The sequence below is a fragment of the Macaca nemestrina genome, chromosome 18 (assembly GCF_043159975.1).
Source record: "Macaca nemestrina isolate mMacNem1 chromosome 18, mMacNem.hap1, whole genome shotgun sequence".
NCBI classification, from domain to species: Eukaryota; Metazoa; Chordata; class Mammalia; order Primates; family Cercopithecidae; genus Macaca; species Macaca nemestrina.
Window position 1 is genome coordinate 85,450,833 of NC_092142.1, and position 142,850 is coordinate 85,593,682.

General features: G+C 48.3%; 3 protein-coding genes and 1 pseudogene across 18 annotated transcripts; 3 read left to right on the forward strand and 1 right to left on the reverse strand.

Moving 5' to 3' along the window:
* Positions 1-903: 903 nt before the first annotated feature.
* On the forward strand, positions 904-2,330 carry LOC105488802 (large ribosomal subunit protein eL8 pseudogene; annotated as a pseudogene).
* Positions 2,327-29,814, reverse strand: LOC105488803 (methenyltetrahydrofolate synthetase domain containing). Of its 15 annotated transcripts, none has more exons than XM_011753231.2 (8): positions 29,729-29,814; positions 27,661-27,767; positions 26,200-26,313; positions 22,746-22,859; positions 20,835-20,925; positions 16,407-16,519; positions 15,972-16,097; positions 2,327-6,879 (listed from the first exon to the last, which is right to left on the reverse strand). In XM_011753231.2, exons 1-8 carry the CDS (start codon positions 29,766-29,768, stop codon positions 6,409-6,411), a joined length of 1,176 nt encoding a protein of 391 aa, XP_011751533.2. In that variant the 5' UTR covers positions 29,769-29,814; the 3' UTR covers positions 2,327-6,408. The 15 variants fall into 15 exon arrangements, with proteins under 15 accessions (XP_011751533.2, XP_011751534.2, XP_011751535.2 ...); XM_011753232.3 differs by lacking the exon at positions 26,200-26,313 and adding an exon at positions 26,346-26,459; XM_011753233.3 differs by lacking the exon at positions 26,200-26,313 and adding an exon at positions 26,346-26,459 and having other exon boundaries at positions 27,661-27,764; positions 29,729-29,799.
* Positions 29,815-40,392: 10,578 nt separating this feature from the next.
* On the forward strand, positions 40,393-52,056 carry LOC105488805 (forkhead box C2). 2 transcript variants are annotated; one of them, XM_071085067.1, is made up of 3 exons: positions 40,393-42,517; positions 43,435-44,110; positions 51,982-52,056. In XM_071085067.1, the coding sequence occupies exon 1, from the start codon at positions 40,832-40,834 to the stop codon at positions 42,335-42,337; it is 1,506 nt and encodes a 501-aa protein (XP_070941168.1). In that variant the 5' UTR covers positions 40,393-40,831; the 3' UTR covers positions 42,338-42,517; positions 43,435-44,110; positions 51,982-52,056. The 2 variants fall into 2 exon arrangements, with proteins under 2 accessions (XP_070941168.1, XP_070941167.1); XM_071085066.1 differs by lacking the exon at positions 51,982-52,056 and having other exon boundaries at positions 43,435-49,402.
* Positions 52,057-52,190: 134 nt separating this feature from the next.
* LOC105488804 (forkhead box L1) lies at positions 52,191-55,072 on the forward strand. Its single transcript, XM_011753238.3, has one exon. The coding sequence runs from the start codon at positions 52,198-52,200 to the stop codon at positions 53,233-53,235; it is 1,038 nt and encodes a 345-aa protein (XP_011751540.1). The 5' UTR covers positions 52,191-52,197; the 3' UTR covers positions 53,236-55,072.
* The last annotated feature ends 87,778 nt before the right edge of the window (positions 55,073-142,850 follow it).

Genomic DNA, 142,850 nt, shown 5'->3' on the forward strand with positions numbered 1-142,850 from the left:
CTGCCTTCTGGCCAGCCCACACTGCTGGCTTTTGGAGTCCCACTGCACCTTCGCCTGCCTGTGGCCATCCTGCAGCATGGAGGGAACCCTGTGCAAACATCAGTTTCAACATACTGCAGAACTAGACTTGTCACACTTTGAATGAAGAACAGAAGGTTTCAGAGGTGCTTCTTCCCACACCCATCACTGCTGTTCTCTATTATCTTACTGAAAAATAATTAGGAACTATTTGCATCACTCAGACTTGACTTCGCACAGAAACCATATGTGAAAAAACCCTGCGAATGTCAATAGACTCCGGGAACGCCGGCACCTGTGTCACAGCCTGCCGCTCAGCTGAGGGTGCAGAGCCATGGTAAGAAGATGCCAGGGGCTGGCAGCCAGGTGTGTCCCATCCGTTTTCCTGAGCAGTGTGGTGGGATTGCAGGGAGGAGCTATGAAAGGTGGGAGAGAAAAAGAGCCAGGGGTTTGGGCTTCATCCTGAAGCTGAGAATGCTTTTCCAGAAGGTAGAACTGGGCTGTTCTACGGACTTCTTCTTCCTTTTTCATATTAACAAGATGTGAATTGGGAGAGGCAGACTCTTTCATACCTTCTCAACTTGCCCTTGGGGAGCGCTGGGCTCACTGGCCTTATTTTCACATGGCTGATGCTGAAAGGTGCTTTATCTGTTGCACCTGGCAGCATGAGAAAGGCTGATGTGGGGCTGGCCGCAGTGGCTTATGCCTGTAATCCCCGCACTTTAGGAGGCCGAGGCAGGTGGATCACATGAAGTCAGGAGTGCGAGTCCAGCCTGGCCAACATGGTAAAACCTCGTCTCTACTAAAAATACAAAAATTAGCCAGGCGTGGTGGCACATACCTGTACTTGAACCTGGGAGGCGGAGGTTGCAGTGAGCAGAGATTGCACCATTGCACTCCAGCCTGAGTGACAGAGCGAGACTCCGTCTCAAAAAAAACAAAAAAAAGGCTGACATGGAATAACTACATAACCTGGCCTGGTTAATTCTGCTGCTTGGCGAAGTCTTCTTCAGATAGTTCATCTTGGTGGGTTCATTCGGATTCTGCACCAGTCAAAACCTGACTTTCTAAGGCGGACAAAGGAATACATTCCTCTTGAAATTCAAGGTCTTGCTTATGAAGCCCTTGCCTATCCCAACATTATAAAGACTTCTCTCCTAGTGTCTCCAAAGCAAGGGCACGGTCTCGGCTCACTGCAACCTCCCCGCCCTGGGTTCAAGCAATTCTCCTGCTTCAGCCTCTGAGTAGCTGGGAATACAGGTGCCCGCCACCATGCCCGGCTAATTTTTGTATTTTTAGTAGAGACAGGTTTCACCATGTTGGCCAGGCTGGTCCTGAACTCCTGACCTGTGAACCGCCTGCCTTGGCCTCCCAAAGTGCTGGGATTACAGGCGTGAGCCACCATGCCTGGCTGCCTCTCATATTTTGTTACAATATTGAACTAGCCTGGGATTTATTTTTATGTGTGCCACAATTTAGACATCCAAGTTGCGCTGTCTCCTCCCGCTGCCTAAGATGCCGAAAGGAAAGAAGGCTGAGGGGAAGAAGGTGGCTCCAGCCACTGCTGTCGTGAAGAAGCAGGAGGCCGAGAAAGTGGTGAATCCCCTGCTTGAGAAAAGGCCTAAGAATTTTGGCACTGGACAGGACATCCAGTCCAAAAGGGACCTCACCCGCTTTGTGAAATGGCCCCACTCTATCAGGTTTCAGCGGCAGAGAGCCACCCTCTACAAGCGGCCAGAAGTGCCTCCTGTGATTAACCAGTTCACCCAGGCCCTGGACTGCCAGACCTCCTCAGCTGCTTAGCCTGGCCCATGAGTACAGACCTGAGACAAAGTAGGGGAAGAAGCAGAGGCTGTTGGCTCGGGCCGAGAAGAAAGCTACCAGCAAAGGGGAGTCCCCACTAAGAGACCACCTGTCCTTTGAGCAGGAGTTAACACTGTCACCACCTCGGTGGAGAACAAGAAAGCTCAGCTGGTGGAGATAGCACACGATGTGGATTCCATCGAGCCGGTTGTCTTCCTGCCTGCCTTGTGTCGTAAAATGGAGTCACTTACTGCATTATCAAGGGGAAGGCAACACTGGGCCGTCTAGTCCACAGGAAGACCTGTACAACCGTCGCCTTCACGCAGGTGAATTCGTAAGACAAAGGCGCTTTGGCTAAGCTGGTGGAAGCTATCAGGACCAATTACAATGACAGATATGATGAGATCCACCGTCACCGGGGAGGCAACATCCTGGGTCCCAAGTCTGTGGCTCGCATCACCAAGCTCAAAAAGGCAAAGGTTAAAGAACTTGCCACTAAACCGGGTTAAGTGTACACTGTTGAGTTTTCTGTACATAAAAATAATTAAAATAATACAAATTTTCCTTCAAAAAAAATCCAGGTTGCTTTTCCATCCTTCAAAACAACAGCCAGCAGCTCAGTCTGTCTCTGACAAGGCAAATCCTTCCCCCATTTGAAATCACTGTCATGTCCCAGGTTCCCAACTGCTTGGAGACCCTGTCCTCCGCTCTCCTGATCCACAGACACCCTGCTGTTTGGAGGCGGGAAGCTCCATCATCAGACTGCATCCAGAGGCCAGTCCCTTTCCTGGCCCGGGACTGTTCTTGAGCATTTCCTGTCCACCCTGTCGATTTCCATGCGCAACGCCTGGTGAGATTTTGCTGTTCAGTATAGAAAGCCTTGGCATCTTTCCAGTATCAAACTCTTCTCTCTGGAACACAACGTGTTTCTTGATTCAGATCTTTCCTCTCTCTCAGGAAAGTGTGACCATTTTACCCAGATGAGTCGGGAACTGATCAGGTGTTTTCCCAAGAACTGACTAGTTTTTGTTGTTATTGCCTTAAACGTTTGCTAGTGAGTCGTGGAAATGCGTGTGACTTGCTCTGGCCCTCCAGACCTTTTCACTATGAAGTCAAATATTTCTTCAGCTGGTGCAAAGTTTTACTGCGACTGTTTCCATTTCACGCTTCTTCCACCCCTATCCCATTTTGCAGTGTTGTGGGGAAGAATCACCCGGCTCCATCTCTGCACTACCTGTGTCTGCGTCATTGTGCCTTCAGCCCAACTAAGTCTCTGTATTTTGTGATTTCAACTTTTTCTGAGTCTCACTCTATCGCCTAGGCTGGAGTGCAGTGGTGTGATCTTGGCTCACTGCAACCTCCGCCTCCTGGGTTCAAGCAATTATTGAGCCTCAACCTCCCTAGTAGCTGGGATTACAGGTGCATGCCACCATGCCTGCCTAATTTTTGTATTTTTAGTAGAGACGAGGTTTCACCATGTTGGCCAGGCTGGTCTTGAACTCCTGACCTCAAGTGATCCGCCCAACTCGGCCTCCCAAAGTGCTGGGATTACAGGTGTGAGCCACCGTGCCCGGCCTGTGATTTCAATTTCTAAGGAGTTTTTTCTTACCAGTCCATTCTCTTTTAAATGGACACGATGGCCTCCGAGTCCCTTTGTGACTCCTGTATGAACATGTCCACCACGGCTAGCGCGTGTCTCAAGATGCCGATGTCCTCAGCTGTATGGCAGCTACTTGTTGCCTGCTCATATCTGTAGACGAGGCCCAGACTCCCGCCACAGGTGTGTGGAGAAGCCCTGGCTCAGACGCTGCCTCCACAGCCCAGGGAAGTCCTCCTGTTGTTTCTGAATGCCGGTGCGGTCTTGCCTTCCACACCGGGGTTGGCTGTGGCTTGCCACCGCCTGGTCTCCAGCACTCTGGTCTTACTACTCACAGATTTTCTTTCTCCCGCCACAGCCCGGCTTCTAATACAAATGTCGATGTTGTGAATAGGGATTTGTACTCTTAAAAGTGTCACCAGCTTTCCTGCTGGGCTTTTCATTCCTGCTCGCTGTCCGCAGGCTGTTTAGGATCCTCACCCACCTCACAGGACTTCTATTTTTAGAGCTCATGTTTTCCTGTATATTGTAAGATCAGAGCAGACACGAGCAAAAATTGACACATTTTCCTTTTTAAAAAACATTTTTCTTAATAAAGTTTCGAGGACACTTCATCGACACAACTTTTTTTCATGCAAAACCGTATCAAATGTCTCAGGACTAAGGAGCGGATGGTGCCTGAGATTTTCTCGATTCCTGCAGTGAAGCTTTTTCACGATGTGGTTCCTTCACTTTGAGTCCCTCAAAGGCCCCACGTTGATTTGTTTTCTGTTTATTCAATTGTATCATCCTAGCTACTTGGAGGCTGAGGCGGGAGAATGGTTTGAGCCTGGGGGTTCAAGGTTGCAGTGAGCAGTGATCATGCCATTGCACTCCAGCCTGGGTGACAGAGTGAGACCCTGTCTCAAAAAATAATAATAGATATAAAAACAAAAGGGATGGTCTCAGCACTTGTCAAGTGACTGTCTTCCATTCATTCTCCCCTTATCACATGTGAGTGACACAATCCCGATGCTGATGAGCACGCAACAACCGTGGGAACAAGAAGTTGGGTAGCTGAGTACCTGCCTCACTACCACCTGTCACCACAGTCCTTGGGAACTGTACCCACAGTTCTCCCTGCAAAGGACAGGGCAGTCAAAGGTGTGCAGGCTGATACATGTGGGGGATTTTATTTCACGCACTTGCTCTTTGGTTTTTCTTACACGATGTTCCACAAATATAAAAACGAGAAACTCCTTCAGATTATCTGTGTATCCATACACCTGGATTATTCTGGCTAAAGTGTCAGGGAACCCCAGCAGTCTGGCTTCCCTGAGTGAGCCTGTAGTGACTGGTTTAATCCCGCCGTCTGAGGGTGGGTGGTCATCAGGCACAGCTGGACACAGGAGTTTCCGTGGTGGGGTCAGAATCCAGCTTCTCCCTCTCCCGGCTCCAGTGGGTCTATTCCCAGAAGCCCTTGCTCCTGTCGGCAGGGCTGTGCCCACTGCTGGCCGGACAGGGAGTGGACAAGGCAGGGATGACTCACTTGCTCTTCTCCTCGAGTTGCTATTCTAATGGCAGCAAATCCACAGAAAAAAGGTAAACAAAAAAACAAACGAGAATCTTTCAAAAAGAGAAGTGTTCTTTAAAAAAAGAGACAAAAGAAGGTGAGGACTTCAGTGTAACCAGGTGACTACTCTGAACTGGGGGCTGAGTCGGCCTCTGACACTGAGCTGAATGCCCAGTGACAAATGTGACCAGCCGTGCGGGTGGCGGGGAGGCCAAGGACACAGTGGGCCGTGGGCCCAGGGCCCAGGGCCCAGGGCCAGGTGTGGTGCTTCCAGACGTTTCTACTCCCCCATTTTATTCATGGCAACTTGGGAAGGAAATCAGTCTTTAATGAGCAAATCTAAGGCCACGTTTTCTTTCCAAAGTCTCCACGGGATTTTCACGGGAAAACCAGTGAGAAAATGCCCTTTCAAAGAGAAGACTGAGTGTCCTGAAAACATTTTCTTTAAAGTGCGTGCAAGGGCTGCCCTCTTGAGGCATAATAATGTGCTTAAAATAACACTTGGTAAAACCCTCTGGCTAAAAAATCAAAATTTCCAAAGCATATACATTTGAAGAAAATAAAATCTCCACTTAAAAGCTTATTTTGACTTGTTGCCCGGGATCAATTGCAAAAGCGCTTCTGTTGAGAAAGGACAGTTCAGCCAAACTCCAGCTGGTTTTTAGAAACAGAACTGGAGGGAAAAAACCAGAAAACGTAAGGCACTGGGCAAATGTGACGTAGGCTGGGATGAAACCCGTTCTCCCAGAGCCGGTCTCTCCCACAACACCAAGTTGCTCCCCGTGCAGCCAGCTGGCTGAGGGCCCGGAGTGTGTGTCCGCAGAGGGAGGAGTGGGCTGGGGAGGGGAAGAAGGGACGCTGGCTCCCCAAAGTGTGACCTGAGGACTGATCTGAGCTGCAGTGAGCACTTTTTACCCAGGGGCTGAGCTCCCTGGGCTCCTGTGACGTGGATGGAGCTCTCTCTGCCATGCTGCCAGCTCAGGACCCTAAAGTCCAAGGGCGCTCTCTGTACCCAGCATGCAGTCCCGGCCAGGGCCTCTTGAGAGCCGGATCCTTTGTCCATCTTCTCCCGTTCAGCCCACCCCTGGCAAATCCGAGATCATCTTCACATCACCCACCCCTGCTTCGCCACTCACTCAGTCCCCGGCCCCTCTGCTCTGTCCCTCCAGAGAAACACAAACTGGCTCAAGGCCTGAGCCTGCACGAACGGGAGGCTGAAGTCTGCGTGTGCTGAGATGGACTGTGGGCTCGCTTCCCCACTCACAGGAGGCCCTGGGCGTTCACTGAGTGGTGACTTCTGGAAAGAACCGAGACCCGAGCAGCTCACGCGGTGGCTCTGCCACGTCTTGCCACACAGGCCTCTCGAGTGCCATGGGAACCGGAGCAGCAGGGGATGGGGATGGTGAGTCTGCAGTGAGCTCTGTGGCTCTCCACAAGGTCACTTGTCCCTCTGCTGCCTGGCCAGCGCCACCCTCAGGGTGTCGGTGCCCAGGCGCAGGCCCTGCAAGCAGGAGACGGCCTGCTGGGCTGCGGCTGAGTCTGGGTAACGGAGGAAGGCTCTGCGCTGTGGGCCCTGCCAGGTGAGCCGCAGGGGCACGGAGCCGAGTTCACGCAGGGCTCTCTTCAGGTCACTCACACGGGCGTCCCGGGGGAGGTTCCCAACATAAACGTCGGCTGCAAGCGGGGCACCCTCCCCTGCTGGGGAGCCACGGGCTGCCTCCATGGAATTGGCTTCTGGCCCGGGTGTGTCCGGGGGCCTTCTGCCAGCACTCAGGGGCACTGCCTGCTGGCGGCCTGGTTCCGGAAGGTGTTGGTGCTCACCCTGGAGGGTGACGTCCTTCCCAGCCTGCTGCTCTCGGGCGCGGAGGCTCCTCAATACTGGGATTTTCTCCATCATCTCCCGGCTGATCTGAAAAGCAAAGCAGTTGCAGCTGTTCTCAGGGACAGACTCACAGGGCGCCTGCCACACACGCGTCCACACCTCTGACTACCGGCTGTGCTACACACGTGGGCTGGATGCCGAGGTCTAACTCAGCCCTAGGGACGGGACTCCCACTGTCCCACCCACTGTCTCACACAGACGATGTCACCAGTCTGTAGCTCTGCCCCTTGCCCCTGGCTTAAGGGAAATCAGCGCTCATGGGGGCTCTCTGGAGCGTTTGCCCACACGCTGTGGAGGTTGCAAGGTTGGGCCTCCATTTTCCTCCAGGCCCAGAAGCAGGAAAGTAAAGCTAGGGCTCTCTGCTCAGGCCTCCTACCCAGAAGAGGCACTTAAGGTTGCTACTAATGGGATTACAGGGTTACCAAAGGCAGCTCCCCTAATGACTTCCCCCTCGCCCGAGAATAACGGGGAGCTGCCTCTGTATTTGCCCCCTATCTGTGCCTTTGGGTGGGATGAGGACTTTAATAGGATCACAGGGGTCTCCTCTCCACTGAGGGAACATCTGTCAGGGATCATCCCCTTCAATGCAGAGCCAAAAATGCAGAAAACAAGGCAAGTCTGAAACACAGCTTTGAAAACACTTCCTAGTGACGGGTCACCAAACTATGAAATCAGTAATACTACGCAAAAGCTTAAGTCTCAATTGTATGGGATTTGTAGACAAAGGACTTCTTTGGCTTTATCCAGATTTTTCTAATCAATCAGCTACTGCAGCGGGCCCCTTGGAACAGACTTGAACTGGCTTGAGGCAGCCTAAACAGTGAAGGCGGCTCCGTCCTGTGGGGCAGTTTGCACTGGGGGCTGCCTGTGGGTCAGGACAAGTCAGGTGACACCTGGACCACCGTGCCCTGTGCAGAAAAGAAACAGACACTGTGTAGTCCTTTTTGACAATTCTCATTCTTTAGAGATGTTTTTTATTTTTCTTTTGGGCACCAAGCTTTCACATGAGCATGGTCACCAAGAGGCAAGCCGTGGTCACCTGCAGGCCTCTAACAGAAGTGAGTATGTCACAGTATGAGGCAGCACATGAGCTAGACAACTATAAATTGTTCTACAAGATGAAACAGTTCAACTAGTATCAATGCTCTCATTACATTCAGAATAATATGTAATTTCGAGCAATGGTTCTTATCCTTGGCAGGGTGAGAGAGGAACCTTTGTGGGGAGCTGGGGTTCCCTCCCAGGAATGACTCACCCACAATTTTCTGTACAATTTCCCAGGGTCAATAAAGGCTATTCATGGGCCTCCAAGCTACAAGAGGTGCACAGGCCCCAAGTTAAGCATCGATAAATTAGAGTAATAGTTAAAGATAAACACCTAAGAACAGCCAAGTGCGTTCCTGCAAACCTAGAGGCTCTCAGTCCTCTCTCATCTAGTACCTGGCTCTGTCTCCCAGTGCTGGGTGGAAAGTAACCTCCCCTCCCGGCGAAACCTTCGCTTTGGTCAGAGTCCTCTGTGGTGGGATGCCACTCTGCTCCCCGGCACTGCCACATCAGAAGCCTTGGCAGGTGGCAGGCACAAGGCCTCATTTTGGTCTTGAATGGCAAACAGACTCTTGGCTGTCATAGAAAGACTCTGCAAAGACTTGCTTCAACATTTCCCATTGTTCAGACACAAAGGAAAACAACTCACGTCTATGTCATGAACATATCCGCGATGTGCTCTTTTCTAATTACAAGGCATTTCCCTTCCACTGGGCCCTCAGCCATCCTTCTCAACTGACTGACTGCGAGGAGACGTAACTCATAGAGCAGTATCATACAAGCTCTGGGGCCCAGGGAATCTCAAAAAGGACTGAAGTCTAACCAACCCAACCTCTTTCCACACCTCTACTCCACCTTCTCAGAAAGTTCAGGCTTTTGTGTTCTTCTGAAGTATTTAAAAATAGATATAAACTGGTCATCATTTGATTTTGAAGGATCTTTTAAATGACCAGATTTAGTACTGAGAACAGATGATAAAATTTAAAACTGCAATTACAATGAGAGAAAAAGTGTGACTATGCATTTATCTGGAAGAACTGAAAGTTACTTGGCTCTGAGGACAGCACCAGAAGCCTTGAGGTGAGAGCATCAAGTGGGCTGGGGGTGGGGGTGAGGTAAGGAGTGCAGTAAGGGGTAGGGGTGTGGGGGCAGGCTGCACCCTCCGGGTAAACACTGCTCTTCTGATGGGGTCTATCGGGAGCTGCGCCAGCCCAGTTTCCTGCCCCCCGAGTTACTTCCCCTCCCATCTGTGTCCAGTAGTACCTCAAGGTTCCCTATGGCAGAAGCAAGCATTCTCGGGCGAGGCTTCACACTTGGGGTTTTACAGCAGAAATCTGTTTTGAAACACGCAGTGGGAAAGACAAATATATCCTTCCATGCACATCACAGGGAGCTCCTCCATTCTGAGCCAGCAAACATACAATCGGCTGAAGAATAATGAAAACATCTTAACCACACATTATGAGCTGACTGGACGGCCAGGGCACCGACACACTGGCATCCGCAGGGGTCCGTTAGAATGGAAATGCGCAAATGTGTTCCACTGAAGTAAAATCGCTCTTTTCACGAGCAGTGTTTTTGGGTAAAGGATGACAAGGCTTCGCATCAGCTCCCTCCTCCTCAAGCTCTAATGGAAACATCTTCCTGGCTGTGGGGCGGCTCTGCCACTCTGCCAGCTGCTGGAGGACTGGGCCGATCCCTGCCACAGCTGACAAGAAAGCCTCCTGTGCACCAGCCAGCAGGGTGGCTGGACGCCACGGTCGGGACGAGCGCATGGCAGTGCTACTGTTTCCCGGCTGGCAACGGGGAACAGCTGTTACATTCTGCCAATGTGGCACGTGAAGTGAAACATTTTGCTTGTTAATCAAACATGAGAAAACATTTTTGCCTTTTTATAACTAATTCTATTCTCCAAAAAATAGAACTTGTATTTATATTAAATATTATTATATTATCATATTAAAATAAAGTTTAAAAACCTGTCCCCTAGACATGCTAAGTCAAATATGAATCTGAAATCTGACTTTTAAGATATCTGATTGAGAGTCAGAAATTGCTCAAAAAGCAGAGACTTGGGCTCTAATCCTAAGGCAGCTACATGCTGCTTTTACCATTTTGGATAAACTGCTTTTCTTTCTGACTCCTGCATTACCTGACCTGGAGATAAGGAAACTGGATGATCTTTGAATCCCTCCCCCTTTTCTTTTTTCTTTTTGAGAGACAGGGTCTCACCATGTCACCCAGGCTGGAGTACAGTGGCACAACTCATAGCTCACTGCAGCCTTAAATACCCAACTCCAAGCAATCCTTCTGCCTTAGCCTCCCAAGCAGCTGGCACTCCATGTAGGCACTCACCACCACACCCAGCTAAGTCCTCTATTTTCAGTAGAGATGGGGTCTTGCTATGTTTCTCAGGCTGGTCTTGAACTCCTGGGCTCACGTGATCCTCCTGCCACGGTCTCCCAAAGTGCTGGGATTATAGGCGTGAGCCATGCTGGCCAAGATAAGCAGACATCAGAAGTATTTCTAATACTAAGTTCAACCTCCATAAATGGTGAGTTCTCTTGCCCGAGACTAAATATGATTGTTCACTGATGAAAATGCCTTAAGATACTTCCAAATGGCCACAGTGAAATAACCATATGGAAGGTATGGTCAGATGAGAGCACAGGGAAGGCCAACGGAATGTGCTGCCTTCCGTAAACATAAACGCCAGGTAGGCCTCGAAGCCTCTGCTGGCTCTCTAAAGGCAGAATCTCTTCGACATGGCTCACGGAAAACCCTTTTGTTCATAGTTGTTTGATCAACTATGTCAGTTGGTAGAAAAAGACTCAATAGGGCCACCCCTTTACAATCACGCTTCTACTGGGAGTGCTGGCGGACAGCAGGGGCGAGGCCTGGATCTCCCAACAGGGGCCTGACCACAGGCAGCACTGCGTTCGACTGTACCCCAACATCGGGAAGGGATGGCTCAACTTGGGAGGAGTATGGAAGTCACTAAGAACTATTTAGTAAAAAAACATTTCTGTTTTCTGGTATACATGATCACCTTAAAACTGATGCTGCGAGATGCCAGCTTCCATCTGCACACCCTGGCTCCTGCCTGGCCGTCATTGCAAGGCCCGTGGGAGTGACATGCCTCCCTCCGCCTGCTCTGCACAGAGTCCTGCATGGGACCAGCAGCTCCTGTCTCACTTTCACACTTGGAGTTTGGGCCCTGGGAGAAGAGCAGCCGCATGGTTCCCCTCACACAGACATGCTTGAGCTTTCCGTGTTGGCTGTTCCAGTGTCACCCTACCCACGTGTGTGCGTGAGTTTTAAGGACTGGCGCATCTTTAACTATTTTTTTTCTGAATTCTCATTTCTACTAACTGAGTACACTGGGAACAGATACCTACCTTACTGCTGTGTGACTGGGTTCAAATGCACCTGGGCACAATGTCTACCTTGGAAAATGTTGAACAAATTTACTGTTTTTTTCCTAAATATTGTTGATTATAAAATTAGGATATGCTTGTTGTGGGAAATTTGGGAAAAAAGTAGAAACATTTGAAATCCTATCTCCCAGAGATACATACTGTTAATATTCTGTTGTATTTCCTCCCTGTCTTTTCTCTCTGCCTTTTAACATGAGCAGAATATGAAATTCATTATCAAGCATGTATAATATCATATTGTACCTTTTCTACTTTATACCACATGCATTTTCTCATGCCACTAAATATTCTTTAAAAAGCTGTATGCACTTAAATGGACTCCCCCCATCCCCATTTTAAGGCACTGCAACTCTTCTATAGAAATTCAATAAATCCTTATCTGAATTTCTACATATTTCTCTAGAACTGATTCCTAGAAGGTAAATTATTAGGTCAAATATAGTAATTCTTTTTCAATGAAAGCCTCTCTCAGCCCTCTAAACGTACTGGCCCAGTTGTGGGTAGGGGTTGGTTCACAGTTAGCTGCATTATTTGCAGAGAACAATTTCGTCTTATGTGGGATCTGAAATTGGGCTTTGCTGTCCCAGGACTGCTGTCACAGAGGAGACTGTCCTCAAATCCTTTCTCTTGAAGTGTCTATAGATCAGGCAGCATACTGTGGCCATCTGAAGACCACTCTCCCAGCAGGCTGTGTGGGGAAGAACGGGCCATGCTTTGAAAGCTACAGAATTGTTTCCTTCAGTATAAGCACGAGAGTGGCTCTGGAAGAATCCAGTTTCCTTCATTAAGGAGCAAATGAGTTGACCCGGGAAAGTCAGACGCACAGACCTGGGTCTATGGTATCCTCGCCACCCCCGTGGTAATCAGGAGCCATATGCTGATGGGAGTTCCAATGAAGAGCACAGGATGGGTGAGAAGATGTGTGTGACTGACAGTCCTTCCACCTGGCAAAGGCCAAAAGGTCCTCTGGCTTGTGGGTCTGGTGACAGGGACCATAGGCTTGTGGCTGCCCGAGTGGCTTCTCCTAAGCCCTCAGTCTCCTAGAGTCAGGCTGGCCTTGCCTTCGGCGCAGGTGAGGTTCTGGAGTCTGTAGCCATGCCCTACCATTCCTCTCCGTCTCCAAGGTATTCTAACATGTATCTTTCTGGCTCCCCAGCTCAGGCCAGCTCTAGGGAAACACTACAATGGTGTGGCACGTCTCCACTGCCCAGGTGCGGCTTGGGCAGAACGGGGCTTCCAGGGTGGTGGCAGACCCGGGTCTCCCCAGAGAAGCTCCACCCGCTGCTGCTGTCCAGGTGCTCACTTGGGTCCAGCAGGTGACCATGGGTCTCAACAGGAAGTTCCGTTCTTCTGTTGCCAGTGACTCACAGGACACCACTCAGTCCTGGAAGCTGGCTGGGACTCTGCCCCACAAGGGCAGGCACTGGTCAGTGGCCGGGGCTGCTCGACACTAGCGGGTCCGGGAATTCAGCCATTTTCGGTTTGCTACTGCACAGAGCTGAGGCAGCCAAATGGCTCTCAGCCCACTGCAGATCACCTGACACATGGCTGTCACAGGGAGTGACATCGCATGACTGTCTCCAAGATCAGAAGATCACCGGAGCTGGACGAACTGCCCAGAGGTTCAGGACCACATTCCAGCTTCAGGCCCAGGTCTCTGGTACCATCTCCAGCCTGGCAGAGATCCTTGGTGTGGCTGGGGTTTCAGGGAATCCTGGGTTCTCAGGGTGCGGTGACTGGGAGATGGGGCAGCAGTGGCTATGCATCTTGTGGCTTGGATGTGGCCAAGTCACCCTGAGTTTCACGGGTCTGTGGGTGAGGCAATCGCCCCCAGAGACAGAAGAGCCCACGAGGACAGAGCAGACAATGTGCCTTCTAGAAAGGAGGAGTAAAAGCAGAGCCTTCTGGGGAACGTCTCTGTGCCTCTCTCTTCCTGCCAGAAAGTTTCTGATGAGGGTGCAGAGCGCCGGAATGCACTTTCAGCCCCTTTCCCAACCCTACCAGGCTTCCTTTGTCGAAGAGGAGATGGAGGAGGAACAATGGCTCCTTGTGGGGGGTCTCTGCAAAGCACCTGCACGGTCACAGGCGGTATGGAGCAGCCAAAGGGCTGGAGAGCCGGGTCAGTGCCTTTCTCTCCTTGTCCTCCACTGAGAGGTAGTAAAAGGCATACCAGGGTACCACGTGACAACCCGTGGCCACAGGGAGACACGTGAAGGACCCCATCTTGGCTCAGTGAGCTACCCAGAAGGACCATCCTAAGGATTCTACCAGCAGCACAGAGAAAGAAGAAACATGCATGACGTCCAGGAAGATTTCTCAACTTTAACAACCAACCTCCCATTTGTGACAATGATGAAGACTGTGGCCATGCTCGCAAGCATCGTCCTGGGCATTCTACGTGCACTGCCGCGCACCCTCCTATTTCAAAGACAAACGAGGGGCTCGGAGGGTGTGCTGGAGGTTACAGACAGAGCTACGAAGTGGGAAACTCTTGACTGCTAAACTGAGCAATACGCTCACTGGCCACTTGGTCTCCTTTCTTCAAAATCATGAGACACAGGCTGAGAAGAGTCCACGTGTATGTTGACGGTGAATCAAGGAGATGCACTGTTTACAGTAACTGCACTCAAACGGAGCGTGTATTAGACTGCTCTGTAAGACAGGGCAGGACGTCAACTATTGGAAAGGTGGAACAAAGGCCAGGGAATCAGATGCTGAACTATCTTTGTGTTTTGAAAATGAGTAAAGGCAAGGCAGTTTGTGCTTCCTTCACATCCTTCCACAAGCGATCGACAGTGCATCGCAGATATCCCAGTGAGATGGCCAAGAGGTAAATTCTTGGATTCTAAGACCTACAAACCTATAGTGATAAATCATTACCACTATAATATCATGGAGGGGTATACCAAATATTTGCCAAAAAGTCCATTTGAAATGATATCATAACCTAGCACTGAACAGTCCCCCCTTCCACATCCAAAATCTTTCCTGGAATTTAGGAATTTTTTTTTTCTCCCAACAAATGTTGATAAAAACTCATTTGAGCTGCATGGTTAGTGAGACTAAAACAGAAACGCTGGGGGATGGAGAAAGTGACTGATTTCCTCTGACCATGCAAAGGGATTACCAGGTGGTGAAACTGAGAACACAGGACCCAAAATGAGAGATGTTTTTAAAAGTTTGAGATTCTTGCTGAGGCCTCATAAACAGTGACCATTTTCCTGGAAGAGGGTCTGGACAAACAGTGATGCCCCCAATGCCCTCCCTCCCCCACAGTGCTGACCCTGTTTCAGGAACCTTGGTTTGCTTTTCTGTAAGAGGATATATTCACCTAACATGTCCGATGACTTCATTTGTTGCTACTTTTCTACTTTTCTTGTTAAAATCTTCAGAAAGTAACCAGGCTGTTCCTAGCTCTCTTCCGGGAGAGGCTGTCCAGGCTCCCCCTAATATGGCTGCAATGGGCCCCTTCTCTAACATGCTGGCCTGGAGGGACTGCCAGCAGCCTCACTGTGGCTAATGCCCTTGTGCAACTTTCCCACCATCCCTGTTCTTGGCTCTGAGGAGCCACCAGCCTCGCGCTCTGTCTAGTGCATTGGCTTCCACTTACAAGGAAGCTGTGGACCAGAGTTCCCAGGTGAAAGACTCTGAAGAAAGACACCAAGGGATATTTTCATTTCCTGGCAGAGCAGTGACCGCCTTCTCCCCAGTGCTCCTGGTGCGCTTGGAGGGCCGCCCATCTACTCTGGGTCACACAGGCTATTCCCTCTGCTTTCATCAGCAACCAACCGAGGAGTGCACACCTGAGAGGCCCCAACAGTGCCTGCCCAGGACGCCTGCAGGGAAAGTCCCTGCTGGGCTGTGGCGAAAGTAGCAGGTATTTTGTGTTCATCCTTAGAGGTGGATGCTGTTGATTTTCTATGCCCAAAGGAAGGATACTTTCAAACACTGAATGACTTGGGTTTAAAGAATGGGAGACGTGGACACATATGCTTATTTTACCAATAGTTTTGTCCACACGAAGCACAAATGTCTTCTCAGTAATTCTGGCTGTTTGCCAGCAGACACAGCATCATAGCCTACAGGCTGCCTCAGGGTCTAACTCCTACTGCAGACTAATTTGCAACGTGTGCCATTACCTAATCTGGAAATAAAAACCACACATGTATAAAATGTACAAAGGCTTGGTACTGCCTTCTACTCAGGCTAGATCTGCTTGAAGATCGAGATCTTCAGTTAAAAAAAAAAATCCGGATTTAAAAAGGGAAGACCAATGAGATAATGCCAGGCAGAGTTTGCTGCACCTGGGATGGCAGAAAACAACTCTTAAAAATGAAAAACAGTGGGCAAGTAAAGCTTCAAGGCATTCGCCCTCCTAGCCCATGTGGCCATTTCTGCCATCCAAAGAGGCGGATTTTAAACCCAGCTGCTTTTTAGAATGCCAGAGATCTGTAAGCAGATTCTTGGGCCTGGGCCTGGAGATTGTCATTCAGGAGCCAAATTGTTCAAAAGCTCCTTGGGTAATTCTAACGTATAGCCACGCTGGGATTGCCAACAGCTCCCATGCCAGACAGAAAACACTTAAAAGAGGAGGGGCCGCTAAGCTACAGGCCAGAGCTGGCCACGGCCGTGACCCACCTTGGACCAGGTGATTCCCATTGGCTGTGGGCGCTCACAGCCTGTGGTGATGACTCTGGTTGGAGTGAGGATGTAGTCAACGGCGACGTCGTGCTCCTCAAGGAGCTCTTCAGGGATGTCCACGACCTGGGGGAACGGAGGCGGGATAAAGGGGCTGGTGGGAACGCCACTGCAGGATAAAGGGGCTGGTAGGAATGCCACTGCAGTCGTGCACACTGCCCCACCCAGTGGGAATGTGAGGCTGGCTAGAGAAGCACCCCCACATTCACTCTGGTGCTGAGGCTTAGCCACTGCACCACTAGCAAGTCCAGCCCTGGCTGATCCACACCACTCATGACACAGCATGGTTCAGAAGCAGACGAGTCTCTTTCCCCACCCCCTGCTCCCTCAGAAGAGAGTGGCAGTGGCTCTGCTCAGCCCACTCATAAGGAGCACCTGGCAGTCGTGGACGATGGTGACCACCGGCGTCTCCTTGCTGACGGCACCTATGGATACCATCATGGCATATTCCAGATCAGCGTAGCCTTCTCCCTTCCCGATTCTCCAGCCTGAGAGACAACCGAGAATCAGTGTCGCTGTGTGGTCCGGGGCATCGCTGAGAAGTGGATTTTCCATCAGGTCCAGTGGAAGGAGAAGCTTGAACTCAATATCCCGAGCTAATCTATAGAAATTTTCACAGAAATGCCCACCAAATGCCCACAAGCAGCCCACCATGAAGATGGACTTCTGGGCATTAAACAGGAATAATAACACAGCAAATGTCAGGTGGTGAAAATACAATGATGTGAACACTGGACCGTTTAACCGTGTCACAAAGGGAAACAGCTCACATTCATGTCAGCTTTATGTTAGCAAGACTCATACTTAAAAAGAATGAAAAGAGCAGTTCTCAAAAAGACTAAAAACAAATTCCTACTGAAAGCAAAATAGGTTTAATCAACTTACCTCGGGGGAGAATTGCCGCTGTGAAGTCAGGAGCCCGTGACGGCACGGCCTTGTTTCTTTAAAAACACTGAATAGTCACCACTGGACACCAGGTCCCGAGGGACGGTTTAAGCAGTACTAATGTGTTTTGCAAATTTGTAATGAGTGGCACCACAAAAGGATTATCTGAGCCTAAAAGAGCAGCTAAGATGAAATCGAGGTTTAACAGCCTCTCTAGCCAAATCAGCTATTCAGAGACAAAAATGCAGGAAGACAGGAAACATCAAATGCCTTCTGACCCTCACGGAGAAGCTACAATTCCTCTTGTGAGAAGCCTGAGGCCCTTCAGAAACGGAGGCCTGCGTGCGGCACCACCAGCATCACCCGCAGAACACCTGCATTACTGCCGCTGTGCCTGAGACTCACATCTGGTCGTGCTACTTTGACACTTCAAAACCTCCAACTGTGCATGCAAAGAAACAAGAGAAAGAAAATTCAACAGAAAAAACAGCAAAGGATATGAACAGTTCACAGAAAATGACAGGCAGATAAGCAGCAAACATACAAAATTCTTGACTGACTCCTAATTAGGTACAAATCAAAGGCAAAGGAGATACTATTCACTGCTCACTAGCAGACTGCAAAAAGTCAAAGCTGACTCATTCCAGCTGGGAACACGGAAGCAGAGACAGAGGCCGGGCACCACTGTTGGGGCCGAAAGTGAGCGGCCCTTCTGGTGGCAACATCGAGGCTGACAAAATCCATCCTTCAGTTCAGCAACTCCCCTCCGGGGCCCTGGCCCATGGAGAGCTCAAACACGCACCTAGACTATCCCCCAGAACATACTTCACTCTAGCATGATCTGTGAGGGAAAAGACCAAAGCCAAATCTGGAAATAACTCATCGGCCGGGGTGGGCTTCAGTTACTGAGGGGCAGTCACGAGAGAACACCGTGCAGTTCCTCAACACCAGCCGAGGAGGCCGGCCTGCTGTGCTGACAGGAGGGGCTCTAAGACACATTCTCCAGCGAGGCACGGAGCTCTGTGTGTGCCACTGTCCCTTCTGTGAATGTGGAAAAGGGATGTCTATGAATCTATACCTATAAACTATAAGACAGGGGTTCCCAACTCCCGGGCCACAGACCAGTGTCAGCCCGTGGCCTGTGAGGAACCAGGCCACACAGCACGAGGTGGGCAGTGACTGAGAAAAGCTTCATCTGTATCTACAGCCGCTCCCCGTCATTCTCATCACTGTCTGAGCTCCGCCTCCTGTCCGATCAGCCGCAGCATTAGATTCTCATAGGCGTGCAAACCCGCGTATGAACTGTGCGTGCCAGGGATCTAGGTGGCATGCTCCTGATGAGAATCTAATGCCTGCTGATCTGTCACTGTCTCTCATCACCCTGAGATGGGACCGTCTAGTTGAAGGAAAACAAGCTTAGGGCTCCCACTGATTCTACATTATGAGTTGTGTAATTACTTCATTATTTATTGCGATGTAGGAATAACAGAACTAAAGCACACAATAAATGTAATGTGCTTAGATTATGCTGAAACAATCCCCTCCGTGGACCATGGAAAAATTGTCTTCCATGAAACCGGTCCCTGGTGCCAAGAAGTTGGGGACCATTGCTATAAGATATCTGTGTTTCAGCAAAACAAACTGTCATCAGAGTGAACAGAGAACCTACAGAATGGGAGAAAATTCTGCAACCTATCTGTCTGACAAAAGTCTACTATCCAGAGTCTGTAAGAAACTGAAACAAATTTACAAGAAAAAAACCCAAACAACCCCATTAAAAAGTGGGCAAAGGGCCTGCACAGACAGTTCTCAAAAGAAGACATTTATACGGCCCACAAACATGAGAAAAAGCTCAACATTGCTGATCACTAGAGAAATGCACATCAAAACCACAATGAGATACCATCTCACACCAGTCAGAATGGCGATTATTAAAAAGTCAAGAAACGACAGATGCTGGCAAGGCTGTGGAGGGATAGGAAGCTTTCACACTGTTGGTGGGAACGTAAATTAATTCAACCATTATGGAAGACAGTGTGCTGATTTCTAAAGGACCTAGAACCAGAAATACCATTTGACCCAGCAATCCCATTACTGGGTATATACCCAAAGGAATATAAATCATTCTTCTATAATGACACACGCACATGTATGTTCACTGCAGCACTATTCACAATAACAAGGACATGGAATCAACCCCAATGCCCATCAACGATAGGCTGGATAAAGAAAATGTGGTACATATACACTATGGAATACTATGCAGCCATTAAAAGGAACAAGATCATGTCCTTTGCAGGGACATGGATGAAGCTGGAAGCCATTATCCTCAGCAAACTAACACAGGAACAGAAAACCAAGCGCCACATGTTCTCAATCATAAGTGGGAGCTGAACAATGAGAACACATGGACACAGGGAGGGGAACAACCCACACTGGGGCCTGTCAGGGCAGGGGCAGAGGGAGGGAGAATATCAGGGAAAATAGCTAATGCATGCTGGGTTTAATACTTAGGTGATGGCTTGGTAGGTGCAGCAACGCACCACGTAACACGTTTACCTATGTAACAAACCTGCACATCCTGCACATGCACCCCGGAACTTAAAAAAAAAAGAGATCTGTGTCTCACACGCATGCTACTATGTACGACATCTACACTAGGAACTCCTAATGGGGCAGCTGGGGAAGGAACAGGGAAGACGTATGGTAGAGCTTTCTGTGCTGTTCAATTTTCGAAGCAGACACATGACTACTTCACTACTTTACACAGGGGGTCCGGTGAACAATGAAACTTACAAAGCATTGCTTTTTTCTTATACATCCCTGAACCTGATGATCTTTTTCAAGAGGTCCGGGACCTTTGCTGATTTCCCACCACCTAGAGCCCAAGTCCCATCATCTGGCCTCAAGGCTTCTGAGAAGGGGCCGCAACCTAGTAAAGGCCTGCTGCCTAAGGACCCTTCAGCCCTCTCTGCCTGGACAGTGGCCAGCATGCAGAAGCCAGCCCTGAGGCCACTACTGAGGAGATGCCCCCTCCAGGCCGGCAGGTCCCTCCTCAGACTCCCCCTCCCACTGCCGTCAGTCCTGACTTGTGTCAAGCACTGATCATGTCAAGTCCTGTCCTGGTCCAGCTCTCGTGTCTGCCCCACCCACACACCGTGTACTAAGGTAGACCACCCAGTGCCTGCCTGGCACACAGCAGGTGCAGCAGGTACACCAGAGCAGTGTGTTCCTGAGTCCCCAGCCTTGATGACACAGACAAAGCACCGGAAACGGGAATGCAATGAAAGCAAAGAATAATGTCCCCACATCAGCTCCAGTGGTGGCTGGGAAAAGAGGGTGTCCTGAAGCTGGAGATAGCGAGGAGTGGTGCGGTGACCCTGCCCTCTTGGCAAGGGCCCCCTGGCCTTGGGGACCGAGAGCAGCCTGCCTCGCACGCAGCACGGCAAAGCACCAGGCCTCAGAAGTCTCAGCGACACACCACGTTGTTCAGGAGTCTGCTGCTTCATCATAAAAACAAAGCTTGGAAGGTGCTGTTTTTCCACTTGCTGGAGTCCCTCCAAAACCAAGTATTTACTGACACACTGAAAAGAAATTCAGCTCCAGCTCACTTAAGAACAGACAGAAAACATTTCACCACCTGAAGAGAGAGCTATCTCACTTTGTTTTCCCCGCTAAGAAAAGTGAAAATGCTGTACATGTGTTGGGCTGGGGCCAGGAGTGGGGGCGCCGAGCCAATTCACCACTGAAAAATGCAGTGGCTTCGGAGACCAGGTAAGCGCATCCAGAAAGCAGAAATCACCGGCGACTTTTGAAAGACAAACAGCCTGGCACTGACAGCCTGGCACTGACAGCCTGGCACGCAGCCGCCTTCAGGCAGAGCTGTCACACTCAAGAGTTCCCATTTGCTAGTCTTACCTTTTTCAGAAACGGCGACGGATCCCACCACAACTAAATCCACAAGGACCCTGGAATCCAAGCCAATGGGGACACTGTAGTTCCTCACACCCTGCACACCGAGACATGGATTGGAAAACGTCAACGCCAGCTGCTTCCTCATTTTGTAATTCATGATCAAAGTGCGCTCAGGGTTTGAATCAACCTCTCGGACAAAACCGATGCAGGCACACACAGCACCGCGCATGTGGCGTTTCAGGAGAAGCCGCATTCCAGAAACCGCTTTAGGGCAGTTCCCGTCTCTTTCCCAGAAAGGTGGCCAAGGGGAACTCACAGCACAAATTCATAGGCTGCCAATTTCATAACATTTAACAAATCGTTTCTCCCCATAAGGCAGAAAAGCACAGTGGTGAGAACACAGGGGCAGAGTCCCAGGGCACTGGGTTCAGGGCCTCTGAGCCACAGGACCCCAGCAGGCTGGAGCTCTCTGAGCCTCAGTTTCTTCCCCTGTAAGACAGTGACACCACCCTCTGCCTTGTCAGACCAGTGTTGGAATTAAATAACAAAACATATGCATTTAGCACATAAGACATGGTCAGTAAACACTGTATGACATATTTATTCAATATAAAATCCTGAAGGGCACTATTTTTATGTACGATATACTCACTTCTAAAAAATTATCCCTTCACCCAAAATGTTCCAAAAGTGTATCGCTTTATATCAATGTAGTTCTGCATGTAAAGAATAGGAAAGTTGAATACATTCATGATTCTCATAACATGGTTTATGTAAATCTCAGGAAAAAGCCATTTTCAGTCCTGTATCCAGCAGTAACTGATCATTCAATGTGGCAGTGGGCTCTGTCTGTCAGTGCAGAGCTATGACAAGTTCCGTAAGGATCAGTGCATACGGGTGGCTTGGGGTTTCCCGACAGTCACACAGGGGCTTAGTCCAGGAAACCCTCCACTGCAGGCAACCCTGTGTTCTCATCATCTCACAGGAGCCATAGGGGGCAGGCACTGACCGACTGCAGAGGAACAGACGGCTTGCATTTGTGAATGCTGACCATCACCATGGTTTTGTCCCATTTTTCTACCTTTATTTTTCCTTTGCTCCTTTCTCTCTCTATATATATACACATATTTTTACTTTATCGTATGTATTTTTATAAATCATATCAAATTCTATTTTTGGAATAAGCAGGGTGCTAATAAGTAAACAATAAACCATTCCAGTTTTATACATTAGGCTTAAGTGGCGAATCCCATAAAAAAGGTTATCTTGAATTGCCTTATTTTTTATTCTCAGTAGATTAGAAATTAAATGACTTGGAGTTTACTTTAGGATTCTTAAAAAAGCCACCAAATTCGACTTCCTTAACTGTAAAATACATGACCAATTGTATTATAATGCACCCTAAAGTCATACTTGTACACTTGGTTTTACTAAATTGCGAGGCATTCAAGAAAATCTTAAATTTATAATTGTCAGCAATTACTCATTCAGAACTGGTGAGGCAATTTCCAGTGGAGCACGTTTTGGAAATTCTATCCCATCTCCCCAGTCGCTCTGGCGGCATCTGACGAACAGGCTGGGGATAAGAAAAAGCTCCATAATACTAAACATCGCAGGTTAACACTGGGCAGCGCCGAGAACCAGATCACTCGTCTTCCCTTTTCTTACAATAAGGAATTTATAATTTGCCAATTTGGTGCAAAATAGAAATTGAGTTACAGAATAGAATCTGTTTACTCAGTCTTCCTACTTGGCTCCGTTAATGACAGAATTCTTGAATACTTTAATATCTCTGTTCTTTTGGCCCTGTTAAAAATGAATTCCAACTGCGTGATGCTATCTTATGCTAACTTGTGAGAAGCCTTCACAGGGTACAGTTCTTTCCTAGGTGGGGACGGTGCTTCTGGCGCTTACCTGAGAGGTGGCACATTTTCTCAAGATGTCTTTAGTTGCCCCAGGGGGTGGTGTGATCTTATTAAACAACCCCGTTCTCAGTCGTGGTGTTGGAACCAACAATGTTTTATTGCTCTTTTAAAGAAAAGACAATCAGTAAATTACAAAATTAAATTATTCCATAGGACTTTCTTATATGTGCTTTTACCATTTCAGGAGGAGAGGCAAATTACTATTATCTGCATTCTTTTGTGGTGTGTGCCAAGGAAATTACTTATTTGAAAACCTAATTAAATAATATGTGGGGTCGATTTTTCTTAGAATCACCACTCGGCACCTCCTTACCCTGAAGAGCCACAGTGTTTACTAAACTTGCTAATTTGACTTCACTTGCCATTCAAAATCGTTACAGGTAAAAATTGACAACAGAAATCCAAACTAAGGCTGGTTCTGACAAAATCCCAACCTCAACTTTCCTGTGCCCTCTCTGCGCTCAGCACCAAGTGCAACAGAGTTACAATAATGTTGTCATTAGAAACTGGCAAGGCATAGCTACCTTACTCAAACATTTCTATGCAGTTTGGCTGTTCAGCAAATCACAGTCAAAGAGACCAGTAATCATGATAATCAATACACCGACACATGCCAATAGCCCTTTACTTCTACTTAGTTCTCAAATGCCTATTGTGAGAACCTCTACAACAGGGCTTCTCAAAGGGAGGGCCCTGGGCCAGCGCATCAGTGCTTCTGGCACCTGTTCGAAATGAATCAGCCCCTCTGGGGGAGCTCTGATGAGCCTTCCAGTGACTCTCATACACACGGAAGTTTGAAAACCGCTGGCTGAGATGTCTCATAGATTATGCAAGGGTAAGCCACAAGGCAATCACAAGATCTGTGAAATCTTTCATGTAAATAATAGTATATTTTAGTTTTTGAGCAGGAGATGACATCGCAAGACCAATAAAAGACCCATAACATCTGTTTGGCCTATTTCAACAAAGGCTTGTCAACCACGAGAGCAAAGGACTTCAACACAGCACTCTAACTGCCACGTGCTGCTTTTCTGTGAGTGGTGGAGTGTGGCTCCCCTCATTGGCAGTGTTGGAGTTCTGTGCACCACATTATGGGGATCACTCTCTCTTTTCTAGAAGCTGCTCATCCTCTGGCTCAGTGGATCTCAGCCTTTAGTATGCATTAGAATCACCAGCAAGCTTTAAGAATTACCGAGGTCTAGACCTCACTCCAGAGACCAATTGGAACCTGGCATGGCCAACAGACAGTCTTCCAACCTCCTTGAGTGACACCACCATGTGGCTAGAGCTGGCAAGTGGCACCTAAGCCAGTGGTCCTGAAGCCTGCGTGCTTGGAGCACCCCCAGAGTATTGATGAAGCAGAGTCTGATGCCACTCTAGAGACTCACAGGTCTGGGGTTGAGCCTGGGAAGCTGTGCATGCCTCCCACACTGGGGACTGTGCGGTCAGATACTGGCCGCTGTGCCTCTAGGTGTGGCCTGAGGCTGTGCATGTCACCATTGCCTGCCCACACACAGCTGGGGCTCAGGAACCTGGATTTTTACCTACGTCCCAGCTGATCCTTAAGTCCCTAAAGTTTCCAAAAACCACTGAGGACCCTGTAAGCACCAGAACTCAGGGACCACATGTGTGTTGGTGTCTTTCACCACTACATCCTATGCCCAGCAGGCAGCCTGGGAGATAGCTCAGTTATTTATGCAGTTGTTTCTCCAGCCTGAATAAACGATGGCATGAAGCAACAGGGATTTACGCAGGTCTGCATCCCTCTTTCAGGCCGTCTTGGCTAAGGCTGACCTCCACACGGTCAAGGTTTCTGATTTTTGCTCTGAGGGGCTGACAGCTGAGAACACCCTGAACTTCACACCTGCAAGGACTGGCTCTGGAGTCAGGTGGCTGGGTCAGAATCCTGGCTGTACCGAGACTGACGTGTGGTAACCTGAGGTGGAGCCTCTCTGCATGTGGTTTCAAGTGTCACAGAGGAGAAGAGATGGCTCCCACAGGACTACTGAAGAGCTAAACCACATAACACAGGGAAAACATTTAGACAGAACTGTGCCTCGAATGCAGCGACTGCTGACTACTGTCCTTCCTTGCTACTGCTGCTATTCCTACTTCTAGCTTATTCAAATGATTCATTAACTGAGAAAATAAGGCTGACAGGAAGCTACGCTTCCGGAAGAGCCTACATAGAAGTCTCTCTTGGGACTGAACCGCCATCAGCAGACGAAACGATGTCCCACACGAGCCTGGACCCAGGGCAGGCCCCTTCTCTCAGCTCCAGCAAGAATACACTCTGCCATTCCCCTTTCTTTGCCACGCAGTGTGGAAAGCGCTCCTCTCGCCAGGGCTTCTCAGGAATTTGACTTGACAACTTGGGTGGGAGAATGGTGTCAGCACACAACGCGTGGCAGCGTAAGGCAGAATGTCGACGATGCTGCCGTGAGATGGCCAGTACTATACTCATGTTATCGGCTGTGATTTGCTTCAGCAAAACCACACTAACCATTACATTACATTAATGGGGTGATTTGAATGTTACTGATTTTATAGTTTTGTTTGTATTTAACTTATATGCTTATTTTGTTTTATAGTTGCATAAAAGCTATCTGCGTTAAAACTTATATCAAGTTTTATGTTTATCATATTGAATTAGATTATAATAAACTAATTTAAACCAACCCTGGGGGAGTTTTCTTTTTTTCCTTGAAAAGGGGCCTCTATGTTTTCCGTCGAGAAACAGTGCTCTAATGGATACATTTTGAGGGCACATCAGGCTTCTTACTAGTGATGGATCATGTTTCAAAGAATTATAACACTACACCTATGGCAAAAAGAACTAAATATGTTGTAATCTCCCTCCTCTGATGAAGCACATCAAAACTGAGAATGTTTCCACGCCATAGTTTCTGTGTTTGGTTGGATAGGAAGAAAAAAAATAAAAATTATAAGAGCATGCCTGAATTTAAAAAGTTCAACAGTGTTGAGAAGAAACTTCTCCACTTCTTATCCCTGGTCTTCATAGTCTCAGAACATGACAAGTGACATCTGTCATCCAGAGGCAAATGATTCTGTGTTCAGCCAGCTTGTCAGCGTGCTCATTTCAAATGGCAAAGTGGTGTCACCGTTTCAGCGCCGGCTCCTCAATTCTGGACCATCACAGGTTCTGCCTGCGTTCCCTCTCTTGTGCGGAAGCCATTGTTTTGAACATCCTTTATCTCTGAATTTAGACACATTTGGGACTCCCGATTGACTGAATGCTAAACAGCTAAAGGGCTTCTGAACTATTCTTGGAAAAATCACCACCAAGGACACTTTCTCTACTGGAGGGAATCAGAAGCACCGACTTTCTAAATACAAGACAGATGTGTGCGCTGACCAGCGACCTGGAAAAGGTGTCCCCCTTGGCGGCCAGGTCTCGGCTCGGCTCAGGGAAGCGGAATTACCTGCAGCGCCAGCAGCCGAACGCCTTCCAGTGGTTTATCAGGGTCCACTTTAACTTCCTGTGTTCTGGCAAAAACGTCTAGGTCTTTGATGTTTTGGCAGGCCAGATAAGACCCCTAGTTAGGCAAATAGACAGAGGTGCACTTACTTCAAGGACGAAGAAGCGAGCATTTTTCTGGGGGGCGTCAGGATTTACTTTAATGGTCCTGGCCGTTTTGAACGCCTGCAAGCGTGGGAGTTGCTCAGCAGCATGAGAAGCGCCCTGTTTCCAATGCAATCGCACGTTACTGAAATGACAGCACGCTCTCAGGCCAACTGCAGCCCAAGCAGCTTGGCCCAGAATCTCACCCAGACAGGCATTAACAGTCACTCAAACAAACATCTAAGGAAGTAGTCTAAGTAAGGAAAGGGATTTGAGAAAAGGAGCCTAATCCCACTTGAGTTTTAACTGAAATAAAACACGCACTCCAAAAAGAATACAAATCACGAGTGCAAAATGTGATGATTTTTCACAAAATGAAGACTGCTGTGTAACCACCACCAAAATCAAGCAACAGCATGACCTGGAAGCCCCACCTCTCTCCTGTTTCATTCATTTTTAAAGATTTCTACATGATTCTCTACATCCTTCATCTTTTCCTCTGCCAAGACACCTTTCTCTCTCTGGGGTCAGAAGTATTAAAACAAAACACAGTAACAACAGAAAATCATCAAAAGAGCAGTTTTTCAAAGGGACAGGACAGTCTTGGAACCACCTCAGCTGAGGACCAGAGAAGGTGGAGCTTGTTGTGGAGAAGCCAGGCTTGGGGAGAGACAGTCCCGACAAAATGGGGTGAAGCAAGCAAACAGCTAAGTCCTTCAGGCCAGAGAGAGCATTTTTGACAAGCGCTGTCTTTTTCTCTTGGAAAACAGGCATGCCAAAGACTATGAACTGTTGCATTGCCTCTTTCAACTAACCTTTTTTTTCTGTCAACCCTGTTAGGAACAGCCATCTTTGATTGTCTTACATTTTGATTAGCTGGGAAACTGAGGCCCAGCATCATTAGGCTGGCAAGGCATTCATTTCTTTCCAAAGGCGCTAGAGCCTGGACTTCCAGTTCAGTACCCTTCACTCCCTAACGCTCTTAGCAGGGTCAATTTTGTGAAAAGCCATCACAACAATAACATGCTTCTGGCCAGGATAAATATTTTACTTTGTATCATACAGAAAATAGCAAGTAGCACCACTTCACCTAGAGACAACCAAGCCGCCCTGCACAGAGAGGCAAGAGGCCCCAGGTGAAGGGTAAACAATGTCTCCAAACGCTAAGGACGCCCTGGCCAAATGGTTTTGATTTCACACCACTGCTCACTGCTCACCACATTCTAATCCACCATGATGCAGTACGAGAATTTTATTACGAGTGTTAGTCATTTCAGAATATCTTGTTTTCCTTTTCCAGACTCCAGAAATGTGTCAGTACCTTAAAGTTGGGAATCCTGTGATGAACAGGTCGGGGAAAGTCAGCTAAATTTTGTGATTCCATGTGGTCCCAAATTTGCTCACGAATGTCCTGTTTGGAGACACCTACTGCAACAGAAGAGTCCCACTTAATAACAAACAAAGGAATTCCACAGCCCATGCTGAAAGCCTGCTCCAGTTACACGCTCAGCTCCCCACATACGAGTTCATGACTATGCCAGACCAGATTGAGAGAGTTTTTGGTCTCTACATTGAAAAATATAGTAAGTTTTTTTTTTTGTTTGTTTGTTTGTTTTTGAGATGGAGTTTCGCTCTCGTTGCCCAGGCTGGAGTGCAACGGTGTGATTTCGGCTTACCGCAACCTCCACCTCTGCCTCCCGGGTTCAAGCGATTCTCCTGCCTCAGCCTCCTGAGTAGCTGGGATTACAGGCATGTGTCACCACATACTCACGAACAATTATTAAAGTTCACAGTAAATTAAACATAGCTCTAATATTTAATCCAGTTATACTAACCTTGAAGCAGTAGGGGAGCCAAATACAACTCAAGCCTTCTAACCAAGCCCTCCTAGAGTCCCTGCTTGGGGACTCAGGTTCTGCTGATGTAGAGAAACTGTCCTCTCAATCTGTTCAGTCTTGACATAACTATGATTCCCTTATTCTTGCCGTAAGTCAGGTAAGCTTGCCTTTAAACTAAGTGATCTCTAAGACAGCTATTATTTTGGATAACTGACTGCAATCCCCTTCCTTTATTAGTGTGGGCTTAATAATTAGATGACCATGTTGGCCTCATCTCCTGTCATTCCTCACTCTGAATCCAAAAAGTGGCTCAAGGACTGTTCTTCCCTGGCCCCAACATACCTGCCTACCTCCCTCTCCCTTTCAGGCCTGTACCTCCTCTGCTCTCCCTCAGGTCTAGCTTAGATTCGACCTCCCCCAGGAAACACTCTTTGAGTGCTGTCTCAGGCAGATGACCCTCCTTTAGAAATCTAAGGAGTACCCATACCATTTGGGTTTTTTTTTTTCCCAAACTGGAACAATTACTACAAGGTTACCGCATGCCTCACTTTCACTAACAGCCCAGAGGGCCTGGAATATCCCCAGCCCTGCGCAGGGTACCCTGTGGGACACAAGAAATGTAACACTGTGGCCCCTGCTCTGGAGTCAATTAATCCCATAACAGTGATTCCCCCTAATAAAGCAATGGGCTAACTGGTAAGGGGAGGGGTCATTGCAAAAGAAAAGGGCAGGGCCTTTCCTTTGGAAAGTTACAAAAACATGAGAAATAATTAAAATAATAAAAGGTGACACATAGTAATGTGTGAAATGCCTGAACCCTATTCTGTAATTGTCTGTTTGCTCCCCCAGCAGGCTGTGGGCCCTGCTGGGTCAGCGTGGGTCTCATTCACCCTTAAGTCTCCAGTCCCAGCTCAGTCCTGGCACAGGACAGGCATCCCAAAAGGTCACTCTAACCATGACAGCATAGGATCACCCTCCGTCTATGTATTGTGTGCATCCTGCACACGTAGTATGGGTGGGAGTGGACCTGTTCACAGTTGGGGTTCCGGCATTTAACAGACCCTGGCACACCTTTTGTACTAGTAGTATGGGTATCTGCCAGGCAATCCTGCGAGCAATCATCCACCCCTTCCCCCACTAGCGAGTGACTTCCTACAGGCCAGGGGCTCTACCGGAGGAAGCCTCGCCAGTGCCCAGAGAGGGCCGCGCGGACAAGGCTTCCACAACCATCTGTTAAGACCACAGCAGTTAAGCGACCCCCGCGTGTAAGTCAAACCGGCTTCCGATCCTGCCCCTGAACCTCAGTTTCCCCGACCTCACGGGGCCCACAGGCTCCCCGACGTGAACGGCAGGTGTCCCTCCCGCCTTGTCTTCCCGTTATCTTTATTTGGTTGGACCCGAACCCAGCACAGACCCTCTCCGATCCCCTCGCCCGCCTCCGGTGATTCTGCCCCATCCTCTGCCAGCCCCCGTGGCCCCGCCTCGACCCTCACCGGTCCCGGCCGTCCCTCCCCATTCCCAGCCGCCCGGGCGCCGCGCCGCGCCCCTCACCCGCCCTTGGCTCCATGGCGACGCAGTCACCGCGCGACATCTCCCGGCGCCGAGACTGGCGCGTAGTGACGTCACCCGCTTCGCGCCTGCGCGACGGCGGGAGGGGCGGAGGCTGAGCAGGCGTGGCCCGGGCGCGCATGCGCGGGCGGGTAAAACCCGTGCCGGGGACCATCAGGGACGCTCCCGGGCATGTCGTTCATGCTGTTAGCTGGTAATTGTCGAGCGCCGCCCGTGACAGGCGTTTTGCCAAGCCTTGGAGTTACTGAAAGAACAAGTCCCTGGCCTCTCGGGGCCCATTGCCGGTTGAAACACATCCCACCTCCTCTTCCAGTCCTAGAGGCCGCCTCCTCCGGAAAGCCGGCCTTGATTGCTCCTCCTGCAGGACGCGGTTCCCTCCTTTGAGACCCTGCAGACCCTCGTGTGCTCACACTTGGACTCAGCCGGCAGCTCTTTAAAGGGTCAGGCAGATGGAGATTCGAAGCCAGCCCAGCCCCGGCGACTGCGCTGCGGACGGCCAGAGGCCATCCTTTGAGAAACGCCCGAGAGGTCAGGGATTCTTACCCTGACCTCTGCATACCCTGAGAAAGAACGAACGTGGCAGCTTGCGTCTGCTCGTCTATGTCTTTCATGTTTGCCAACCTAAGGGTCGGGAAGACCCTAAGGGTCGAGGAGACCAGGCTGCACAGACCATCACGTCCATGCCCTCCCAGGCCCCAGTCCAGCGGGAAGAAAACGAGGGCGTTCAGCCTGGCGGTGCATTCACTTATTAGGAAGAAGACATCCCCCAGCCCCACCCAGCACACACACACATCAGGGACCAGCCACTAGGAACCGCTCCCTGAGCGAATGAAGGCATCCCCGTAGCCACGTGCCTGGCACATCACAAGCACTCAAAACGTGGCTGCCACCTTTCGAAATTACATGCCCAAAACTTTATGAGACCCTCACAACACGCTTGTGAGACAGACAAAAGCGTCTGAATGCCTGCCCACTTGACCAATACAGAAAATGGTGTTCCGTGTTCAAGCGACTTACTCACGTCTGCCGGTAACTGGTACTGTGCCGTTTGACCTCCTTAGGACATAATTAATGATGGTAATTAGCAGTGCTACGATATGCCAGGCATTGAGCTTAGCGCCTTAAAAGTCATAGCTAAATATGTTTCACAACAAACCGTCAGAGGCAAATGTGACCCGCCTTCTACGGAGGAGGCAACAGAAGCTCAGACATGTTCAAGAAGCTTGGCCTGAGTCTCCCAGCTGGGAAGGAACAGAGCAGTGATGTAGCCCTGACAACGTGCTTATTTGCAACTCCTGTGGGTCCCATCATAACTCTGTCTCTCTCTTTCTGTGTGGTGTCCGCAACATTAATATATAGAGACACCGAGGACCCTTAGTTCTGCTTGTGGGTGGGTCTCTCTTTCACCAGGCTGGCAAAAGGAGTGCAAACATCATTTTGGAGGTGATAAAATCTCTCAAAGAGGTTGGATGTCCTTTCCCCCTTTCATGGAAGCACGGATCTGCAGAGAGTGTTTTTATGCAAGTAGCCTTGGTCCCAGCGGTGGAAGTGTGTGCAGGATTCCGTTCCCCAGCTGTACTGAAAACAGAGCCCAAGTCTCTCAGATGGACAGCCTGGCATGGCCCCCAGAGGGTAACAAGACGCCAGGGACATTCTGCCAGTGGCAATTTTAGAAAGCAGGTGGTGCTAGGAAGGACATTCTCTTCAGTTCCTCCGTACCATGTTTTCAAGTTAGAAGTGCCTCAAAAAGCATTTACACCCAGCTCCTTGAGGGGGTGAGGCAGAAGGTCACTTGAGCCCAGGAGTTTGAGGCTGCAGTTAGCTATGATGGCACCACTGTACTCCACTTGGGTGACACAGCGAGAACTCCTCTCTGAAAAACGTAATAATAAATAAAAACAATAAATAGTAATAAAAGACCCCTTAGAAAAAATCAACGGGCTCTTTTATGCAAGGAAGATGCTCTCAGGATAAATAGCTAATGCATGTGTGGCTTAATACCTAGGTGATGGGTTGACAGGAGCAGCAAACCACCATGGCACGCATTTACCTATGTGACAAACCTGCACATCCTACGCATGTATCCTGGAACTTAAAATAAATTTTTTTAAAAAAGAAGGCGCGGCCGGGCGCGGTGGCTCAAGCCTGTAATCCCAGCACTTTGGGAGGCCGAGACGGGTGGATCACGAGGTCAGGAGATCGAGACCATCCTGGCTAACACGGTGAAACCCCGTCTCTACTAAAAAAAAAATACAAAAAATCTAGCCGGGCGAGATGGCGGGCGCCTGTAGTCCCAGCTACTCGGGAGGATGAGGCAGGAGAATGGCGTAAACCCCGGAGGCGGAGCTTGCAGTGAGCTGAGATCCGGCCACTGCACTCCAGCCCGGGCGACACAGCGAGACTCCGTCTCAAAAAAAAAAAAAAAAAAAAAAAAAGAAGGCGCAATTGAACTTTAACTTAAATACTTAAAACTCAGTCACATATGTAAATTTGCATTTGGGCACTTCAGGATTTTTTTTTTTTTTTTCGGTAGATTTTATCGTTTAGAAAAGTTTTGGTTCGGCCGGGAGTGGTGGCTCACACCTGTAATCGCAGCACTTTGGGAGGCCGAGGTGGGCAGATCACTTGAGGTCAGGAGTTCGTGACCAGCATGGACAACATGGTGAAATCCCATCTCTACTAAAAATTCAAAAAATTAGCTGGGGGTGGTGGCTCGCGCCTGTAATCCCAGCTACTCGAGAGGCTGAGGCAGGAGAATCACTTGAACCCAAGAGGCAGAGGTTGCAGTGAGCCAAGATTGCGCCACTACACTCCAGCCTGAGTGACAGAGCGAGACTCTGTTTCAAAAAAAAGAAAAAAGAAAAGTTTTACTTCACAGCAAAATTGAGCAGAAAGTACAGAGAGTTTCCATATACCACCCCTGCCACTGCATTTATACACAGCCTCCCCCACTATCAACATCCTGCAGTGGAATGGTACATTTGTTACAATCAATGAACTTACACTGATACATTGTTGCCATCCAACAGCCATAGTTTACATTAGAGCTCAGGCTTTATGTATGTTCTGGGGTTTTGACAAATGCATAATGGCATGTGCCATTATGGGCTTGCTCAGCCCGGCCCCTCCCTCCCTGCACTGTCCTGTGGCAGGGACTGCACCGCGGTAGAGGTTTGACCCTGCTGCCTGAGTGGTTCAAATCTCAGGTCTGCAGCTCTCCAGCTGCGTGAGGCTGGGGGAGTCACTGAACGTCTCCGTGCCTTGCTTTTCATTTGTGGGGTGGAGATAGAAGCACCGTTGGCATCCGCCTCTCCACATTGGTGATGGTGAAGTGCCGGATCCATGCAGCCCAGAGAACAGCACGTGGAACGCAGGGAGAGCTCTCTATGTGCAATGGCCTAAAATAAAGTTTCAGCCTGTCATCACCCGTGCGCCTGACACAGCTTGGGAGCCAGGGAGCACTTGACGATGAGTCCCCATTTCTTATGCAGTGTCTGCCTTTATAAAATAAGTGCCGGTAAATGTTTGAAACAAATTCTGGGGTTGAACCACAAATGGGAGACAAGGCCTGTGAGTTCCGGTTCTGGAGGCAGTGAAGCCCGGGGCGGGGGGGGTGCCTATCTCTGAAGTCCCATTTGTTCAGTGTATAATTAAGAACATGGAGTCTGTGTCAAGCAGAGCCATGCACAGGGCGGACCAGGCCCCTGCCTGTCTTCCCTGTATGGGCGTGGTGAGGCGAACAACAGACAGAAGACCGAATGAGACCACACCAGGCGGGGGGCCTGTGCCACCGAGAACATGAGCGAGGAGAAGTGGGGAGGTCATGGGGGCAAGGTGAGCGGGTGGCTGGGGGAGGCCTCGGAGGAGGGGGCAAGGGGGCAAAGAACTGAGATGAGGGACCAGGCCCAGGGCACAGCAGGCACAAAGGCCCTGCAGTGGGTCCAGGCTGGGCTGGCCATGCAGGCCCCGTGTCGGGGTGCACACAGGCAGAGGTGGGTCCCGGCTGGGCCCCGTGTCGGGGTGCACACAGGCAGAGGTGGGGGCTGGGGCCAGGCGTCTTCTTGGCTTTCACGGGCTCCTGAAGGTGGACAGCACCCAGTGACAGTGGTGGTTGGACTCCCCTGGGGCAGCGCTCTGCATTCTTGGCTTTATTCTGTGAGACCCACTGGGGTCCCACTCAGTTATGCCACTGTGAGCCCCAGCCCTAGTCCCAGTGGTTACTGGAGGCACTGGCTGAAGCTGTCCCAGACTATGGCTTTTGAGCCTGGCTTATTCCCTGGGGCTCAGAACACCCATCCTACAGGCTGCGCATTTGGTGAAAATTAAATCGTCCTCCTCCCCTCTTTCTCACCCTGTCCCTGTCCAAACAGTGAAGTCCTGTCTGACTGCCCCAGGGGCAGCCTGCTTTCCACAGGCCTTTACAGTGAGTCCATGTACCCCACAAGGTTAATCACAGGGGTTCAAGTGAGTGATATAAAAAACTCAGATCTCATACACATTAAGTTGTGTGTGGTCAGAAGTCATGGCTTCATGGATACACCATTGACTGTGTCTATATAGTTACAAGGTTTCCGTATAGATTGTGTTTATTTATATAGAAGTTTTTCTTTTAACTTTTCAAATCTCCTCTAATTTCCAAGTCCCTAACTCTCTCTCTCTCACTCTCTTTTTTTTTTTGAGATGGAGTTTTGCTCTTGTTGCCCAGGCTGGAGTGCAATGGCATGATCTCAGCTCACTGCAACCTCCACCCCCCGGGTTCAAGCAATTCTCCTGCCTCAGCCTCACGAGTAGCTGGGGCTACAAGCACGCACCACCATGCCCGGCTAATTTTGTATTTTTAGTGGAGACAGGGTTTCTCCATGTTGGTCAGTCTGGTCTTGAACTCCCGACCTCAGGTGATCCGCCCGCCTCGGCCTCCCACAGTGCTGGGATTATAGGCGTGAGCCACCGTGCCTGGGCCCAAGTCCCTAATTCTTAATCTCAAAGAAGCAACAAAGGAGTGGGTTAAGAGATCCCGATCTCATCACTTGGCAGCGGCAACACTTAGTTTATTATTTAAGATCTCAGTTTCCTCACCTGCAAAATGATGGTATTAATAGTACCTACCCTAAAAGAGGAGTAAATGAGAGGTCGTGGCCAAAATGCTTAGCACAGTGCATGGCACATGGTTTGTATACATCACTTTCCCCCTTATCTACTAAGGAGAGAAATCTTGGAAATGGTCGTACACTCAGTCAATAAGCACTTCTTGCACATACATCTTGTACTGAGGTACTGGGCAGTGCACTGGGGCTCCAGAGAACAGAGGACAGTGGTTACCCACCTGGAAAGACAGGATATGAGGCTGCCGAGCAGATGCCTGGGCCCAGGGAAGACTGATCTTCCTGTCCCCTGGGTGTGTTGGGGACATATGACCAGCTCTGGCCTATGAGCTGCGAATAGAGGTGATACATGTCACTCCCAGGCTGGAAGACTTAATTTCCAGGGCCAGATCACCTCTCTCCCCTGCCAGAATGACAGGAACCGATATGATGAGCGGTGGTCTTTGAAAACTCAGGCTCCTGAATGACTTTGATGAGCAGAGCACCCTGCTAAGCTGGGGTTGGCTCAGGATGAAGTCACTGAGACTAACTTTCTTTAAAAAGAAACATATATGTATCTTTAATATTATGATTGCTTGAGGCTAAGAGTTCAGGCTACCGTGAGCCATGAGCCATGAGCCATTACACTCCAGCCTGGGTGACACAGTGAGGCTCTGTCTCAAAAAACACAAAAACAAAAACAAAAAATCCTATAACATCTATAATACTGAATGTCTGGCATCTTTGGTTAATTGTGGCAATGCCTGAATTATAAAACAGATAAGTTCCTCAGAGAATGTGCTTTTTTTTTTTTAAACCACGAATTATTGTGATAAACTCCATAGCTATTGATGGTAGTTTTCCAGAAACTTCGAGGAAAGGAGGAGAGCAGACACTGGACTAAGTTAGGCCCTCGCTAAACATTTTGCAAATTCCTTCCATGGAAAGACCTTCCTTTACTGTCACATTTCTTTTCAAGTGTTCAGAGTAAGAAAGGTGTTTTACTCCCATTTTTTATTTTGAAAAATTTCAAATTTACAGAATTGCAAGAACAATACAATGAATACCCAGGCACCATGGGTTCAACAACTGCTCTCATCTTACTACCTTTTCATGGCCTTCTGCCCTCCTTCTCCCCTTGACCCCACCTTGGTTGAATCTTTTGAATCTTCTCCTTCTCCTTCTTTTTTTTTTTTTTTTATTTTGAGACAGAGTCTTGCTCTGTCCCAGGCAGGAATGTAGTGGTGCAATCATGGCTTACTGCAGCCTCCACCTCCCAGGCCCAAGTAATTCTCTGCCTCAGCTTCCCACATAACTGGCACTACAGATGCTCACCACCATGCCCGGCTAATTTTTTTTTTTTTTTTTTGTAGAGACAGGGTCTCACCATTTTGCCTAGGCTGGTCTCGAAACCCTGAGCTCAAGCAATCCTCCCACCTCAGCCTCCCCAAGTGCTGGGATTACAGGCATGAGCCACCACGCCCAGCAGGGTAAATTTTTTAAAGGTTGCAGAGATGATGAATATCAGTCCCAAATATTTTGACACATACCTTCTAAAAGCAAGGACACGCTCTTACTTGACCATGTATAATTATCGCACGCAAGAATCTTACCCTTGATACAAGATTATTATCTCATGCACACCCCAGATGCAAATTTCCCCAAGTATCCTCAAACCTGTCCTTGATCGCTGTTTAAAATTTTCTTCCACCTAGGATTGAGGATTGTGTTTAGTTGTTGAGTTTCTTTAATCCTTTTAACCAAGAGTGGTCCTCATTACCCACCCGCTTTTGTAGTCCTTTCTGGCCCTGCCATTTGTCGATGGGACCATGTGGCTTTCACTCACCAGAAAACTCACGCACAGTAAAATGAGCTTGAACTGAGTTTTAGAAAAGACACTTTTTTTTTTTTTTGTCCCACAAAAGAGAATCTCCAGAAGCCGGATTGCGATGGATTTTTAGGAGGTGGCGCTGACTTTATGTAACCCAAGGGCTCCTCCCAAGCAGCTTCTGGAAGCCTGGGACTCCTCTGCCACGCGATCCCTTTCCCTAAAACCAAGGCACCTCGTGACCCCAGAAAAGAAATGTTTGAAGGATATTGAAATGAATGAATGGGAAATCGTGAGAGAAGAAACAAAACTCCTTTCACTTGTCCCCTCTTTGGGTTCTCTGCTGTGCCGCAAAAGCGGAATTGGCCTGCTGCCAGTTTCAAAGTCTTCCTCTTGTTCAAGACCACCCTCTAAACACACGCCCAGCACAAATAGCTTTCTGATGAATTCCCTGACGCTCACGCCACACCTCGGGCAGAAGGACAGCTGCAGCAGGAAAACAAGGACGAGGCAATTTGTTCAACAGCTCTGGGGGAAAAACATGCACATTTCTAGCCACCTAAGAGGCATAGGTTTGATTTGCTGAAAACCTCAGCAAGTTTCCCTAGAGAAAATTTCTTGCTCCCCGAGCAGTTGCAAAGACATTTTTGTTTCCCAACAGATCGTGTTCTTGACAGATTGCAAAGCTATGGGAAATAGTTTTAATCGACGCGGCGCAGTTTATCCCGTTTCCTTGCTTTTACGGATTTTTGAAGGCTCCATTCCTGCCGTGCAATGCCCAGGGGTATCCACAAGGTGTCAGCACCTTCATGATAAGCAGGGAGGACCGGGCGGTCTTTTTCTTTTTCCTTTTATCGTTGTAGTTCCCTGGTTGGCCTCAAGATGACGCCAACAGCCATGGAGTCCGCCCAGCCGCTCCAGGTGCAGCGGCCACGGGCCGGGAGGAGCGCAACGCGGTGGGGGTGGAAGGCGAATTAAATACCTTTCGTCTTTATCGCCGCTTATTATTCCAGGAACACGCGAGGCCCTCTGGGACCCGATTCCGCATTCGGCTCACTGACTTGTGAGGTCAAGAAGGGGGAAAGTCAGCCAGAAAGTAGCAACCCCCCATCCAAAATACTTTGGCAGGTTAAAGAAAAGCTCGGAAATACGGTTTTTGCAAAGTCCAGGTGTGTGAAAGGCGTTGTTTTAATAACCTGAACAAACATCTTTCCCGGAGTCCCTCTGAGCAGGGAAGAAACCTAATTCCAGGGGCAAAGGGAAGTGTCTCTCTCACCTTTTCAGTCTTGATTATACGAATTTCTTTCCTCTCCCCTTTTCATTTCTCTGGGGCAGGGGAGGATGGTTAATATATTGGGCGACTCGATTCAGGCGGGTTTTTTTGTTTGTTTCCCCAGATGACATTGGTTTAAACCTGGACATCCTTGTAAATACAAACGCAGGCAGCAACTGCCATTTTGGAATTTATTTTTTCATAGTCCTTAGCTATTTTAGGTTTTGCTGTGATAAAGCTGTTTCTCTCTCTTTCTCTCACACACACACACACAAACACACATACACCTCGTAAAAGCAGAGTAAATAATATTCCTCCAGGAAGCCTACAGGCTGAGGAGTGTTTCTTGATCAATAGTTTGCATTTCCAGTAAAATCGTGACACGAACTCAGTGTGCTTGTCGTACGCTGCAGGAGAAGGGCACTTTTTACTGGAGTCCTTTTTTTTTTTTTTAAGCTAGATGCGGAAATACTAGCGGTATTAAAAAATAATAAAGTCATGGTGGGAGTTTAGGGTTGGGGCAGAAAGCTCAAATCATTTGCCTCTGAGCTGAGAACTGGGCAGCTTTATTTCACTTTGTTTCAAAGAAAGAAGAAAAAGCATCAGGTTAGAAAAAAAGCCCAGAATACTCATAAAAACAATGTTTCTAGAAGTGGAATATTCAAGGTAAAGGAACCTGATTTGTAGCTTCCCTTTGGCTTTGAATTGATCAGGAGACAAAGATAATGCATATACATTTTTGTCTTCTGTTCTTTTATTTGAAATGACTAGCACACCCCGATTGCCTTCTAGTCACCTCCCCGAAGCGAAGAGGCCTGGTGGGTTCTCTTAACATCCTTTTGCTGAGAATCGAATACGCAGCCGATGAACAGCCAGGAAGGGACAAGGAAACCCGAAATACAAATGTTCTGTCTGAAGCCCTCTTCACTGCCCAACCAGACAAGCAAATTCCAAAATTCTGCCCGTATTTAGCCCTTTTAAAGGAGTGTCTCACTCCTTCAGGGGAAGTGGGAAAAGGGGATCTGATTATTGAGGTGTGGAAGAAATAAACAATCAGTCCACAAATAAACAAACTGTCCGGGATTCCTAGAGGGAAGGAGAAATCCTTGAAGGAGATCCAAGTCGCTCCAGGTCTGCCTCCCGAATAATATTATCCCCAAGAGATCTTGAACCGTTTGCAATCAATCGCTCACCCAGTCTCCCCACGGAGCGCGCTCCCCAACTCAGCCTACCCAAACCCAACAAAACAAAAAAAGGCTAACATATAGAAAATCAACTTGGAGACTCCCAGGGGGAAGTTGCCAGGAGCAGGAGGCAGGGACAGCGCCCTGGGGTCGGTGTTAGCGGCCGGCGCCGGCCTGGGCCGGGGAAAGCGTCCACGCTTGGTGCCCGCGGCGCGCGGCGCTCATTGCGCGCGTCTTCGAGCGAAGCCCCCGCGGAAAGCAGGCTCGGGTTTCTCCTCGCAGGGCCCAGGAACTCGGCTCTGCCTGGCCCCCGTGGGTCGCTGCATTGTCCCGGTCTTCTGGGAGCGCGGGGTCAGCTTGTTAGAGGGAATTTCTATCTGGGAAAAGGGAGAGGAGCTTCGAAGCTGAAGTCGGTGGGCTGCGAGTGTCCACGCGGGAGACGAAAGGGGGAAATAGCAGAGTCACTTCACCCTTTTCCCCAAACCCCACAAAACTGCTCGCAGTGAAGCGGATGATTTACCGAATTCACAGCGAATTCAGAGGATTAGATTGTCAGCACGTTGCTACCTTCCCCTCTATCCACCCCGCGGCCTGGCTCCTCGGCGGGGGGCGAGAGAAACTTAGTTTCTAGGGTTTGCCTCTAAAACCTTGATAGGTTATCCTTGACGACCTCGAGCCTGGAAACTCCCTGCTGATGATTAATTATTTGATTAAATAAGTATAACATCCAGGGGAGGCCCTGCCATTCCAAACCAGCGCGTTTGCTTCGAATCCATTACACCTGGGCCCCCATAATTAGGAAATCTAATTATTCGCTTCATCACTCATTAATAAGAAAAATGTCCCAGGATCATTGCTACTTACAAGGTCTTTGGGGGAGATATTTTACTCAATCCATTCTATTTTATATTTCAAAGTGATTTTTTTTAACAGAGGAAAGTGGCTATTTTTTGTTCTGGGCATGTGGGTCCATTCACCAAAATGTGATCATAAAATAAATTTTAATAAGATATAACTTTTTAAAAAGTCTTTTCAAGTGAAGACGGAGTCGCAGCGGAGGTATAGGCGGCCGGGTCTTAGAGCCGACGGATTCCTGCGCTCCTCGCCCTGATTGGCGCCGACTCCCTTCAGCTGCCGGGTGATTGGCTCAAAGTTCCGGGAGGGGGCGTGGCCCGAGGAAAGTAAAAACTCGCTTTCAGCAAGAAGACTTTTGAAACTTTTCCCAATCCCTAAAAGGGACTTGGCCTCTTTTTCCGGGCTCGGCGGGGCCGCCGCTCGGACCCCGGCGCGCTGACCCTCGGGGCTGCCGATTCGCTGGGGGCTTGGAGAGCCTCCTGCGCCCCTCGTCGCGCGGGCCGAGGGTCCACCTGGGTCCCCCGGCCGCGGCATCTCCGCTGGGTCCGCGGCCGCCCGACTGCCCGCGCTGCCGCCGCCGGGTCCTGGAGCCAACGAGGAGCGGGGCTGGCGCTGCGCTCGCCCGGGGCGCGCCCTCCAGGATGCCGATCTGCCCGGTCCGCTGAAAGCGCGCGCCCCTGCTCGGCTCAAGCGCCGCCGCCCGCGCCCCCTCACCCAGGAGGCTGCCAGGAGCCCAGGGCCGCCCCTCCCGCTCCCCTCCTCTCCCCCTCTGGCTCTCTCGCGCTCTCTCGCTCTCGGGGCCCCCCTCGCTCCCCCGGCCGCAGTCCGTGCGCGCGGGCGCCGGCGAGCCGTCTCGGAAGCAGCATGCAGGCGCGCTACTCCGTGTCCGACCCCAACGCCCTGGGAGTGGTGCCCTACCTGAGCGAGCAGAACTACTACCGGGCTGCGGGCAGCTACGGCGGCATGGCCAGCCCCATGGGCGTCTACTCGGGCCACCCGGAGCAGTACAGCGCGGGGATGGGCCGCTCCTACGCACCCTACCACCACCACCAGCCCGCGGCGCCTAAGGACCTGGTGAAGCCGCCCTACAGCTACATCGCGCTCATCACCATGGCCATCCAGAACGCGCCCGAGAAGAAGATCACCCTGAACGGCATCTACCAGTTCATCATGGACCGCTTCCCCTTCTACCGGGAGAACAAGCAGGGCTGGCAGAACAGCATCCGCCACAACCTCTCGCTCAACGAGTGCTTCGTCAAGGTGCCCCGCGACGACAAGAAGCCCGGCAAGGGCAGCTACTGGACCCTGGACCCGGACTCCTACAACATGTTCGAGAACGGCAGCTTCCTGCGGCGCCGGCGGCGCTTCAAAAAGAAGGACGTGTCCAAGGAGAAGGAGGAGCGGGCCCACCTCAAGGAGCCGCCCCCGGCGGCGTCCAAGGGCGCCCCGGCCGCCCCCCACCTAGCGGACGCTCCCAAGGAAGCCGAGAAGAAGGTGGTGATCAAGAGCGAGGCGGCGTCTCCGGCGCTGCCGGTCATCACCAAGGTGGAGACGCTGAGCCCCGAGAGCGCGCTGCAGGGCAGCCCGCGCAGCGCGGCCTCCACGCCCGCCGGTTCCCCCGACGGCTCGCTGCCCGAGCACCACGCCGCGGCGCCCAACGGGCTGCCTGGCTTCAGCGTGGAGAACATCATGACCCTGCGAACGTCGCCGCCGGGTGGAGAGCTGAGCCCGGGGGCCGGACGCGCGGGCCTGGTGGTGCCGCCGCTGGCGCTGCCCTACGCCGCCGCGCCGCCCGCCGCCTACGGCCAGCCGTGCGCTCAGGGCCTGGAGGCCGGGGCCGCCGGGGGTTACCAGTGCAGCATGCGAGCCATGAGCCTGTACACCGGGGCCGAGCGGCCGGCGCACATGTGTGTCCCGCCCGCCCTGGACGAGGCCCTCTCGGACCACCCGAGCGGCCCCACGTCGCCCCTGAGCGCTCTCAACCTCGCCGCCGGCCAGGAGGGCGCGCTCGCCGCCGCGGGCCACCACCACCAGCACCACGGCCACCACCACCCGCAGGCGCCGCCGCCCCCGCCGGCTCCCCAGCCCCAGCCGACGCCGCAGCCCGGGGCCGCCGCGGCCCAGGCGGCCTCCTGGTATCTCAACCACAGCGGGGAGCTGAACCACCTCCCCGGCCACACGTTCGCGGCCCAGCAGCAAACTTTCCCCAACGTGAGGGAGATGTTCAACTCCCACCGGCTAGGGATTGAGAACTCGACCCTCGGGGAGTCCCAGGTGAGTGGCAATGCCAGCTGTCAGCTACCCTACAGATCCACGCCGTCTCTCTACCGCCACGCAGCCCCCTACTCCTATGACTGCACGAAATACTGACCTGTCCCGGAACCTCCCCTCCCCGGCCCGCTCCGGCTTCGCTTCTCAGCCCCGACCCAACCAGACAATTAAGGGGTTGCAGACACGCAAAAAAGAAACAAAACATGTCCTCCAACTTTTTCTCAGACCCGGGAGCAGAGAGCGGGCACGCTAGCCCCCAGCCATCTGTGAAGCGCGCAGGTAACTTTAATTCGCCGCCCCGTTTCTGGGATCCCAGAAAACCCCCTCCAAAGGGACGCAGCCCAACAAAAATGAGTATTGGTCTTAAAATCCCCCTCCCCTACCAGGACGGCTGTGCTGTGCTCTATCTGAGCTTTCAAAAGTTAAGTTATGGACCAAATCCCACAGCGAGCCCCTGGGGACTCTCTGTAGGGGTCCCCATAGGTGTATGGGGGTGTCTATAGATAATGTATGTGCTGTGTGTAATTTTAAATTTCTCCAACCGTGCTGTACAAATGTGTGGATTTGTAATCAGGCTATTTTGTTGTTGTTGTTGTTCAGAGCCATTAATATAATATTTAAAGTTGAGTTCACTGGATAATTTTTTCATCTTGCCCAATCATTTCTAACTGCCAAATTGAATTCAAGAAACCGATGTGGGTTTTGTTTCCTGTACAATTATGAGATATAATTCTTTTTCCCATTGTAGGTCTTTTACAAAACAAGAAAATAATTTATTTTTTTGTTGGTGGATAAAGAAGTCAAGTATCTGATACTTTTTATTTACAAAGTGTGATGGTTTTGTATAGTAGGTTCCACCCTGAGTATTCCTAAAAGAAAAAAAAAAAACACTTAGAAAATCTAACTTCATCTATGTTTGTCTTATGTGGTCTTAATTGTTGTACTTACCTTAAAATAAACCCATGTTGTTTTTTCTGCCCAAAGTTTGGACAGTGTTTGTGTTGTTGCATTTTTTAAAAACGAGGTGTGTTTGCAAACCCGCCTGCTTTGATTATTTTTGTTACACAGGTGGGTATATGTGTAGACACATAAAAATGACCAGAGAATAGGAGCACACACCTGCTGTCTTGTTTAGTGACAGAAAAAGGCTTTTGATTAATTTTAAAATCCCACTCTAGGATTTTTTTCTTTTCGAGAAACCGCCCAGTTGGAGGGGGCTGCCTGAAGGACCGGACCGTGAGCTTGCTGTGATGCATTTTGTTAAATGCAGAAAAACATGCTAACTGTCAAAACAGTGCCACTCCATCTCAGTGTCCAGCCGTCCCCAATTTAAGAGGTGAAGGAGGGGAAGAATAAACATTTCCCATTTGCTAACTGCAAACCAGGGTGAGTCCTGCTTTCCCCCGATTTTATAAAATTCGAGCTTCTTTGCCTGCTTTAATGGTGTTCCAGAGAATTTGAACTGGGCCAATGAAGGTCTGAAGGGGATGGATTTTCCAGCATTTAATATCCGTCCCTCTTAGCAGCCAGATCAGAGGGGAATTTCAGACTTCGTTACTTCTCAATGTCATGTCTAAATCTATACCCTCATCGCAGTGAAAAATTTTGAAATCTCATTACCCTTCAAAAATGATTGATGATGCCTTTAGAGTTCTAAATTCAAGTTTTTCAATATGTTAAATAATAGAGACTATTTTTCTTTTCAATGTTAATATCTCATCTTTTACATTTTTAATAGCAACATAGATTTTGTGAAAAGTAGCTGAGGAAATGGCTTTATTATCTATTTCAATGGCTGAAGCCCACCACTCCCCAGCTGGCCTGTATGTGTGAATTTGGGGACCAAAGCTTCATCAATTCCCACCCCGGCAGGTGAGCTGTACCTTGCCAATGCTGAAGTTCTTTGTGAGCTTAACGTTTCAAGACCTGATGATTTTGCTAAAGGCGATTTTGCTCGATGCCGTGGCGCTGAACGTAGCCCGGGTGTTGTTCTTGTTGTTGTTTTAAGCATGGTACTTTATCTCTACGCTGTGTTGAAACAGAATTAGGGGAAGCTTAAAGCATAATAATTTTCCCCATATGTGCAACACAGACTCTTTCAATGTGTGGCCCCAGAGGTGGCACACAGTTAAAACTTGGAGGCTGTTTCATTCCTTTTCATAATGTGCGGGTGCCCGGGCGTCCGGGTGCTAGACTTTCAGCAGGCCCCAGGCCAGGCGGGCTTTGGTTGAGTGAACAGGAGGAGGAAGTTAAGGAAGTAGGGGAGGGGAGAGACCCTCTCCAAGCTGCAGAATAAGGTGGCCCAAGCTCCTTGCCCGCGTCTACCGTGACGGTTTCATTTTACTTCTGCTCGCTTCATGCTATTTGCCCCAGGAGAAGAGGAGCGTATTCCAGACTCTAAGCGAGCTGGCTTTTTCCCTTCCCTAGACGTTTTAAAGAAGTCTTTCTGAAAGCTTGCCCTCCTCGTAAGCTTTGAAACCGTTGGTGTCCTGTTAGTGGCGAGGCCTGAGAGACACACGGAAAATAAAGGAGAGCGACGGTGTGGCTGAGAGCCCCCAGCCCTGCTGTTGAAACCACGCGGGGCTTTTGCACCTTTAGGAAGCCTTTTTAAAGAAGTCCTGCTGTGTGGGGGCCGGAAACCCAAGTGAGTGGCCCTTGTGGAGGTTATCGGGAGGGGGCTTTTCCGTTCCTTGGGGAACGTGGGCAGCTGGAGGACTGTATCTGGAGCTTTATTCAGGTCTTCAGCGGCAGCAGAGTGGAGAACCAGGCCCTTAGTGTGTAGCGGCCTGGGGACTGTGGGACTCATCTGAGGACCCTGTCACTCAAGGCTTCCTCCGTCTCAGTGGGGACAGGCATAGGTGCGGTAAGTGCTAGAAGGCCGGCAGCCCCTTGTGCTGTGAGCTGGCTCAGAGCTCTGTGCAGCCCCGGTCTCCTGCAACTCCAGCCTCCTGCAGTGCCTGTGTGGACCTCAGGCCTGGGGGCTTAGCGGCTCCTGGGGCATCTGTTGCTCCCAGCAGAGTGGGAAGATTCCACAGCACATGCTGTGAACAGCCAACGTTCTCGCCAACAGTTTTGCGTCTTGGCAGCCACCCTGCTCGTCTGCTGCCCAGTGTACAAAAAGCACGTGCCCAGGACATTGGCTGTTCTTGATCCACTCATCTGCCACCTTTTCCTATTGCCTTCTGGTCCTCAGGAGGTTCTGGGCCTTTCAAGGGAAGGGAAAAGGAGGTTGAGGATGGAAGGGTCAGAGTGTCTGCCACAGGCTGCAGGGACTCTGGGCTGGGGCCGCTCTGCAGACCACGCAAATGCAGTTTGCACGAAGTCTGTCTGATAACCCTGTACCTTCCTGACCCAGTCAGAAGATATCGCAGGGCCAATCACAAAGATGTCGCAAATAAAATGAAAGCGCCCGAATACCATGGCAGACACCTTCCCATTGAATTAGCGCTGCATCCCTGGCGGGTTTTGGCTGAGTGGCCTCTGACTCTAAGCACAGTCCAGTTATGACAGATATGGGCTACCCGGAGAGACCCCCATGGCCTCTGAGCGTCCCATACATTCTCAGCCCCAGAGAGGCTGCAGCCAGAGTGGCCTCCTTGAATGGGCCATCTTGTGTAGCCTCTGAGGCTCCACCGCACGTTCACAGCTTCCAGGTAGAGACTGCCTGCCTCCTGCCGGCCGTGCCGGGGCCTCTCGAAGGCTGGGCTTGGGTCTGTGGTCGAAAGGCCATCACTGCTCTGGAATAGGTGACCTATCCCTGAAGATGCAAATCTTCCTGTAACTTTTGTCCAGGAATTGCTGGAGCACTGGGCTAGGAATGAGAAAGTCACATCTTTCTGTGTGAACAAACTGCTTCCCCTCCCTGGCCTTGGTCTCTTTATCTGTAAAATGACCAGGCGGCCAGGGCTACGCTGCACTCCCCTTCTGGGCATAGCCAGGGCTGCTGCCATGGGGCCTCACTTATGCTGCTGACCCTCCTGCCACCAAGACATGAAGATCAGAAGCCAGACACAGAAGAAAACACAGGGTCCTGGGAACTTCTGAGCTTGGCTCATAAATCTTTCGGGGGTCCGTCCCCTTCCCTTTACCCAGTGACTGCGTGGGGGTTGCTGCTGGTGCAGGGAAAGGCTTGTGAACAGAGCTCCCAGCTCACCCGTGAAAATGAACCCTGTGTGCTAGTGAAGGTCTCCTCACTCCTCCTCCCCACCCCCATCCAAAAAAGGGGTTGGGGGTGTTGGGCAAGGTTGGTTGATGGGGACCTATTGTTAACTGAAAACATGAGCTGGGGGGAGATAGACACACCAAGATAAAGCACCCGTTGAAGGGTGGGCAGAGCCACATGTCTTGAGAAGGTGCTGGGGTCTCGGAGCCTGTGGTTGGCATCTTGGGAACTTGTGTTCGCCTGGGTCGCTATCTGACTCTCAGTGGGATGAAGGTGGGTAAGTAAAGACCTGAGGTTTTATGCCTTAGGTGCCAGTAGGCTGAGGCTGGTTGGGGGTCTGGGGTCCGGTGCCTTTGTTCCAGGTGAGTGGGACAGGCCGGGTCACAGCCACCCAGAGAGCCCGCCCCTTGCCTCCCAGTGAGCGCTTTCTTGCACCGCATATTTGAAATGCTTTCCCAAACTTTGAGAAGCGTTCCCTGCCTGCCTCTTGCATGGCCTCAGCTCGCCAAGGCGTTTGAAATGTTTGCTTTTTGACATAGGCATGTAAGGAAGGGGGCGGACGGTTTCAGGGGAGATTGGAAGGCTGGCAGCTGCTCTTCAGGGACAGCCACTGGGTCTGGGAAGACACCACCCACCTGTAATTTGTGCCAGGCTTTCTCTTCCCTTTTCAACCTTCCTGCTGTAGACCAAAAGCAGAGGGCTGGGTTTGTCTGAGTGTCAGCCTTGTGGGGACTTCATCCTGGGCGGTGGGTGTGTGAAGAGGGAAGGGGGGATGGTTGGTAAAGCTGCTGGCATCCCAGACCCATTTAGGGGGGATGGAGCTGGGAGGCTTCCACCCCCTTTGTGTCCTGAGGTGCAGCTTCATGCTCTGGAACCCCAGTCTATGCCCACCCAGGCTGCGAGATCATGGAGACACTGGGCCTCGCCTGTCTCAGCGGCCCTCTGGCCCTGGGTCTCCATCTGTCTTGTGTTATTTTCACAGGTGGCCTCCCCAGTGGAATCACTCTCTCTAAGGCTGAATCCACATGCACCAACTCAGGCCCTTACAAAGATTCAGGTGACATCAGACAGATCACCTTAAGCACTCTGGGGCAGTCTCTTGGCTGAAAACAGTAATAGGATTGAGAGGGTTATCTCCAGGATTCATGAACCTCACATAGGTTGGCAAGGTGCTTCCATAGTGTCCTGTTCATAGTAAACACTCATGACCAGCCATTAAGGTTTACCTGGAACACAGAAAAGAAAAAGAGAAAGGAATCTTTGGTCTGAGTGACGCGCATTTATCACACGGTACTGTGCAGCCCTGGCAGGGAAAGCCACCGTGTCTGGGAAGATGCCGCTCACCTTTAATTCTGCCAGGCGTTTTCCTTCCTTTTTCAACCTTCCTGCTCTACAGGGAAAGCAGAGGGTTGGGCTATTCAAAAACCCAGAGAGAGCATGTGCACCAACTGCCTCTGTTTAGAGCCTTTCCATCATTTCTGGGAAAAAGGTGCGCTATAAAAAAGTGCATCATTTGGGAAATCCTGCCCTGCTTTTGGGTCTCCTGCATTCACTGACCCAGTCGGACTGCCATTACCTTCATGTCCCGTTCACTGCCTCCCAAGAGAAGGGAGGCCCTGGGCCCTGCTCCCCCAGCTCTGGAAATCTTCCACTCTTTTCAAAGTGGGAGGGGAGGGAAGGAGGAAGAGGTCTTTGGGGTTTTGGTGGAACGTAAGCAGGGACTCTGGGATTTTCTACTTATAATGTCCTGAATCTCCCAGCTCCAGGGGTGCTGCACACCCTCTCTGCTCTGGAGGGCCCCTCTCCCACTCTCTACTCCAGACAATCTCTGCCTCTGAGTCCTTCCAGATACCTGAGCATGTCAGACCCTAGAGCACCCACTTTTGGAGGACACTCACATGGGCTGTGGTCGCTGTGCCGCCATTTCCTACTTTTAGGGTCTTAGGGTATTCTGTGCCGAGCCTCAGTTTCATCATCTGTCAAATGGGTGAGTCTGCCACGCCTGCCTTTCACAGAGGTAGTAAGGGTTGGCAAGATAACTTCCATGGAGCCCTGAGTGTCCACACCTGGTGCTATTATAAGATTGTTTTTCTGTCTTTGGAGCACTTCCCCATGGGACACCTGAGGCAGGTTAACTTACAGAGCTTCGGTCGGTTTCCTGGTTTGCAAAATGGGAACGACAAAGGTTTCTATTAGGGCTGCTGTGAGGACGAAATGGCTCAATACATTTTAGTTATTCATCTTATTATCATCTATGTCTCCAGTGTTTTTAGGTTGTCAGTAAGGTGAGGGGCTAAGCCCTTCATCTTTCCACCACAGCTCTTCTCAAACATGCTACACATGCGGTTGAATCACACATACGTGTAAAACACACACACACACATTGTATATGTGTTAACTGTCTTTACATTTGGAAAAGTGATGCAGACATTTGGAAAGGCGACACAGATTACTGTTAACTCAGGTTTCTGCTTTTGACTTCCCAGTGAGGAAGGTTGAGTGGATGGCTTGGGGCACAGCGGGAGGAGCTCTTGTCTCTCACCCCTCGGCCTTTTTATCTGAGGCAGTTTTCATCACCAGTGCCTGGGTTCCGATCTGCCTGACTAAGGATCGCACATGCGCTTTGTCCCAGGACTGGCAGCGAGGCTGTCTACCCTCATCCCACGCTGAACCCCGTTTCTGCTCAAGCCTCAGAGCTGGAGACTCCAGTCCTTCCGGAGCATCTGGGCAGGCCAGAGATCTCAGGCTTTTCTTGCAGGCTGGGAGGCGAACCCTCACCAAGTGACTTCTCAGATGACGCTCTTTTCTGGGATCCGAGGCTTATGAATCTGCAGGGAACGTTCAGTGTCCCCATCTGGCTCTCTAGGACACTCGTTCTAGAGGCCCGCCAGGCCGTCTCCCAGGCTCCGCTGCCCCCGCAGGCCCTTCGCTCAGTCCTCAGCCAGCAGAGCATCCGCACGAGGGCGCATCCGCTCTCGGACTCCCGGGGCTTGAGCCTGCACTCCCCGGAAATATGGAAATTGCCCCAGCGCGGGGTTCCTTCTAACAGAGGCCCCTCCTAGGCTCAGGTTACAAACTCATCAATCACCCAGGAGCCCGGGATTCAAACCCGCTCCGGAGCCGGGCTGGGGCGCAATGCCGGAGTTCTACAGCTGAAACCTCCCAGAGACTGCACACTTCTGCAAAAGCGCGGGGCTGGCTGTGCGTCTCCAAAGCGCAACTGGAGCATGGGCATTTGTTTTTTGTTTTGTTTTGTTTTTTCTCTCTCTCCCAATCTCTCGCTCTCTCTCTCTCTCTCTCTTTTTTTTTTTTTTGCTTTACTATCGGTGCCCCGCCCACCAGCCGAGCGTGTCTCCGCCCGCGTCCCGCCCATTACCAAATCGGGCAGTGTTTATCACTGTACAAATTCAAGCTCGGATTTGTCTTAGAGTTTGGAAGTCGCGCCAGGACGGCAGGCGTTTCCGTAGAGGCAGGGATGTGCGTGCTGGACTTCGGGTGCCGCGTGGGGAGCTCCAGGACGGGCTGTGGGATAGGAAGGTGGGGAAAGGGTTGCATAGTGACACTGGTTTAGCTCTCGGTCTGGGTGTGTTGGAGCGAGCGCCGAGGCTGGAGAAGGAACTGGATCCAAACTTGAGCTTGTTGGGGGCGCGCCGCCCGGGAGAGGTTGGGTGACCCCAGAGACTGTGGGGCCTGCGGGTTGCAAAGGCGCTGGCATTGAGGTTTCTTCGTCCCAAGGTTGAAAGGTGTGCGCGAGTGAGAGCGAGCGGTCACGAAACGACAACGCTCCGCCCCTGCTGGCCAGAGGTTCACCCCCAGGACCTAGGCGGGTCGGGCTGAGCGCTGGACCCACGTTAAAGGAGTAGGGCCGCGGAGGGAGGAGGCCCGAGGTGTCCCAGGGACTGGCCTGTCACTCCCGCAGGCAGTGTCTGCACCCAGACCGGTTTTTCCACCATTCCTGCGACTTCCTTTTTGATATTTTAAATTTACCCGCTCCCCTGCGGTCTACTTATTCTATGGGCTGGGTACCCGGGAACCCCAAACACACCGGTTATTTCTGTTTTTCTCATTTTGAAAAAGGATGCCCGCCACCTTTCCTTGTTCAGAGGCTACCTGGGCACTCACATCCCCAGCCGGGTGTGGCAGCAGCGGACACTCCCCCTACCGCTGTGAGTGCCCTCGGTGCTTCTCCCTCCTTCTTGGCCCACATGTAGTAGGCCATTTCTACACCCACCTGCCATCATCCCCCTTCCCTCGTCTCTTTGACATGCTCACACGGTTTACTCAATGAGACGCCAGTTATCCGAATGCGTGTGCGTGCGTGTGAGAGTGTGTGTGTTTTCATATTCAGGGGGTGATCATAAACAGGAAGTAGTCACACTAGGTGCCCTCTACCCCTACCCTAAGGAGTGGAGTGGGGAAGAGAGGCCGCCTTCGAAATCAGCATGATTCAGGATCTTTTATTCAAACAGTGACGTGGGAAAATGTAAAACGAGATGGGGGTGGGTAGCAGCGTACACCCCAGGGGGGGTGGATGCAGGGAGAGCAAGCAGGCTTCCCAAATGCCTAATGTAATCACGGGCCAGCTGCATGCACTTGTAAAGTTGTTATAACCCCCTCCTTGTTATAAACAGGAAAGCCCAGAATATAAAGCTGGAGACCCACATTCACAAATACCAGGCCTCCCGCGCCAGCTGCCACAGCCTCCTTTTATGGTGTTCCTCCCTTGCAACCTTGGCCCCATCAGGAGGACCTTACTTTTGCCCCCAGTTCTCTAAATGGGTTTATTTTGAAACCTTCCTCGATGGAGCTGTGGACCAGGTGCTCTTCCCCAGGCCTCCAGTGCCCGAGACCTTCCCTTCCAGAGAGGCTGGGCTCCCAGAGTCTAATTTCCCTCCGATTTCCAAAGAGCCCTGGAAGGGAGGGTGTGGGAGAGCAGGTCCCTAGAGAGTGCCACCTCCTATTGGGTCCACCACCTGTTTTTTCAGAGAGGGCTGAATCCCCTTCTCAGCAGACACTCAGGCTTCTTAGACACCCTCCCTGCCCCGATCTAAAAGGTTCCTAGGACCTCAGAAAGCGTTTTACTAGACTCGACGTTTTACATCTTGACATGTCCGGTTAAGCCTGGGAGAAGAAAAGGCCTTTTGTGGGAGGCCCTGGGGTTGTGGGGCTCCCCCAGGCCAGCGTAAAACTTACCCCTGCACACCCACCCCCATCTCCACCTCTCTTTCCTGGCTCAGCAGACCCTGCTCCGAGCCACCGCGGTCTACATCCTGCCTCACTGACTGTGTGTGCTTACAGCGTCAAGGGGTGGACGTGATATTTCAAACATCAGATCAGTGCGTTTATATATTGGGTGCCCGGAAATTTTTCCAAATAAACACAGCTTGATTCAACTTGGGTGGGCGGACTTATCAACAGACTAATTCTATAAACAAATGAAGGAATAGCCCCAAAACCGATTGGCTGGTATCAAAAAGACACGTGGAGGGAAAAGCTTGGAGTTTTTCAGCAATGAAATTTTAATTAATGTGGGTGGGCTGAGAACACAAGGACTGTTTATCATAGACAATTTATTTTCCAGGGCTAAGTCAACATATAACAGCAAACTTACAACAATTATTTAACATTTTTAAAGCCATGAAGAAGGGACAGAGCACGGAGCTGCCGGGGAGAGCGGCAGAGCCAGAGGCAGAGGCACGGCTGGCTCCCCGGGAGGGCCCTTGCGGCGCGGGGCGCAGTGCCTAGGTCCCCCGGGTCGCCTGCGTTGCGGGGAGCGCAGCGCAGGCTCTCGCTTGCCATGAGCCACCTCTTCGATCCCCGGTTGTCTGCCCTGGCAGCCTCGCCCATGCTCTATCTGTACGGTCCCGAGAGACCCGGGCTGCCTCTGGCCTTCGCCCCCGCGGCTGCTCTGGCTGCCTCGGGCCGGGCCGAGACCCCGCAGAAGCCTCCCTACAGCTACATCGCGCTCATCGCCATGGCGATCCAGGACGCGCCCGAGCAGAGGGTCACGCTCAACGGCATCTACCAGTTCATCATGGACCGCTTCCCCTTCTACCACGACAACCGGCAGGGCTGGCAAAACAGCATCCGCCACAACCTCTCGCTCAACGACTGCTTCGTCAAGGTGCCCCGCGAGAAAGGGCGGCCGGGCAAGGGCAGCTACTGGACGTTGGACCCCCGCTGCCTGGACATGTTTGAGAACGGCAACTACCGGCGCCGAAAGAGGAAGCCCAAGCCGGGCCCTGGGGCCCCGGAGGCCAAGAGGCCCCGCGCCGAGACGCACGAGCGCAGCGCGGAGGGGCAACCTGAGGCAGGGAGCGGGGCAGGGGGCTCGGGCCCCGCAATCCCACGCCTGGAGGGAACGCCTGCGGGCCCCTCGCCCCTCCTGGACGGCCCCTTTCCGCCGGCGCCCCTCCAGTGGCCGGGGACCGCGTCCCCAGACGAGGACGCCGGTGACGCTGTCCAGGGCGCAGCGGCCGTGGCCGTCGGCCAGCCAGCGCGCACGGGGGACGGCCCGGGGTCCCCTCTGCGCCCCGCCTCCCGCAGCTCTCCGAAGAGCTCCGACAAGTCCAAGAGCTTCAGCATAGACAGCATCCTGGCGGGAAGGCAGGGCCAGAAGCCGCCTGCAGGGGACGAGCTCCTGGGGGGCGCCAAGCCCGGGCCCGGCGGCCGTCTGGGTGCCTCGCTCCTGGCCGCCTCCTCCAGCCTCCGTCCGCCTTTCAACGCTTCCCTGATGCTCGACCCGCACGTCCAGGGCGGTTTTTACCAGCTCGGGATCCCCTTCCTCTCCTATTTCCCCCTGCAGCTTCCCGACACGGTGCTCCACTTCCAGTAAAGCAAACGATGGCGCGGTTCTTCTCCCGGCCCGGCCTGCGTCTCCGCTGAGCGAAAGGCCACAGCTCCCACCTGCGGAGGATTCTAAAATGATCTTTGCCTGGGACGGCCTATGGGTTCAGGGAAGTGTCACCAACCATTGCGCGCAGGTGGGCGAGCTGGCCTGCCTTCTCCGAAGCAAACTTTTCCCAGCAACCGGGCGCAGCTACGGAGACTTAAAAGATCCCTGCGGGGTCATGGGCACCCGCGGGGACCTGTACCGCGGGAGATTCCTTGACTTTTGACCTGTCTAATGGAGTGGTCTTCAGCCGCCCACCGCAGGTCCTGCGCGTCCCGGGCATGCGAGGTCCGCAGACTACCCAAGACAGGCCTTACAGGTGCAGTGTGGTCCTTTCGACTGGGGACCCCCATATGACCGTCGCCTGCTTCGCTGTTGCTGTGTGGGTCAGGCCTTGGTTATGAGCCCATCTGGGTGTGGGGTGGTCACAGCTGGGTTTGTTCCCGACTTGAAGTTGTGGAGGTGCCGGGGGTGACCCCGGGTTTTCAGGTTTTCTGGAAGATGTAGGGCCTGATTAGGATTTATGATCAATGTTCAGGTACAGAAGCTGATAAACCACCCAGAGCAGTAACACTTTTATTTTAAACAGAGAAGTTTTCTCTTAATTTCTTTCTGGGTAGTAAAAGGAACATGTTTTATTATTTGCATAAATACTTGACTCTAAGCATTGACCTTTGAAAACGCGTGTATTAACAACTTTTATTAAGAAAGTGCACTCTATATAACATCTTCTTGCATTATGATATCTCATTAGCCAATACACATGCAGCTATGTAACCCACAACAGCAGATGGCCTATCCTTTTGCTTTTGTTTTTAAGGGATCAAAATATTTCAAGGCATATCATGAGGAAGGGTGTGAGGGGGAGGGGATATGCCTCAGACCATGTTGGAGTTTTGATTTCCATGTTTTTTCAAGATCCAGGCTTGTGGTCGCTATATTTTTCAGAAACAGATAATGAAGGACTACGTTTAATTTAAAAAGTTGGGTGAAACAAGCAAAAGCAAATGCAGAGAGAGAGGGATGAATGCGGGGGAAGAATATGGGGATGTGCTGGTATCAGCTGGAAGGGGCCTCTCCAGGCCCCAGAGGACCTGAGGCTTGATGGCAGGACACTCCCGGCCCCGCACCCCCAGCAGCTTAAAGAGGTGACTGACAGTCTGGGGAGGGGAGCAGAGGTCTGCAACAAAAATCTAATTAAGAATATTGAGATGTTCACGACCAAGTTAGGCTTGGAACTTCGGGGAAATGCACCCAACCTCTATGCCATCTCTAGCTGGGTTATCTTCGAGGTCGTGAAATGCAATTTTCAGAACCTCTAAGTCACTTATTTTATGTCATGTGATAAAGACACAAGTAGTCACGCATTCTTGGAAATAGGCTGGGAGGGAGGTCTTTAAGATAGCTTTTAAAATAGTTTCCGGGACTTCTCTAAAAATGATGACAAACTTTGAATCCAGAGGGCCTGCTGGTCAATGTGTTGGAAAGGACATTTCAGGCCGGCAGAGTAATTGGATAATTCATAGGCATAGAGGTGACTTTTGGAAAATTCATTCTCATATCCATGTTGAACCAGGCTTCCGTGACTGGTTTCCACCCAGGCCAGTGGGAAGACTCTGGGAAACTGCAGCCCAGCCTTGATTGGAAGAACTTCCAGGAGGAACCATTGCTGAGATCCAGGCTCACTGTGTTTAACTGAAAATGTGGTGGAATGGCTGTCACTGGATATTTTGTTATCCCAAACTCTCAGCCTCTGTGAATAAAGTTGTTTTTTCATTAACCTCTCAGTGACTGGTTCAGTGGATTACTGGAGGGAAATAAACAAACAGTGTAATAAGAAAGAGGAGACTGGGATTATATCTGGGAGTCGTGTTAGCATCTCAGGAGGCTCTGGCTTCGGAGGGGTAAACACACAGACAGACTGGAAGGAGTGAAGAGGATGCCGGGCCCGGGAAGTTGCCTCCATATCAGAAAGCACAATGAGTTAATTCTGCCATATTGAATTGGTTTTTAATCTTTGCTTTTTCTTTTTTGTGTTTGGTATGCTGTCTTGGGAGGTTTTGTTAATTTGTGATGGCTATGTTTTGAAGAAGCAAATAATTTGATACTGCAATTTTAAAAGGATCATATTTTAAAGTTACCATTCCAAAAAGTATTGTACAAACGTTACTTTTATGACACAGAAAAAATGCAAATGTATCCACTTTGTGTGTTTATACATGATAAAGATAAATTCTATTTAATCCCCACTTTCATCTGGTTTAGAAAAGCTAAGACAAATGGATAGTGAGGTCATTTTTATGTAATCTATATAATTTCATGTGTATTCCTTCCTCCCGAACCAAAAAGAGGAACTTGGGGTCTTACCAATCTGAACAACTGTTCTATTGATCCAGATTTCATCGTTGGCTCAAAATTATGGCTCAATAAGGTCAATAGTTTCTGCTCTTAATTAAAACAAAATCTCAGCTATAATTAGGGTGAGCCAGAAGCAAGCTTATCATTGTACTCTTATGCCATCTGAAGGAATACCTCTCTGCTCTCAACTAAACAAAGGGAACAGATCTGTCTTCTGTAAATGAGTTTTGGTTCAAGCCCTGATTACACACATACACACAAACACATACCCACACACATATGAGTGCACTGATCGTAATGAGGATATGGCAGGCACATGTAGGAAACTGTGTATACATATGTATATGTTTATATAGGTGTATATACATATATATATATATACACGAATGTGTAGGGGGTGTGTGTATGTATTTGTTCTGTGTACATGAATGTCCAATTTATCTTTTTTGAATATACCTGAGACTCAGATCAAGTACTGAGTCCTTTCACTTTAACCCAAGTATTGATACTATTTGAAAGATTTTGTTTTTCTATATAGTTGTGAAAAGTAGATATAATTTCTATATAGCTTTAATAGTTTTGTTTCTCTATGTAGTGTGAACCAGGGATAACTTTATTGTTCTGTGTTATTATAGTGAAACTAACAGATTTTATTCAAACGTCGTAGAAGACACCCGCTTTGAGAACTTTTCCCTCCGTTCACAACGACAGAGAACTTTACAAGGGACTCTTGCTCTGCCTGGCCTCATCTAGTTACTGGCTCTTCTAGAAGCGAATGGCCTTCTGGGCTTCCAATGAACCATAAGAGTTTTGAGAACCTGAACAGGACCTGCTTAGCCATTTTCAGATTTAATTGTGCCCGTTTGAATGGTGGTCTTCACCATTTCACTCAAAGTGGTGAGTGTATACCCGTGTGTGTGTTAAAGAATTAGCCACATATAATTATTGTTATAGCTGAACGCCAGAGCCAGCCTGCCCAGACACTGGCAGGTTAATGTTAACATCACAAAAGTGGGTGACATTTCCAGTGACCAGCTGCACCCGGAGTGAGAAAATCGGGGGAGAGTCGTGATTTTGTGCATTTCCTGGCTCCATGGTGGCTGGAGTTTTGCTTCCATGAAATAAAGATTGTTTCATAGAATGAAAAACATAAATGATAAAAGCAAAGTTTGTCCATTAAAAATAAAGAGCGTGAGTTTGTGGAAAAGTAAGATTCTTTTGACTCCCATTTAAAGCAGTTTTAAAAATATGCCTGAATAGCCACATGGCAAGCTCTCTCCTCTGCTGGTCCTTATCTAGAGGCCCCAGTGCTGAGTTCTTCAGGGCTCAGACAGGGGCCACAGGTGTTTACAGTGACCTGGAGTGGGGCCTGATCACTAGAGCGGGCAGTGGTGGGGCTTGGGCTGAACTGGGGGGGGATGTTCTGTCCCTTCAGATGGCATCCTAATGCCAATTGCACTGGGCAAATCAAATGTGTGGCTTATAGGCCAGATGTAGAGTCAAGCTCAGGCTCTCCACCATGGGGTGCAAATGAAATCTAGGGGGACACAGTCAACTCAGGTGTCTTTACACTAGCAGTGGGGGTGGAGGGAGGCAATGGGACAAAGATTTGGTCCCAACCTGTTTTTTCCATTAAGTACAAGAATGAGGGTCCTGGCAGGAAATAGAAACCCACTTAGATGGCTCCATGGAAAGGATCAGGGTGGAAGGACTATTTATGGAGGAGTGGGCTGGGTAAAGGAAACCATCAGTGATTAGCAAGGGTGAGAATGGCTCCATCCTGCCTCTGCCCCCCTCAGCCCGCAGCAGGTACCACCTTCAGAGCTGGAGTGGAAAGGAGCCAAGTGCTGGAGCAGACAGGAGGGAAGGGAAATACCCCACTTCTCCTCTTCCTCCTTCCAGCCTCATCCGATGCCTCTGATGGGCTGAAACCTGTCAGAAGCCCAACCTACAATGGAGCCCAGGTAATGCTGTCCACAGGGGTCAACCTGAAGAGGAGGTGAAGAAGGGCTGAGAGTGGACCAGGGAAGGGTTGGGCAGGCTGACTGTGACCAGCACACTGGGGGTTCTTCTGCTGGGATCAGGAAGTTGCCACTGCCCTCACCACACCTTGATGTACAAGAGCCAAGGTTGGGATGTCCCAGTTCAATGCCTGTGGCTGCATCTGGAGTTCCAGAAGATTGGAATCTCCTATCTGGCAAGCTTCCAAGAGAAGCAGGCTGTAGATACTAATCTGGGTCCCTCTTAGGTGGGCAGGGCCTCGGCCTGAACTGAGCTCCAGAGAAGGCTTGCCCTGGCCATGCATCTCTGCCTGGATGTCTTGGAGCCTGAGAAGTTGCTGGACTGCCTGTGATTGTGCATGGTAGTAGTGTTTTTTGTTTTTGTTTTTGTTTTTTGAAGGCAGAGTCTCACTCTGTTGCCCAGGTTGGATTGCAGTGCAGTGGTGTAATGATAGCTCACTAGCCTCAAACTCCTGGGCTCAAGCCAGCCTCCTGCCTCAGCCTCCTGAGTTGCTGGGACTATACGTGCACATTCTTACACTTGGCTTATTTTACAATTTTTATGTTTGCAGAGAGGGGTCTGGCATGTTGCCCAGGCTGGTCTCGAACTCTTGACCTCAAGTGACTCTCCCACCTCAGCCTCCCAAAGCACTGGGATTACAGGCGTGAGCCACGGCATCTAACCTTCACTGGGTTGTGTGACTGATGCTGTCCTGCCCTTCTAGAATGTGTGGACCACATGTTGGCGAGGGCATCCTCAAGCCCAATCCAGAAGAAGTTGGGATGAAAAAAAGGTCTCCACCCCAGGGCGGTGACTGTGTTAAGCCCACTTGGAAGGGTGACGAAGAACATCCTGGAGTTCCTGAAGTCATGTGAACTTCAACAGCATGAACTTTAAGGAACAGCTCATGCCTTTGCAATGTGCAGCAGAAAGTATTATGAACCTCATGCCACCCAGAGCTCTTGGCTTCTCATTTCTCCCAGGTAGTTGGTCAACATCTCCTATCCACCTCTTCCAGGTCTGCCCCTACACACCCAACAATGGGAACAATTGCTGTAATTGCATCTTACTGATGCCTTACACCTCAGTAATTGATCTAGTCGGGATGGGGTGGCCCCGGAAGAGGGTTCCTTAACCTGGAGAAGAGTGTGGTCTCAGTGCCCATCAGATAGAGGCTAAAAAAGCAGCTGAGCTTTCACTTGCTATTGACATTGGCACAGTGACCTAACTCTTTTGTCCCTTAACTCCTGGCATGGGTACAAATAACATTAGTAACTGCTTCATAGAGCTGTCATGGGGCATAAATTAAATGATGGTTATACGTTCATGACAACAGCCTGCCCTGGTTCTCATCTGTAAAATAGGAAGAATAATCTCTCCTTCTCCATGGGACCTCATCAGAGTTAAATTAGTAGATGTCTATAAAATATCCGGCATACAGAAAGCACTCAAAACATGCTAGGTCTTATGGCTGTATACAGATGTAACCTCTAGTCTCCATTTGTGACTTCTCTATTCAGCAACAAAATCACAAACCAACAGCACTGCTCATGTTAGAGAATTCTGTCGAGAACAGAAGGCTCCTGGGGCTGATTCCTCCAGTCCTCCTGCCCGGGCAGGCTGGGATCCATTTCATCTTTTTGTTGCCATGTTTCCTCTCTTGAGATGATCCAACCGTTTGAACACGAAACCAAAAGCAAAATAAGCTGCTACACACGGCAGGGAATCTTAGGAAAACCATAGGAGAGATGATTTTCACAGACTGGAGGAGGGCAACATTCCTTTGGTGCTTCTTTGCTTTGCCCGGGCGGTACAAGGAGCCTAGAGGAGACTTCCCAGGGCTGACTGTCTAGCCACTGTGAACTCAAGGGCCTTGGGAATGAATACAAGTCTTTATTTCTGCCCCCCCAGCACGGAGACCATTCCTATAAGCCAAAACAGAGGCTCCACCCCTCTCCTGGGGAGAAAGGGCCTAGCCTGGAGGAACAGTTTTCCCTAAACTCACGCATTTCATAGCCCGCCTTATAAAGTGTAAAGAGTATTTCTTTTCAATGCTGTAGCTAAATATAGTAGGGCTTGGTCAGCTAGAACATTTTTAGAAAGCACATTACAAATCAGGAATGTTTTGGAGAAATAAATAAACTTTCCCACATTTTTGGACTTTGAGTCGGTCCTGCAGCTTCCATCTTGAGGACATGACTGGTGGGGAAATGATGAATAATTATATCAATGGCGCTGCCCAGGGCTCTTTTTGGAACCCTGAGTGTACTGGATATTCTGCATTGACTGAAGTTGTGGGACAAGAATGGACGTGCAGGGAGACACTCTCGGGGGAGGGCAGTCCCCTGTCTCCATAAGGGCCACTCAGTGACATAAGGAAGAGAAACAAATGTATCTCCAATGTGTTGCATTTCTGACCCAGCCATTTTGGGAGGTGTTCACTGAAGCATCTGAATGTGATGAGAAGAAACCCATGAGGCTGTGGTTCCCACCTGCTCTGCACCAAGGATGACCTGGGAGTTTTGGATGTGCAGCACCTGTGTCCTGACCTCAGACCATGGTTCACTTGGCCTCTGGTGAAACCAGACAGGTGTATTTTTATAAGTTCCTCAGGCAATTCTATTGATTCTGCAACCAGAGCTGACAGCCCCTGCAGTGAGGTATAGATGTCACTGGGTGCATTTGTAGGGGTGGAGAGAAGACGTACTCAACATTAGCTATCATTTCTTTCTTTTCATCTATGCATATTTATATACGTTTTGTTTGTTCAGAGTAGACTCTCACCATCTCTCTATAACCTCAACTACTCTTTCCCTTTATTCTGTGTAGATTTGTCTTTCAATAAAATACCACTGTAGAAGTTATATGTGTTCATACAGGAAGTGCGTAATATTCAGAAAAGTAGTAAAAAGGGAACAAACCAGTAGCCGCACAATTACTTGTAATAATCCTACCTCCAAGAGTGTATGCTTGGTATTTCCAATGTATTTTGGTATTTCTTTTGGTATATCATCATTCTCTAAGTTGTTTTTATTTCATTAATACTACCACAATTACCACCACCACCACCACAATTATCACCATCATCATTATCACCACCATCATCATCATCATCACTATCACCACCACCACCATCATTATCATTATCACCATCATCACCATTATCACCACCATCACCATTATCATCACCACCAAGGTTTCAGAAACCTTGTATAATCCCTCTTTGTGAGGTCTTGACTCTAAAGAATGGTAATGGTATAAGTCACGTTTCTATTACCTTCTCATCCTTCTGTGAGAAGTTCATAGAGCGCTGGGATTTTGAAGCTAAAGGGCATAGAATACCTCTTAAGCAGGGCTGCCTTTTATGACCTTTTAGACCAGTGAACAAAAAAAGGAGTAATTTAACAATGTTTAATGGCCACATTAAGAAAAAGTAATAAGAAACAAGTGAATAAATTTTCGTAATATGTTTTATTTAACCCTACATATCCAAAATACTATCAGCCGGGCATGGTGGCTCATGCCTGTAATCCCAGCACTTTGGGAGGCCACGGTGGGTGGATCACCTAAGGTCAGGAGTTCAAGGCAAACCTGACTAATATGGCGAAACCCTGTCTCTACTAAAAATACAAAAATTAGCCCGTGTGGTGGCAATCGCCTGGAGTCCCAGCTACGCAGGAGGCTGAGAGAGGAGAATTGCTTGAACCCAGGAGGCGGAGGTTGCAGTGAGCCAAGTTCGCACCACTGCACTCCAGCCTGGACGACAGAGTGAGACTCTATCTCAGACAAATAAACAAACCAACAAACAACAAAATACTGTCATTTCATCATGTAATTTAATTGAATAAATTATGGCTACTTTACTTTTTTTGGTTTAAGTCTTCAAAATCCGGTTCATCATTTGTGCTCACAGCACATCTTGGGTTAGACTGGCCGCAGGTCGTGTGCCCAAGATGCACCTCCAGTGGTCCTTGCATTGGACAGTGAGGCTTCTGTCTCCCTTGGATTGCCTCTCATGCACTGTTATAGAATTCTGCAGCTCTTTATGGACTTGTCATGCTGGCAATAAGGTAATTATTTGCTTATTAGTATGTTTTGTGTCTGTCTCCCCCCACTACTCATAAGCTCTAGGGAGGCAGAAGTTTATTCTCTTTGCTGCTCCCACTTTTTTCTAGAGCGTCTAGCCTAGTGTCTGCCACACAGTGGGTGCCCCAAGACTACTTGCTAAAGGATGAATTTTTCCCTTATTGCTGATTCTCTTGCTGGAGTGAAAGTCCCCAGCTCATTAAACCAAGCGCTTGCAGTATAATAGACAATAAATGCTTGTGGCACGGATGTAACATCTTGTGAAGGTGCCGTCTTCCTCTCCATGTTTCCTTCCTGCTTCTGAAGGCTCCTTCTGTCCAGAGGCGCCCCCACCCCTTTACTCACTCACCTCTGGAAGGAGGGGGTGGGAGGGCTGATCTGATTCATAAACAACAGTAGAATTAATGGGATATTGAGACCCAGCCTGGCTCTTCTTTCCCCTGGCAGTGGGGAAATTCTATGTTGTTCCTTTGCGCACTGAGTTTTAGAAGGGGCTGCCCACATCCACCCTAATAATGGATGGGGGCTTCAGCGGTCCCAGGCTGCTGTAACTGCATGGGTGGTTCTGTTGCTCACTGTGAATCTAAGCAAGCCACCGGCTCCCAACTGAGCTTTCATAGCAAAAGTTTTGGCTTCTCTTTGCCCAAGTCTGTCATGTCTCAAGTGGTTCAGAATTCAGACAACTTCCTAGTTTTACTGGAAAGAACTTCACTAAGGGATAGTGGGGGGAAATGAACTCCCCCAAGACACAAAATCTGATAGTCAGGGCTGACGGGGGGCTCCCAGTGCCCAGTCTGGGGGTGCAGTGGGTTTCGGCTGTACCTCATATGAGAATGCTAACCGGATGGCAATGCTCAACTCTGGAGGACCTCCCTGAAGAATGAAAGAGCAGGGTAGTATTGATGCCACCATGGACAAGACCCAAGGGCTTGGTTTTTTTTTATCTCCACAACTTCCTGGAGGGACAGGGAAAACTTTCAAACTGCAGATTCAAACTCTGGATTTATAGGATTTCCAGGGAGTTGTGTCCCCTTCCCTTTTGGTGAGAAGGATGCCCTTGGGGAACTGGAGTTGTGATGAAGGGGGCTGGGGAATGGAATAGGAACAAGGAGAGGGGGTGGCCCCTGGGGACTGGGAGAAACAGCGAAAGTCCTTCGAGCTCCATTAAGAGCAAGTGGCTGCCCTTCCCGGCAACAGAAATTCTCCATGGGGCCCGTAATGTATATGGCAGAGCTGAGCTTGAAGTCAGGCCAGAGACGCTGTACTCTGCATGGACACATGATTATGACGTATGTGGGGTGTGTGTGTGTGTGTGTGTGTGTGTGTGTGTGTCTGTGTGTGGCAAAACTGGGGGCAGAAAGAGGCTTTTGGGGGGATTTAGAACCTCTACCTTTGACTCAATCTATCCTCCAATGAAGGGAGATCCCTGCCAGCCTCCCGGCACCCTCCCTTCCTCTCCGTTTTAAAACTATCCTCTAAGTTCTTGAGTCAGTGTCTCCAAGGGCTTCCCAAGCCTTTGTTTTCATTAGCAAAGCAATATGTAATAATAGTTGTTAAAATAATTGTATTTCTGTTTTTACATCTGTAAAGATTAAGTTAAACAGTATGAAGCCCATTAAACTATTTCATGACACGCTGCTGTAAATTGCCCTTCATTCCCACTGCTACTATTATTCCAGAGTAAACTTCAGAGATCGGGCGGCTGCCATGAAGGGTTATTTATAGCGGCTCATTCATCAATAAAAAACTTCAAAAGGAATCTGTTATTCTTCTATTGAGAAGCCAAAGAAAACTCACATAAAGAGAACCCCGTTAAGAAACAAAGTGGAGGCAACCGCAAGACATTTAGTTAAGTAAAATCCTGATTTCTAACAAATACCATGTTGCAAAAAGAGATTGCCGGCAACCTGAATCTATTTAAACAACTCGATTCCCGTTGGATAGTTAAAAGACACTGTTAAGCAGTTGTATTTACGTTGGCTTCAAAGGGCCAAGGACCCCTCTTTGGGTTTAAACATGTACTAGGTTTGTGATCTCCATGTAGCAAAGCGATTCTTGTCATCCTCGGGGAGCCCAGGGGATGGACTCATCCCAGTGCCGACTGCTCATGGTCTGAACCTGCGGTGTCCTTGGCTTTTCGTGGGAGGCTGCATTGTGGATTGAGGGAGAGTGTCCAGCCGTGGGAATGGAAGGCACTGGGTACTTGCTAAATTTTTGGTGCCATCCTTTAGAAGTAGGTATTATTGGCTCTGTTTTGCAGGTGAAAAAACCGAGGTTGAGGTGGGCTAAGTGTATCCATCAGACTGGACAGAAAACATGACCCACCAATGTGGCCCCATCCATGGTGACATCTTAGAATGGCAGTGATTCATTTGGTCTCAGATCTTGAAGTGTGACTAGCTGCAGCCACCCGCACATTCATAGACATAACAACCGCCAGACACCTGGCACGCCCATGAAGACACACCCTAAGATGTCTGTGGAGATCCCCAGATGACAAGAACACTGGCATTTCTTTGCATCTCCGTGCCCCAGTCCCAGACCTGTTCTGGCACACAGGAAGCTGGTTACGAAGGTATGCAGTGGAGACAGTTTGCAGAAAGAACACTGAGTTTGCCAGACTCCGTGTTATGGAGATATTTTGTACTTGTAGGGGTGGGGGGTGGAGGCTGGAGCATGCCCCAGAGATCACATAGTTATGAGTATTCACAATTATCCAGCAATTAGCATGTGCTGGGAACCCTGCCCAGTGAGAGCTGACAGATCTTCCGTCATTTATTTTTCCCAAGGCTGTGAGGTAAGCACTAACATTAGGCCCATTCTACAGATGAGGGAACTGAGGCTCAGTGAAGTCACTGGCTCCAGGTTACATGGCTGAGAGGACACAGAAACAGGGCTCTTGCCTGTGTGCTTGGTGGGGACTCTCCCCTCCTCTCGTCCCTGTGCCTGTGGTTAGCTAAGAGGAGCCCAGGGCTCTGGAGTGGGACAGGGGATAGTGTTTGGCTGTGTTGCTTGCTCACTGCTCTGAGAACCAGCAGAGGGGCTGAGGTGAGAACTTCACTCCTCCTTGTCAAGCTGTGTACCTTGAAGAAGATATGCCTTTGGGGTTTGAAGTGGCCCTGGAGCCAGCCCTACCTGGCAGTCCTGCTTTGCTACTTGCTAGTAAGTTATTCAGCCTCTTGGAGCCTCAGATTTCTCATCCCTTAAACGAGCTAATAACACTGAGGTAGTGGTGAGGGTTAAATGGGATGAGGTCATGTATCTGCAGTGCCTGGAACATCATCGGAAAAACAGCAAGCACCAACTGAGCGCTCAGAGCCTGACAAGTACAAACTCCTGCAATTCTTCCTGCAAGCCTCTGGCGGGAACTGCTACCATCCTCGTTTTACAGGTGGGGCAACTGGGCCACAGAGAGGTGGAGTAGTTTGCCCAACCTCATGCAGCTCTAGTGGTAGAGCTGGGAGGCAGACCCAGGCAGTTTGGCACCAGAGTCCATTCTCCAGGCACCATTCCATTCTCATCTGTCGCAGTGGCAGGTTCTCAGCAATAGGGTTAGATGGCTGCTGGCATTCAGATAGCACAGACAAGACAGAGGTGAGAGTCGGCATTGGATTCTAGAAAAGCGTTGGCCATCCGTGCGTTTTTGGTACAACCCCAGGCATGCCATCCACAGGGATTCTCGGAGTCGTGCTCTAGAGTGTTGCACTGGAGTTGTGTAGCATGTGCGGCCTGGGAAATGGGCGTCATGAATCCAGTCGCTGGCATGGCTGCCGTTCATCTGGCTGAGTGACCCCCAGCAGGTCCCCATGTTCTCTGGGCTTTATTTCCTCACCTACTAAATGGGAGTTGGCTTCAGTGATGACCAAGCTGTTCGGTCACTGCATGCTGTGGATCTCTGCCATCTGAACTTAGAGACAGTGAAACATGCCTGACCACACAACTTCTTCAAGAGTCCAAACTTTGATTCTAAAAGGGCACATGCTTTGCTTTCATTAGAGGCTGAGTCGGGGCCTCATCTCTGGTGCACAGAGCATGAAGATGCTACTTTTGTTTTTTGGTGGAAGCCATTTTGGTTCCCCATACACGGCTACAGGAAGAATTTTGGAGGGAGTCTCTCATTGCAGGTGGAGGCCAGAGCTACATGGAAATGCTGCCTTTTGCAATTTCCTGCAATGCAGTTACGTGCCTCCAAGAAGAACAACGGTGACTACAAAGACCAGAACGACTTCATGGCACTGTTAGCTGTAGTTTTCAGTTCCGGCTTTTGGCATGTTGGAGGGAGACCCGTGCTTGTTGCAGGGAGTGAGAAACTAATACCCATCCAGGCATGGTGTTCCAAACTTGTTCTGTTGGATCTTTTCCTTAGCCCTGTGATTAGCACTGGATGAATTCATCTGCTTTTTGGACTCACTGACCATCTCACACTGTTTTTAACATGCTTGGGGTTTGATAAAACTGGAAAGATATTTGCCAAGCCCCTTTTCCCTTCATTTTTAAACCCATGTGGATTTTAGGAGGAATTTAATCCATATGTTTCTGATCCATGTGCTCTTAACTCATCAGAACCTTGTTTCAAAAGCTATTTGATGTCCAACGAGTTTTTGGGGTTGGGTTTTAAATCTTTTAAAGTCTTCCCTTCCCAGCTTTGAAATGAGATGTTGCCTTTTGCCAAGCATAAATGAGCTCCCAAGTCGAAAAGAGGTTCATGTTTGGTTCACAATTAGAGAAATGTGAATTCTCAGTGGGCTGTGATATGAGCAAGACCTGCTCTCTTTTCAAGACCTGTCAGGGCACTCCCCCAAATCATGACCACAGCCTTTGGGGCCAGGAGCCTTCTCATTGGCTGGGTGAACAGTCTTTGGGGCTAGAAGCCATCTCATTGGCTGGGTGAAAAGCCTTCCAGCCAGGAGCCACCTCATTGGCTGGGTGAGACAGGACTCAGGGAGCTCCTTTACAGGGAACCAGTTTGACTCTGTCCAGAGAATTGGAGCTTGGAAAACATTTTTGAGGACTAGACTCCCCACATTTTAGAGGAATGTAACTTAGGCAGGACTTCTAATAAAACATACTTTATTTGTTCGTAAAATCTGAGTTATTTTGAACTTTTTATGATGAAAAGTTTAAAACACAAGAGTAGAGAGTGCCTCCCTGAGCTCATGGAGCTTTAGCACGTATCAGTGCAGTGCTAATCCTGGTGATTCCAAAATGAATTTGGACCTCAGATCAGTTCCTCCTTACAATATTTCAGGGTCTATCTCTAAGACGTTAGGAAGGATTCTTAAAAATTCCACAATACCCTTATCACAAACTGACGAGAAATCTCCAGTGTCATACAATATCCGCCAGAGATTAAATTTCCTCTATTTTCTTTTAATTTTTTTTATTTTTATTTTTACAATTGGCTTATTTGAATCAAGGGCTGTATATTGCATTTGGTTGCTGTCTCTCTGAGATTGCTTTTTTGTTTGTTTGTTTGTTTGTTTATTTGTCAGGAATACATTTTATTCTGAGTTTATTAAATCTAACCTCTAATCTTATTCACCAAGGTGATGATGCTTCAATGTCATCCGTAGACGCTCATCCCTAATTCATTTGAAAATCCAAGGGCTTGTGCCAGCCAAACAGATGAGTAGGTACTCTGATCATCTATTCACGTAGGTCACTGCTGATGGGCTCGTTGTCCAGTGAAGCAGGATTCCGTGGCTGCTGCAGTGGGGCCAAGGTTGGATTCTGGAATTTTGTTCAAGGCTCAGTGGTACAGTCATTCTCTTGAGATCTATTCTCTTCCAGGTCTTCCCCTTTCCCTTCCTTACGATCACGAGGTCCCACAATAGGCCATTTGCAAGCTGGGGAGCAAGGAAGCCAGTCCAACTCCCAAAACTGAAGAACTTGGAGTCTGATGTTTGAGGGCAGGAAGCATCCAGCACAGGGAAAAGATGGAGGCTGGGAGGAGGTTGCTTCTAATCCATAGTTCCTCTCCTCTCCTTTCCTACTCCTCCTTCCCATCCTTCTCCTTCCTCTCTTCTTTTCTTCTTCTCCATACCCCTCCCCAACCCCACTCTCTCTCTCATTGCAATTTATTTGATAAGGAAACAAGCCATTTATCATGTGGCATAGCCCATACTTTGAATTTTTCTGACTGCATTCTTGCATTTAACAAGTTCTTCCCCTACAAAATATGAATTCTTAAGGCTTATGTAGGAAAAATATTTCATACAATCAAGTCTATTAGAACAATTTATTTTAAATTTTGATAGGCTTACTATCTCCCTTTTTCCTACCTTGGAATACATCCTCTCAGCCCTGCACATTCTCTGGGCATACCTGATACCCACATGCATTTTCTGTCTGGATCCGTGGTTACAAGGCACAGATGTTGCAGGGTGGGGAGCCAGTTTTATCGTGACCAAGCCTCGGCAGGAAGGAGGGGCAAGAACAGCCAGGGAGGGAGATGCTTTTCCAGGGACGCCCTCGCTCCTGATCAGAGGGGAACCCCAATCATCTTTCCCTCTTGTCCAGCTCCCTCCTGTGAGTCAGCAGCCAAAAACTCTCTTTTCTTCACTCACACGATGCATTGGTTACTAGGGTATGAACCAGGGGAGCCCATTTCCAGGTGAGAGGAAAGCTGCCTTGCTCCTTCCTGCCTCCACCTGCTTTTGAGAAATGCAAGCTGTTGCCAGACTGACTTCATTCAGCTCCTCACACTGGCTGGTCCTGCCCTAACCTCGAACATTTTGCACGGCTCGCCCCTTTGCCCAGAACACCCGCTGCCATCACTGCCACCCATTTGTACGCACACATTCATCACTCACGTAGGACTTTTCCCAAACTTTCCCATGTGGTCCTTGATACGGCTTGGCTCTGTGTCCCCACCCAAATCTCATCTCAAGTTGTAATCCCCACGTGTCGAGGGGTGGGGGGATCTCCTAGGAGGTGATGGATCATAGGGACAGTTTCCTCATGCTGTTCTTGGGGTAATGAGTGAGTTCTCACGAGATCCAGTGGTTTAAAAGTGTTTGGAAGTTCCCCCCGCCCCCTCTCTCTCTCCTACCACCCAGTGAAGAAGCTTCTTGCTTCCTGTTTGCCTTCTGCCGTGATTGAAGTTTCCTGAGGCCTCCCCAGCCAAGTGGAACTGTGAGTCAATTAAACCTTTTTTCTTCAAAAATTACCCAGTCTCAAATAGTTCTTTATAGCAGTGCGAAAATGGACTAATACAGTCATGTTACTTGTACACTTATTTACTTATTATTTTTCATTAAATCTACTTTTTTCCCAAAAGAAAATTTTAATATCTTTAAGAAAATATATGTGTGTGTGTATATATATATATATATATATATATATATTTTTTTTTTTTTTTTTTTGAGATGGAGTGTCACTCTGTTGCCCAGGCTGGAGTGCTGTGGCATGATCTTGGCTCATTGCAACCTCCTCCTCCCAGGTACAAGTGATTCTTCTGCCTCAGCCTCCTGAGTAGCTGGGATTACAGATGCCCACCACCATGCCTGGCTAATTTTTGTAGTTTTAGTAGAGACAGGATTTCACCATATTGGCCAGGCTGGTCTCAAACTCATGACCTCAAGTGATCAGCCCGCCTTAGCCTCCCAAAGTGCTGGGATTACAGGCATGAGCCACCGCACTCAGCCTATTTTACTTTTAAAAAGTAAAAATCAGAATTACACATATTAAATAGTATTAACATTTTGGTTTATAAAAATAGCTTTTAAAAAAAGAAAAGTTAAAAAAATAAAAAAGTAAAAGCAAACGAACAAACAAAAAACAGGTAAAAAAGAACTAGAGGCAACTATTAGGTCCAGGAAAAGAAAAAAATTATACAAAAAGGAAATAAAATGATAGTACACTACTTGTCTCAGATTAAATAATATTTTTATGGTCATAAGAAGAAAAACACTGGCTGCCAATTTTATGGAAAATTACAATATAGTTCTATTAGGAGAGTGTGGGAAAGAGAGGTGGATATATGAACTATTTCCTTTAATAAAAGTCAGTAGTTAAGGCCTGAAACTGATGAATCAAGAAACAGTAACACATACATATTAGAAGAGAGAGCTAAGGGAATTAAAAGTGGTTGTCTTGAGAGCAAGGCATGATGGAAGTAGGGGACGTAGCAACAGGGATCCTCTTTTTTTTTTTTTTTTTTAATGTTTGACATGTTTGCTGTGGTGTTTTCTCTTGTGCTGGGACACTAGTGCTCTTTTCAATCTGGAGATGCATGTTCTTAGATTATGGGAACTTTTCTTACCTTACTTCTTTGACTATTTCTTTATTGTTCTCTTGTTCTATCTTTCTGGAATGCCTATTAATGGAATATTGGACCTCAAGGATTGATTCTCTAAATTTTGAATTTTCTCTCCCATTATCCTTCTTATTACTACCCCCAAACCCCTCCACTTACTTTCTGGGAGCATTTTCTCTCCTTTATTTTTCAACACTTACTGAATTTTTGATTTATGCTGTCATACTTGTCTAAAAATCTATTTTCATTCTAGGTGAGCCTTAAAAATAGCATTCTATTCTTGCTGTCTTTGATAGATACTGTAGCTTCTCTTTTTTCTAAGGCAGGGGTTGGCAAACTTGTTTCGTAAAGGTCTGGATAGTAAATATTTTCAACTCTGTGGGCCTTATGGTCTCTGTTGCATTGACTCCCATCTGCCACTGGTATGTGAAAGCAACCCGGGGCCACACATAAGTGAATGACTGTGGCTATGTGCCAATAAAACTTTATCAATCCTGAAATATGAATTTCATATAATTTTCATGTGTCACAAAATGTTATCCTTCATCTGACTTTTCCCAGTCATTTAATAAAGTAAAAACGGTTCTTAGCTCACAGGCCCAGCTCGATTTGGCCTAGGGGCCATAGTTTGTTCAAATTTGCTCTAAGGTTAATATATTAATAGTATCTCTAACTGTATTATTTTTTCCCCAATGCTCTGGATTTTCTCATGTTTGTGAGGATTTTTTGTTTTAAATGTTTGCTTGTGTTCTCTGACTTTCACATTGCAGACCCCTGAATTGGCAGTCATGTTTTGAAGCCAGGCACACAGAGTCATATGGCAGGTTTATGAGCACAGAGGAGATATGTACATGGGTGGGCTTCCCTCCAGGGGATGGAGGGTTCTGCAGTCCTCCAAAGGTTCTCTCTCTGTACATTCTGTTTCTCCTGGCATGGATCTTGCTGCCTCTTGTCTTGGAACACGAGCCTGGTGACTGGCACGCTGGGGCTGAGCAGGGCAGGAGGTGGTAGGAGCTTACATTTGAGGATGCTGACTTTTGTCATTATGTTTGCAGTGCAGCATTGCTCCATATCTCTGGGGACACTTTGCTGGGCTCTTCAGTTTAATATATCCAGAGAAAATGGTGATGACCTCTGAAAAGGGATGAGGTGGACAGATATCCTCTCTGTATGACATGGGACTGAGGTCTGGTTCAGGGACCTATAGAGTCTAATTGCCCCCACGCCGCCTCTTCGCTCAGCCCCTGCCTCAGTTCACCTTCTGAGGTAAAGGGGGCTTCCAACTCCCAAGCGTTCCCAGGGGTCTGCAGGAGTATAGTGAACGAATAGGGGGGCTTAGGGCTTGTGGGGATGCCCTCCTCAACACATCGCTGTGGAGGTATCTTCCAGCTGCTTCCCAGCTTCATGTACAACACCTTAGAGCCATTCAGGGTCCCAGATGTCTTCTCATTTCATTGAAAGGAGACTTTGGGTTTACTTTTTTCAATTTTTTTCCTTGCAGAGGGAGCTGATTTTTTTTTAAAGCATAGAGGGATTATTCTGCTTTCTTAAAACTGCAAATCCAAACACATTTATTTCACAAAGGAACTTTATGTCCCTAAGGAGGAGGAAAGCCAGGCATCCCTGCCACAAATAAAGGATAACTCTGAAAATGAGCACTTAACTACAATGAGCGAGCTGTTCCCTATTTGATTTTTAGGTGGTGCACAGATGCAGTGTTGCTTATCTTTGAGGCACCCAGTGGGAAAGCTCTTCCCTTTTCCATTCTCTTCCACACCACCTGATTGTATCAAGGAGAGTCTCAGCTTGGTGTGGGCCTGTCCAGCACCTGCTAATCTTCTCATTTAACAGACAGATCCAGGCCTGCAGCACAGAGCCCTGGGCAGGTAGTGATGTCTAGCTAGAGTTTAATCACATTGCTTTGTTTTTATTGTGTTTATTCTTAGTTACATTCTCCTTATCAAGAGATACTAACTTTCCATTTGCAGCAGTGCTGTAAAGTTGGCTTTTAAAAATTATTGAAGTAAAAAATATGATTCGACTTAAAGGAAAATCTTAACAAAATAATGGAACAGTGGCATGTGCTCCGGTAAGCACCATGCTCACTAGAATGGTTAGTGTTTTGGAAGCAGTGCTGGGCAGGATGGGGTTCTGCAGGAGGCAGTGGGAACGCTTGGGGCTTTTCCTCTTCTCCATAATCTAACAAGGCACACGACTACAGGCAAGCCACTTCACCTATCTGAAATCTGTTTGTCTCATCTGTAGAGTGGAGACAATAATCTTGGCCCAGAACCCCTGTCTCACCTTGCAGTTGCGGTTAAGGAGCAGAAAGATGATGAATGTGAAAGTGCCTTGTAAACAATAATTATTATGCATAATTTAATGGTCATTTCTGTACTTGTCTAGCTTCCCTTTTTCTCTCCTCTTTCCCTTTCTCCTCCTTTCTCTTCCTCCTCCCTTCTTCCCCTCTTCTTCCTCCTCCTCTTTTCTCCTTCCCCCTTCTTACTCCTCCTCCTTCCCCGTCCTCCTTCTTGCTCCTCCTGCTCTTCCTCCTCCTTCGTCTTCCTCCTACTCTTTCCTCCTCCTCCTCCTTCCTCCTTCAACCCCCCACATCTCCTCCTTTTCTTTCTTCTCCCTTCTCCTCCTTCTCCTCTTTCCTCCTGCCCTCACTCTTCTTTCTTATCCTTCTCTCTCCTCCTCCTCCCTCCTCCCCTCTTCCTTCCTCTTTTCCTTTCCTCCTCCTTTCTCCTCCCTCCTTCTCCTTCTCCCTTATCCTCCTTCCTCCCCCCTTCCTCCTCTTTCTTTTCCTCCTCCTTTCTCCTCCCTCCTTATCCTGCCTCCTCCTCCTCCTTCCTTCTCCAATATAGAGTCTTTCTGCTTTCTTCTTGATTCCCCATTTACTCATCTTTCTGGAGCTATGAAAGGATATCATGCAGGCAGTTGGGTAGTGAGATGGTTTGGATATTTGTCCCCACTCAAATCTCATCCCCACCCAACAGTGGGGATTGCAATTCAACATGAGATGGGGCCTAGTTAAAGGTGTTTGGGTCTTGGGGGTGGATCCATCATGGCTTGGTGCCAGTGAATGAGTTCTTGTGAGATCTGGTTAAATGTGTGGCACCTCCCCTTCCCTCCTGCTCCCACTCCCACCATGTGACACGCTTCCTCCTGCTTCACCTTCTGCCTCTATTGGAAGCTTCCAGAGGCCTCCCCAGAAACCGAGCAGATGCCAGTGCCACACTTACTGTACAGCCTGCAGAACTGCCAGCCAATTAAACCTGTTCTTTATAAACTACTCAGCCTCAGGTATTTCTTTATAGCAATGCAAGAACGGCCCAACAAAGGTAGAAACTAAAATGAAAGCCATGAGTCCTTGCTAGAGGTACTAGAAATAATTTGGGCTGGCCGCTCAGGGATTCCTCTCACGGCGTTTCTGTATCAGACTCCACTCACATGCCATAGCAATTGGCCCCGTGTCAGGCACATGGCTCATACTGGGCCAGAGTCCAGCTCCGGCTATCTCCCACTGGCGCAGGTGGGTGACCCCGCTCTTCCCCAGGAGGGTGCTCGGGGGCTGTGATTGAGGTGTCGGGGAGTGAAGCCCGATGGAGCTGACTGAGAGGCCCCCCCGTGAGAAGGCTTTTCCCTTTTCCATTCTCTCCAGTGGCGTCTGACTACGGAAGGAGGGGCTCAGTTTGGTAGTTCCTTTTTTGTTTCTTGGAGAGGAAAAACAGAGGGGAAAGAGGGAGAGACAGAACAACATTTCAGTCCCCAAGGCCCACTCTGCTCCTGATATTTGATTAAGGAACTTGATACCTTCTTTAATCCCGATATTTTATTAAAGAAGTTGATAAATTCTTAAGCTGGCTCGCTTAAGCCAGTTTCTGTTTCATTTTTGTCACCTTCAACCCGGAGTCCTGACTAAATACATCTGTTAACATTACACTTAAAAGCACATATTAAACAATTCATTTGGTGGCTAGAAAATAGGGCGTCTGTGGACAGACGTTGGGTGGGTCTAGCTGCTTTGCGCTGGCCTCCTGAAGTGCTCTGGAGAAAGGACCTGCGTTCTTGTTCAGGTATTTGACCCTTAAATGTGTTTAGCGTCATTGCCAGCAGCTGGCTCCTATGATAGATAGCCTGTTCCAGCTCGTATGTTTTCATCACCTCACTACGTGTTTTCATGTTTGTGCCATTTATTTGTCACAGTGTCCCTTTGATATGGTCAAGAACGATGGATGGATTGATTAATTAATTTGACCAAGCAACATTGTGGACCACCTGCCAAAAGTTGGGGGACCTTGGGGGATAAGGATGTAAGATGGAATTTCTGTAGCCAAGTAGGGAGGTTAAGAGATATGGCCCTAACACTCAAGTATTAGGTTGATGCAAACTTAATTGTGGTTTTTGCCATTACTGCAATTACGTTTGCACCACACTGATATCATTATCCCTTTAATAAAACAAAAACAAAAACAAAAAACAGAGGCAATGAGCAAGGTTAAGGGACTCGCCTGGAAAGTCTCGGGGCTTTCAAATGGAACCAGGAGTAGGGCCATATCTCTTAACCTCCCTACTAGAGTCTTTCCACTTCAGCCTGCTTGCCACTTTGCAGTGTTTGAAAGATGTCCACTCTTAGATACTTCTCTTGATCTAAAGCAGCATGTCTGTATCAGACCCCACCCCTGGGCCACAGCGACTGGCCCTGCATCAGGCACATGACTCATTTGGGGCCAATCAGAGTCCAGCTCTGGCCTGTTCCCACTGGTGCAGGTGGGTGACCGTGCTTGCCTATACCAATTTAGGCAGATTTGTGGATGTCTCTGGGCCCCTGCACTCCGAAGGGCGAAACACAGTGTTGGACACATAGGACTCATGACTTGTAGCCTATGAGTGTGAGCACCCAAGCCTTGGCAGTTTTATTTGGTTCAAATATATTTTTAAATACACTGTATCTAGGCAGATCTTATACTTGGTAGCCATTTGAGCAGCTTAGCATCTGTTGCCTTATGTTTGGCCTACTTCAGTCATTTTTGTTATCTTCCAGGCCCTTACAGACTTTTGAGTTTGCAACCCCTGGATCACTACGTAGCCTCTGACATATGTTCTATTCCTGACATTTCTATGATTAAATCGTAGTGTTTTTTAAAAGCATAGGTACAACATACACAACATTTCGCATCAAGTATACACCTTTATGATCACTGCTCAGGTCACGGGATGGAATATATTCATTCCCCGAAAGTTCCCTTGTGTCCTTTTTCCGGTTGATATCTACCTCCGCCCCAACCTAGCAGAAGCCATTCTTTTGATTTCTAGCACCATAGATTGTTTTTCTCTATTCCTGACTATCAGAGAATAAATGGAATCAAAACAAGTGTGCCCCTTTGCGTCTGTGTTATCTCCCTCAACGTTATGATTGTGAAGCTCATCCCTGTGGCATATCTAACAGTGGTTTTTCGTTTTTGATTGCAGTGTAGTATTCCTCTATGTGAATACACCACCATTCGTTTCTCCATCTATTGTTTGTTTGTTCGTTTGTTTGTTTGTTTTGAGACAAGGTCTCACTCTGTCACCCAGGCTGGAGTGCAGTGGTGTCATCTTGGCTAACTGCAACTTCTGCTTTCCAGGTTCAAACCATCCTGCTACCTCAGACTCCTGAGTAGCTGGGACTACAGGTGCATGCCACCACACCTGGTTAGTTTTTGTATTTTTTTTTTTTTTTTTTGTAGAGATGGGGTTTTACCATGTTGCCCAGACTGGTCATGAACTCCTGAGCTCAAGACATTCACCCACCTCGGCCTCACAAAGTGCTGGGATTACAGGTGTGAGCCACTGCATCTGGCATTCTATCTACTGTTGATAGATGCTTGGGTTATTCGAAGTTCTTGTCCATTACGGGTAAAGAACTTTTTTGCACATGCCTTCTTGGAGAACACAAGCCCTCATTTCTCTTAGGTAGAGATTTGGAGAAGAACTTGCTGGGTCGTGTGGTGTAAGCACTTTTAGCTTTGGTAGGTTCGCCAGATTGCATTCTCGTGAGGCCAAGCTCTTGCTCCTCTATTTCTTACTCTTTGGGGGGGCTATGTAAGCACATGCTTCACCCCCCTTCTCTCCCAACACACAGTAAAGTGCCTGGCACATAGTAGGTGTTCAGCAAACACCTAATGGTTGGGGAATGAATACTGAAGACATCCCTCTTCCCATCTCACCATCAGGACAGTCACTGCCAGCAGTCTCGTTGCCATCACAGGTGACACTTGAGGAGACCTCCCTAGGGACATTGTTGTATTAGTCCGTTCTCACACTGTTAATGAAGACATACCCAAGACCGGGTAATTTATAAAGGAAAGAGGTTTAATTGACTCACAATTCTGCAGGGCTGGGGAGGTCTCAAGAAACATGCAATCATGGCCGAAGGGGAAGCAAACACGTCCTCCTTCACATGGTGGCAGCAAGGAGAAGTTCCCAGCAATGGAGTGGGGGATGTCGCTTATAAAACTATCAGATCTTGTGAAAACTCACTATCAAAAGAACAGCATGGAGGTAACCACCCCCATGATTCAGTCGCCTCCCACTTGGTCCCTTCCATAACACGTGGGGATGAACAAGTGGTAAGATGGGAACTACAATTCAATTCTGGGAACTACAATTCAAGATGAGATTTGGGTGGGGACACAGCCAAACCATGTCAGTCATCTTCTCTAATCTTCACAGAGGCTGCTGAGGCTGGTATCACTGTACGCATTTCACAGGTGAGGAAGCTGAGGCTCAGCACAGGTGACCTCCTGCCAGCACATTTCGAGCTGGGTCATAGATCTGCCGAAGGCCATGCACTCAGCCACAACGCTGTCTGCTTCTGGGCACCTCAAAGCCTTAGGTTCATCCTGGCAACCCGTTTTTCAGACAGCTCTCGGCAGCTTGTCTGCTCTGTGGCATTGTTTGCGGAAACAAGAGCATTGCTAGACAGTTTGGCTTCCCCTGGGATGTCTCCAGGGGCTACAGTCTGTTTATAGATGGACCCTGGGCCTTTTCCTTTACTGGCCTCTATTGACAAATAAATGACTGACTCACCAGAGTAAAAATACACTTCTGGTTGGAGCTGTGTAGAGTTATTAAAAGTTTGTTGTGTCTACTCTGATGGTACAGCCACTGTCCTGGGAGAGGGCAGCCGACTGAGCTGTAGGACAAATACAAGTCAACGTCTTTTCTCCTGACTCAGTCATATATTTTGGGTCATGGGGACAAGGCTCACGTGGTTGCCTCTCTGGTGGTGTGGCAGGGTGACAGGGAGGCAGGGTGGCAGGGTGGCAGGGAGGCAGGGTGGCAGGGAGGCAGGGTGGCAGGGTGGCCGGGAGGCAGGGAGGCAGGGAGGCAGGGCGTTGGGTCTGGAGCCAGGAGACCTGGGCAGTGCTGCAGCTCTGTCATTTCCTGGCAGAGTGACCCTGGACAAGTCCCCTAACTTCCTTGAGCCGGGCCTGCCTTCTGCCTGCAAAATGACAATCACACACCTTCCCTCCCAGGGTTGTGAGAAGGAACCAACAAGGATGGATGCAAACACGATTTCAAACAAGTTGCGTTGGTGAACATCTTGGGATAGGAAGGATTGGCCTGATGTGAACTGGGAGAGGAGGGCTGGTCAGATCACAGAAATCTTTTGGGAATTGGGATGCTGTAGTTTGGAGGGATCAGTGTATGGCGATGCTGTCCAGCTCCCATCCTGTGTTTGTGGCAGACATTGCTAATCGATCATCATGTCTTTCCTGATGGGGCTGCAAATGAAATGGAATCACACAATGTGCAGTCTTTGGGGATCTTTCTCAGGATAAGCCCCAGGAAGTCACCCCCAATTGGTTAGAGTTGACAGGGAAGCTGAAACCTTTTTGCAGTTCTTGCTAAAGATTAGTGTGTCCCAAGTTCTGAGCCACATTCTACTGGGCATTCCTCAGATGGTTTAGGTGGGATGTCAGGGCTTATGTTTAACGGAATTGGGTTAAAAATGCAGGAAGTTATTTCCTTTCACTCCTTCTTCAAGATTTCTGATGATCTGATTGCCCTGCTATGCCTGCACCCCCTCTCTTACCACTTGTTCATCTGCATTTTTAACAAAAAGAGCTGAGTCTCAGCTCAGAGCTGAGGGCAGCCAGAGTGTCTGGCTAGATACTCATAAACCTTCTTTTGTTTTCATGGCATTTATTTATATACATTGTGACTTTCTCTTGGTGGCACCCAGTGTTGGTTTTTCATTTATATTAGCGATGTGAAGGTTTCTTCTAAAGTGAGTTTAGTTGGATGAAAGTGAGTCAATTTAGGGAAGGGTGTCAGTGGCCAGGAGTGCTGGTGGCCACATCAAGTCTCCTGAAGGATCTGCCATCATGCTGGCCATGGTTGGAATTCTGAAGGTCACACATGATCCCTTATGCTCTGAAAATACAGCCCTGAGCTCTGGGGATCTGGGGGAGAGCGTGAGCATCACAAGAGTGGGCTTCAATGGGATCCCTGGGCAGAGAGTGGCAGGAATGGGGCTGGCTGCTGGGAGGGCAGGGGAGGGTGAGGTGGCTCTCCAGGGCTGCCAGGGTGGCCGTGAGGGTGGGGAGGACGCTGGGGCTTGTTATTGCTGGGTTTAAGGGGTGAGAAAGAGTGGGAAGTCTGGGATGTCGCCCAGGATTGGTGCCTTGGCGACGAGTTTCCTGGGTGTGCCACTCCACTTGCCAACGTGTTTCCTGGGAAGCAAGGAGGAAGCACTGATGTGCCACCTCCCATGAGGTTTTGCTATTTCCACACTTAAACATTTTTTTTTTTAGATTTTCATTTTTAATTGTGGTAAAATACATGTAACAAAATTTACCATCTTAACCATTTTGAAGTGCACACTTCAGGAGCAGTAAGTGCATTCATGTTGTTGGGCAACTGTTGCCCCATCCATTGCTGGGACTTCTCCATCATCCCAAACAGAAACTCGGCACCCAGCAACCTCCCACTCTCCATGACTCCTCCAACGCCAGCCCCCAGCACCCACCATTCCTCTTTCTGTCTCTGTGACTGTGACCACTTTAGAAAACTCAAAAAAGTGAAATTGTGCAGTCTTTGTCTTTTTGTGTCTGGCTGACTTCACTCAGTATCATGTCCTCAAGGTTCATCCATGCCGTGGCCTGTGTCAGGATCTTCTTCCTTTTCAAAGGCTGGCGAACACCCCACTGTAAGTATATGCCGCATTTTACTCTGTCCATCTGTGGGCATGTGAGTTGCTTCCACCTTCTGGCTAATCACACTGCTGTGGACATGGGTGTCCAAATATCTGTTCAAGTCCCTGCTTTCAGTTCTTTCTTGTCTAGGAATTGCTGGATCCTAGGACCAGACTTCAATCTTTAAACCCCACAGGATGAATCTCTAATGACGAAACTGAGGAGTGAGATTGGCCTCAGGTGGCGGATGTCATAGAGGAGAAGGAGCTTTCCCAGCAGCCCGTCAGTCACCAGATGTGTGTCTCAGCTCAGCTTCCCCAGGAGCAGAGCCTGAGGCAAGGGTTTGGGTGCAAGGAGTTTATCGGCAAGGTGGTTCCAGGAAGCACCCATATGGGAGAGGGGAAGGGAGGCAGGGAAGGGATGGAGCCAATAGGGGTGCATGAATGAGGGGGTCACTGTGAGAGCACCTGGACTCAGCCCTACTGGGGACCTCGGGAGGTCACAGCACAGGCCTCAGCATTGTCCCATGCTGGACTAGGATGCAGGAGCATGGGCTGCCTCCAGCTTGTCAGTGGCTGAGGGCTGCTCTGGGGTGGGGTTGTGCTTCCCACTGGGCAGGAACAAGGCCTGAGCACCAATGGCTAGGAACGTCTTCAGCAAGTCTCAGGAGCTTGTGGTGGGAAGCCATTGTCATGGACAGGCAGTGGGAGCATGCCTGGGCCAGGCACAGGGGGCCTCTGGTATAAGAGAGGTGACCATGAAGCCCTGCCAGAGGCTCCCTCACTCCGGAGGCTCCAGCTGGAGTTGAGCTGTGTTCACCAAGGTCAGGAGTCCTTCTGCTCTCAGCTCTCCCTCAGCAGGCCAGAGTCCAGCACGGGGACCTCCTCTTGATGACCCAGAGAGACAGGATTTACCCTGTGACAAAGGGCTGCAAAACCAATGTTCTGGAAAGACCACGGATGGGATTCATCCTGGGACCAGGAGGAGGGGCTGTGTGCCCCTCTGCTCCTGTCATAGCCTTCCAGCACCCTGAGCCTGGGCTCAGCCTCAGGCTATCTCACAGGGCACAGCCAGCTGCCACCCCATGTCAGAGCGGGTACAGATGAGCAAACTCTCCCTTCCTCACTTCACAGCTGAGTCGTCTGCGGTGGTTCAGCTGGGGCCACGCTGCTCTCGGGAAGTAAGGACACCACTTGAACCCAGGCCTCCTGCCTCCTGAGTACAGCCCTTTCCTGCAATGCTCAGGGCAACAGCACAGGCCTTCTGTTGGCCTCCGGAGAAGCTTGGTGGTTGTTTAGTCTCCTGTAATCTCCCGTGCCTGGAGACCAAGAGGCTAGGGCTCACCCTCCAGGCTGTGTGCGAGGATTTTGCAACTGTGGTGAGACACGATTTAACATTTTAGAGACAGAAATGGCCATCTGAAAAGGCTAAAATTATACGTTTTGGCCCCTTCTGTGACCTTTGGAAAGACGCCCAGCTTCTGACAGTCTCCGATGCTGTGTTGGGGAGGAAATCTTATGTTGAAGAAAAGCATGTTGCTTTCATTCCATGATGCAGCATCTGTTTTTGCATCTTTCATTTCAGAGCCCACACTCTATTTCAAAACCTTTCTCACTACCTCTAAGAGGGGCAGCCAAGGACACTCAGGTGGAATGAGCCCACACATTCTTTCCAGGACATAAAGAGGAAAAAATTATTACTTCTACCTCCAAAATACCTTGCAAGAATATGCTTTCTTGCAGTGATTTGAAAAATCCTCCCAGTTAAGTTCTTTTATCAGGAAGGGATATTATCCCCTAGTAATCAGACAGCAGAGACAGACAAGTTCTCTGATTTGCAGAATAAGCACTTTCAGGGGTTACTTGACTCTTAGAACACATCGATGCAGATTCCATTGGAAGTGCTATTTAGAATCTTGGAATCCAAACCAGATGCAAGCACCTTTTCGTTTGGGAATTAAAAAGCAAAATCAAAACCCTAACACCACATTTTAAAAAACATAGTTGAATTCATTGAAAAATTATTGTTAATGGGTTATTTGTAAGAATAACTATGGATCCTGATTGGCTCTGCTTTTTCTTTAGCATTCTTTTGAAGATTTGTGTTACATCACACACGAATACATACACTTGTGGTTTGAACTACTGAGTGACTCAAATCAGTGGAGGGAAATAAGACTTGGTCTCCTGGAGCAGCTGGGTGACCTTGAATCACATTGTACTCTGGATCTGAGCCTCTTCACTTATACATGATTTGGACTAAATCATCCTTCTAGTTACTAGTCAATAAGAAGAAAATAAATATCAATGAGGCAGAGATTTATCTTATGATCACTTAGTAATACATCGACTCAGTATCATTTCTCTGTCTTCTGGCATCAGCACTGTGGCTTTCCATGGGGGTCACTGCTCCCCCACATTCAGTCCCTTTGGTTTGGGTGGGGTTACTTCTTTTTTTTAAGATGGAGTTTTGTTCTTGCTACCCAGGCTGGTGTGCAGTGGCGCGATCTCGGCTCACTGCAACCTCCGCCTCCTGGATTCAAGCCATTCTCCTGCCTCAGCCTCCCAAGTACCTGGGATTACAGGTGCCCGCCACCACACTCCTCTAAGTTTTTCTTTTTCTTTTCTTTCTTTCTTTCTTTTTTTTTTTCTGAGACAGAGTCTTGCTCTGTCGCTCAGGCTGTAGTACAGTGGTGGATCTTGGCTCACTGCAACCTCCACTCCCAGATTCAAACCATTCTCCTGCCTCAGCCTTCCAAGTAGCTGGAATTACAGGTGCCTGCACACTACACCTGGCTATCTTTTTTTTCTGTATTTTTAGTAGAGATGGGGTTTCACTATGTTGGCCAGGCTGGTCTCGAACTCCTGACCTCAGGTGATCCATCCACCTTGGCTTCCCAAAGGGCTGAGATTACAGGCATGAGCCACTGCGCCTGTCCAGGTTACTTTATTTCTGTGTCCAGAAGTGGTTGAGGAATTCAAATTCACCAATCAGACAACTACCCCACATACTCCCTGGACAGTGCTGGGGCCAGGGGTGCACGTGGGACCCATATAAGCCACAGTGACCCAGTGATCATGGACCATTGGGAAAAAAATCTCCCTGTTTGGGCCGGGTGCAGTGGCCCACGCCTGTAATCCCAGCACTTTGGGAGACTGAGGGGGGCAGATCACGAGGTCAGGAGATCGAGACCATCCCGGCTAACACGGTGAAACCCCGCCTCTACTAAAAATACAAAAAAATTAGCCAGGCGTGGTGGGCACCTGTAGTCCCAGCTACTTGGGAGGCTGAGGCAGGAGAATGGCATGAACCCAGGAGGCAGAGCTTGCAGTGAGCCGAGATTGTGCCACTGCACTCCAGCCTGGGCGACAGGGTGGGACTCTCAAAAAATAAAATGAAATAAAATAAAATAAAAATAAAAATTTTCCTGTTTGGCTGGGTAGCTCAGAGGGATAGGACACAAGTCTGGAGCTGCAGGAGCCACCCTGCGTCCCTCAGGAGGCACACACACACACACACACACACACAGAATTACACACACACTCACACACACACTGTTTAAGCCAGTTTGAGTTAGGTTTTTTTCTTGCAAACAAAAAAGTTTTGACAATTGCTGAATTTATATTTTATCTACTAAAACTCACATAAATGTTGCATTCTCTAATAACAGCCACATTTTCCGATTACTATAAAAATAATCTCCGCATGTGACAGAGATGGCAGGGTTTACTGAGTAAACGAGCTGGTGTAATTGATTATCCACATAGATTAAAAGTGAAATTGCATCTCTACTCTCACCACAGACACACACACACACACACACACACACACACACACACACCAGATGGATTAGGAACTAAAATGTAAAAAGCAAAACTTTCAACTTTTAGGAGAAAATACAGGTGGATATATTCCTGACTTTGATACAGAAAAGGATTTCTTAAGCAAGAATTAAAAATGCACCCTAAAAAAAGAAGACGGCCAGAAGAAGCCCCTCTAGAACAAACTTGTTAAGTAAAAGTGATGGTCCAGGCAGGTGGGCTGCCTTCGTTTTTAACTCCAAGTCCAGGCTTGCATGTCCTGGTTTAGAGGCACGAAGCGAGAGTATCTGTCAGGTTCTCTTTGGGTTGTCTTTGTTGATGTAGAAGTCCAGCTTTGGAAGTTTTTTTTTATTCCTGTGTTGATGCTTTTGAATTCTGTAAAATGCACAGCCATCTGTAACCTGGGCTTTAGAATTTCCAAAGCTGCTGAGTCTGGGTTGGCTCTGGGAGGCACATTCATGCAAGATGTCAAAGACCATTATAGCCTGACTACAAATGCATTAGTGCGATTTTAAGGGACTTGTAAAAAATGCCTCTTCTTTTCCAAAAGTTTGCATGTTTGCACCAAGCACACCTTCTGAGATCTGTATGCTTGCTCCAATCACTCCAACAACAATTTCCATTTTAGTAGCTGCCAGGAAGGGCTAGGTTATGGGGCAGTAGGAAATCCCCTTTGGATCTCAGTGGCTTTCTATTTCTAGCTAGTACTGAGTGTCCCTTGCAGGTCAGCATGGCTGTGTTCCATGTTTTCTTCAGGTGTTTGACCCAGAACCCAGGAGGAGGAAGCAGCTTCTATTTGAAACATTGTTACCTGGAGCTGAGGGAAAAGGGCTTGGTGAACTATGGGCTAGTTCTTAAAGTGACAGGCATTTCCACTTATATTTCATTAGGCCAAGCAAGTCAAGTGGCCAAGCTGGATTTAAATGGGGCAGAGGTGTATAATTCTGTAGGAGGGAAACCAGAACTTTTGGTGCACAGTGCTAAACTCTACTTTGCATTTCTAATTGTTTGTGAAATTGAGACGTGGGCTCTGAGAGCAAGTAGACAACATTCTGTGAGCTTCACATGGTGTACAAGGTCTCATGTCTTTTCCACACGCTCCCTGAGCTGTGTTCTGTATGGTTTTTGTTCTGTACCCCCAGGGCTTGGCGTGCCAGCAGACACACGGCAGGGGCTCAGTCTGTGTTCCTTGCTAGGCAGGTGTAGCTGGCCCCACTTTCCAGATAAAAATTAAGACCCAGAGAAGCCCAAAGATGACACAGGCGACACAGAAAGGTTGATTTAGATTTTTTTTTTTTTCTGCTACTTGGAGCAGCTTCCCAGGCATGTCTGCAGAGACACTTATTTTATTTGGGGAGCACTCTAAGGTCACGTAGATGTGTGGGTCAGCCTCCCCTTGGCCTCCCACTCCCTACAGCGACCACCACGAGCTGAATCTGATGAATGCTAGCTACTGTGGGCTTCTGTGTTTATGTGTGTGTGCACCTATGTATTTCTGTCTGGTGGAGTTTTCAGTTTGGTTTCTTTGTGTATTTGATGCTGTCCGACACGTCGGTGTGAGGTCTTTCTTGAATTGGGGTGTGGACGTACATGATACGTTATTATTATTCAGAATCATTTATTTTGAATGCTTCTGAATAATAGTAATAGTTGAGGCATGCTGGTTTCAGAAGGAATCCATTCATTCAGAAAATAAGACCCGGGGATCTTCAAAAGTGCAAATGGGGTGGGAGGGTGTGTGAAGGCACCTTAGTATCTGATCAACAAAAATCCAAAGGATGATTTTTCGGTTGTTCATTTACTACTATTTATGCCTCACCATCACCCCAGGTTTTGCTTATATTGAGGCACATAATCTTTTATTTTATTCGTCGAAGTTATTAGAAACCAAACTAGCACACAAGTGATCAACTCTGGTAATATTTGGCACACTTCTTTACTTAAATTGGATTCAAAGCACTTAGTGAAGGCCTGGAAGATTCTTTTTGCTTCCTTCAAAGTGAAGTAAATGCAAATATTTACTATACCTTATTGTTAGCAGAGAAAGAAACTGTATCCAGGAGAATTAATAGTAATAATAAAATAATAATAATAAACAACTTCTCCAAAGGTTTACAAAGTCCCAGCAGATAAGTTTCAAAGTCTTTTTTGGTCATTTACTGACAGTAAAATTAATAAGTGTTTGTAAAAAAATCCAAACATTACAGATGTAGAAAAGATTTTATTTTTAAAACATTTTATTCATGTCACTTTCTGGGATTTTAATCTGTAATTTATACGAATTATTTTTGTTCTGTTATAATGTATTTAAATATGTTTATAAATAAACAAGTGACACACAGTTAATTTAATTTTATGTTATTTTTGAGACAGGGTCTCACTCTTTCGCTGAGGCTGGAGTGCAGTGGTGCCATCTCAGCTCACTGCAGCCTCGACCTCCTGGGCTCAAGAGATTCTCCTGCCTCAGCCTCCCGAGTAGCTGGGACTACAGGCATGCACCACCACACCTGGCCAATTTTTTTGTATTTTTTTTTTTTGTAGAGATGGTACTTTGCTATGTTGCCCAGGCTGATCTTGAACTCCTAGGCTCAAGCGATTTGCCCTCCTCAGCCTCCCAATGTGTTGGGATTACAGGCCTGAGCCATGGTGCCTGGCAACATACAGTTATTTTAAAAAATTCAAATAACAATGAAATAAATCTATAACGTAGTGGGTATCAGTCCTCACTCTCGGGATAACCACAGTTACAGACATTTGGAACATATTTGCATGAAAAATCCAGCAGCTATTATTTTTATTTCTTTTTAATAAAAAATGGGAAATGACCTTACTTCCTGCTTTATTGCTGCTTTTTCACTTAATGATAGACTTTGGGCATTTTCCATGATTACACACACGGATCTTTGCTCTTTCATGGCTGGATGGTTTTCTCCGGATTGCAGTTCGTTTAACCAATCCCTTTTTAGTGAACACTTGGATTGCTTCCAGTTATTTGCTACGATAAATGGTGCTACAGTGAAAACCCTCGTACAGCTATTTGGCACATTTATGAGAGTGCCTTTCAAGATACATTTCTCGAAGAAGAACTCTAAGTCAAAGGAGAGGTGATTCTTTAAAGAAAACTTACTACATACAAGCATCTTGTCCTTCACGCAGGTTGTTTGAACCAGTTGGTGCTCCTACATGGATTTTCTTATTCCACAACCTGTTTAACATCCTGTACTTTGAAGGTGCCTTGAACGACAGCTTGCTTTTTCAGAAGTACCTAGAATCATTGTTAAAACAAAATTTTTTTCCCAAGAGAATCTTGACTGTCCAGGTAACATTACCTGCTATTGTCACTATTAAAAAGATACTGCCACACTCTGTAATGAGCACTGCTGCTTCAGTGCTCACCATACTGAGAGGTGAAGCTGGCTAGGCTTCTGGGTCAGGTGGGGACTGAGAGATCTTTTCTGTCTAGCTAAAGGATTGTAAATGCACCAATCAGCGCTCTGTGTCTAGCTAAAGCTTTGTAAACGCACCAATCAGCACTCTGTAAAAATGCACCAATCACTGCTCTGTGTCTAACCTAAAGCTTTGTAAACGCACCAATCAGCACTCTGTAAAAACACACCAATCAGTGCTCTGTGTCTAGATAAAGGTTTGTAAATGCACCAATCAGCACTCTGTAAAAACAAACCAATCAGCACTCTGTAAAAATGGCCCAATCAGCACTCTGTAAAAATGGCCCAATCAGTGCTCTGTAAAATGGACCAATCAGCAGGACTTGGGTGGGGCCAAATAAGGGAATAAAAGCTGGCCACCCGCGCCTTCAGGGGCAACCTGCTCAGGTCCCCTTTTGGAACCTTTCTTATTTCTTTCTTTGCTATAAATCTTGCTGCTGCCCACTCTTTGAGTCTGCACTGCCTTTAAGAGCTATAACACTCAATGTGAAGGTGTGCAGCATCATTCCTGAAGTCAGCAAGACCACGAACCCAGCAGAAGGAAAAAACTCTGGACACGTTTGAACGTGTGAAGGAACAAACTCCGGACACACCATCTTTAAAAACTGTAACACTCACTGCGAGGATCCGCGGCTTCATTCTTGAAGTCAGCGAGACCAAGAACCCACCAGAAGAAACCAGTTCTGGACACAATACCACACTGCATGAGATACCTCCTTCAGGGGCAATTGAGTGCTTCATTCACCAGGATTATTATTATTATTTTTTTGAGATGGAGTTTTGCTCTTGTTGCCCAGGCAGGAGTGCAATGGCACAATCTCGGCTCACTGCAACCTCCACCTCCCAAGTTCAAGTGACTCTCCTGCCTCAACCTCCCGAGTATCTGGGACTACAGGCGCCCACCACCATGCCCAGCTAATTTTTGTATTTTTAGTACAGACAGGGTTTCTCTGTGTTGGTCAGCCTGGTCTCAAAACTCCCGACCTTGGGTGTGCGCCCACCTCAGGCTCCCAAAGTGCTGGGATTACAGGCGTGAGCCACCAAACCCGGCCATCAAGATCATCAAGATTAATCTTATAAGCAGAGTGTACAATGATGACAACTCAGCCTTGCTTTGCAGTGCCTTTTACATGCTGCTGTTATGACCAGAGGGCTCTGTGATACTGCCTGTGTGTGGCCTTAGAGAACTACATAGCCCCTTTTCCTGTTTAACTTTTGGGGCAAGCACACTCTCATTTAAAAATAATGGAAAGATAAGACTCTAGAGAAGGGCCTTCTCCTGGATGATGAGAAGTTCTTCAAAATGCGTCTGGGGCTGCCATATTGTTTTTTCAAATACAAAGAAACAATCATCTTTTCTTCGTGTGGCTTTGGTTGTTGTAGGAAACCATCCATAACCCTCCCTCCATGCCTTTGTTCAAGCTGTGTCTGTGCTTGTCTGTCTACCTCAATGCTATTGCACCCTATAGGTTGGTTGGTTAAGTCCACAATTCTTTTTCCCTTCTTACTCCAACGCCAACTGCCTGCAAGTGGAGTGACTTCCTATCCCTTGCACTGGGACAGAAGCAGCATGCATGTTTCCCAGCTGAGTCGCTGAGTCCTTAGGGGACATGTCCTTCTGGCCTCTGCCCCGAGACCAACATGTCCTGGGTGGCACTGCCCTTCAACCTGGATCTCAGAATGAAAACCTGAACCTCAGGAAGCAAACTCGACTTTGACTTTGACCCACAGCCCAGGATCCAACCTGGCGCAACTGAGCCCAGTAGAGATCAGCCAGGCCGCATATATTGTATATTGTGAGCACAAAATACAATACCGTTTGTGAAGCCACTGTTGAGGGTGGGACATTAAGCGGCATGACTGCAGCAAAAATCAGGCTAACACACCATGTTCAGGTGGATCCTATGCCCCTTTGAAAGCCTTCTCTGAGATTCAGCCTGTATACAGTTGCAGGGTGGGCTGAGTTTTAAAACGTTGCCATACTTGATAAGCAGACCCTGTCTAACCCTCTGAGGGCCTCCCCTTGCCACCTTGGCACCTCTGCTCCAGCTGGGGACCCGCCCCATGATTCAAAAATGAAAGGTTAATGCTTGGTTCGGTAGGGTGTGTCCAAGGGGCCCTGCAGGACAGGACAGCGCTGGCGGGTCCACCCTTGCTGGCTGGTGCCTGTGCCATAGTGGCTGTGGAGCATTTGGGATATCTTGCCAGGCAGATGTGAAGAAGAAACTGAAAGTAAATGTGAAGTGCTCGGCACAGCCCCTGGTGTATGGGGAGCCTTCCTAAGCGTCAGCTATCACCGTTGCTGTCTTTGCAACATAAAGTGGTCTGCTTGCCAGGCTTTGCCCTCTGTGCGCAACTGCATGGGTCGTTCCCTAAATGTTGTGATGTGAAAACTCTACCTGTCCCCAAATACCTCCCTCACGGAGCTGCCGCGATGCCTGAATCCCGCCATTCCCGCCGTTCTTTTGGAGCAAGGTGCTGGCTCCCAGAGGCTCCTATTGAAGCCCAGGTATGAATCTGAGGTAGGAGGTAGGAGGTGGGACTCGACTGTGGAGGCGGGGCTTGGACACTGAACTAGATTGTGGACTGGCTAAAGCAGGGTGGGGTGGAAGCCGCTCTCCGTAAGCCACGCCCATCAGTAGGCCCTGTCAATTTACCATTGCCATGGCAACACGTGGGCGTTACTACTCCTTTCCATGGAAATGACTCGGACGACCCAGACGTTACTACATTTTCTCCAGAAATTTCTGCATAAACCGCCCCTGAATCTGCATGCAATTAAAAGTAGGTATCAATATGACTGCAGAACTGCCCGGAGCTGCCGCTCTCAGCGCACTGCCTAAGGGGTAGCCCAGCTCTGCGGGAGCAGCCACGAAGCTGTCGCGCTGCCTGAGCTGCAGTGGTGCCGCCTTAGTCAAGCTGTTTTCTTCCACCACCAGCTCACCCTTGAATTCTTTCCTGGGTGAAGCAAAGGACCCTCCCTGGTTAAGGCCCAATCTGGGGTTCGCCCACACCCTGCATCAAATCCATAGAAGCTTGAGGGAGCAAGCATTGGACTAGAAGTTCTACTGGCCAAGGGGCAGCTGGAGCTGTGTCAGTGGGTCCCTGGAGCACTGGGGAGGACTCAGGCCTGGGTGCACGTAGCAGGGACACCTGGGGTTCTGTTGCACCCCAAAGGGATGGCATTAACTGAGGGAAAAGCTTGCTCTCAACAGATGGCAGGTGTGGCAGACACCATTTGCTAGCCACCCAACACCATCCCTCATCTGCTTCTAGGCTCCTTGCATCCTCTCAGTTTCTTGCCATAAAGACAGCAGGTCAAACAAGGGCCTCCCCATCCCCGCTTGCAGTCACAAGTGGCTGCACGAGCTGATCCTGGCTCATAAGACAAGGCAGAAGTCTTCTGGAGGAACTTCTGGTAAGCTTTTGTGTTCTTTATAAAATATCACCCCCATCCTTCTTATCTTGATGTGGATGTGATGTCTGGAGCTGCGGCAGTCACCTTGTGCCATGAGGAATGGCCAAGAAAACAGCAGAGATGTGGACTTTGTTGTTAACCTGCTGAACCACTGGCAATGACTTCTGTGCATGTGAGAAGATAAACCTGATTTTTAAAGCCACTGTGGCTGGGTTGTCTATTATGTTTAGCCAAACACACTCCTAATGGACACAGCTGGTGAAATGATGAGTTATCCATACGATGGAATACAGCAGAGCCATGAAAGAGAGTGATACTGCTACATGTTTTTATTAACATGAAAAAGTTATGATGACATGTTAAGTAGGAAAAAAAAAACAAGTTCCAACAGAGCCTTTCTACAAATCCGTTCTGTACTTATAAGAACACACACATCCATACCCACACTTATGTTTGTGATTTTCTATTGTTAAGAAAGAGAATCTGCAAGTATAAACATCAACATGTTATGTATGGTAGGATCTAAAGACCTCTTTTATTTTGTTCTCTGGTGTTCTGGACTTTCTGAATTCCCTGAAATGCATGTGCACTGCTTTTGTACTCAGAAAACACCAAAGCTATGAGGAACACAGTGGGCAAGAGGTGTTTCAAGGGTGAGGGAACCACCAAGAGCAAGCTGGTCTCACTGCCAGATAGGCTGAAAGATGGGGCGGCTGACGCTGACTTTTTTTTTTTTTTTTTTTGATGGAGTTTCACACTTGTCACCCATACTGGAGTGCAATGGTGTGCTCTAGGCTGACTGCAACATTTGCCTCCTGGATTTAAGTGATTCTCCTGCCTCAGCCTCCCGAGTAGCTGGGACTACAAGCGTCTGCAGTCATGCCTGGCTAATTTTTGTATTTTTATTAGAGATGGGGTTTCACCATGTTGGCCAGGCTGGTCTCAAACTCCTGACCTCAAGTGATCCACCCACCTCAGCCTCCCAAAGTGCTGGGATTACAGACATGAGCCACTGCACCTGGCTGCCGTCGATTTTTTTCTCTGTTTCCTCTACTCTCTTAGAATGCTGTGCACACTCTTCTGCCCCTACAACTCCCTAAAGGGCCAGCCTGCGCACCCTCCGAGCCCCCATCAGACAGGAACTGCTAGGTCATTGTGGCACCAATGGCTGGTGTCGTCTTAAGGACTGGACGTCTTCCTTCCTCTTTCCCTTTTTCCTACCCCTCCATCTCTTCTTTATTTCTTCTTCCATCCCTCTCTCCTTTTTCCTCTTCCTCCTTCCATCCCTGCCCCACACCCCTCAGAGCCTTCCTGAGAACCAGCTGCCAGACCCTGAATCTGCAGCCAGAGGACACAGACCAGGTCCTGCACCGTGGAGCTCCAAGCCTGGGATGAGTCGCTGAGCAGAGTGACCCTATATGGTGCGTAGACAGAGGGCACAGGACCCACGCGAGTGCAGAACAGGCCAGGCCTTGAGTTTGTAAAGGGTCCGGCCACTGGCGCTGGCATCCACCATCATCTCAGAACCTTTCTGCAGCAAGCACGGACTAGCAACAGGGCTGTTACCATTTCCCTGGGACCCAAACCCCAGCACGGTCTGCTTGAGTGTGTGTCTTCCTGCCTCGCTGCTGGGACCCGTGCTCTGGTCTGATTCTCTCTTTTACTCAGGAGGAGGCCTCTGCGGAACGTTCCCCTCTTCTGGGCTCTGGACTCTTGTCACTGAATCCACTGTCACTGAGGGCCTTGGGGACTTTGTCCAAATCTCATCACCTCTGGCTTCTGCTTCCTCGCTGCTGTGCTGAGCCCTTCCCTCCTGCTGGAGCTCTGGCCCCTGACGGCCACCTGCTGTCTGGTGCAGTGCACTCCATAGCAGCGCCACATCACCAAACATCACCAACCCTGACGCTGCTCCTGCTGCCAGGCCCCACAGCCCTTCCCAGGGTTCCGTTTTCTCCATCTCATCCCCAGCGCCCAGCACCAGCGGGCCCAGTTCTTCCTCCTTCAACCATGCTAGTGCTGGGATTGACATTTGTATGTTACTCCTTTAGGCCGTCATATACCAATCAAATGAAGGAAGAAATCAAGTCACGGATCATCCGAACTGTCCGAAACCCCCTTCCCAGTAAATCCTTTCACCACGACCACCTGGAGCCTGGGCACCTTAAAAGTCACTCAGGCAGCCAGCTTCCATCAACTCCAGAGGAGATGTTTGATCAAAACAGAAAACTAGGCTGGGCATGGTGCTTCAAGCCTGTAATGCCAGCGCTTTGGGAGGCCAGCCGACATGGGAGAATTGCTTGAGGCCAGGAGTTCAAGACCAGCCTGGGCAACACTGTGAAAGCTGGTCTCTACGAAAAATAGACAAAATTAGCTAGACATGGTGGCACGTGCCTGTACTCCCTGCTACTTGGGAGGCTGAGTTGGGAGGATTGCTTGAGCCCAGGGGGTCAAGGCTGCAGTCAGCTATGATTGGGCCACTGCAGTCAGAGCAAGACCTCTGGGCAACAGAGCAAGACCCTGTCTCAAAACAAAAAAAAGAAGGGGAAAAGAAAGAGAGAAAGAAAGAAAGAAGAAAGGGAGAAAGAAAGAAAAGGAAGGAAGGGAAAGAAAAAGAAAAGGAAAGAGAAAGAAAGAAAGAGAGAAAGAAAGAAAAGAAAAAAGAAAAGAAAAAACAATTTACCTGGTATCTGGAAAGGTCTGGGGTTGATCTGAAGCCCGAGAGGTGGGCATTGAGGCCATGTGGAGGGAGGAGCTCCCCTCCTCATGGCGGGAGCTGGCCTTGGTGCCCATCATGCCATCTCAGCTCAAGGGTCACAGAGGCTCAGGGCAGAAAGGCCACTTGTGGTTTTCTCTGTCACCGACAGATACTGAAAGGACTAATGATATGGTTTAGTTCTAGGTCATTTAGAAATTGGTGACATCGGCAGAAAAGAGACGGTTGGGGTGTTGGGGCCCAGGTCCAGGCAGGGTGGGTGGACGGGCCTCAGTTGTTAGTGGTGAACCATGATTGGGCTGCCGGGGCGGGCTATTTCTGGGGCTCGCCCACCAGAGGGGAGCTGGTGGCGTCGTTGGCCGGCTTTGTGTGCTGGGCGCCACTGAATGGGAATCTGGGAATGGAAACTTGGGGAGAGACAATGGGACTCACATTTAAACTTGGATTTCAGAAGAAACGCCAGACACAGACCCAGGGCCTCCCTGCGACATCCGAGGCCTCATTTGGGAAGTTAGTAAATGGGGGAGGCCGTGGCTGGTTAACAAACAGCCTTCATGGATAAATGAATATACTGGATAGGTTGACTAATGCCTACTCTCTGCACCTGATGCCACAGTTTGTGAGCACAGAGGGGAACGGAGAGGAGGGCCCTGGAAGGAAGGGTTGCTGGGTGGACCTGAGCCACTTCCTTCACTCCTCCTGCGGGACACATGGTGCTCTTCATCCTCACTCCCTGCGCCTCGAAGCACCTCTCTGCTCATTGCCCTAATAGGAGCTGCATCTATTCTCAGACCTGGACTCTTCCAGCAGGGATGTCTTTCTGGGGTGATGGAATGTTCTAGAACTGCAGTCTCATACGGTTGCTGCTGGCCACATGCGACTCTTAGAGCACTTGAGCTGTGGCTGGTGTCACTGAGAAACTGGTTTTAAAATTTCATCTAGATTTAAGGATTTAAATTTAAATAGCTGCATGTGGCTAGTGGGCCCAGCATGGGACAGGGTACCCTGAGAACATAAGCCCAGCCGTGTTCACCTTTGCCTCCTCCACAACACTGGGAGGCTCTGACAGTCTGGGACTGTATTTTATTCCTCTCTTTTATGCTAACCTTGTTGGGTCTGAGAGGTGAACAGGTGAGTGGAAGCCTCTGTCCCCTCAGTGTGGATACATGAAGGTCATGGAAGGTTCTGATGGGCTGGGCCTGGCCGTGCACCTGGTCTCTGTACAGTGACATCAGCACACCTGACAGTGACAGTAATTCTTCCAAATAATCAAACATGCAGTCATTGCTCAAATTTTCCCAGTTAGCAAATACATATCCCAATTCCTATCTATATCTATCTTTTTCTATATGTATATATCCATTCATCTATATTATCTATTCTCTATCCTCCATTTGTCTATCTATTATCTTTTCGTCTACGTATCCATTCAGCTATCACCTCTCTCTCTCCATGTATCAATCATCTGTCGATTCATTCATTCATTCATTCATTCATTCATTCATTCATTCATCTATCCCTTTCTCTCCATCTTTCATCCATCCACCTATCTTCCATCTATCTAGCTTTCTCTCTCCATTTATCCTTTTATCTATCTATCTTCTATCTATATTTCCACCTATTTATCCATCTACTTATATGTCTCTATCAATCATCTATCTATCTATCTATCTATCCTATCTATCCATCCATCCATCCATCCATCTACCTGTCTCTTTTTCTCCATCTATTCATTCACCCACCTATTTCCCATCTATCTAGCTTTCTCTTTCTCTCCATCTAGCCATCTATTTCTCCATCTCTCTATCATCTATCCATCTATCTTTCCATCCATTTATCCATTCAACTATCACGTGTCTAACTCTCTCTCCAACTACCCATCCGTATCTATTCAAGTCAGGCTGCAAAAGAGACCCACACATTGCATACGACATGAGTCTCCAGTCTTCATTATCTGGCAGCTTCATCTCTCATCTCTGGCCTGTGGCATGAACAGGGCCCGTGCTCTGTCTACCACCCACGCTGACTTCCCTGGGGAGGGACGACTGCTCCCAGCGAGTCCTCGGACTCGCCTGGCCAGCTCCCCTGGCTGGCGGCTGTCATGTCTACTGCGCTATCTCTCCATCAGGTGCTGAGGATGCGCTTGCCGTGCCTGGAAGCCCTGCCCTGGCAGCCGCACAATCTGATATGACGCCTGTCTCAGGGAGGTTTCAGCACTTTGTCATCCTCACGGTCCCGGCGCCAATCACTTGGCCCAGGCTGCTGCCAAATGGAGCCATCAGGCCCCACAACTACGTTTCACATGCTCGGACATGGCCAGGCCACGTCTAGACGATCCTGAGCACCCAGGAAAACACGCCAGTTCTGGTCAGACCAGATTGTGCCCAACGTCTCGGGGGCCGGGAGCCCATTCTGACACTGAACCTCGGTGCTGTTCCCAGGGCTTCTTGCTGGAGAAAGCAGCCCTTTTCCAACTGAGATCAGAAGACTCGGGGCACAGAGGCACGGTGCTATCACAACTGAAAAGTAATCTTGACTTAGAGCATTGGGGTGTTTTTCTGAAAAGTTGAAATTGTTTTTGTCTTTTAATCTCTCCTTTTCCCAGCCTTCCCCTACAATCCTACCCTTTTCTTCACATTTGTGTCATTAAAGCCAGTGCAATTCAAAATAATAATATTTATTCTTTGCATATAATACCTCCTTTTAGTCTCCCAATGACCTTAGAGGGTCCATTGTGATCTCTGTTTTACACGGATGAAGAAAGGAGCCCAGAGAAGTTAAGTCACTTGCCCAGAGTCACATAGTAGGGCTGGGGTGTGAACCTAGGCCTTTTGATTCCAAAGTATGGGATGTTTACAGTCCCCCTCCCATCACGTGGAAAAGAGAAATCTTGTCCAAAGGGGGGAAGGAGATGTGACAATGGTAGGAATGTAGAAAAGAAAAAAAAATTCAGGTGAGTCACTTCTAGACTTCAAGGAATTGACAAAGTGGAGCTGTGAGATGGCCAGGCAGCCAAGTTCAGAAGGAAGGGCGTCCCAAGGCCCTGGCTTGGCAGCCAAGTTCAGAAGGAAGGGCATCCTGACGTCCCAACTTGGCTGCCCACACAAACCTGATGTCCAGATTTCTGTTGTTATCCAGCAGTACACGTGGGACAAAATTCATCAAGCTGGACACCTAAGATGGTTTTATTATAAGTCAATTACATCCCAAAAAGTTGATTTGAAAAAGATGGGCCTTGAGGACAGAGAGAGTGGGGAGGAGATCCCAAGTTCCCTCCAAAGACAGTGACCTTCCTGGAGCCATCGACTGCCCATTCCTCGGGCCTGGCTTGCTTCTCGGGAGGACATAGGCCTGCGTGCGTGCTCTGGAAGGACACAGTGGCAATTCGGTGAGAAGATTTACAGGACAGCCTGAGTGTGGAGCCAGCATGTGCCCCCCGTGACTGGAGCCATTGATATCACAGGGAGTGCCGTCCCAGGCAGGCCAACTGAGGTTCCAAGAAGTCCATTATGGAATAAGAAAATTCCCATTCCCAGGCTGCCCCTAGAAGCTGCAGACACAGGCCTGGTCCAAGCTGGAGGAGTCCCAGAGGCCCCTGCTTGCGTTCCCAGGCTGTGCTCCCGAGTCCGGGCCTCTTTTGATCTTGCCTCCGCGGGCTGCCTCCTTTGGAGTCTCCTGTTAAGAAACCAAATCACTCTTCTTCCTGGCAGATCCCCTGCAGTGTGTCTTTCCACTCCAGGGTGAAATCCTGACTTTTTGGCCTCTTATAAAAGAGCAGGCCCTCTACTCCCCACACCTGCAGCCTTTCCGCAGAGAAGTTGCCGCTGTGGGGTACAGACTGAGCTGGACCTCAGTCCACGGTCTTGGTGACAGGCACCATCATAGAGCCCCAGGGTGCAGCTGCCAGATGATTTCAATTTGCCGTGGCCTTGTGCGGAGCATCATTGCATGTGAATTCTATGTGCCTCCAGCTACATTTTGGTTACTGACTCTGGCCCAAGAAAAATATGCAGCATCTTGTGAAGGTTTGGTGAGAGTCACTTTCTCCACTGCCCCCATGTCCTCCAGCTTGCCAGAGTCCCCACTCCCTTTGACCCCTGGCCAGGTGCTGTGCAGTGCTCCTGTTAAAGTGTGGTTGAACATCTCTGTAAGGCTCTTAGGGTAGGTTAGCGTGGAGACATGAATAGTCACCACCTACAGCATGTGTTCCAGGACAGCTACTGCACGCACGACTCATTAGATAATCACGGAGGGCTTGGGTGAGGCTCCCTAGAAACAGACTCTGAGATCAGGATTCAAGGACAGCTTGTTTATCTGGCAGGGTTTCTGGTTATCCACTGCTGTGTAACAAACAGCTCCAAAACTTAGTGGCTTGAAACAATAGTAGCCATTTATTTTGTTTATGCATCTGCAGTTTGGGTAGGGCTCTGTGAGGATGACTCAATCTCTGCTCGGTGTTGTCAGAGGCATTGTCTAGGCACCTGGAGTGGCTGGGGCTGTCATCTCTGTCTCTTCACATAGACCCTCCTGGGATGTCTCCAGCATGGTGGACATGAGGAAACCAATTTCCCATTGAGTGGCCAAGAGCTCCCAAGTCAGATTGTCTGAGACAGCACAGTGAGGCTGGAAGGCTTTCTGTGACCCAATCTCAGACGTCACCCAGCATCACCTTGTATTCTACTGGTTGCCTGGATCAGCTGTGATTCAGTGAGGGGGCATCTTGGAGGCCACCACCATCTAGACTCATCCCAGGAAGCACCAGACATGGCAGGAATTGAGACTGGAATGGAAGGAAGTTGCCTCCGGATGTGTTCAGGGGCAGGTACTTTCCTGGGTGATGGGGACTCCAGTGAGGATTCTAGGTGCTTCTCCACCAACCTGCCTCTCTCTCTGCTTAAGGGGTAATGCCCTTGCACTTCCCGTCCTCCCCAGGGCAGGCTGAGCAAGCCACTGTGACCAGAGAGAGCCATCAGTAGAGTTACAGTGATGGCGGTGAGAAGCGCCCACGTACACCAGAAAGCCAAGCACTGAAGCATGTTGTTTTTTTTTTTTTCTTTCAGTAAGAAAGGTTTATTGCCAGGCAGTCAAGAAAGGAGGCGGAAGTCAATTTCAAATCCATCTCCCCGTACCAGTCTCACAGCTATAGATTTAAGGGAGAGATTCTGAGGGTAGGGTTTCAGGGCTGAATGACGATTGGCTGGAAAAAAAAAGGGGGGTTTGGAAAGTCCCTTGGGCATATGTGTGGCCCCTGCATGCCTCCCCACGGGTTGTATGTGCAAATTCAGGGGAGTTAGTACGTAACTGTGCTGTTAGTACGCGGCGGAAGTTCAGTCTGTGACATCAAAAGATCTATTCTGCACAGTTTCCAGTCCACCATGTTGGTTCCAAGCAGTCTCAGCCTCAGCCAATTTTGCTGCAAACAAGATTGTAACACACTGTTTTCTTCTCCACTGTCCTCCAAGACAAGCTCAAGAAACAATACCACCTTACTCCTGCAAGAATGGCCATAATCAAAAAATCCCAAAACAGTAGACGCTGGCGTGGATGCGGTGCTCAGGAAACACTTCTCCACTGCTTGCGGGAATGTAAACTAGTACAGCCACTATGGAAAACAGTGTGGAGACTCCTTAAAGAACTGGAAGCAGAACTACCATTTGATCCAGCAATCCCACTACCCAGAGGAAAAGCAGTCATCATTCGAAAAAGATACTTGCACATGCATGTTTATAGCAGCACAATTCGCAATTGCAAAATCGTGGAACCAACCCAAATGTGCATCAATCAAGGAGTGGATAAAGAAACTGTGGGCCGGGTGCAATGGCTCACGCCTGTAATCTCAACACTCTGGGAGGCCGAGGTGGGTGGATCACGAGGTCAGGAGATCTAGACCATCCTGGCTAACATGGTGAAACCCCGTCTCTACTAAAAATACAAAAAATTAGCCGGGCGTGGTGGCAGGCACCTGCAGTCCCAGCTACTCGGGAGGCTGAGGCAGGAAAATGGCATGAACTTGGGAGCTGGAGGTCGCAATGAGCCGAGATGGCGCCACTGCACTCCAGCCTGGGAGACAGAGCGAGACTTTGTCTCAAAAAAAAGAATGATACAGTGGACTTTGGAGATTTGGGGGGAAGAGCGGGAGGGGGGTGAGGGATAAAGACTACAAATATTGTGCACTGTGTACTGCTCGGGTGATGGATGCACCAAAATCTCACAAATCACCACTAAAGAACTTACTCCTGTGATCAAATACCACCCGTACCCCACAAACCTATGGACAAATACATTTTTTAAAAAAGAACCTTAATTATAGATTCTCTAACCCCGCGGGGCACAGTTTTAGGGACATTTCCAAATGCAGGAAGATTATGCAGATTTTGGGAAGGCAAAAGAAAAAAGATCAGTATCCTTGCTAGAAATGGATACGTTTGCTGTGGTGGTGTCCTGCTACAGGGCAGGTGGAGTTGACGAATGAGATATATATCAATACGAATGAATTTCAAAAACAACATGGAGTGGAAAGAGCAGTTTCAGAATGATACGGGCTCCTGTTGGCTCTCTGCCCCAAACCTGCTATTCTGTGGTCTCCTTTCAAGCACAGGGACTGGAAGCTGGGACACTGCACTTCTCATACTCCTTTGCCTGAAGGCTCTGATTAGGTTCTGCCCCTGGGAGCCACTCCTGTGAAACTGGAAGGTGGGCAGAGAGAAGAAGTTCTATATTTTCTTCCTCTCTGCTTTTGGCTCTGGCAGTTGCAGCGGTGGGCGACTGCGGTTGACCCTGAGCTCCCAAAGCATTTGTGACAGTCCAGGAACATCAGCTAGAGTGCGACTTGGGGCTTCCCTCTGAGAGGCAGTGGTGGCTGCAACAGTAGTAGCAGGGGTGGCTTGATGCTGAGTGTGCAGAACTCGTGAAATCCCGGGACCACTGCTCCTCCAACCTTCCCCACTTATGAAACCAGTTCCCTATACTAAACACGTTCTTTCGAAAGCTCTAGAGTGGTTTCTGTTTTCCAGGCTACACAGTAACTGATACAATACAAGGCATTATTTACATACGTTTTACAACATAAAAAATTATGGTACTATAGTACATATATATACACACGTAGTACTATATTTATTGTAACATATATAGTACTATATATAAATAGTAATATTTATATACTAATATATTTTAGTATATAAATAATAGTATATATTAATACTATATATAATTTTATATATAATATAATAGTATTATATATTAATACTAATATAGTACTATATATGAATAGTAATTTATATATAGTTTAGTATATAAATAATACTATATATAAAACTATATATAGTTTATATTATACTAAAATACTAATAGTAATATTATACTAATTACTACTAATACTATATTATAGTACTATCTGTTGCTTATGGAGATACAGATCTGTTGTAAAATATTAAAGCTCCAACAGGAGGAATATTCATGAACTGCAGAATAGTGGCCACCTCTGAAGAAGGAAGGAGAGGAAGCAAATTTGGGGGGTGTTCCATAGGGGATTATATTGATAACATTTATTTCTTGTAATAAGTGAAGCAAATATCCACATGCTAGCTTTTGTTAAATTTGGATGGTTTTGTACATGGGTATTTGTTCAATTATTTTCTTTTTTCAAAAAATTTAAAAATAGAATAACAGAAACTCATAGCAGAATCTCAAAAACATTATGTTAAGCAAAATAATCCAGGTATAAATGAGCACATAGAGTATGATTCCATTTCTGTAACTCCAAGAACAGGCAATGCTAATCTATGATGGCAGAATCAGAAAAGAAGTTACCCTCGTGGGGTAGGGGAGGCGTCACGAGGAGGGGCAGGAGGGGATTTCTGGGAGACGGAAATGTTCCATGGGGGATGCATGGTGGATGCACTGGTGAAAAACCGGTAAGTAACAGATGTAAATTTGTGCTTTTTTTTTTTTTTTTGAGACAAGGTCTGGCTCTGTCACCCAGGCTGGGGTGCAGTGGAACGATCTTGGCCCTCTGCAACCTCTGCCTCTCAGGCTCACCTCCCACCTCACCCTCCTGAGTAGCTGGGACTACAGGTATGCACCACCACGCCTGGCTAAGTTTTGTATTTTTGGCCATGTTGGCCAGGTTAGCCTCAAATGCCTGGCCTCAAGCGATCCACTTGCCTTGGCCTCCCAAAGTGCTAGGATTACAGGCACGTGCCACCATGCCTAGCCTTGTGCATTCTATTCCATGTCAATTACATTCCCCAAGTAAATACAAACAAACAAACAACACATATGCAAGAGAGCAAATCAGGGAATTTAAAGCCCTTTCAGAGATTCTTCAGATAAGGCAGGTTAAACAAACAAGTTAGAAAAACTACAAAACTGTGAAAGATCCAAAATGCTTACTGTCTTAAATTACAATGAAAGCAATGCATGAAGATGAATCCTGAAGGCAGAGTGAGGAGACTGAAGTTGGATGTAGTGGTTGCATCACTGGAGGAGGTTTAAAGAGGAACCAGCTCATACCAAGGAGACTTCATTCCTTTAAACCTTCCTCTAATTATAGTACTCCTAACTGCAAATGTGGTGGTAAAGAGAATTACTTTATATAAATGCCAATGATTTGAATTACTTAGCTAGAAAAAGAGCAATTGCTTAGAGGGTGTGCTGTAATTTCACCTTTTGTATCCACACCTGAGAGGTGTCAGGCTTGTTAGTTCATTCCTAAGCCATGCACTTCCCCTGCCTTGGTGGTAGCTGCTGAGATTATAGGTCCAAGATCTGGAAGGAATGAATGGACTTGCAGGGGAAGCATTTGACACAGACCTGTCACAGGGAGGTGCACATACAAATATGTTGGACTAACAGTTTCCACAGCAGCTTGCACCTTCAAAATACCAACAACGAGGCAGGGTCGAAGCATTCTCAGAAAGCGCCTTCACCCATGCTTTCAAGATGCTGGTGGACCCTGGGAAGGAGCTGGATTCAGCTCTCAATTTGACCTCAGCTTTGCATCTTCCCAACCTGGAGATTTTGGGCAAATTCCTCAAATACTGAGAGTCTCCCCTGAAAAAATGGAACCAAGATACCTCCCATCCATGACTGACTGCAAGGATGCATCCTAAGAGCTTGGCAGCTCCTTACTGGAAGGTACGTTCTTTCTGTTCTAGCTGCATTTCTAGTGTTGTAAGCGAACAGGAGAGAAACCCGTTAAAAGTCCTCATTCAGGGCTTTGAGGAGCTCGGGATGTTCCATTGGGCAAGACTTTCCTTTTTCCATTTTTTTTTTTCTTTATTTAGATGGAGTCTCACTCTGTCACCCAGGCTGGAGTACAGTGGCGGGATCTTGGCTCTCTGCAACCTCCACCTCCCAGGTTGATAGGATTACGTCTCAGCCTCACAAGTAGCTGGGACTACAGGCATGAATGACCGCATCTGGCTAATTTTTTGTGTTTTTAGTAGAGATGGGGTTTCGCCACGTTGGCCAGGCTGGTCTCGAATTCCTGACCTCAGGTGATCCACTCGCCTTGGCCTCCCGAAGTACAGGGATTACAGCCATGAGCTACCACACCTGGCCCTTCTTCCATTTCCTATGCTAGTGCCTGATTCGTTTACACAGTTCAGCCAAATGTGAGGCACTTTCTGAAATGGGAATGGGATTTGGTATTTGGAGATGGGGCTGGGAGCCGCGTGGTGCAGAAGGTGAGGAGACCACGCCTTTGCTCTGCTGTAAAATGCGTGTCCACATCCACAGGCAACTGGGGCACAGATCCTTCTAGTTTCATTTCTGCTGAAATGGGAGTGCCTGGGGAAGGGCACCACCCACCATGGCTTCCTCCACTCAATGCCAAGCCCTGTGCCCATCTGACAAGGCATTCAAGGGTCCAACAGCAACATCAGGAACTGCCTTCGGGCCCCCGATGGAGCTGGCTTAAGCAGGAACAGGGCAGGGATGCTGAATATCTAAGGGAGGCAGGCCAGCAGGCTGTGTGCATAGACTTTCAGCAACACAGAACCCATTCACAGCCCAGGGTGCGGGGAGGACGCCCCGGGCATGGCCTGTGTCCTCCGTGAACCTGCATGCTTCACTCTGAGGGACACGTTGCTCTTCTGAAATTGGCTTTGATTTTCCATCTCAGAGTTGATGAACATGAGGCACGAAGCCTGTGGTTGTCCAAACATGGGGAGCTAAGGATAAGGTGGCTTCAAGGAGAGGCAACCGTTTTCTTGACAGCCACATTGCCTTACAAATACTGTGTGGCTGACCCTTCAGAGTGTGAGACAGAAGTTCAGAAAACCAATTCTTTCTATTTAAAAAAAATTTTTTTTTTTTTTTAAAAGACCGTTGGACGTAGTGGCTCACGCCTGTAATCTCAGCACTTTGGGAGGCCGAGGCGGGTGGACCATGAGGTCAGGAGATTGAGACCATCCTGGCTAACATGGGAGGCCGAGGCGGGTGGACCATGACGTCAGGAGATTGAGACCATCCTGGCTAACATGGGAGGCCGAGGTGGGTGGACCATGAGGTCAGGAGATCGAGACCATCCTGGCTAACATGGTGAAACCCCATCTCTACTAAAAATACAAAAAAATAGCCAGGCGTGGTGGCGGGCGCCTGTAGTCCCAGCTACTGGGGAAGCTGAGGCAGGGGAATGGGGAATGGCGTGAACCCGGGGGGCGGAGCTTGCAGTGAGCAGAGATCGTGCCACTGCACTCCAGCCTGGGTGACAGAGCGAGACTCCATCTCAAAAAAAAAAGGAAAAAAAAAAAAAGACATTTATGTGATTTATGTGTTTATTTTATTAGAACATTTTTGGATTTACAGAAAAATTGAGACAGTAGCACAGGGTTTTTATATATGCTACACCATGTTTCACCTCTTGTCACATCTTACATTGCCCTGTGCATTCTACAATGAACCAATGTTGATCCACTATCATTAACTACAACCCACACTTAATCAGATTCCCCATGTCCCCTCATGTCCATCCTCCTTCTGCCCTAGTCCCCCATCTCGGTTCCCACCTGGCTTCTCCTCGTCATGCCCCTGCAGTCTCCTCTGGGCAGGGACAGTTTCTTGGATTCTCCATCTCAGCAAACTTCCTGAAATGCAGGTCTGCCCAGGTCACTCTCCTGCTTAAAAACCACCTGACATGGTTTGGCTCTGTGTTCCCACCCCAATCTCATGTCAATTGTAATCCCCAGTGTTGGGGAAGGGACCTGGTGGGAGGCAATTGGATCATGGGGACAGATCTTCCCCTTGCTGTTCTCGTGATAGTGAGTGAGTTCTCATGAGATCTGGTTGTTTAAAAGTGTGTAGCACCTTCCCCTTCACACACTCTCTCTCCTGCCGCCTTGTGAAGATGTACCTTCCATGTCCCTTCACCTTCTGCCATGATTGTACATTTCCTGAGGCCTCCTCAGTCATGCCTCCTGTACAGCCTGTGGAACTATGAGCCAATTAAACCTCTTTTCTTTGTAAGTTACCCAGTCTCAGGTAGTTCTCTTATAGCAGTGTGAGAATGGACTAACAGACCACGTGCCTTCCCCACTATGCTTTTGAAGGCTGTATTAGTCCACTTTTGATTTACTACAAAGGAACATCTGCAGCTGGGTAATTTATAAAGAAAAGAAGTTTATTTGGCTCACGGTTCTGCAGGCTGTATAGTGTACCGAGGTGAGGCCTCAGGAAGCTTCCAGTCATGGTGGAAGATGAAGGGGTGCCAGCATGTCACAGGGTGAGACACGGAGCAAGAGAGAGAGGGAGCGGGGAGGTGTCATGCTTTTTTTTTTTTTTTTGGACGAAGTCTCACTCTGTCGCCAGGTTGGAGCGCAATGGCGTGATCTCGGCTCACTGCAACCTCTGCCTCCTGGGTTCAAGCAATTCTCTTGCCTGTGCTTCCTGAGTAGCTGGGACTACAGACGTGTGCCACCATGCCCAGCTAATTTTTGTATTTTTAGTAGAGACAGGGTTTCACCTTCTTGACCAGGATGGTCTTGATCTCTTGGCCTCATGATCCACCTGCCTCAGCCTCCCAAAGTGCTGGGATTACAGGCGTGAGACACCACGCCCGGCCATCATGCTCTTTTAAGCAACCAGATCTCACTTGAACTCACTGAGTAAGAACTCACTCTTTGTGAGGACAGCATCAAGGTATCCAAGAGGGATACCCTCTTAGCAAATTTTAAGTATACAATATGATATTGTTAACTATCAGCACCCTCTCAGGCAGTTCTGATGGTGGCAAACGTGGTGGGGGGACTGGTTCTTTCAGCAGGAAACCACTCTTCCTGTGCAATAACCTGGAGAAATGTCCATTTCCAGTGAATTTCTTCCAAGATTCCATCTTTAGAGGCTTCCTGAGGGGTATGGGATTAAATTTATTCCACACACTTCACCAGTACTCACTGAGCAGCTACCACGTGCCAGGTGCTGGGCTAGGTGTAGAGATCCAGCCCTGAATAGAACAGAAGAGGAGCAACAGGAAATGGAAAAAGATACATTGTGTCAAGTGGAAGGCAAATGAGGGGGTCAGGGGACAAAGAGTGATGGGGGAGAGAGGGGTATTGAGGGCAGCCTCTCAAAGGAGGGGGCATTGAGCAAGGTCGCATGGACGTGGGGGAGAAGGATGTTGGGGGAGATCTTCTAGGCAGTGGGAATAAAACAGCCAGTGTGAAGCCCTGAGGCAGGTCTCTTTGTGTGCAAGAGTGAGCTGCTCAGTGTGGCTACGGCAGAAGGGGTTGTTGGAGAGAGGAGGTTGGGGGCGGGAGGGAGAGCTGCAGGAACCACAGGACTTTGTGTTAATAAAGACTATGTTGATTTAGGGTGTAAGAAGCCACTGGAAGGTTTTGAGCAGAACAAAGTTAGGTGCTAACTTAGGTCTCAAAGAATCACTCCAGCTCATGTGTGGGGAAAGAAGCATCGGAGGCTAAGGAGGAGGCAGGGAGACCAGGTCGTGACATTTTCTATTTTCCAGGTGGGGAAGCTGGCTCTGAAAGAGCAGGCAGGTGGCTTAAAGAAGATGACCTCACTACTGTGTCTCAGGTGGCAGCACCCGGCCTTCCCTCAGGGGCAGCTCCTTGCCTGCCAGGTCCTGGGGAAGCTGCACCCCATGCTGCTGCGTCTCTCCTGCCCACTTTCTCAATCCCATGTCCAGCTTGGTACCCAATGCTTCCTGGCGGTTCCTTAACGAATGGAGCAAAGGGCCCAGGAAGCAACGGCCTGGAATCCAGTGGCCAGAGGCGTGTGCAGCCTCTCCAACCACCCAGACAGAAAGGAAAACCTCAGGAGAAAAATCAGCCGGGAGCTGGAGCACTGTGGAGAGGCGACCAAGACTGGCCACCCGCGTGACAGAAGAACGGTGACTCCTCAGCTGGGAGGCCTGTCACAGGTGAAAGCGAGGGGTGGGCCCATGGGAGCGTCCATCCCCGTCCCTGGCAGGAGCATGGATCTATCCCAAAGCCAGCACCAGGCTGTGGCTCGTGCCTGTACCAGGAAGTGGGGCCAGAGGGCAAACCACTCCATCAAGGCGAGGAGGTGGGTGCAGCCCTGGGTGTGCACGTTTTCAGCCTGCAAGCTGCGCTCGCCTCTCCCAGGAGGCCCTGGTAACGGTGATCAGCAGCTTACGTGGTGCCGAACCTGCTCACTGACACTCTCCAATCCTTCCAGAATCTGCCGTAAGCGTTGTTCTTACAGATTTGAAAAATGCCTCTCCCATAAAGATTGAGGACTAACACAAGGATAAAAATCACCAACGGGCTGAACTCTGATACATCTTTATGTTGTGATGAGAGGCGACAGCCTGCAGGCTGGAACATTTTAGCTTTTGGTTGGTGGCTGGTGTCTGCTGCATGTAGCACTGCCTTGGGCCCTCAGTGTCAGCAGAGGGGTGCCCCAGCATAGTGGGCGGAGCCCTGGTTGATCTCTGACCCCTCCAGCAAGTAGAGCAAAGTGGGTCATGCTCTCCCTAATGGCTACGGAAGAGCAGTTGGCTTTTACTCCCCACACTCTGGCCTCCAGCTGGGGTGGGGATGGAAGTTACACATGATGAGACTTCAGGAGAAAAGTGGGAAGCGGGTGAGCGGGAAGCAGAAGGAGCGGCTCCAGGCGTTGTGGGATTTGCCTGCTTCCAGAATGTGCATCCTGGCAGCACTGCCCCGTCCTCATCCTCTCTCCCACACTTCCCTGGTGATTTGTGGGACCCCACTTGTGTGGTGGCAGAAATTTGGTGGATAGCAAGGAAGGAATAAATCCATCTCACTCTCTGAGTAGGAGGCTTTGTGAGGATGTTGAATTACGGGGCAAAGCTGTGAGCAGTCGGGGTGTCATTCTCCGCCCCAAACATTTACCGGCTGACTTTCAGCAGCACCCCGAATAAAGATTGAGATCTAAGGGGGCCTAAGACATGGGCCCCTGGTTTGTGCCCCAGGAGACCAGATCCCTTCCCTCGAGGGAGGGCGTGTGCTCAGGAAGTCTGGCCATAGGAGGAAGTGGTTTTCAACCCCAAGACTAAAATGCCAGCATTTAACCCAAACAATATTGGAGAGATTTTTTTTCTCTTCCTCTCTCTCTTTGATGGGAAAAGTTATTGATTGGATAAACACAGATGTATTTAATGTTTTAAGTCAGCTCGCAGTGTATGTGGAGTCAACTGAATATCTCTAGGCAGTAATCAGCCCTGAGGTTGTTAGTTATGGCTGGAAACCGAAGGGGCTGATGAGAGAGATTTTTAACGTTTGAATGCGGAGTTCAGTGGACTGGGACATTTAACACAGCTGAGAGTGCAGATAATTGACTTCTCGGTTCTTTGGTGAAAACCCAAAGACTGTCTCCATCATCAGTCCCAAACTACTGTGAGGTTTCCAGTTCTGCGTAATTAACTAGGCTTCTTCATAGAACTTCCCACGTCTGCACTTTCTATGCAAGAGCGTAAATACCTGTAATGGAGCGGAAATGTGGCCATCCCAGCCTTCTGTTTTTCCTACAATCAGACCAGGACCCCTCCCTCCCTGTGCCTCCACACAGGGCCATGACTGTGACGTAAGCCATGCGGTGATGGCTGAGGCTAAGCCATCAAAGACATCCAACTGGACATGTTGCGATGCTCACCTTTGGAAAGCAGCCACCGTGCTGTGAGGAGGGCAAGCTGCCACATGGAAAGGCCACGTACAGGTGTCCTGATGCACGGGGGGTCCTGGCCAACACGAACCAGTAGCCAGGAGAGTGAGGCGACCTTCAGATGATCCCAGCTTCCAGTCTTGAGGAGTCCTTGGGTGATAGTGAGTCAGGCAGAGATGAGCTGTCTTTGCCTGGCCCTGCCCGATTTGCAAATTTGTGAGCAAAATAAATATTGTTTTACGTCACTAAATTTTGGAGTGGGTTATTATGCAGCAATAGGAAACTGGAACACTGATGATGCGAAATCAAAGTGCTGAGAACTTTTTTCTTTTGGCTACCTCAGTCTCACTTTGCTTTGTCTCCAGTATGTCATTTTGTAGGATTATTATTTTGGTTTGATCATGCATTTGAAAACAGCAAAGAAAAGTATTTTTTAATTGAGTGTAAAATTCACATGAAATTATTTTAAAGTGTACCTCTCAGTGACATTTAGTACCTTCACAATGTTGTACAGCTGTCGCCTCTATCAAGTTCCTAAATACTCTCATCATCCCAAAAGGAAACCCGTATCCATAAAGCAGTTTCTTCATATTCCCCTATTCCCAGCCCCAGGCAACCACCCATGTGCTTCCTGTCTCTATGGGTTCGCCTATGCTGACGTTTTGTGTACATGGAATCGTAGGCTATTTCTCCTTTCATAGCTGGCTTGTTTCACTCAGCATAACATCTTCAGCGTTCATCCATATTGTAGCACGTGTCAGGATTCCTTCCTTTTCATGGCTGAGTAATATTCCATCGTATGGATAGACCACATTTTGTTTAACCATTTGTCGTTTGATGGGCATTTGGGTTGTTTCCACCTTTTGGCTATTGCAAATAAGGCTGCTATGAACATTCATGTGCACGTATTTGAGTCCCTGTTTTCAATTCTTTTGGGTAGATACCCAGCAGTGAAATTGCTGAGAAGATAAGGTTTTATTTCATAACATCAGCGGTGTGTTTCTCAGTGACCTCTGCATCCAATAGGGAGAGGTTGGGAGTTTCTTTAATTGAATCAACTAAATTACCAAGAAGACACAAAATACAAGGGAAAACACAAAATTTAAACTCTATTAATGGTTTTTCAGAGACCAAATCCTTTCTTCAGATAAAACTGTTGGTGAGTGACCATTGTCACACCTCATTATTTAGACTTACAGTTGATTGATACAATTTAATGACATTTAGAAAAAAAAAAAGCTTACCCATGGTAGGTCAAACCTTGTGAAATTCCCATTTCTGTAGGTCAAAACAATCAAATATTGGCAACTTCATAGGGTTCCTTGGCTGCATATCACAGGAACTTGACCCAGCGTTTGACCACATGAGGTTTGATTTTCCCATGAGGGGAGAATTCCAAGGAGGACCAGGCCAAGGCTGTGGCTGACGGAACTGTTTCAGAACCATGATCCTTCTGTCTTTCTGCCTGCCGTCTCCGGCACATGCATCCAGTCTGCATTTCAGGAATGGAGAAGGTGATAAAGAAAGGGAAAGAGGTGTGTGTCAGCTTTTATAAAAAACAAAACACTAGCACTTCGGAAGGCTGAGGCAGGTCGATCACGAGGTCAGGAGTTCGAGACCAGCCTGGCCAATATGGTGAAACCCCATCTCTACTAAAAATACAAAAATTAGTTGGGTGTTGTGGCATGCACCTCTAGTCCCAGCTACTCAGGAGGCTGAGGCAGGAGAATCACTTGAACCTGAGAGGCGAGGTTGCAGTGAGCCGAGATCGCACCACTGCACTCCAGCCTGGGCGACAGAGTGAAACTCCATCTCAAAAAAAAAACAAGCAGAAAACAACAGCAACAACAAAACCAAACGGAACTTAACTCTGTGAACAGCCCTGTGCCCACATCTCCTTGGCCAGAACAGGGTCACGTGGCCACGCCTGACTGCAGGGGTGCTGGGGGTAGTTTTTATTTTAATTGATATTTTATTTTAGAATAATTTTAGGCTTATAGAAAAGTTGCAGCGATAAGCCAGAGTATTCTCTGTATTCTTTCCCTGGTTTCCCTGCATGTTACTATCTCATATCACAATGGCACCTTTTCAGAAGTAAGAAATCAACATCAGTGCATGACTGTTAACTAAACAACAGACTTTATTTGGATTTTACCACATTTCCCACTAGTGTCCTTTTACTGTCCCAGGATATCATCTGGAATCCTACATGACGTTTAGTCATCTCGGCTCCTTAGGCTCCCCTGGGCTGTGAGAATGTCTCAGACTTCCTCGTTTTTTCATGACCTTGGCAGTTTCAAAGAGGACTGGTCAGGTGTTCTGCAGAATGTCCCTCAGCTTGGACTTTCCTGATGCTTTTCTCTTGATTAGACTATGGTTAGGGGCTTTGAGGAAGAAGACCATAGAGATGAAGTACGTGTCTCATAGCATCATATCAGGGGGTGCATGATATCCACATGACCTATCACTGCCGATGTCAACCTCAGTCACTTGGTTACTGTATTGTATGCCAGATTTCTCCTCTGCAATGCTCCTGTCACTCTCGGTCCACACTCTGTTCTTTGGAAGCAACTCATTAAGTTTAGTTCGCCCTCAAAGGAGAGATTAAGCTCCACTTCCTTGAGGGAGAGTATTGACATATATGATTTAGAATTCTTCTGTAGAGAGGAATGATGCTATGTCATGACCCAGGACAAAATTGGGGCCCTATTAGTAAGGAAATAGGGGAGCATGAGATTACAACCCTCAATTGTAAATGGGGACACTAATATTTGCCTGACTTATGCTGATAAGAGAATGTCTACATCTAATGTTGGAATATGCAGGAGCTTGGAATCGTGGTGGGGTTCATATCAGAGGTTGGTAACCTTTGACAGGCGAGTTTATTCATTCAAGGCTTAAGGACTAGAGGCTGGGATAGAGGATGGGACACAGTGGTGAGTAAGGGTGTAGCGAACATACTTCATTGTTATCCAGTATCCACTTTGCCCTTTCCTTTAGTAGCAGAATCCTAGTGTCTTAGCTGGGTACACAGCGGCCCAGCTAAGGACTACATTTCCCAGCCTCCTGTGTGGTTATGTGTGGTCATGTGATGAATTACTGACCAGTGGGATATGAATGGAAATGATGCATTCAACATCAGAATTAAGCCAAGGAACAGGGCTTTGTGATGCATAAGTGGGAAGAAGAAATTGGGTGCTGTTTCCACTGAGCTAGAAGCATTTGGTATGGTGGTCTTTGAATCCAAGCTGTGTCATCAGCATTGCATTAAAGAGCATCTCTAGATATAGCCATCAATTCTATATTCACAAATGAATCTGGTTTTAGTGAATCTCAAACAAAGAGAACTTTGTCCTAGGTCAACCTCTTATTGTCTGTGTAAACCTAAACAAGCTGCATCACTTCTGTGCATCTCTGTGAACTTATTTTTGAGCGTTGATGCCCACCTCACCTAGATTTTCAGAGAAGCCAATGCATTCAGTATGGAAGATACTTAGCATGCGGCCTGGAAGGCAGTACTTCAGGAAACACTTCCAGTTTTGTTATCTTTCCCATGATCATTACCAAGATGTTTGTGGGATTTTTCAAAACATTTACAACCTGGTTAGAGTTTGTCATCTTCCTCCATTTTTTTTTCTTTTTTTGGTCTGCTTGTTAAACAAAACTAAATTGCAGTCCTAGCAAGCCTGGTCTTAAACGTATGAAACCATTTTCAAATTTGAGACGCATGGGCCAATTGAGGGCACAGGAATTAGTCTGCATTCCAGATCAATTAGGGAAATAGTTTGCAGTAACTACTGCATTTTGAAACACATCAAATAAGAAAGAGAAGTCACTGTTGTATGTCACTGTCAGAAAGCAAAAGTGAGGCTTTTTTGTCTGATTTTAGGAATGGCTCACTCACAGAGTCCCCGATGGAGAGGCAAGAAATAGCAGGCCTGCCAAAACCACTATGAACTTTTCACTGACTCAAAGACCGCCCACCCAATCCCAAGGGACTTGGTAATTCAATGGAGATTAAAGGCACACTAAAATCCTGGTAACCAGAGAAAAGCAGGCTCTATTAGGTTACCATTTCCATTTTTCTGTCAAGCAAAGGCAGAGTTTCCCCAGAGAAGACAGAATATTTGCTCTCAGCCAAAAGACCCCAAAGAAGCAGAACTCTTTAACCGAGATTACAAAAGAGAAAAAACGTGTAAGTGCATAGCTGAGCCGAGCCTGTGCGTTCCTGCCAGCCCCCCACTATGAACTAAGGCCCCTGGCACTTAAGTCAATGCAAAATGAATAATGCACTTAGTTAAATATTTCCTCCCACGATGAAAGTCCTTGGTCACCCGAATTTCTTTTTTTACTTGACATGTTCATTTCTTTTTCTGACCAGATATCCATAATAAAATCTGGCACTCTGAGGACAAGTGCTTTCTATACAAGCTTTCTCCAACTTTCTATTAGAAGCCTTTGAAACTGAACACCCCCTTTTTATCCTGTATTACTTCCTCCCCTGGAACCGTTCAATCTCTACTCAGCAATCCCATTAGACTTTTAACTTCCATTTTTTAAGTGCTGATAAAAATGTATAGATGTCTGAACCCCATCCAGGAAAGCTGACTTCCAAGCTATGCAAAAAGGAGGCTGCAGCAGCTCTGGAAGGATGGGAAATGGAGCTCGTGGGGAGCCACACTGTGGCCCGCCGGCTGTGCCGCATGATTGCATGCTCGCCCAGGCGTTCTGGGGGGCTTGGTGGTCCATTTCTGGCACAGGCACAGCCACTGCATCATGATCTAGGGGTCGTGGGATTACTATACAGATTTTTATACAGTGTAAAGTACTCTTGTTCATCTTTCTGGGACGAGGCTGAACTTTATGGAAGAAAGGAGTGGCTTAGTAGGAAATGATCAGACTAATCACATGGAAATAAATAGCGTATTTTATCACGTTCCACGTGTTCATGCATTTCCCCTTCTTTTTTTAGAGAGGGAGGTTGCCAGCTGCCTCAAAGAAGAGGGAGGAGCAGAAGGAGCCTTGGGGTCCTCAGGGCAGCCCTTCTGAGAAAGGAAGAGAGAAGGGAGGTGTAGGTGAAGGAGGTAGGCCCCCCTGGAGAAAGGGAACTTCTCCTCCTTTAGCTGGGGGTAGGGCAGAACATGGGATTGTCCTCAGACCCAGGCCCTGCTCTTCTCTGAAAACACTGCCCGTGTCTCCGGAATACTGACTCCTGCACAGGTCTCACTCATGGGAAACACTGGGTCAACAGGAGGTGGGGAGGCACCTGGAAGAGCAGCTACCTACACTTCCTCCTTCCCTCTGAGTCTCCTCTGTGCTTTCAGCTCCCTGTCCTGCCTTTGCTGGGAAGCCCACTTGGCTCTGGGCCAGAGGAATCCCCTGCCTTGGACTTGCTGCTCTTGCCAGTATCTGGGTTGCCTCACAGGCCCCTCCGTGGCCCCTCAGCTCTTCTGTCCCCAGTGCAACCAAATCCCTGTATTCAATCCCTCTGGTGGAAGTGCCCAGAGTGGGTTTGCTTTCCAAATGGATGGAGAGCAAAGCCTGAGGATGGGAGCTCTGGGTCAGCAAAGTGGCACTCACCAGAACTGCCAGGTCCCTGTGCTCCTGGGGCAGTCGATCCACTGAGGAATGTGTCTTCTCTGCAGAGTGAATGTAACAGGACCTGGAGCAGGAACCCTGGTTTCGGCAGGCTTTCTGGGCCCACGCTGCATTGGGGGTGGCTTTACACTGTGAAGTGTGCTCCTCTTTCCTGCAGCCTGTGACTCCAGGTGGAGAGGCTCCCCTGTCACCTCCTCTCAGTGTGGCCTCTGCCAGGGGGTGTCATCCACTCAGCATTTGCAGGATCCCTGAGGAGCCGCCATGGCCCATGGATCCCGCCCACCCCAGCTCAGAGCTCTGGGCCAAAACCCGACAGGCAGCAGGCTCTTCACAGACACAACCCAGGGGGCTCTGAGCAACTTGGTCATAGCCCCTGCACTAATGGGGACGCTCAGGAGTGACAGCGACTCCAAAGACTCGCTGCCCAAGCAAATGCATGGAAAAGAGGAGCCAGGAAACATGTGCAGCTCTGGGCTTTGCCATGCTCACCTCAGCTAAGCTTCATGGTTTGCTGGGCCAGGACTTGATGTTCATCCAACACCAGCCTGCCAGAAGCATCTGTTCCCTGGGAATGTGGAGGGGCAGGAGCAGGAGCAACTGCATACTGCTGGACCTGCATAACACACTAGCACATTGTGACCTCTAGCACACTGGGTGTGATTTTAGCAGTTTCTATCTGAGCAATGTCCCCTCCCCGGTCCCTGCAGTGTGTACCTTTGTTGAGGGTGAGGGAGGATTCTGATACGGAATTGTGTCACCAGAGCACAATTACATGGGAATATTACTTCAGTGACTGACTCAACCCCCCGGCCCCAACCTCACAACTGCCGCTCCTGACTCAAACGTGGTCCCAGTGGCTTCTCTTCACTGTGATCCAACCCGCATCGTGGGGCCCTGCCGTAAAGCAGCTGTTTGTGATACAATGACTGTTATTACTATTGATAAGCATTCCATGACAGCCGGTATTTACTGAATTCCTCGTATTCCGGGCTCTGGGCAAATGTCCTATTGGCTCTTGTCATTACTTATTCTCCCAATTTCAAAGATGTGGAAACTGAGTCTTCAACTGGCGAAGAAACGAGCCGAAGTGCAAGGAGTAGCTGTGGCTCTGCATGTCCTGCCTGGTCCCGGAGGACGTGTGCGCTGGGCCCTTCCTCCACACGGAGTCAAGCCTGAGATCAACACTGGGAGGGACATCCCCTTATGGTCATGATGTGATGAATGAAGAACGGAGCAGTGAAGCAGATCCATTACCCAAGGCCACACAGCCCTGAAAAGTGGAGGGGAAATCTGAAATCAGAACTCGTCGTCCAGAGCCTGTGCTCTATGGCTATGAGTTCAGCCTAGGTTTTAGTCTGGGCTTCCTCAGAAGCAAAGCCTGGGATGAGGACCTGGCACAGGTGGTTTCTTGGGAGGTGAGGGACCAGGGAGTGAGACCAGGAAGGGCACAGGCAACAAAGGGTGCCTTGTGAAGACGTTACCCGTGCAGGCTGTGAAGGCCAATCCCAGTACAACTCTCTGCAAGACGGGGCAGACACACCTCAGGATCATCCGCCCAGATGCTGGCCCAGCAACTGGTGACGCATCCTGCCACTCCTGTTCCCCATTGGTTGATGCTATTCCTGGACATGCTGACTTTTTGGCCCTTCAAACCTGACCTATGCATGGTCTAAGGACAGTCCTGTGGTCAGAGAATGTCTTCAGCTCAAGAAATACAAGAAGCTGCTGGCATGGCAATGTCTGTCGGTAACCTCCGGGTGGGCAAGGGCACCGGGGCGGGCTCCAGTGAAATCTCTGCCCATTTAAACTCCCTTTTATACTTGTGGTTCTCTGGACTCTTCCCAAGTGCCCTCAGAAAGGAGTGGACAATCACAACTCCAACCAATGGGGAGCAGGACAGTCACAATGGACACGGTCCTTTCTGGTTATTTAACCTTTGAGGGCATCACCCACCACCATTTAAACCTTGGTATTCTGCCGACATCTGCTTTCCTTGTCTTTCTGGCAGAAGCAGGGGCCAGTGCCAGCGGCTCAGGATGCACACTCTCAGCTAAGGTCCCAGAGGGTCACACTCTGTGCTTTCTATTCTCAGGATCAGCCCAGACAGCGGGGGGTTGGGAGGAAAGGTCAGACTTGCCCTGTTGCACGAAATCCCCAGCGACAGAGGACTGGACATGCTGGAGCTCAGAGGCTTTGATGCTGCCGTCTGAGGCATCCAGTGAGCAAAGACACCCCTGCTCACTCACAAGATGCTCCAGTGAGAGCCCCCGCCCCTCCCAGAACCTCGGCCGTCGATGACAGGCGTGATGGATGGCTAGTCCATTCTCTAGCAAGCGTGGCCAAGGCCCAGGAGAAGCGCAGCATTACCAGACCCTGGGGGACATGTACCACCAGTCCGTCAGCCCGTCTCTCCTGAGCCCCTGTCCTGGGTCAGCTTGGGGCTAGGTGCCTGGGTATAGAAGAGAAGAAGGTGTGGTTGCTGGCCTCAGGGAGCTCCCATGAGAGCACTGTTGACAGATCAGAGCCTCAGAGATATTCTACCCAGCCTTCTGGTGTGTTCTGAAGAGAACAAGTGGACACTATTGTAACAATACTTACTCAGCATAAACCTTGTGCTAGGCATTGGATAAGTGTTTCACAAATATTCACTCATTAATTTTAACAACAGCCCCATGAGTTAAGTGTGACTTTCATTCCTGTTCCATGCTTAAAGAAACCGAGGCCCACAGAGTTTACTTTGCTGAAGGTTTCACAGCAAACTCAGTTACAAAGTTAAGACTTGGGCCCAGCTGGTTTGGTTCAGAAATTTACATGTGAAACCAACGGGCCATTCAGTTCTAGCTGCATTCTTATCCACAGCAAAATCTAATAAAGAAAAAGCAACCATAATAGCTAACAGTCACGTGTTTATGAAGTGCCAGGTGCTAGGCAGCGGGCTTCTTGTGGATTTCCACATGATTCCTACAGCAACCTATGAAATTGGCACTATTGGTATCTGCATTTTACAGATAAGGAAATCAAAGCTGGGAGAGGTTATGTAACTGGTCCAACATCACTCAGCTAGAAGTAATGGAACTGAAATTCGAACCCAGGCTGCAAGTTGGGGTCTCTGCATTGATTTCTGAGTAGGTCTGGTTTGCAGATATAGGGAGCAGGGGCCTGCTGGGAACACATCCTATAAAGGGGTTTCCTGTATGGCTGCCTATGACCTGGAAGGTTCCAGGATGGAGAAGCCAGAGCCAGCTTTGGGGCCTCACTGCCCTGGGTCTGAGTTTCTGCTGTCCTGTTGTCTATCGCTGTGAGTATCTTTTCTTTGCTGGATGTTTTCCTTCCTTGCAGCTTTGGCTTTGAAATACTCTTGGGCACTTTGGGAGGCTGAGGCAGGCAGATCACTTGAAGCCACAAGTTCGAGACCAGCCTGGCCAACATGGTGAAGCCCCATCTCTTTTAAAAATATAAAAATTAGCCGGGTGTGGTGGCGGCCACTTGTAATCCCAGCTACTTGGGTAGGGCAGAAGCACAAGAATCACTTGAACCCGGGAGGCAGAGGTTGCAATGAGCCGAGGTCATGCCAGTGCACTCCAGCTTGGGTGACAGAGTAAGACTCTGTCTCAAAAAAGTAAATAAAATAAAATAAACCCTTGAGATTTCTAACATAAAAATCTAAACTAATCAGATGTGAACAAATATGAACACAAAGGAGCCAGTCCTTCAAGATGGCTCCCAAGTGGCTAATCAGGTCTAAATTTAAAATAGAGGCAAGTGGCCATTTGCTGACATACTACTGTGAATTCTAGGAAGACCTGTACCTTCTCATCTTTGAAACTTTCAGAGCTCACCTGAGCCAACCAATTAGAGCTCACCTGCTTTGGCCAATCAAAACTCAGCTGCATCAACCAATCAAAGCTCAGCATCACTGACCAATGGGAACTAAGTGAGTTTCAAGTCTTCGTTTGCATACATGGACCTTATTGGGAACCTGGATATGAAGGTTTGCTATAAAATGGAGCCTTCCCTTTGTTCTCTGGAACACACCTTCATTTTGCGATGGATCCTGCCATTCCCTGGTTTGCAAACTGTTCACTGGAATAAAGTCTTTTTCCTTCAAAGTTCTTTTCAAAGAACTTTTGTTCAAATGGACAACCCCACATTAAGCAAAGGCAATCCTGGCCCTGGTGGACTTTGTGGTCCAGGGGAAGACCCCTTAGAGCCATGGGGCTTTCTGCATCCTGCTCTACCACCCCTGGCAGCTGCAGTGCCTGCCCCTCACACTTCATTCAGGGGCATACCCTAGTCCAAATTCTTAAGAGAGGTCGTCTGATTGGCCTATCCATCTGCCTGCTGGAGGTACGTTATTGGCTATTGGGAACCCAGTGGCCTGGCTACCCTTGGCTCAGGGCCAGACATGGACCAATCAGATGTGGCCAGGGAGCCGTGGTACACAGCATGGTTGCCCGTCACTGACAGAACGGGAACTCAGGTGGCTCAGGATCATCAGCTTGCTGCCTGACCCTAAGGATTTCACCTTCTATTCCTGGGTCTTTCTTTTCTTAAATATTTGTTGCCTACAAAATCTATGTTTCTATAATAGTTTTACCGATAAATCAACAATAGACAGTACTACGGGAAGAAATAGGTAAATCAAATCTTCACTAGTTAGAGATTTTAGCACACCTTTAAACATTGATAGGTCAAATAGACAAAATCAACACATATGTTGAAGCTTTGAATAGCGTATATGGAAGCCTTGAATAAGTTTGCTCTAGTAGATGCGTGTTAAACCTACGCACATTTTTTGGTGATATTTCTATCTCAGCTCAAGACATTCTCCTCTTTTCTTCCTCCATCTTCTTTCTGACACCCCTTGAAACCCATTTCATTTCGTCTTCAGACATAGCCTCCATAAACTCTATAGTTTTAACATCGCTTGGCACTAAACAAGAAAAAGAAAAAAGCACCGAATGGCATTTGCAAATTACTTTCAGTTTGTGGCTTTGAAAAGAAGGGTTATGGAAAGTATTGATAGCTAGACGACTTTCTCAGGGGGTGGGTTTGAAAAAAATGGCAGATCAAAAGCTTCTTGAGAATTTGTGTGGGTATGTACTGGGAGTCTGTTCTGTCCAAAGGAAATCACTGGCAGGTATTAATTTGAGGGAGGAAAAAGGGAAGTTTTAAGGCAAGTCAAAAGGAAAAGGGAGAAAAAAACCAGCATGTTTTAATTGTGACTTGGAAATTCTATAAACATAGTTTACACATGTATCACTTATAATCACGGTCCTGGCCAGAGCAATAATTATGATAAATCCTTTGTCAACCCTGCTTAGAAGTTCTTATGAGGTAGAGTCGGAAATTAGTTCACATTTTAGACAATAGTTGAATAAAAACCCAATCCAACCCAGCCTCTCTGCATATGGAATTCCACACGGCCTGCAATCAGATGTTCACCAAATCACACTTTTTCATTGCCAAACGCCTTGGCAGGTTAGCATAAACAAGTCTTGAATTCATTAAGTTGCATTTTTTAGCCTTCTAATTAGCTAAAAGTTGTACATTTCAAGCACAACATGTCAAGAGCTTGATTTCAAGGTATAATGATGTGGCATGGAGACTGAAGCCATTGCCTTTTGTGTAGAATGTTGGTTTCTGATGGCTCTTTGCTTAACTGATCTTGGGCTGGCTTTGATGGGTGACCTTGGAGATGGGTAGAAAGGGGTTGGAAAGGAAGCATTCTTAACACGTAGTCATTCTACTTAAAAAGCAGCCCCATGGCAATCTCTGTCTTTTAAAACAGCATCTGAGCTGGGTGTGGTGGCTCACGCCTGTAATCTCAGCACTTTGGGAGGCCAAGGCAGGCAGATCACCTGAGGTCAGGAGTTCAAGATCAGTCTGGTCAACATGGCGAAACCCCATCTCTACTGAAAACACAAAAATTAGCCGGGCATGGTGGTGGGCACCTGTAATCCCAGATTCTTGGGGAGCTGAGGCAGGAGAATCGCTTGAACCTGAGAGGCAGAGGTTACAGTGAGCCAAGATCGTGCCATTATACTCCAGCCTGGGCAACAAGAGTAAAACTCTGTCTCAAAAAAACAAAACAAAATAAAACAAAACCCAAAAAACAGCATCTGAGGCTTAGATGCTAGAAATGAGCCCCTCCAACATAGTCACCTAATGAGCAAGTTATTATTTTTTTAATACTCCAGATTTTTCCTCAGTGATTCTCCATCTGCAAACTCAGTCACAAATCAGGCCTTATCGTGTTAAAACACCAAATGTCACTGATGAGATAATTTCATTGTCTCCCCTGAAGTGTATTCAGGGTAACAACATTCTAGTCATATTCCAGTTCATTTGGTTAAACTTAACAGTTCAGTAGCTTGGGACCAGACAGAGAAGACTGTGTAGGGACAGGAAAGGATGATGCTCAAATGTCAGACCTTAAAGACACCAAGTCTAACTCTCTCCTGCGTTACAAGTAAAAGCTGAGACCCAGAAAGGAAGGATTCCTTCAAGTCCGTGTGGTTAATTTGCAGCACAGTGGGAGCAGGAGAGGAGAATCCCGTCTTTCTCTCAGAGACGTCGCTCCCGTTTCAGAAAGGATTCACGTTCCCAACCTCATTTCAGACATCCAGGAACCGTGAACTTGGGAGTTGGGTCTCCTGCCCCTATTTTACTGCAGAGGAAACTGAAGCGTAGGGGGATTCCCATGTCTAACTGGTACACGGAACCAGTTAACACCAAAGAGGACTGCGGTCGTGCTTTCCTGAAGTTCAGAGCGTGCCCTTTCCACTAGACAGAGGATCCTGGGTGTTTTCACAAAGGGAGAGAGAGGCATGAAGTGGCAACTTCTAAATTTCCCTGATGTGACCCCAATAAGAAGTCATTTCCTATGGTCATCTGGGGTGGCAGAGAACACTAACTGGCTTTCATTTTCCCTTGGTTGCATTTAGTAACAGAACCTCTTAAGTTTTAGAGGGTCTGGAAGGTGGGAGACCACCTTCCCCAGCCTTCTCCTCTTGCAAGTAGGTGTGGACATGAGACCACCTTCTGGCCAATAGGGTGCATAGAGAAGTGTGTGCACCACAGATCTGGCCACGCCCTTTGAAAAGAACAGAACTTGCCTTCTACTTCCTCTCCAACTCCCTCCTGTGGGCAGCCCTGAGAGTGGAGTCAGCTCCTGCCATGCAGGTGAGGGTCATACCCAGGGGAAGAGGGACAGATAGGAGGGACCTGGTGCCTAGATTAGCCCATGGAACAGAGCCCTCTGTTAGCCCTGCCCACCTGCCCCCTTCTGGACTGGCACAGGAGAGACAATAAAAATCCCATCTGGTTCAGCCACTGTATTTTTGCTCTTTTTATTACAATAGCATAGCATATGCCTGGACTACTGTGTGCAAGACACACAGGCACACACTTACACACGCATGTGTGCACACATGCACTCTGACACACATGCACAGACACAAAGGTTTCAAAGCAATGCCTTTTCTTATCCTGTGATGTGTGCTCTGGTGTGTTCTACTCTGCTCTTTTGTATATTTTTTCCAAGGTGGTGTGAGCCCATTATGCTGATTCCATGACTGGCTAGTGGGTTAGGACCTGCAGGGCTAGAGCCAACTCACAAACCTTTGCCGAGTGACCCAAAGGCAAGGCATGGTGAGACAAGGGGTGGAAGAAAGCAAGCTGCCCTGACAGTTGAGACAGACACAGATAAATGAACAAGAGCACAAGCCCAGGACCACAGGTGGAACACAGGCCTCCCTGCGAGGGGTTTTTGGAGATTGCTGGGCAATGGAAGCCAGGTGACTCCAGGCCAGGAAGGCTCCGTGGAGGTGGTTGCATCACAGGGGAGGCACTGGCTTTGAACTCAGTGGCATGAAAGCATCCCAGAACGTTCAGATGTGTGCCCAGCCCTGTGGCTGTCACGGTAGGGACTGTGTCCCCAAATGCCTTCTTTCCAAGCAGCATACTATGTCCTGGTGGTTCTAAGAATGAAGGGATATTGTAGGGTTGTGGCTAACTGAATCCTGATGCTTCTGACTGAGATGTGACTGCCCCTGGGAGGGGCACAGCTTTGTCTTCTTCTCAGAGGAAGTGACCTGGCCCTCCAGGGTGCCTGTCCCCTCTCCGGCCCCATTCTACCACTGGCATTCTCCTGGGAGGCAGGTGATTGGAATTCAGTGAGGAGTTTACTAGCTGTGATTGAAGGAAAAGGGAACTAGACTAGCTGCATGGTTAGAAGCAGAGTCTTAGGAGGAACGTGGTAACTGTGTCCAAAAGCCAGTTGTCTGGCCACAGGCTAGGATCCCTCTCCTCTGACCCTCTGTTCCAGCCATCCGGGCCTTCTTGATGTTTCCCGACAGGCCTAGCAGGCCCTATCTCAGGTCTTCGTGTTGCCATTCCCCTTGGCCATGGGTCTTCCCCAAATGCACCAGGACCCACGGCTCCCCCAGGTATCATGTCATCAATGAGAACCCCCCCCCCACTGCTTGCATGGCTTACCCTCTTTCCTCAATTTGTTTTTCTCCATAGCACTACTGTGGTCTGTTGCAGGTACACTCTATAGTTTACTTATTTTACTTATTTGTACTGTTTTTCTTTCTCCTTTCTGGCTGGAAGCTCCTGAGGCAGGACTGTTGTCTGTTTTTCTCTTGGTAACATCTCCTGTGCTGGGGGACATATCTCGATCAGTGCCTGGCCCATGGAAGACTCCTGACCCAGGCTTGTTCACTGAATGAATGCATTCCAAATGCCCTGTGACTCGGGCGAGTCATTTGTTCATTTATGCATTTAGAATGAGCTTTGAGGATATGGAAGCTTACAAAACGGGCATGAGCCTGCCTTCAGGGAGCTTCTGGTCCAGCCTATGGTCTCTGGCCTGGAAAGAGATGTTACCATGTGATTAGGAGGTATTGTGGTGTGGCAAGTGCTTTCATGGGGAAAGCAGAGGGGACTGTGGGAGCTCAGAGTGGGGTACCCAACCTGGATGGAAGGTCAGAGAATGCCACTGAATCTATTTGGCCTTCAGTCACTAATCTATATAATTAGCAATATGGACAAGCTGGTCTTTAATAATTCATACACCTTCATTTCTAATTCTCTGTCATTTGTTCTCTGTGGTTCCTGAGGGAGATCTCCAACCAGGGAGACATATGAAAGAATGAGGATTCAGCTTTATGGAAAAAACACCTAAAGGTGGAACAGTCTCCAGGTACACAGGCTACCTCACAAGGTGGTTAACAGTAGCAGCACAGTAAAATGTCTAGGAAATCAATGACTTAAGCCACCAACTGTTTTGTTATTCTTGTGATTCTATGGGGTGACGGGGCTCAGCTGGGTCGTTCTGCTGCTTTTCATGATGTCGCTGGCTGCAGTCACCTGAGGTCTCCATGAGGCTGGCAGTCGAAAGCAGCTCATTCCCCCGCTGGCAGCTGGTGCTCGCTATTGTCAGGAGCTCTTTTAGAGTTGTCAACCAGAGCACCTTAGTTCTCCTCCATGTGGCTTCTCCTTGGGGCCCAGGCTTCTCTTGTGATTGTGTCCCAAGGGGAAGGAAGGAGAAGCTGCTAATCTTGGATGTTCTTGGAAGTTCTGGAGTGTCACCTCTACTACATGCAACTCATCATATCATAGGGCCAGCTCAGATTCCAGGGGAGAGAATGTACCCCTCACATCTTAATATGATACCCACCATGTGCATTCAGGGAGGGAAAGACTCATTGGCAACTTATTGAGAGACTCGCTTCCCATTGAGCTTCCCATCACTGGGACTGTTTAAGCAAAGGCTTCACAATCTGACTTGAAACTGGGCTCAGGACACATTAAGCAGCCCTGATCAGTGGCTCACCTGCAAGTCAAGCCTATGACCAGAGCTTCTTCATGCCTTACGTGACGATTGTGCCCTCTTGATTGGTCATGGCTGCAGTGTGATGAGGTGAGGAAAGAGAATGACTGTGGATCCTGTCTTGCTGTGTGATCTTAGGAAGGTTATTAGGTCTCTCTGTGCTTCCCAATCAGATTCCCCATGCCCCACTCTGAGGTGGAGCTAAATGCAGATTAAGAAACCAAAAAATGCCCCCAAAGCTGGGAGCCTTCTACAGGGATTTAGAAGGTAACAAGGCATTCTTACACTAATTGTGTCCCTTGGGATGCATGGGATACTAGGAGACACCATGGCTTTTCACGTGCAGATGCTCATGTGAACACCACCGTCTGCCTCTAAACACAGGTAGCAGCAACATGCAATCTTTTGATAGGAAGCAGTTATTTCTTGATCACTTGAGGGTTTTGAAGACAGCCTGATGGCTCAGGGGAAGAGCAGTTCTATGAGAAGAGAGACATGATATGCTCAGACATTTCTCCATCCTTGTCCTACACACAGTGTGATCCACAGTGGTAAAGGTGAAGGTTCTGCACCTGGTCCTCTTTTCTGACCAGGTACTGGGCAGACTGGTACACCCGCCTCCTAGGAGGATGTGAGGATGATTGTCCTCTGGGATCCTTTCCCTGGGCCACTGCCCTCACCAATGTTTCTGGGTTCTGCTGTCTGTAGCAGGGCTAACAAAGCCTCTGCAGGCCTGAGGGCTCCTCTCTTAGAGACATGACTTCCTCAGTAACTTGCTGATTCAGCTGGACCTAGCACAGGGCTGGACATGGAGCTGGTGCCGGGAAATTGCTGGGTGGTCAGACGATGTGCTTCTTGTGGACACTGACCTCTTAGACGCTTTGTAGCCTGGTCTGTAACTGAGCCGCCCCTTCACTCCCACAGCTGCTGGATTTTGGGGGTTTCCTATCTGCCGCTGTCCCAGAAGCGTGTTCTGGGGGATGAAGGCAGTCTCCCACCATTGACACTGAGCCCCGGGAGGGCAGAGAGGCCCCCCTTGCACCTCTCCCATGGAGGGGAGGGTCTCTCCATCCCCCTCTTCTCGGCCTTCTCCAGCTGTGTGGCCCAATGTGGCAGCCACGTGTGGATATTAGAATGTAAATGAATGAAAATAATATAAAAAATTATATCATTTAAAATTTAAATTAAAATTATACAAAATGAAACATTTCGTTCCCCAGTCGCCTCGACACTTCATGTGTTCTGTGGCGGCAGGTGGCTGGCTGCTTCCACACCTGACAGTGTAGACGCAGCCCTGTGGCTCCTTCCAACCTCAAGCCCAACTGGCAGGTTTGGTCTGTTCATGTGCACATGTGCCAAGGACAAGGGCCCTGGGACTACCCATTTCCTCCTTCTCTGGGCAACTTGTTAAGACCACCTGTTCTCCACTTTCCATTTTTCTTTCTTCTTTTTTTTTTTCTTTTTTTGAGATGAAGTCTTGCTCTGCTGCCCAGGCTGGAGTACAATGGCACAATCTTGGCTCACTGCAGTCACCACATACCAGGTTCAAGCAATTCTTCTGCCTCAGCTTCCCCAGTAGCTGGAATTACAGGTGTGCACTACCATACTTGGCTAATTTTTGTATTTTTGGTAGACACAGGATTTCACCATGTTGGCCAGGCTGGTCTTGAACTCCTGACCTTAGGTGATCGACCCGCCTCAGCTCCCCAAAGTGCTGGGATTACAGGTGTGAGCCACTGTGCCCGGCCTCCACTTTCCATTTTTCTTCTGGTATTTTCAACTTTCTCTGGGTCTGCTCCTTCCCCACCCCCATTTCTTTCCTAGCTTCACAAGCAATAGGTAGAAGAAAGAACATGCCCTTGCATTTAAATACTGGCTGCAGGATCCTGAGGGAATGATGCAAACTTTCTGTCCTCGGTTTGCTCACCTATAAAATGGGCGCAGGAGCACCTGTTCAGGGACGATTGGACTCCAGAGAAGAGCAACTGCGCTGGTATTTTCTGAGCATTTACCATGTGGCAAATACTAAAGTGGGTCTCGGGTCCTCAGAGGATATGGGAGGTGATGCAGGAAAGGTGCTGGGTGGCACCTGGCAGGTGTTCAGATTGTGACATCATCTATCACCCTGTGTCATTGATCACCATCATTAGATCATCGGCTCCTTGATAATTTGGGAGGTAACTAACAAATAATTGACGTCATCCCAGTTACCATGCAGAGTCAGAAATAAAAGCGTCTTCCCAGTAAAAATAATCACCAGGAAGTGAAGAGCTCAGTGACTGCAAAGGGCTCTTATTGATGGTTCCTTTTTATCATTAATATTTAATTTAAAAATAAGAGAAAAACAACAAAATTTTCCCTCCCGACTTCTGGTATTATCACGTGATGTTGAAAGGAAATTGGGTTCGACATAAAAGTGCTTAAACACTTTCTCATTATTTCCCAAAATAGCAGAATAATCCAACATAAAACGTGCAAGCCTTTATAGAAAGTGAGTAGTGCTTTACCTGACACAAAAGAGATCGCAAACATTTTGGGGAAAGAAAGCAATGAAAATGTTGTTTGGGATCCTGAGATTTGCATTTCAGGTTCTGCTGGGCCAGAGCCCAGACAAGTCACCGCATGGCTCCCACCCTCAGTGTCTTCATTTGAAAAACAAGGTCTTCCTGATATTCTGTGTGTACTCACATGGTGGCTGGGATGATCAGCAGGGTCATTTCTATTAAAAACCTCTTGGCGCCGTGTCATTTTCCAGGAATGCAGCTCTGTGTGGTGGGAACGGGGATTGAGCAGGCCCCACGTCAGCTTGCAGGGTTTCCAGGCTAGAGGACCCCCAGCCTTATTCTCGACAATCTCACCTACTAGGCATTATGCCTTCTAGGGAGAGCAGGCTCACATACTGGCAGCCCAAGAGACCCATTTCCCCATCTTAAGGGAGGCAGGGATGGACCCTTGCTGTGGGCTGGGGGTGGGTGATGGACCAAGGGTGGGTTCAGGATTCTTACTGCTGAGGAGGGGGTGGGGTTGCTCCCCTTCTTTGAGGAGAGCAGTCTGGGCGAGGCACTTAGTTAAGAAGTTTCCATTTCTTCCCCACCTCCTCTTTAAAATGAAGACAGAAACTTCAGGCAGAAGAGCGTAGGGTTCATCTGTTCAGCCCTCTCAGCTTGCAAATGAAGCCACTGAAGTCCAGAAACATCGCCGAGAAGCGTAGCTGGCAGGTAGCGTTGGGAAAAGGGAGGCTTTTCACCTGCAGAGCTGATAACAGAACAAAACTTTCATGGAGGCCATGGTAGCTTCAGAGGGAACATTCCAATTTCAGCAAGAAAATGTATTCATTTCTACATATTTCAGTTGATGGATTTGCCCATTGAAACCTATTTGAAAAAAATATATATTTTAAAATGACATTAAGATTATTTAGAGTTAAAATAAACCTTGGTAAATATTTTCATGCTCTCTTTTTACCCTGCCGCAAATAAAATATAATGAGCCTGACGTTTAGATATTCCTCTGATTTTTCTCAGTAGACATTTTAGATAAAAGACAAAGAGTTTCTTATTTTTGGGTTCATAAAACATTCTACATTTATGGCTTCATTTTTTCTGAAATCCAGATCAAAGACTGGCTGTGAAATTTTACTGTCCCACTGCTCACGGGTCTGTTGACTTAGTGCATACTTCAAAAATCCCTTCTTCCCTCCAGACCCTCTGACCACCTCATTTGAAAAAAAGGATATTTGCATTTGATACTATTCAGGACCTGCGAGATGTCGGCTGACGGGGTGGGATGGGGGGAGCTGAAACAACATTTTCCTGGGCTCTAATTAGAAGAATTAACCTTATTCATGGCAGGCCCCTCTGCACATGCCCCTGCTCTGCCACATGCCTGATGCGCTTGTGCTGAACACAAAGGCAGTGGTTCCTTAATGGCCTTACTGTCCCCAGCAGTGTTCATTAGATGCCTGCATGATCTTTGTTTATATTAATCCCCAAAGAACTAAGCTTCATTTCATTTTATTTGGGAGAGAAACCCAGCAGAGAAAAGTTCAGGAGACCCAAATGTTTCCATAATTGCTTTGAGTTCTGAATGTATTTCAGGCTGACAGCTAAGATAAAAAGCCCCTTGCGGTCGAGTGTTGGGAATCATTTTTCAGTGCTGTGTGTGGGAAATTGAGCATGGACCATCACAGGGTAGTTCAGGGAGCCTGGAGTCTAGCAGGCTGCAGTGTGGGGGCCCCGCCTGCCACTTTAAATCATCCCCGCATTTCCAGCCTGGTCATTGATCCCTCCCGATGAGCAACACAAGGTTTGAAACAAATTTGGAGAGAAACAAATAGGAGGTGACTGGCCTATTGTTTCTCTCTAATTTCGTGTTTCTTAAATTGCCCTAATTTTCTTATTCCACCCACTTGGATAATTCCTGGTTTTAGTGGTGACGGAAGTGAACAGGGGCCAGAATACTACAAACTATTCCCATGATGATTCCAGCTGAGACCACAGGCCAAACTGTGGATGTGTCATGAGAAAAGCCGGGTCTTGCCCCATCTTCCCGGCTGCAGCGGCTCCTGGGAAGCTTGGCCCTGCTGGTTTCCTCCTGGTCCCACGACAGGGTGGAGGTGCTCAGATTGGCTCTTTGTCAGGGTCTCAATTTCCTACCTCGGTTTTTTCCATTCTGAATAATGGGCAAATTTTGCCGTGTCCCTTCTCATAATTCTAAAATTCTCTGCAATGATTTCAATATGGCTGTGAAACACCCTGGAACTCAAAAGCCTTAAAGCAGCAGGAATAGCCCCACAGAAGGTCTTTGAATTCCCAGGGACTCCAAGGTCACCTGATCACGCATCTACATTTCTGTAGTTGCCTCGGAAGACATTCCCTGCTGGTGTTTGGTTTGGGGGAACATTTCGGGAAGTACGTAGAGTTGCAGTTCACAAATGTTTTGGCCTCAGAACTCCTTTACCATCTTAATTATTGGGAGCTTTTTCGTATGTGGGTTATATCTATTGATATTCACTAGTTGAAACTTTTAGAACTCATAACCTATTGTGTCTTTCTTTGTTTTGTTTTTTTGAGACGGAGTTTCGCTCTTTCACCCAGGCTGGAGTGCAATGGCACGATCTCGGCTCACTGCAACCGCTGACCCTGGGTTCAGGCAATTCTCCTGCCTCAGCCTCCTGAGTAGCTGGGATTACAAGTGCCCGTCACCATGCCTGGCTAATTTTTGTATTTTTAGTAGAGACGGGGTTTCGCCATATTGGCCAGGCTATTCTCAAACTCTTGACTTTTTTTTTTTTTTTTTTTCTGAGACAGAGTTTTGCTCTTTTTGCCCAGACTGGAGTGCGGTGTGGTGATCTTGGCTCACTGCAAACTCCGGCCCCGGGTTCAAGCGATTCTTCTGCCTCAGCCTCCCGAGTGGCTGGGATTACAGGTGCCCACTACCACACTCAGCTAATTTTTTGTATTTTTAGTAGAGTTGGGGTTTCACCATGTTAGGCAGGATGGTCTCGATCTCTTGACCTCGTGATCCACCCCCCTCGGCCTCCCAAAGTGCTGGGATTACAAACATGAGCCACCATGCCCAGCCACTCCTGACCTTTTGATTTACCTACCTCAGCCTCCCAAAGTGCTGGGATTACAGGCATGAGTCACCATGGCCGGCCTTTTTATTTTTTATTTTTTTGATGGAGTCTTGCTGTGTCCTCCAGGTTAGAGTGCATTGGTGCAACCTCTGCTCACTGCAACCTCTGCTCACTGCAACTTCCGCCTCATGGGTTCAAGTGATTCTCCTGCCTCAGCCTCCTGAGTAGCTGAGACTACAGGCTCACGCCACCATGCCCGGCTAATTTTTGTATTTTTAGTGGAGACTGGGTTTCACCATGTTAGCCAGGCTGGTCTCAAACTCCTGACCTGAAGTGATCTGCCCGCCTTGGCCTCCCAAAGTGCTGGGATTACAAGCATGAGCCCCTTTACTTGGCCTCTCATAACCTAAATAATACTTTTAAAAATGAAAAATATGATTCAAAATAAAAAAATCAGTGAGAAGAGTAACATTATTTTACATTTTTGCAAATCCCTTTAATGTCAGGTTTAGTAGGGAATAGCTTAATTTAAAAAATTATTTCAACAGCTTTTGGGGTACAGTTTTTCATTATGCAAATGAATTATACAATTACAGACGTGAGCCACCATGCCTGGCCTACTTATTCTTGTTGGAAATAAGTGGTGAATTCTGAGGTTTTAGTGCACGAGTCACCCAAGCAGTGTACATTATGTTTAATGTATAGTTTTTTATCCCTAGCCTGTCTCCTGCTTTCCCACTTCTGAATGTCCAAAGTCTATTATATTGCTCTATATACCTTTGCATACTCATAGTTTAGCTCTCTTTATAAGTAAGAACATATTGGTTTTGGTTTTCTACTCCTGTATGACTTCATGTAGAATAATGGCCTCCAGCTCCATCCTCCATCTAAGTTGCTGCAAAAGACATTATTTCATTCCTCTTTTTTTTTTTTTGAGATGGAATTTGCTCCTGTTGCCCAGGCTGGAGTGCAATGGCATGATCTCAGCTCACTGCAACCTCCACCTCCTGGGTTCAAGCAATTCTCCTGTCTTATCCTCTTGAGTAGCTGGGATTACAGGCACAGGCCACCACGCCTGGCTAATTTTTTGTATTTTTAGTAGAGATGGAGTGTCACCATGTGGCCAGACTGGTCTTGAACTCCTGACCTCAGGTGATCCACCCACCTCGGCCTCCCAAAATGCTGGGATTACAGGCCTGAGCCACCATGCCCAGCCTTTGGTTCCTTTTAGTGGCTGAGTAGTATTCCATGGTATACATATACCACAGTTTCTTTATCCACTGATTAGTCTGTGGGTACTTAGGTTGGTTTCACATCTTTGCAATTGTGAATTGTGCTGCTATAAGGATAAGTGTGCAGGTATCTTTTTCATATTATGACTTATTTTCCTTTGGGTGGATACCCAGTAGTGGGATTGCTGGATTGAATGGTAGATCTACTTTTAGGACAGCTGAATTTCTGTACTTGTGTCTGACTTCAGTCTGTTACAATAGGTTTTGATTGACGTACATGAAGAAAATCAAGCTCATGCAGATATGTAATTGGCAAAGGGATGAGTATTGTGATAAACTTTTCCAGATAATTGTGGCTGTTCTTCTTGATACTAGAGTAAAACTCAACAAGTGGCAGTTTCTTAAAGGTGAGTGGAAATCTGAAACCACATCAACGAACCCTTCATTTTCTGTTCCATTAGAATTCACTGGTCCATCTGCACTCTAAATGGATCTTCCACCAGTGGATGGTTTTGTCACATCATGCACTGGGCATTTGGAAAATACTGGTTTGCTTAGCTATTAAAGTCCTACAAATGTTGGCACATTTGACAGTGCAATATTTAACAAATCACATTCATGAATTATTGCCACTAATCTCACTGGAAAAGTCTTTAAGAATTGGGGATCTGTTAAGCTTGCCATGGCAAATACACGTTTTTTAACATTCTCATTTTTAGTCGAATGTTCAAATTTTATCATTGGCAGCCAGTTGTCTATTGTTTTCCTTGAAAGTGACAGGCTCACTTTGTTCATTTTCAAAAGTGTCTGCCACCTACCTAAGTCTGAATAACCACGATTTGTCTGTTGCGTGTTGTTGCAAGTAAAAATGATGTTCCATTCTTTTTTTTAAAAAAAGGCTTGTTGAGTCTATGACTCAGACAACTTCACAATGACTTTTCCTTGATGCAGCCACTGTGCTTCAGCACCCAGCCGAAGTGTCATATGAGTTTTCCGTTTATCACATAGACTATGAAAAAGACATACATCCAGGGAGGAGGACTAAATAAAACGAACAGTGTTTATAAAGAATAAATAGTCTTATAAAGAAAGACTTTGTTTGAGACAGGGTCTTCCTCTGTCACCCAAGCTGGAGTGCAATGGTGCAATCACAGCTCACTGCAGTCTCAGCCTCCTGGGCTCGGGTGATTCTCCCACCTCAGCCTCCTGAGTAGCTGGAAACACAGGTGCCAGCTATTTTTCTTGCATTATTAGTAAGGACAGGGCCTCCCCATGTTGCCCAGGCTGGTCTCGAACTCCTGTGCTTAAGAGATCCACCTGGTTCAGCCTCCCAAAGTGCTGGGATTATAGACATGAGCCCCCATGCCTGGCCTGCTTATTCGTGTTGGGAACAGGCCCCCCAAAATCTGGCCATAAACTGGCCCCCAAACTGGCCATAAACAAAATCTCTGCAGCACTGTGACATGTTCATGATGGCCATGACACCCACGCTGGAAGGTTGTGGGTTTACCAGAATGAGGGCAAGGAACACCTGGCCCGCCCAGGGCAGAAAACTGCTTGAAGGCATTCTTAAATCACAAACAATAGCATGAGCGATCTGTGCCTTAAGGACAGGCTCCTGCTGCAGATAACTAGCCCAACGCATCCCTTTAATTCGGCCCATCCCTTCGTTTCCCGTAAGGGATACTTTTAGTTAGTCTAATATCTATAGAAACAATGCTAATAACTGGCTTGCTGTGAATAAATATGTGGGTAAATCTCTGTTTGGGGCTCTCAACTCTGAAGGTTGTGAGACCCCTGATTTCCCACTTCACACATCTCCATTTTTGTGTGTGTGTCTTTAATTCCTCTAGCACTGCTGGGTTAGGGTCTCCCTGACTGAACTGGTCTCGGCATACTCCTTATCAAAGACATTGTTTAGTGAAACTAGGATTTCAATTTGTATTTTATTTATGTATTTATTTATTTTTAGACAGGGTCTCGCTCTGTCACCTGGGCTGGAGTGCAGCAGCACAATCACCGCACACTGAAACCTTAACCTCCTGGGCTCCCTGAATCCTCCTGCTGCAGCTTCCCAAGTAGCTGGGTCTACAGGGGTACACCACCACACTTGGCTAATTTTAAAAATCTTTTGTAGAGATAGGGTCTTGCTATGTTTCCCAGACTCGTCGCAAACTCCTGACTTCAAGCAATCCCCCTACCTTGGCTTCCCAAAGTGCTGGGATTACAGTGATGAGCCACCATGGCCAGCGGGTTTTAAATCTTTAATGTGAGTTCGTGGCAGGGAAGAATACTCTGACTGTAGTCCGGTTGCTGTCCCTGCCCTGCTTCCTCTCGAAGCACCAGCAGTGTAAAGGCCACCACTGTAAAGGAGGTGAATCATGCTTTAGTACCATTGTGAATACAGTTTTGACCTCTCAGACCCATTGAAAGGGTCCCAGGGCCTTCATTTGCCAGTAGAGCACATTGAGCAAGCTCACTGGAGTAAAGCTCACTTGAATGCTCATCAGAAACCTGCCTTGCTTCCCAGTTTATGAACAAACAGTCCGTGTTCCGGCACTTAGTGTGAATGTGGAGCCGGGGACACTGGATTCATTCTAATCTGAGAGGTTTACTGAACACCTACTATGTGCCAGGTGCTATTCCAGGCACATGGTAAACAGGTAAACAAAACAGCCTGAGACAGAAGATGGGTGGGCTCAAGCGCTGGTTCTTCCTCTTAGTGGCTGGAAACCCACAGGAAGGACCTTTGTTTGCTCCTGGAGCTGGCATTTTCTGAGTTCCCTCTATGTGCCACACACCACACCAAGTGCCTTATCTGTTTATCAGTCCCTTCCTCCCTCCTGCCTTCATCTTTCCACCTGCCCATCTAGCATGGGTGTATCTAGCACCTACTATGTGAAGGCCAGGACTGGGAGGCTGCAATAAGCCAGCCAGTCAGTCTCTGCCACAGGTGCTTCCCGTCCAGCAAAGGAGCCGAGCATCGACCAAGTCACCTTCCTCCTCAATGTGGTCAGATCAATGCCAGGGAGTCAAGGGAAGTGTGAGGCCTGTCAAGGGGGGCGGTTAAGGAAAGGAGCGGACGCTTCCGTGGAAGAGTCAGGTGAAGAACACTCTGGGCCGAGGCAGGAAGGAGCCTGGTGCAGTTGAGGTTGAGCACGGCAGGGCCGGATGGGCCACAGGGGACATCCACCCCTCACAGTGTGGGCAGTGGTACTTGTTTCCTTTCTCCTGTTGGGAGGCCATGTGATGATGTTGGGTAGAACTCTGGTCCAGCCGCCCCTGCTGCTCTATTGGGAAACTACAGGTGGGGGCTGTGGCAGGAAGGCGTCGTCAGCATTGTCTTGAGTGACTTTAGCCAGAAATGTCTGCCACCGAGGAACAGAAGCAGTCTGGGTGGGGTGGGAGGGTTCTGAATGGGCCGATCAAGGGGCCACCCTGGCCATCCTTCCGGGGTGAATCTCAAGTTTTCCTCTGGTGCTGGTTCTTGTGCCCCATCTCAAAGCCATAGGTCAGGAAGGCCTGTACCTTCTGGGAAAAATGAGAAACTGGAGCTCGAGGGAGAGGAGGAGTCGAGAGGGAGAGGACACTAACCGTGTTTCTGTGCGGTAGTAAGCCGGTTTTGTGAAATGCTGCTTGCTTACGAAGCACCTCTTGACTCATGAATATTTCGAATACATGACGGTAAGTTAAAGACACTTGAAGTCCTCTAGTAAAGAAACTAGTTCAACCTAGCATCTTCCAAACTTATTTGACCACAGACTCTTTTTTTCATGAAATGCCTCTTAGCATTGTGAGTACCTGTACGAACGCCATCTAGGGACTCAGACCTTGTTCTCATGGAGTTCTCCTCCTTAATGGCCAGGTTATCCTGAACAAATGTCACCATCTGTGGAGAGTGGGGACAATGGTACCTCCTCTTGCCCCAAGGTCATATCATTTCCTTCTTATAGCAATCTTGTGAGGTGAATATCATTGAGCCTGTTGTATAGCTGAGGTGGCCGAGATTTAGAGAGGGTATGAAACTTAACTGATCTGGTTTATGGTGGAGCCAAGACTCAGAGCAGATCTGACTGATAGACACAAGCCCCTGGTCTTCTCCACACCATACTGCCTGGTGGTCAGGGCCACCTTGTTTTGTTTGTTTTTATTTATTTTTGCATTTACTCACGTTGCATTATTCTTTGCTCTTTACTTAATTTCTGACCTCCTGGTTCTCACTCCCAGCTGGACTGTCATTCCCCAGAGGGCACAGATGACTTCTAAGCCAGGTGATGTCTCCTCTGGGCCTAATCCATGGTGTGCGCTCCACGTTCACTGATCTAATGCATGAGTCGACATTGTTTTTATTTTCCAGCCAAATGTTCAACTCCTGGTTTTCCGAATATCCATGCTGAGCCCTGGGACCCGGGATAGTAGACCTGGCATGCTAGGTGCTATTCTGATCTCCCTTAAGAATGCTGCCTAGCATTAAACCTGCCCTGTCTACACGTGTAATGCTATGTTTCCCCGCTGCAGCCTATGCAGAAGACATAATCCAGAAGTCCTGCTGTTGTCTGATCCACCAGAAAAGGAAAACGTGTTTCTCCGGCAGAGAGTTGCAGAGCGGATCTGAATCATTTCGACAGGCAGGCTCCGTGGACGTAATGCTGAAGGAAAGGGTCAATGCCTTACTTGACTTCCTGAAGAACTCCTTGGAAATCTGATTCTGTTCATTTGTTTGCACCTATTGATTGTGCGTCTGCCATGTGCTCAGCTCTGTGAGCCACTCCAGAGATGTTAAGACCCCAGGCCTTGAGCACACTTGAGTCCATTGTGAATCTATTTAATCAAAGTTTCTTCACTGCCAGGGTTTCCGTAGCATCAAAAAAAGTCAGAGAGCTGATTCACTATTATGATTATTTCACCCCAAACCTGCTTTCTATCAAGTCATTTGTGTTTTCTAATCCACGAAAATATGTATGCTGATGCTTTTCTTTTTCAGAGGGTTTTTGTGAGCTTTCAAGAGGGTAAAAAAAGAACTCGGCAAAATGAATAGTAATTTCAGGAATTTCCAGAGTAAATGAGGCTCTGAGCAGAGCCTATGATCTGTGTGCATAATTCATTAAAACGAATCACTCTGCAAAACTGGGCAGACCAACATTTATCCTCAGACTAACTCTGCATGCCGTGTGGTGGCTGTGTCATCTGTGGAGGCTGCTAATGAAGCTCTTTATATAAATTTGAGAGTAAACAGATTTGGACAACTTTATTAACCAGGAAAGCAGCAGCGACTATCTCTTCCCAAATCACACAGGCCCTTACAGTTCAATCTGGAGAAAATTATTCTTCTAAGGATGTGTGTGTATGTGTGTGTGTGTGGTGTGTGTGTGTGTATGTGGATCATGTACAATTATTTTGCATGATTACAAAGTTACAGAGACACAAACTCCATGTTGTAAATAACTAATCTGTTTCAAGCAAGGGACAAACTAAGAAAACGGAAATAATCATAGTTGGGCCAGGAACACTGGCTCAAGCCTGTCATCCCAGCACTTTGGGAGGCCGAGGTGGGCGGATCACCTGAGGTCAGGAGTTCGAGACCAGCCTGGTCAACATGTTGAAACCCCGTCTCTACTAAAAATACAAACCTTAGCCAGGCATGGCGGCAGGTGCCTATAATCCTAGCTACTTGGGAGGCAGGCATGAGAATTGCTTGAACCTGGGAGGCAGAGGTTGCAGTGAGCTGAGATGGCACCATTCCACTGCAGCCTGGCGACAGAGCGAGACCCTGTCTCAATAAAAAAAAGAAAAAGAAAGAAAAGAAAAGAAAAGAAAGAATCGTAGTTGTTTTGCACTGGGTTTGCTCTATGGGCAGACTATAACGCAGGAAGCCTTTTTCTATGCCTTGTGTCTCATAACCTCCCCAGAAACCTTATAAGATACTCACCTGAGGCTTAGAGAGGTGAAAGGATTTTCACATTACTCATCTTGTAAGTGGCAGACTGAGAATTTAAACTCATTTTTGAGTCCAAAGTCTGTGCTCTTAACAATTGCATATGGCTTCAGAAATCTGGGAGATTCTTTGAAAGAAAATTAAACTGGAAAGCATCCTTTTTCTACCAATTTGAATGTAAAAATATCAGATGATTGAAGAAAGAGAAAACTGGACACACATCCTCTAGATGAGATGTGGACAATGCCCATATTCAGGAAAGACTGCCAATCCTTCATTTTGGCTTTCGTAAGATATATACGACATTTTAAAATTTCTTGTCGTTTCTTTTTTTCTTTTTGCGTGTTTGCTTGATTTTTATTTAAAAATTATCGTACTAGGAGATGACCAATTTAAGTTCAGAATTCTGCCTCAAAATATCCTGGCTAACATAGTTCTGGATTGTTAAGGTAGTTCTGCAGGAAGAAGAAGCACAATAGCTTTATCTACACCAAGATCCTCATGTGTCATTGGGTCAAGATCACTGGGATGATTTCAAGACTGGCGTGAAAGTGTCATCTAGCCTTAGTCATTTACAATATGTTATTGCAAGCCCAGTGAAAACGATGACGACTAAATTTCACTCTAAAGCATGTTCCTTTGCCTGCAGATTAACCATATGGAATTCAAGAAGTAATTTAGAGCTGCCTGGTTGCAGAAGTGATGAGGATGATTTGTGTACGTCCATGCCCGTGCAAGAGTTCAGGACAGCTGTTGGACAAGTTTTCCCAACTTGTTTTGTTTTGCAACCTGGGACCTTGTTATTCCTTTGTTGGCTTAGTTCTGTTTTCATTGGATTTTGAAAGTGGCCGTGTTTTGGCAGTTTTTCACCTTCTGCTCATCGTGAAAGCCAACTTCAGATGCTGAGGTGCCCCTAAGAAGACTTCCCTGTCAGGTTCATGGAGAAATGGATCATAGGGTGAGCCCCATCAACTCGTCATTTTCTCCCTATGGTCTGGATTCTGACAGAAACCTCTGACTTTCTCCTAATGCGTTTCTACCTTATTGATTTAGGGGAAAAGTACAGAACATATGAGTATTCCGAATGTTTCCAGAGCGATTATGCTCGCTGGCGAGCGATCCCTTCATGTTTCCACCACATGGAACGCCATCTGGTCCTCCGCCATGGCCTGTTTGGGGAAAACCAGGAAGGGGATGCAGACACGATGGACATTTCAACACAGTGAACTCAATTTCAAGAGAAAAGGCCCAAGGACCTCCCGCCCCTCCACGTTTGCCTCTTTATTTTTTTAATCCGTATTGGAGACCGTCTGGCCACGTTTCTGTTCTCTGGTGCTTGTGGTTGGTTGGCGTTGACTCTGGTCAGAAGGAGAACAGAAAAATCCTCAGGGAAAGTACAGGATGTGACAGAAAACTGAGCTGGTGAATCAGGGGTGGGCTGGTCCCCATTGTGTCAAAGTGCAAGAGTTCTAGAAGGTTGTGGGCAGGAAATGGCATTGCTGAGTCAGTGGGGAGGACTTTGCTCCATGACTCATCCCCCGACGACAGACACACCTTGGGGCACAGACACAGAGGAAACCAAGAAAAGCTTATAGCAGGATTAATGGGAAAGCTTATTGAGTATGATTGAGTGGAAAACTCTCCCAAATCCCAGGGCATTTAAGGGAAAAAGATATCTAGAGATGCAGCCTTAGGTGGGTTCCCTAGAAGTAGACCCTGAGACAAGGTTGCATGTGCAAGGAAGTTACCAGGAAAGTTATCTGCAAAGACAGGTGGAGGAGGAACTGAGAGGAAGAAAGGCAGGAAGCCAAGCCAAGGTGAGGCTTCAAGTGAAGTCAGCTGAAGATGCCTTTGGCTTAGCTTCTGGGGAAGAAGTCACACCCCAGAGCCAGCCAATCAGGGCCAACAGTTGCAGTATTTGTACCCACAAGATCCTCCTGGGGGCCGTAAACTCCCAGGCACTGCTGGTTTTGCGTACTATCAGGCAAAGTGCCTTCTGAGGGCAGCACCAGACAAAGTGCCCCAGCACTGGCTGCTGGGCAGCTGGTGTCCAAACTGGGTCAGGCCAGAGGGCACAGGGGGGTGTGTGGGGCCAGCTCCCTCTGGGGTGTGAGCATTTCTTCCCAGCTACATGTGTGGAGACAACCATTAATTTAGTTTGATGTCAGCCATGTGGGAGTATTTACACCATGGAAATTGGCAAGTGCTATAATTCAGGGTTTTCTTTTTGAGAGCCCATTGTTAAATATTTACCAGTTTGACTGGAACACTGACAATGTCTGGGATAGACTCATACAACTGACATTTCCTGAGCATTTCCTAGGTGCCAGGCACTGTTCTAACCATTCTTACAAATGTTAGCTCATTTGATCCTTACAATGACCCAACAGAGTACTATTTATCATCTCCATTTACAAATGAGGAGACCGAGGTAGAGAGAGGCTAATGATTTAAAGAGACAGAACTGCAGCCAAGGCTGTTTAGCCCCAGAATCTGTGCATCCTTTTTTTTTTCTTTTGAGACAGAGTCTCGCTCTGTCACCAGGCTGGAGTGCAGCGGTGCGATCTCGGCTCACTGCAACTTCTGCCTCCTGGGTTCAAGTGATTCTTCTGCCTCAGCCTCCCGAGTAGCTGGGACTACAGGTATGTGCCACCATGCTTGGCTAATTTTTGTATGTTTTTTTTTTTTTTTTTTTTTTTTTTTTGAGACGGAGTCTTGCTCTGTCACCCAGGCTGGAGTGCAGTGGCGCGATCTCGGCTCACTGCAAGCTCCGCCTCCCGGGTTCACGCCATTCTCCTGCCTCAGCCTCCCGAGTAGCTGGGACTACAGGCGCCCACAACCGCGCCCAGCTAATTTTTTGTATTTTTAGTAGAGACGGGGTTTCACCGTGGTCTCGATCTCCTGACCTTGTGATCCGCCCGCCTCGGCCTCCCAAAGTGCTGGGATTACAGGCGTGAGCCACCGCGCTCGGCAATTTTTGTGTTTTTAGTAGAGATGGGGTTTCACCATATTGGCCAGGCTGGTCTTGAACTCCTGACCTTGTGATACGCCCACCTCGGCCTCCCAAAGTGCTGGGATTACAGGATGCATGCTTTAACAAGAGGAAAGTAAATGTGTACAGGTTATTAATTGCAGCACAACTTATAATTACCAACTATTGGAAATCACCAAAATGCCCACACCTAGGATATCCAATTGGATATCCTATGGTACCTCCATACAGTGGAGTACTATGCAGCTGTCAAAAAGAGTGAGGCAGTGTGATATGAACTGCAGTGGAGTGATAGCCAAGGTAAAATGAGTAAAATGACAAGGAAAAAATAACATAAGCACAAAACAGAATGCATGTCATGCTGTGTTTTGGCCAAATGTAGATAATATGCTCCCTGCAAAGAAATGAAGGAACAATAAACAAGGAATAATTCAGGGTCTTCATTACCTACAGGAAGCGGGAAAGAGTGGAGGGGATAGAGGAGAGGGTAAAGCTTCTGAGTACACTTTTTTCATAGAGTTTTGATCATTGCAACTCTACTGATGCTAATATTTCACCTATTAAAAATTTAAGTTCATAAGAATTTAAATGTTTTCAGGGGATGTATGTATATTTGCTAGTGTGAACACTTCTCTGCAATGGTGGTCTTTAGCATGGGGAATTTTCACGTTTTATCTACACATGTCTATGGTTTGAAGCGTTTATACATGTGTGCACTGCTTTGAAGGAAAGCCCTATCACAAAGAAAATGGCATGTCTAATTGCTGAGGATGTGAGTGTTGTGGTGGAGGTAAGCAATGAACTCCTGGGGTTGCTGTGTGTCAAGAAAATGTTCCTAACACTCAAATTTTGGGAGTGCTTGGAAACAACAGGAAATCACCCAGGAACTGCTGATTCCTGGATCATGATGGAGAGATGATTCCCTCTAGTTGCAGAAGAGAGCTCTCAGGAGATGCCCATGGCTGTATTCCTCCAGCAAGTGCTTTGATGGTGACCCCCAACAGTGGTCTTTAGGCCATGGTGATGAGCTGTAGGTAAAGGCCTTGGAATCTGGATTTTGTTCCGTCCTCTATTGGATCACTGTTTGATGTGTTCCCATATGTGCCAGATCCTCCCTTGTGGGGCTGGAGACTGGCTGGAGACAGAAACAAACAAGCCAATAGATAAGAGAATGTGAAATTAGACGGAGCTTCCCTTCCCACTCTAAGCAGCCCAACCAGGCTGTGGATTTCATGAGAACAGACTCTCTCTGGAGGTTTGTGCTAATTTCTTTTTCCAATTGGGCTGGGAATACCATCAAACAGCTGCTCTGGTGCTGGTCCAGGGCATCTGCATCTGTTTGAACAGCAACTGGGAAGCCTGGAAGTTCATGGACACAGGGAAGGATGGTTTGGAAACCTGCACTTCTGTGCAATCAGCCTCTGTATTTGAGAACAGTCATACTGCTTCGATTTCTGGCTCATTCTTGGGGCTGGTTCTGATTGCTTGACCTTGATCACACAGGATGTTTCTCCTTCTCTTCTCATGTAGCAGGAAGCGTGCCAGGGAGAGGAGACAGAAGGCCTGCATCGGGTCCTGATTCCTCTTCTTCCAAGCTGTGTGGCTTTGATAGGTCACTTTTCTTCTCCGAACCCCCAAATGATAAAATGGAAACACTAATATCCACCTGCATCTGGGGCTGGATCCGATTGTCTTTTGAGAGCTTGTAACCACCTATCTCTCTGATAAACAGCAGCTCTGAGAATTGAACCCAGATTTTACTATTCAGAGCCAGCCTCCTTTCCTCCCATCACTCATAAGCCTGGAGATAAGTGGTTACAGGTACCGACTCCTTGCTTCTCTCCACCCTTTACTGAGTAAGTGACTCGACCTCTTTTAGTCTAAGTTCTCTTATCTATAAATTGAGCTAATCATGGACCTTCCTCCTGGGGCTGATGAGGGACTAAGTATGCTGAATTCTTGGAATGGTGCTATGCATGCTGGCTGCTCTGGTCAGGGTGCTCTAGACACACAGTGCTTCCAGTTCATTTCACACATGTTGAATTCTTCCCTCTGATTAGCCCAAGGTCTAGACCAGGAATAGTAAATTCACACCTCATATTCTACCACTCCCACCGCCGATGTCTGAGGCAGACATCACCAATCAATCCCCTCTCTCTCCACTGTCTGGGTAGAGTCTCAGAAACTTCAAGGCAGGCACTACTAGTTGACAGCAGTTGAAGCCACTGCCATCCCCTTGCAAAAACGTGCTTGGAATCTGGCTTCCTCAAGAAGAGCTGCTTTTCATGGCAAGTGAAAACTGTCCACAAAACCTGAGGTCCCCAGTGCAATCTGGGAACTGTTTGATTGCTTTTCATGAGTTCAAAAGCCATTGTCTCCCAAATGAAGAGGAAAGCTATTTTTGCCAAGAGAGAATGGAGTTAGGATAAGATACTGTTCCTGTTTTCCTAGAGTCAGGAAGAGCCCTCTCGAGGGAAAGTAGGGGGTGTCAGGGTGTAATTGATGACATAATATAATGATCCCTCCCCTCAGCCACTGGCTTCCTTTTAAATCCGCTTCTCTTGAGAGCCACTTTGGAAGGAATGGTGACTCTGAACCTCTGGGTGATAGAAGAAGAGGATGATGCTTTGCTTGGACAAACCTGAGTTCGATTCCCAGCGCTGTTTATCAGATGTGGGATCTGATCTTGGGGGGGACCTTCTTCAAACCTCTCTGAGCTTCAGTTTCTTCATTTAAAAAATGAGAAGAAATGCCAGTTTTGAAGGGCATTCATTAATTCACCACCTACTACGGGCCACACTCTCTCCAGGCCTGGAGTGAAGTGGTCGTTCATCTCTGAGGATGAGGGATGATGCCGGGAAGGACCACTGCAGTGTTTGGAATGTTTGCTATTGGCCATTATTATCCTTGGAATATCAGTTGCACGAAGATGTTCAGCACACTCAAACCAGAAACACCTGCTTGAAAGAGACAAGTTTTTGCTTTCGCTTTCTGTAGACTAACTTGCCCACACTTTGGGGCCCTTCCCTCAACGCCCATTCACCCTTGTTTTCTGGTTTGTTTTGGGGTCTGTGTATTTGGAGGATGCTGTCATAGAGGCAAGAATAACAGGCCTCTGTTGAGAATGAAGGGCATTTTCACATTGTTACATTTCACATTCTCACATGTTCACATGTTCCTATTTCCTGGCTGTGTGACCTTGGGCAAATCATTCCACGCTTCCTCTTTCAAAAAGGAATAACGGACCTTTCCCAGCTGGGGCCTGTGGGGGCTTGATGGCTGATGAAGGAGTGAGAAGGAGTCTGCGGGTGCTCTCCCCTGGTACCCTGTGGGGTGCTTTCTGCAGTGGCATGCTTCTAGGCCAACAGCAGATCCTGCAGCCCCTATGCCTCCCCGCTGCCTCCCCTCTGCCTTAGCACTGGTGAACTGCCCGGCTCATTGGGCCCATCCTGGGCACAGTCCTCAGTCCCTTCTGAATATTGCCTCTTTTTCCTCCTCCTCACTAAGGAGTGCTTGTACAGCCCTTACCACGGGGCCAGCTCCTAAAACTGCCAGCTCCTCTCACCCATTATTTCCAGGAACCAGCCACCCCTCCTTCTCCCCAGGGCCCTTGCACATGGATCACTGCCTGCACTGGACACTTTGCACCCCAGATGTCTGCTGCGTTCGCATTCTCCTTTGTTTCAGATCTCGGCCCACATGTGAGAGGCTTCCCTTCCAGCCAGCAGCACCTCTGGCTAGAAGAATCTCTCGCAGCGTTAGCCACTTGTTCCGGATTTTGTTTGATTTCCCTGTGGCAATCTCACTGTCTCATGCATTCCTTGTAGACTATATTTCTCTGCAACTGCAATGTCAGCCCCTAGAGAGCCAAAGCTGGGCGGGGGCGTGTTGTTCCCAGTGCCGCCACCAGCATCTGGACCCAGGCCCGCCCATGGTGGATGCGTGATGCATCTGTCAGGGAAGGAATGAATGCAAATCCCTGTCATACAGAAGGG

Bases quoted from the DNA above. Each gene is read 5' to 3' on its own strand.
- LOC105488803 (XM_011753231.2), bottom strand. From the start codon at position 29,768: ATGTCGCGCGGTGACTGCGTCGCCATGGAGCCAAGGGCGG. The intron at 27,768-29,728 runs GTGAGGGGCGCG...CTTCTGTTGCAG, and splicing joins CGCCATGGAGCCAAGGGCGG to TAGGTGTCTCCAAACAGGAC. The intron at 16,520-20,834 runs GTAAGACTAGCA...GTTGTCTCTCAG, and splicing joins CGTCGCCGTTTCTGAAAAAG to GCTGGAGAATCGGGAAGGGA.
- LOC105488805 (XM_071085067.1), top strand. From the start codon at position 40,832: ATGCAGGCGCGCTACTCCGTGTCCGACCCCAACGCCCTGGGAGTGGTG.
- LOC105488804 (XM_011753238.3), top strand. From the start codon at position 52,198: ATGAGCCACCTCTTCGATCCCCGGTTGTCTGCCCTGGCAGCCTCGCCC.